General features: G+C 45.8%; 2 protein-coding genes and 1 long non-coding RNA gene across 5 annotated transcripts; 2 read left to right on the forward strand and 1 right to left on the reverse strand.

Moving 5' to 3' along the window:
• The first annotated feature begins 7,621 nt into the window (after positions 1 to 7,621).
• Positions 7,622 to 48,854, forward strand: zeb2a (zinc finger E-box binding homeobox 2a). 3 transcript variants are annotated; one of them, XM_031730174.2, is made up of 10 exons: positions 7,622 to 7,919; positions 8,581 to 8,695; positions 34,761 to 34,982; positions 35,295 to 35,363; positions 35,735 to 35,929; positions 36,321 to 36,535; positions 38,747 to 38,855; positions 39,689 to 41,568; positions 42,512 to 42,692; positions 45,823 to 48,854. In XM_031730174.2, exons 2-10 carry the CDS (start codon positions 8,623 to 8,625, stop codon positions 46,416 to 46,418), a joined length of 3,540 nt encoding a protein of 1,179 aa, XP_031586034.1. In that variant the 5' UTR covers positions 7,622 to 7,919; positions 8,581 to 8,622; the 3' UTR covers positions 46,419 to 48,854. The 3 variants fall into 3 exon arrangements, with proteins under 3 accessions (XP_031586034.1, XP_039455901.1, XP_031586042.1); XM_039599967.1 differs by having other exon boundaries at positions 8,584 to 8,695; XM_031730182.2 differs by lacking the exon at positions 7,622 to 7,919 and having other exon boundaries at positions 8,437 to 8,695; positions 42,512 to 42,614.
• A 355-nt stretch (positions 48,855 to 49,209) lies between these two features.
• Positions 49,210 to 50,231, reverse strand: LOC120433541. The gene is made up of 3 exons (XR_005608604.1): positions 50,103 to 50,231; positions 49,700 to 49,789; positions 49,210 to 49,333 (listed from the first exon to the last, which is right to left on the reverse strand). It is a non-coding gene; the product is annotated as an uncharacterized LOC120433541 (long non-coding RNA).
• Positions 50,232 to 51,045: 814 nt separating this feature from the next.
• gtdc1 (glycosyltransferase-like domain containing 1) lies at positions 51,046 to 82,855 on the forward strand. Its single transcript, XM_031730156.2, has 11 exons — positions 51,046 to 51,152; positions 56,594 to 56,784; positions 58,212 to 58,379; positions 59,472 to 59,645; positions 65,854 to 65,970; positions 66,042 to 66,113; positions 69,847 to 69,956; positions 70,401 to 70,545; positions 82,106 to 82,176; positions 82,260 to 82,351; positions 82,426 to 82,855. The coding sequence occupies exons 1-11, from the start codon at positions 51,102 to 51,104 to the stop codon at positions 82,498 to 82,500; spliced, it is 1,266 nt and encodes a 421-aa protein (XP_031586016.2). The 5' UTR covers positions 51,046 to 51,101; the 3' UTR covers positions 82,501 to 82,855.
• The last annotated feature ends 61,324 nt before the right edge of the window (positions 82,856 to 144,179 follow it).

The raw sequence follows: 144,179 nt of genomic DNA on the forward strand, positions 1-144,179 counted from the left end.
TATTGGCCTGGCCGCCACCTGGCTCACATTGCACCCGACCCCTATGGTACCTCCTGCGGGTGGTGGGCCTACAGGAAGATGGGCCCATGTCCCTTTTTTGGGCTGTGCCGGGCCGGGCCCCATGGACTAAGGTTTGGCCACCAGACGCTCGCCCTCGGGCGTGGCACCAGTAATCCTATCCCGGGCAGGGTGAACTGTTCTCTCGATGGTCTTCTCATAGGGGTCTTCTGAATCGCTCTTTGTCTGGTCCTTCACCCAGGAGGAGAGAGGGAGGTCTGGGCTTCTCTGCTTGGGCTGCTGCCCCTGCGACCCGGCCCCGGATAAGCAGAAGAAGATGGATGGATTTTTAGTCCTGCAGAACGTTATATATTTAAAAATATATCATCCTCGCTGGTTACTCTGGCATGAATGACTCTGAATTACTTTATGGTAAATAACAGACTATTGGCAAAAAACTGTGAAAGAATTCCAGACGACAAGTGTGTAGTTCAACATACAAGTGACGACCTTTGACCTTCATCAGGTTTTATTTAATTGTGTCAGAGAAAACATCAAGTGCTCTTCATACAGTCAGTGTTTAACTTTATCAATAAACAGCTGCAGCTTTCACTGACAGCACATGTGGTGCTTTAACCTTTGTACTGTTGTCATTAGTTTTGTAGTTAACATGTGAACATGATGGATGATCTGTCTGCTGTCACTGGGAGGTGCTGAGGTCTGAATCTGAGGACGGCTCCTGTAATCACAAAGACAACAGAATCATCACAAACTGAAATATAAAGTTTATCCCTCAGATCTGAAATACAGCTGATCCTTCTCTGTCCTCACACACCCAGGATCTGATCTACAGTTCTGCTGACAGCTGAGCTGTTTATTAAAATAAGCCTTATATACTCATGTTTTTCCAATATAATATTGACCTTTGAGTTGTTGGTGCTTTGTAAATGGAGATCTGCACAGATGAGATGATGGAGCAGGTTTGAGTCCTGGTTCAGTCTGCTGCTGCATCCTGGTCTCCAACATACGGAGGTGTTATCAGCAGTGTGTGAGCTGCTGCCTGGGCATATGTAGTATATGAGTTTATGTACCGAGTAACAGTTCAGTACATAAATATTGGGCTTTGCTATTTTAATCTATAGTTCATGACTAATGAGGGGTTACTTTAAAAAAAATGGTCTTACTGTCCTTACAGATGTGACAGGAGACAGAACACATGCTGCTGTTTGCACAGGAGCTGAAGCAGAGTCCAGCCTGTTGCTCTTACAGTCCAACACTCATAATAAAAGTACAGTAACGGCAGTGTTGGACAAGTTACTTTGAAAAAGTAATTAATTATAGTTACTAGTTACTTCTTCAAAAAAGTGACTGAGTTAGTAACTGAGTTACAAGATTCTAAAAGTAATTAATTACTTGAAAAGTAACTATTGCGTTACTTTAAAAAAAAAGTTTAACCCTCTGGGGTCCAGGGTATAATTGGCCATTTTTAACTACTTTTGATTTCCCCTCCACATTTCACCTTTAAAAACTGTTTATTTGCCTTGTTTGGTATCATGCTTTTCAGCACAACCTCACGTGTCTGAATTTACAGTTATGTTTTCATTTTGACAGACTGTATTAACACAATTGATCTAAAATCAGACAGAAAACATAAAATCCGAGTAGAAAAGGTTACATTTTTTACTGTAACAACCACAAACATGTTTAATGAATCATATTTCATAACTTTAAATGCAAATATAAATTGTCAATTTTAAAATCATATGCACAGGTTTTGCAAACATCAAAGTTATTTGCATCCATTTACCTTTTACCCTTTTTTTATAACTATTTCAAACTATTTACATAACAATCAGCTGTTCTGCATTCAATAAGATGCCACACAAATTATTTGTGCCACTGCAAATATTTCTGTCCACTATAAAGGAGAACATCACAGCCTGATACCTGCAGGTCTGACAGCAGCAGGTGTATCACTGCTCCTGTTTTCATTCAGCAGTCGCCTCATTGTTCTGACACACAACACAAAACTATCCTCTACACTACACACTAACTACACAAGACAACACATTAACTACACACATAGCTGGACTGGCCATTGGGCATACCGGGCATTTGCCCTGTGGGCCGATGGTGGTTTTTCGTTTTTATGGGCCGATGGTTTTCTTTTTTTTTTTCTTCTTCTTTTTTTTTCCGTAACGGTATGAACACTGAAAGGTGGTGGATTGGCCAGATGCTGGGAGATGTGTAAAAATAACTCAGTTGTTTGGTGGTGGCTATTGCGGAGCTTCCAGAGATTCAGTAACATTAGCAAGTGGTGGAGGCCAGCAGATGCAACACGCTGGCAGGTGGATGACGGAAACGCAGAAGGAGCAGAGACCCGAGGCAGTGAACTGAACTTCAGGTAAGAAGTTATGACCTGCAGTCTATCTGGGTCAGATATAAACCAAGTTTAGGTGGAGTTTATTTTCGTTGTGCTGACTTTTTACAGTCAGTTACAATAACTCGTACTGCGTACTAGCTAGCATGACGGAGTTTATATACAGCTGGGCGGGTGCTGTGATATTATTGATGTTGAACTTGTTTTATCTTATTTTATTTATAAGGTTAATTATTAGAGTTTCCAACCGTCCTGTAAAAAACGGAATCGTCTCGTATTCAGAGAAAATATTATGCGTTTCGTGTTGAGGTGAAAAGGAGCACAGTTTGTCCCGGACTTCAGCTACAATGAAAAAGACACAGCTGGAGTTATTCTGTGTCTCTGCTGCACAGCTGCCTCTTCTTCTCTCATTCTCCCCCTCCCTCTGCTGTTTCTACTTCAATCATGAAACTGATCAATGATCAGCTGATCGGCTTTTCTCTCTTGTTTGTTTATCGCCCACTTTGCACCAGAAACAGGAAACCGGATGTCGCGCTAAACAACAGCAGGACGTTTAAGCTTAAACAGCTGTTGTTAGAATTTATTTAATATTAATTTCTACTATCAGCTGATGTTTGCTGGAGCACAGCTGTAAAAGCTGCTGGTCATGATATCGGTTTGGTTATCTGGTGAGAGGGAAACATGAAGATGAAACCAGGAGATGTCCTTACTGAATCATCAGAGCTGAACAGGTGATGGAGAAACAGGTTTACCTGTTAGGTGACATGAATGAGTTGAAGGGAAGTTATGAACTGTTTCTGAGAGACAAATAACACCAGGATCCTTTTCTATGTAGCTCACAGCTGGTAACTGTGCAGGTCTAGCAAAGTTTTGCCAGGGGGCCAGGTAGGGCATTAACAGGGAGAGGGGGGCACAAAGAAATACTTTTCATTCTTATTCTCATTTAAAATGTCTCGCTTTTAACAAATAATTATCTGAATCTTACAACAAACGTTTTCATCTGATGTAAAATGTATAGAAATCCATTATTGTACATAGTAATTTTTTTAGTCTCATCATATTTTCTTCAGAAGTAGCTAAGTACTGTATATGATGCCAGTATTTTCCCACATTTTCTAGATTCTGTACCAGTACTGTGTGTAAAATGCCATCAAAAAGTCAATTAAGTTTTTCTTTCTCACCTGTCTTTCTGTCTACTTTCACTTTTTAAAGGTTGCCATGTTAGAAAAAATATTTTCCCCTGTCATGCTGTTTATTGATGTGGCAAATGTATGGTTTATGAAAATATATCTAAATTTGTCATCAGTAATCAGTAATGATCATGTCTTAATTTCAGGTTTTCACCATGTGTTGTAGAAAGTTCAGGAGGTTAACTCGACCAAGCAGTCTACTTTCGGGTACTGTTTAGAATACCAGAATAGGGAGGATGGTGTAGGTTTAAGTTTATTAGACTGATACATATATACCAACAAGACAGTGTACATCACTGTGACAACAGCGTTTGTTTTCATTCAAAGGCTTTATGGTTTTTCCTATAATACCTGGTGGGCCGGTCTCTAGTCAAAATGCCCGATTTTTTGTCCCAGTCCAGTCCTGACTACACACTCCAAACAGGCTAAACGTCATAAATCTCTCACATCTCAAAACTCGCTCTCTCTCTTTTTCTACTGTCTGTCTCTCTCTCTCTCTCTTTCTCTCTCTCTCTCTCTCTCTCACTCGCCGTCACTCCTAAAACTTCCCCCTCTTCCTAAACAACCAAATGTCATGTTTCCATATCATTTTCGACATGGTGCATTTTTCCACCAACACGAACGGGCTGTTTTTTGTTTTGTTTTTTTTATTTTCTGCTCATAACCAGAGAGTGCTTGCTACCGCTGTCCTTAGACGTAAACGTGACGAAACTATTGAGGAAAAAATGCCGCATATATATTGTTTATCATGACTCTGGTTTTACGTGGCCTATCGACACAATTTATAAACTGGTATATATCACCTTGTTGCTTTGGCATCTTAAAGTGGTCATGTGATTGGCTTACCACGACTGCTTTGTTCTTCCTCAGTCAAACAGCAGCACTCATGCGACTGTTTTGCCTCCTTAGCTCCAGGTGTTGTGCCAAAAATGAAAATCGGGATTGCCGTCCGGGGTCCGTCACAGTAATTAGTTAGTAACTGAGCAGCCCGGTGCGTTTCTCTTCATTTCCTTAGTCAGGGTAAATCCATTCACCTGCTCAGATTAGCTAAACGAACTTTACAAAACGGGTTTCCCTGACAACCGAGTGCTCATCTTAGTTAGCTTGCTAAGGACATTAGTTACGGATTAGCTTACAAACACATTTAACTTACCTCGAGTCCGTCTGTCGGGTAGTCCAGTTTACTGAAGAACACCTCAGGCTGTCTGTTTGATACAGTCGGTCGTGGTTTTGTAACGTAAACGCTGTTAGATCATCCATGTTTTCCACAGTCATTAGTTTTAACCTGTCTGATGACCTCACAGCTCCTGATGACCTCACACCGTTCTGAAGGCAAACGCGTGATGATTATACAGTGCAGGTGTTTCGTTTTCGTGCTAACGTCAGGTTTCCATGGGCAGCTGAAGCTTACACTGACTCAGATGTACACGCTGTTAGTTTAGCATCAAGCTAACAGTGGTCAGTTATCCATCCATACCTGCTCTTCCTGATTTCCAGGTCTCAGGTGGCAGCTTTTTAAGGAGATACTCCCAGACCTCCCGCAGTTCCTCTAAGCAACTCCTGGATATTTTCTGTGTGGAAACACCTGAACTTTGACCTTTGCTGTATCTGATGAAAGGTTTCTTACAGTGTGCAGAGGTGAAATGAGGACCTGAGCCTGCACATCCTTCATCCTGCTCACTCTGCTGAGATTAAAGAGGAGCAATAAGACTCTCCTTCTCCTTCACCACAGCCTGGCGCTCTGCCTACCTGCCGGGCTTTTCACAGGTACAAGTTAATCCTCCTGCTGAGCCGCTCACATTAATTGAAAGTCAAAGCGTCTGAAAAGCTCTGCAGCTTTTACTTGGGAGGACAAAGTAGCAGAGGAGGCTACAGTGATGAAGGTCAGAGCCCAGACAGAGGAGGTCCATCTGTAAACCTGCTCAGGGATTAATGGGACTGATGCTGAGGACTGATGATTGATGCTGTACACATTAGAGATCAGAGGTTTGGAAGGTTAACTCCTTGTGTGTTTTATACTGTTTTTACTTCCTGTAACCCTTGTTATTGTCTGACCAAGTTCACCTCATGGTTCACTTCAAGTCTTCCTCGTAATGCTCTGTTTCTGGATTTGCCTCCTGTTCCTAACTATAACTATAACAGTATCTGCAACTGTAAATATAACTATAACTGTAAATGCAATTGTAAATAAAATTGTAAATGTACCTGTAACTATAACTGTAGATGTAACTGTAGATGTAACTGTTGATGTAACTGTTGATTCAACTATAACTACAACTGTAAATGCAACTGTAACTATAACTAGAATGTATGCATATATATTTTTAGAACTATAAATTCTTCACTGTAACTATAGCTGTAACTGTAGATGTAATAGTAACTATACCTGTATATGTAACTAACAATACATCTAGGTGCAATTGTAGTTGTAACTATAACTGTAACTGTGTCTGTAAATATACTTATAACTATAACTGTAAGTGCAACTGTAGATGCAACTGTAATTATACCTGTAAATGAAACTGTAACTATAACTGTAGATGTAACTGTAACTATAGCTGTAACTGTAACTGTAGATGTAACTGTACCAGTATTTGTCGATTCAACTATAACTACAACTGTAAAATGGTAATGGCCTGTATTTGTATAGCGCTTTACAACTGTAGATGTAACTGTAACTATAACTATAAGTGTATATGTATATATATTTATAAAACTATAAATTTTACACTGTAAGTATAGCTGTAACTGTAGATGTAACAGTAACTATACCTCTAACTCTAAATGCAACTGTACCTATATTTATAACAATAACTGTTACTGTCACTATAGCTGTAGATGCAACTGTAGAAGGTTCTATAACTGTAGATGAAAGTGTAACTGTAACTATGCAGATGCAACTGTAACTATATAAATGTAAATGTAACTGTAGATGTAACCGTAACTATAACTGTAGATACGGGAGAGAGTGTCTGCGTGTATGTGTGTGTGTGTACCATGTTTAGACATCTATGTGAGGACCAAACACTAGCATGCTACTATACTTGTGGGGACCAGGAGTCCTTATGAGGACAAAGCGCCCGTCCTCACAAGTTTGAAGGTCATTTTAAGGCTCAAAATGTGGTTTTAGTGACAGGGTTACAGTTAGGTTAGGGTTTGGTTTAGGCTAAGAATTAGGGGTCATTTTTGATGGTTAGGGTAAGCATTATGTCAATTACATGTGCCCACAAGGATATGAAAACACGACTGTGTGTGTGTGTGTGTGTGTGTGTGTGTGTGTGTGTGTGTGTGTGTGTGTGTGTGTGTGTGTGTGTGTGTGTGTGTGTGTGTTGAGCACAAAGATCGCGGATGGATTCCAGGACATCGTCGATGATGATGATAAAGAATCCTTCAGTTCTGTTTTTATTTCTTTTCTATTTTTGCTTTTTATGATTATTTTTAACAACTGTAAACAAAATATTGACATCTTTATTCAGTTGTATTTTCATCTCTTTTAAATCAAGTAAATGCATTTTTACCAGATTATATAAATGTCTGCAAATATATTTGATAACTTGAGGGGGTAGGGACAAATAAGTAAATACTTCTGCCTACTCCTTTTCAAACAAATAATGAAATGATATTTTATAATGATTGCGAAGACACATGTTTGAAATGTTTGAAATAAAAAATGAACTGAACTGAACTGAACTGAATATATTTCAATTTAGCATATTTTTACCGGTATTATAACAAAAGACATATTTTAGACATATTTTATTATCATTATAAACGTATTGCCGCATTTTTAGATTTTCTTTCTATGTAGTCAAAACTTCTTGAACAGAGTTTATTAGGGGGGGTTTTTTGTCATTGTTTAAATGTGACGTCAACTTCTTTCGTCTGTTGGTCAAACTAAAAAAGAACCACGTGACCACTGTTCCAAGTGAGAAACACCTGCGGAGTTCGGAGCAGTCTGCGCATGCTTGTGATCTGCAGCTCAGTGAGCGCAGCGCGTGCCTCTGCACAGCGGCTTCACCTGTCCAGGTAATCTACCTGTGAGCCAATCAGGTGCAGGCTCAGGTGAGCGCGTATGGCCACAGGAACCTGCAAATTAAAGTGTGTGTGTTGGGGGGTCATTATTCCTCCTCGCGCAGATAGGTGGCGCGTGCTGCCGAGGCTCTCGCGCTGTTTGTGATGCGGACAGAAAATCGGTGACGGCGGGAGGAGCACGCGCACACCGGAGCAGCCCGACCCGCAGCCCGGACTCTCCGCTTCGACTCAGCGGGACTCTGCGGCCGAGTTCTGGTACCGCTCTGCGGGAGGCTCTCCTGCCTCCCTGCCGCCTCCTCCCGGAGCCTCGCAGCCTGCCGGTAGGTACCCGTTCCTCCTCTCCTCCAATCAATGCGCTCCGCTCACCTGCCTGCTCTACCTGTCCGGACAGGTGAGCGCAGGCGAGCGCGCTCCCGCCACCAGGTATTATCCGGATGCAGGTGTTGAGCCTGCGCTCCGGGGCCGGGAACGGGTGGATGGAGGCAGGCTGGCCGGGGAGGATGAGGTCGTTCCCGGCGTGCCTGCGCTCCGCTCCCCGCTCTCTCCGGATGAGATGGGGAAATGTTGACCTGCGCGCGCACGATTATACAACTGCAGGCCTGAGTGTTGAGCTTATATAAGCGCACTCTCGGCCTGATACTCTGATATCGATCATGTATTGATGAGTGATTGGTTTTAATTTTACACCTAAAATCAACAAGTTCACTGACAGGAGGAGGGACCGAGAGTGTGTGTTTGACTTGTGTGTCAGTATGAGTGTTTGTGTGCGTGTGTGTGTGTGTGTGTGTGTGTGTGTGTGTGTGTGTCTCCTCCTCCTCTGTCACAGCGCCACACACTCCGCTCAGATCAGGCGGACGGGCACGCGGGGCGGAGGTGCGCAAACTCCCAGAAAGTGAGCGCAAAGTGTGCGCACGTTAGTGTGAGCGCGAGGTCCGCGAGGGGCTACTGCTCCGGGATTTACTGTGTGTGTGCCGCCGTCAGCAGGAGCAGAAGGAGCAGCAGGAGCCGCGGACTCAGTGATCAATGAAGCCGGAGATCATGGCGGAGGGTCCCCGCTGCAAGAGACGAAAACAGGCCAACCCCCGGAGGAAGAACGGTACGAACACACACACACACACACACACACACACACCGACTCACACACTGTCACGGCCCCGGGCACGGCGCGTGGGGCCGGCCTCAAACTTTCTGACGGGACCGGGAGGCGCTGCTCCGGGCGGGGCGGAGGTCTGCGCTCAGCTGGGCACGAGGACCGTTACACGCGCGCAGACCTGCGGGTCCGCGCGGAGCCGTGGAGTTCATTCCCATGTTTGTTTATTTTATGTGAAAACAAACAAACGGACAGGTGAGAGGGACCGGAAGTGAAAGAGAGTTTGGACTGTTTGAGTTTTTGTGTCACACTTTGTGAATTTTGGTTTAAACATTTAAACTTTCATTTCCTCGAAACACGTTTGAGCCTCACAAACACAAAATCCGTGAAAATGAAATCATTTGTTTTTATTAGATGAGATACAAGATAACTCTTTGCTGTCTCTGCACGGTCATGCACAGTGTATGTGTGTATGTATATATATATACATACATACATGTACAATAGTACAACGAAAGATTTTGTCTCCTGTGTTTTCACGCTGCTGTGGTTTGTCCCCGTCTCTTGATGTGGCTCCGTCTCCTCCTCTCGGGGTCCTCGGGGGGTTGTTGTTGATGGGGTGGAGGTCACGGTGACGGTTCGGGGTGGGGGGGTGTAAGAGGATCTGAAGGGCCTCCTCCACCTCTGGCTGTCCCATCCAGCTGTGAGGCTGCAACTGTTTGTCCTGCTGCTTTTTGTCTCTCGTGGGTTTTTCTCTGAGTCTCCATGGTCTCTTCTCTTTGGGTGGAGAAGAAGGAGGAGGTCACATGTCATAAAAGTGCACACGGGTTTGTTTTTGGGTCGCGTTTAAATTTAAACGGAGCTGATGTGGTGAAGAAATCACAGGTTTGAGTCCGAGTCTGTCTGTGTGAGTCGAGGATTCCTGCACAGCCGAGCCGCCAACAGCAATGACTGTGTGTGTGTGTGTGTGTGTGTGTGTGTGTGTGTGTGTGTGTGTGTGTGTGTGTGTAGGGCGACCCCTCCTGCAGCCGTGTCAGGCCGCCTGCTGCACCATTCATGCCACATGTCTCACAGCCGTGTCATTGTCCCGGCGGTGCAGGAGCCGCTTTAAAGCAGCATCTGTGACACAAAGACGGAGCAGAGCCTAGACCTGAACCCCAACCTGGACCAGGATCTGGACCAGGACCAGGAGGTGGACCTGGTGGTTTCGGCCTCATAGATGTGTGGATGCAGCTGTGTGCGCCTGATGGAGGTTTCTGTGGATTATGTGGCGAACCCCTGAAGGCGCGGGGACGGCCAGCTCTGATAAACCTCGCCTCCACACGCGATCCAACATCAGCAGAGGTCGTGCACACTCTGCTGTGTTGGTGTGTGTCTGTGTGCATGTGTGTCTGCCGTCACAGCCGAGTGTTTCATGTTGGTAAGGTTTTTATTCAGAGACAGAGACGCTGTGAATCTACTGAAATGTGTCGGACACTGAACACGAAGCATGCTCACCGCTCAAGACGAGCGCCGCTGCAGACGAGCTGTAAATACGCACAAACGCACAACTGTTCAGGAAATATTCAGAAACACACTGAGGCTCAGGCTGTCAGTCCTCACTGCAGGGCCCAACACCTGTAACATTTGGAGTCATTGATTCCAGCATTCAGGCGGATCCCAGATCAGCAGGTGACCCCTGACAGGTCAGAGTGTGTGTGTGTATGTGTGTGTCAGATTGAAGTGTTATCATCACAGAGCGTGCTCAGTGCGTGTGCTTCACCACTTCGGGGGAATTTTACTGACAGCTCTTCATCGTTCGGTCGTCAAACATTTTCACTTCCTGTGTTTTACACTGTGTGTGTGTGTGTGTGTGTGTGTGTGTGTGTGTGTGTGTAAACTGGCTGACGTGCTGACCCCCCCCCGTTAGGACCTGCTGTGTGCCTGTCCGTTGGTGACGGTCCAGGTTTATGTCCCCGTAAAGCTCCCTGGTCCGTTGTCGTGCCATCGCTCTCCTCCTCCTCCTCCTCCTCCCTGACCTCAGTGTCTTTCATATCTGCCCCCTCCTCAGTAAGCGCCCCCCTGGGGGCAGAACAAAGAAAGCACTGCTCTCTTCGTCCTTAATCAGCACTCAGAGGCTGCAACGGCGCTGGGAACGCTCGCTACGCCACCTCACATGAAAAGAAAGATGGAGGGCAGAGAAAAGCAGTGAGGTTAATAAAAGAAAGTAGGAAGGTGGATGAAGGTGTGTGTATGGCCTGCATTAAGCCCCTCCCCCTATGATTTGCGCTCAGCTTCGTTTTCCTCGCCCCTACTCATCCTCTGAACTTTATGGCGACCCTTAAACACGCAGCTGTCAACTGACTGGGTCGGAGGATGTTTATTAATGTGTTCATGATGTCACAGCTTTGGTCCCGCCCATCACATTTGTTTCAGTCTTTCGTTTTTTGAATATTCACGGTGGGATGTCCTCCTTTTCTCACCTTTACTTTTCTGTGTGACAGAAAATATTTATTTTAAATGAATCCTGTTTTTATTTTTCTGGATTTAATTTTATTTTTCATGTTTTTCTTTTGGTTTTTGTTCAATTTTGATGTTCAACTCGTGTCAAAGAATAATTTCTACAGGAACGACTAACGAGGATTTAGAGGGCAGCTTTAATGTGTTTAAATGAACGTGTGTGTGTGCGTGCGTGCGCGATTGTGCAGGATTGCCCGCCTGCCTCCCTCGTCCCTCCGCTGTGCTGCAGCATCAGGTCCCTCACAGGTCAGGAATCAAGTTTAAAATGCAGCATGTGATATGAATCCCTAATTTTTGAGCCCCCGCCCTCCCAGTGTGCTTTTATTGTGAATGACTGCAGATTATTTGCCCCCCCCGGCAGGATTTAGGCAGATTTACTTGAGCAAACACCTCTGGTGGGACAGGGAGGAGGAGCCCGGCCGGCTCGCTGAAGAACGGGCCCTTTGTTCAAATTGTATTAACAACACGAAGTCTGCTTAATGCTGTCCTGCCAAAATAAAACGTCCCATCACAGTGACATCACTGTCACATGACCAACAGAAACAGTGAGTTCAGACTGATGCATTCATCGTGGGTTTAAGTTCATTAAAAACAGAAAGCACCTGATTTCTGTTTCCTTCAGACTTTTGTCGTTCTGTCAGGCATGTGTGACGCTTTTACTTTAACATTTTTATTTAGATACTTTTTTTTTTCAGATATCTTTCTTGTTGTTCGAGGCAGACATGCGTTCTCCTGCATTTCTGTGGATCATGTGTAAGTTGTAAAACGGGTCTTTACGAACAGGCCCGTGGACGTGTCTCTGTGTCTCTGAGCTGAGATCGGCCTCTCGGGTTCCTCAGACGTTCTGCTGGAGTACCGTCGGCCTGCTGTGGGCTGTAACTCCTGTCTGTGGTCGAATGAAATCCTGATGAGGTCAGCACGTCAGTTTCTGAGATGAAGTTTCGCTGCGGCATTTCTTGTTCTGAGGCTGATTTCTAGAAAAGGAAGAAGTGGGAGGTGAGACATGTGGGCTCTGTGAAGGCCTGTTCGCTCGCCTCTGCCGATCACCCTGGTGATGTCATCGCTCCTGAGCTCACAGTGGGACTTCAACAGGTAACTGTGATGCTCAGGTTGGTGTGCAGTGGAACAGTGTTGGTGGTAAACTTCTCTGCTGTTTGTCGTGTTTTAAGGCGACTGACACGTGTGTGTGTGTGTGTGTGTGTGTGTGTGTGTGTGTGTGTGTGTGTGTGTGTGTGTGTGTGTGTGTGTGTGTGTGTGTGTGTGTGTGTGTGTGTGTGTGTGTGTGTGTGTGTGTGTGTGTGTGTGTGTGTGTGTGTGTGTGTCCACCGTGTAGCCATGTGCACATTTTCTTCATGAGTGAGCGATGAGCCGTCCGGTGACGCTTTGTCGCCGTTAGCCTAAACACACGTTCACCGCCAAGGTCACGGCCGAGGTTGCCGTGCAGATAACACACAGACACACAAACACAGACACACGCACACACACACACACACACACACACACACACACACACACACACACACACACACACAGACTGTATAACAGGTGTGAGTATCATTAAAAGATTTAATTAATTTAATTTAATATTTTTAACATAATTAAAACACAAAAATCACCAAATTTTTGTTTTGGATGTTTTAACTTTATTATTTTTCATCATTCTGATTATTTACTTTACTTGTTATAATTTTTATTTTTAAAAAGAAAAGTTTCATTTTTGTAATGATTAAACTTGTATTCATCTTTTGTTTGTACGTTACAATTTTAAATTAAATAATATATTTATGACTTTAAAATAATTTCATGATTTGTCTGTTCAATTTACATTTATACATTTTAAAACAAGGTGTTATGTGTTTAAGATTTTTAGTTAGATATTATTTTATGTTTCTCCTTATAAACTTTGTGTGTTTCTCAGTTTATTTCTTTTCTTTTTATTCTTCATTTATCTTGAATTTCACTTTTTTATTTTTGAATGTTTACATTTGGTCGTTTGAGTGGTCACATGATCAGACCTGTTCGCTCTGCTGCACTCACACTCTCAATGGCCCCTCCCTCACAGCAAAGGTTTGTTTGATTGGGTCCTGCGGCAAGGTCACACACACACACACACACAGGGGGAACAATCAATAACGGATGGCTGGATTAAGGTGTCAGGACATCTATGTGTCCAGCCAGCATACGGCTGAATAACTCTTGAACACACACACACACACACACACACACACACACACACACACACACACACACACACACACACACACACACACACACACACACCTCCATATCCAGCTTTCCTATTGTCCGCTGTCCATCACCATGGCCTCCTCACGGTTCTGATTTAAACCAGTGAGGCAACCAGAGCTCATCAACACATTAAGGGATGGTACTGGGCCAGGTGAATGCTGAGGCAGTTCAGACTGACTGAAGATGCAGTGAGTTAAATTGTGGGCGTATGCTGATCTTCAGCTGAGTGGGCTGGAGGTCCTACAGAGCCTCAGGCAGAGAGTGTGAGAGACGAGCCCAGCAGCCGTTTGGAAATGAAATACTGAACTACAACTACCGAATGTTTGTGACTCCGATGGCCCGTCTCTGACCTCTAAACAGGAAGTGTGTTTTAAGGGGCCTAGAAGGAACAGAGTTTGCTCTCCTGCCCGTCTCCCTGAGTTTGTGTCTCTGGAGGACTTGGCTCACTTTCACCTCTGGAGTTCAGGAGGATTTTCTGTCCACTCAGAAGAACGTCCTCGGGCCACGTCCCGGTCACTGATCTGCCAATCAAAGTAATGAGGCACTGCTTGGTGCAAGCTCACCGCCTCGGGCCCGGTCCTGCCGGACTGCCCTCAGAGTGTGAGGTAATGGAGCTGACACTCCTGTCAAAGCTGCTCGTAGAGGCTGGGCTGAGGGAAACTTCTCCACCTCTGCGGCGCGGTGAACACCCGAACGCGGCGAGCTACAAGAACTGAGCCCGCTCAGTTAGAAACAACGAGTGTGTAGGCAGGGACTGGGTGGGTGTCCTGCAGGGTCATTACATACCCTGAGCCTTCAGCATCATCGGAGTCATCATCCTGGCGCGTCGGGCTGAAGGTCATTGTCCAAACACACACAGACTCAGACTAATGACCGCAAAACACTCAAATAATAAATCTTTTTCACTGTGTAAAAAAATTAAACAGGAAGTCCACCAAGAAACACAAAAGATGAGTCTGAGTCCTTACGGTTCTCACCAGCATGTAAAATGATTTGCTGCATGAGTGGGCGTGGCAGTAAGTGTAGGCGGGGCCTCAGGGCTCATCTGACTCGGTGTGTGTGTGTGTGTGTAGTGCTGTGACAGCTGAAGGCTGATGGAACCTTCTCCTCCTTCTTCTTCTTTGTGTCTGAGCGCTGTGACGGCACAGTCTGCGTTTGCCTCACTGCTGAGAGTATTCATACAGCCACGGGTCACGGTGACGCGGACGAAGATGAAACTCATCATTGTCGCTTACACAGGCTCTTTTCAGGTTTCCACTGGAACAGTCATTTGATTGAAACGAGACCATGTGATCAGGGTGACATCAGACAACTTCCTGTTTAAATAAAGATTGAGAACAGGACACGTTCAAATCTTTTTGTAAAGTCTCGGTCTGAGTGTTCGCCGACACCACGCCGCCTCCTCACACCGATCCCACAATGCCTTTCACTGATTTCTCTCCCGGCCTTGGTTCCCACGGTGACGGGCTGATCGGTCGTCCACCTTTGAGCCGAGAGGCTGTGAGAAGTCTCGTGCACGGCCTCTGTTTGCCGTGGGATTACCAGACTTTGGTGTGGGTGGGGGGCGTAAAGGTAGCCATGGGGAGGACCTCCCGTGGGCCAGGAATGCCGGTCAGGTCAGGGGAGGAGAGGCCGGGGCAGCGAGGGACACTTGGGGATGGGGCAGGTGCCTTTGTGAGTCTGTCAGCCATCAAAGGAGCAGGCGGAGCTGAAAAGGTTAGGGGGAGAATAATCCCCCTCCCAGCCGTGAAAGTCCTGCAGCCTGACAGACGCTTCATTCTCCCTCAGCCCGCCACCTTTGTCCACGCCGCCTCATTACAGCTCAACACACATGTGTCAGAACGCACCGGGCGACGTACAGCGCCTCAGAGTCATCGGGACAACAAACTCACAGCAGCAGGAAACGCATGCAAGCAGAAATAACCTGTCCTCATAGAGACACACAGCTGATCCTTTTATCATCGGGCACAGGAAGTAGATGTGTGTTAGTGATCAGAGTGTGGAACGGTCCTGTAACCGCGCTGAGCCACGGTGCCGTTACAGTCAGCTGTGACCTCTCTGACAGCACAGAGGCAGGAAGACACGGGAGAGCAACAGGAAGTCTGGCTGCTGAGGAGGAGGAGGGCGATGGGGCGGGGGGTGTATAGGTTGCGTCATGGGACCCGAGGTGTCCCTCCTCTGACCCTTTTGTGCAGCCTGTCAAACGTGGTTAACATGCAGCCATTTATCCCCCCCCCCCACACACACACACACACACACACACACACACACACACACACACACACACACACAAACACACCCTCTGTGTACAATAGTGTGGGTGAATCGGGGCCGACGGTCGGGGGGCCCCCCTTTTCCCCTCCCCCCATATGTATATATGTATATTGATCCTCGCACCGCCATAAACAGCAGAAATCACAGGAAGCTTTCATGCTGACACCGGATCAGTTTCTGCTCCTCGGCCAGCTGAACAGTGGAGCAAAAAGCAGGTCGTCAGTCACAAAGTGCATTCTGGGTAAAGGTTCAGGATCGTTTTTCCTGAGCTCAACTCAACTTCATCAGCTCACACTCGTCAAAAAGGGCTGAACCATCTCCATCCTCTGACTGATCTCAGGCTGTATGGGTGGATTTCCTGGTGAGGCTGAGGCGAGTGCAGCAGCAGAAATAACAGCTCCTCTGAGACTCGGTCGTGGATGAGTGAGAGGAAGCCGCGGGACAGGGTCTCATTGTGTCGGCGCTGAGCACAGGCGCATCGGCTCGTCCTCGGCTGCTCGCCGCAGCCCTAATGTGGCAGATAAACCCCGGCTTTGATACGGCCTGCTCCAGTAAGCCCCTCAGCCTGCCAGCACCTGCCAGCGGGGAGGAATGCATTCATGCCCCTAACAGGATTACGCTGCTCTGTAATTGATTCGTTTGCAGTGAGGGGCGGAGACAGCACTTTGCAGGGCAGCGTTTAGGTAACGGCGCCCCAGAATTCATCCGACTGCATGTGTCAATTTTATTACATCAGTCCAGATGAACTTGAAAGGCCGGCTTTGTGAGCGCCCACTGGCTGCATGCGCCCGGCTCGGTCAATAGAGGTCATTGATATGAGCGTGCTCTTTCTTCCCCTGCCGCTCACCGTGTTGTGTTTGCGATTGATCGCTGTGACACACATGAGGCGTGTTACAGTCTGGGTGGCTTCACACATGGATGGAGGTACAGCAGTGTGACAGTACGATGGCCGGAACCGGGTCAGTCGATGAGGTGCCCGCATCCGGTCGCACATGTAGGTTAAAGCAGCACGCCGTGATAGAGAGCGCGTTCGGGCCCCACCGGTGACTTACTGAAGGCGCCTCATCATCGTCGGTGCTCTGAACATGGCTGATGTTCAGACATGTGCGAGCTGAAGGAAACTCGCGCTGACACGATGAACCATTTCAGCCAGATCAGCGCGTTAGCCTAACGCTGTGCGCCATCATTCCCCGCTGCTGGGAGCGCTTTCAGTTGCCAATGTTTTCATATTTCAGAGCAGACGGTGCTTCAGCTGGCTCGTGCTAACCCTGACGCTACAGAGGCATTGACACAGGAAGTGACAACAGATTTTTAGCCTGCTGCTAACAGCGTTGATGCTAACAGCATTGATGCTAACAGGTTGGCTGACGCGTGGCTCTGTGGGGACGCCTGGACGTGCGCTGAACCTGCAGCTGGGAGCTGCCTGTGGTGTGAGTGTGCAGCTCTTAGTGGTTATACTGGGAGTCTGTCCAGTTGCCGGGTAAACCAGTTCACCTGAAACTAATGACCCCACCAGGCTGACCTCCCCACACAACCCCACCCCTCCTCGCCTTCACCGCTCTAATGAGCCTGGGAAAAGCCCCTCCCCCCCATGGGGCCGAACTAGGTGACCCAGTGGACACAGGCCGCCCCGGGGTATCGGTGGGGGGGGGGGTCGCAGGAGCCTCTTTTGTCCTGGGCGTCTGGCACGCTGAATGTGAAGACGGTGATTTATGGCTGAGTGTACACCAGCAGAGATGAGGCGCGCACAAAGACGGTGTTAAGACCGCTTCCTGTCCCCGTTTCTCTGACAGTCCTCTTTGGTCTCAGAATCTGGGTTAAATGCAAATTGATCCGAGCGATGGCAGACAATAATCGCTGTCGGACTCGTGTATTCGTGCAACGGACCAGAAGAGAATTTAGTGAAGTCCTAGCTCAAGTCATCGACCGTACCCAAAGAAAAGCCGGTGGGTCAATGGGGATGGGTGGCAAGATTCTCAGAGCAGGCCGCGAGCTTTCTGCTGCCATGGCGAGAGGAGGAGGAGCTGGGTTCTTCATGGTGGAGCTGTTTGAGCTTCACACAGAATCACAGATGCCTCAAGTCGACTCACAGCCTTCACTCTGCTGTCTGACTGCACAGAGCCGCCATCAGCCCGCCATGGGCCTAAGCCAGGCTTTACCAAATCTGTCATGATTCATGCGTGACTCGTGTGTGACAGCGTTTACTGAGCGAGCTCAGTTGGAGCACGGCTGAGTTTTGGCATGTTAAAGGTGAACCTGACCTGAGTCAGCCTGGGTCACCGCCTGCTGTGGGCCACATCTGGGCCACGCACTCACATCTGCGTTTAAAGCCCATGTTCTCCTCTCACCTGTGCAGACCGGGTTTGATGAGCAGGTTAAAGATGCTCCTGAACTCGACGCTCACAGGAACTTCTCCCTCCACCATCCATGAATAACTAACATGGTAAATGGTAAATGGCCTGTATTTGTATAGCGCTTTACTTAGTCCCTATCGACCCCAAAGTGCTTTACACTACATTCAGTCATCCACACATTCACACACACATTCACACACAGGTGATCTTTAAACTCGATGGTGGTCTGCTCCCTGACTTCCTTAGGCTGACCCTCTAAGCCCGAGCAGGAAGCACTGAAGGTCTGTGTACCACTGCTGGACAGACCTGAAGTCTGTCACGAGCCTCAGCAGAAACTCTCTGTGAGTATTTGCAGTAGCTGGGTGCTCTGTGAGTATTCGGGATGGGTTGTGGCTATTTTCTGGTATGGCTGTGTGTGTTTGCAGTGTTTCTCTCTGCTCACACTCTAATTCTGCTTCTTCTTCTTCTGCTTTTGTTTTTCCGGTGCGGCGCAGCACTCGGACGTGTGAAAGCAGGTAAAAACGAGTGCAGATAAACAGTCACACGGCCGGCTTCCCCTTTCTCGTGTCGACACTCGGCTCGCCGGCCCTCACTTCCCTCTGCTGCGATGTGCTGACACACCGTTTCTCCGGGCTTTGGCGACCTCGTCACCGCACTGTTGCTTCTTCTTCTATTTCTGAGAACACACACACCTCCCGTTATGCCCTCACACTCTTCTTCTATTTCCTTTTCTTCTTTCACACTTCCCAATTCTGCTCCGCTCACCTCCGTGCTGAGGCTGAGGGTTCGAACCTTCAGCGCTGTGTGGGTCATGTCTTAGAGCGCGCTCAGTGAGTTCACGCTGAGTCAGCTGGATGTGACTGATGAAACCTCATGTTTGTCCAGCTCCTTTTAAGTTTGAAGTTTCTGCTCAGCTGTCCCGTTCACAGACCGGAGCCTCAGTCTGTTTCCTGCTCTGGTTCTCAATCTGGTTCCTGGGTGGTGTTGGCAGTGTTCAGCCCTCAGTGTGTTCGGCCAGTTTTCAGACAATAGTGTTCCTGCGGCCCTGCATGGACGGCATGTGTTTGTCTCTTTCCTGTTTTGCCCGGACAGTGAGGTTGTGACCTCAGGACCGCTTGGCAGCCAGAGGCCGCCTCACGTCCCTGGAGTCGGGGACTGAGGGACATTCAGGCGTTTGAAGCCCAGGAACGTCTGACTTGGTGGCTCGACTGAACTTGCGCATGCCTCGTTCAGTCTGTGGGACTTTATGTCAGTGATTAAAGAAGAAATACGAGCGAGTGAGGACGTCACACGTTTGAGTTTCAGACTGTGAGCATTTATTCATGTGTGCACTCATCAGTAAAACTCAAAGAGGCTCGATAGTTCATACCCGAAAACTTCACAGGCTTCTGCACTCAGCTCCAGCAGGAATACAGGAGGACGACTCCCTAACATTAGAACCATCAGAACCATCCGAATCATTAGAAGCATCCATATCATTAGAGCCAATAGAACCATCAGAACCATCGGAATAAACAGAACCACCAGAAACGTTGAACCTGCTGCCTCTGATTCTTTGCTGCAGATGTCATTTTAAAGTTTCTAGACTCAAAGAGTAAAAATGGTGACATAAACTATAAAGCTGTCACCTGTCAGAGGGACTCTGATAGGGCGGAGTACTGTATTAGAATGATTGAATATGACACTAAAGGTTTTCATCCATATTTACGAGTTTAACTATGAGGGTAACCGGTCTGCTTGGATTAGGTGACTCATTTATGGCCTTGCGTTCCTGTGTTCATCATCAGCTGTGAGGTAAATACATCAGTAGGCTGTCAACAACGGCAAGTTTAATGTGTATGTTTGATGTAAGCTGATTAATGTCAGATGTTTGTGCTTGCCCCACCTTGCTTCACCTTTGGTAATTTTATTTTTTCGGCCAACATCTAATTGGTTGGCTGTGATTGGCCGTGCGCACAGTTGTTAGCTGCAGACTGAAAGTTAAACAATGTTTATCGTGGCTTAAGGGGCTCAAGAGTTGACAGTTCGTCTTGTAATCGGAAGGTTGCCGGTTCGAGCCCCGGCTCCGACAGTCTCGTTCGTTGTGTCCTTGGGCAAGACACTTCACCCGTTGCGTCAGTGCGCCCCAGGGTGGGTGTGGCTACGATGTAGCTTACCATTGCCAGTGTGTGAATGTGAGAGTGAATGGGTGGATGACTGAATGTGTAAAGCGCTTTGGGGTCCTTAGGGACTAGTAAAGCGCTATACAAATACAGGCCATTTATTTGTTTTTGTGTGACGCTGAGACGAAACAGGACAGGGAGGTGTGCAGTGAAGGTCGAGCTTCTTGCTGTGAGTCACCTGGAGAAAACAGAGAAGCCTCCGGACTCTGGGCATACCTGGGCAGGCTGAGAGCAGAGCCCTGCGGGACACCACCTCTGACTTCACATGCTCAGATGGAGGCGCTCGCTCTGACTTTCTGTAAACATGCTCAGAGCAGGAGAAGAGCTGGAAATGGATCAGTAGTGTTGAAGCTGGGGTTTCGGTGACACACAGGGATTCCCCCGCTATCAGAGGGCTGCGGTGGTTTCTGGGCACAGGAAGGAAATTTTCAGTTATTTTAGGTTTTGCTGACATTTGTTAGAGTTTCCGTTCTCAGAGTGATGCCAGGGTCGCCCACAGGAACTGGGTTACCTGTGTGATGCCAACTCACCTGTCACCTGTCTCACCTGCTTCCTCTCTGTGGTTCAGAACTCAGCATCTCCTGTATCCCTGCTTCTGATTGGTGGGTTTCCTCTGAGCTCCTTCTCTCACAGCCTCTTCAGCTCGCTGACAAAGACAAACTCTGTTCTTCTTCTTCTTCTTCCTCTCATTAGCGTGGCGCTCTGTCACACGCTCCTCCTCTCATTAGTGTGCTATTGTCTCACACTCAGGATGCAGAATGAAACCTGATGACGTGTCGGAGATGAAGTCGCTTTGGTTAAACGCTTTAATTAGTTGACAGGATAGAGGACTTTTATTTTGAAGAGCAGTGAGAGCGTGACTGGGGAGGGATAGAATGATGAAGGCTGATGAAGGCTTTTCAGCCTCAGACTGAAGACTTGAGGCAGGTCTGACCTGAGCTTTGTGAGCCTGCCCATGTGATGCTGGGCGGATGGAAGGATCGGGTGTTCCTAAAAAACTGGTATCTCTCCCCTGGTTGATCTGAAGGGGATTTTCCATTAGAGTTCAAAGGTCACTTCCAAACTGCATCAGAACCTGAAATAATCAGCTCTTAGCTTTGCGTGCAGTGTGTTTCACACTTGCTTCTCGCTGTGACTTCCTGGTGTGCTGTGGGGAGCGCCTCAGAGGGAGGAGCCATGACTCTGACACACAGGCGTCTCCTCACACAACAGACCTCATTCACCGAGTGGGCTGGGCCTCAGAAACACTGGAGCTCGTAGAACCAGCGGACCGGTTTCAAAGGGTCAGAGGAGGAAAGTGGACGAGCTGCTGTGATCCTGCTTCCTGCAGGGAGGGGCTGGTGTGTGTGTGTGTGTGTGTGTGTGTGTGTGTGTGTGTGTGTGTGTGTGTGTTACTGTGAGTGTGTGTGGACTGAAATAGAAGCTTGTCTCCGTCTGTCTCTGTTCATTCCTGACTCATGCTGCATTGTGCTGGCTTTAGACCACACACACACACACACACACACACACACACACACACACCTGTAGGTGACTCTGACAGAATAAACTGATTAGTGTTTGTTATGAAGAGTTAAGTAAAGTTTTCTCCCCCCACACTGGAATCAGCTGATCAGCAGATGAACCTTTGAGAGGCAGTGATGTCATCACTGTACAGTGACGTGTTACTGTTACCAGGTTACAGGAGTTCTAGTTTTCAACACCTGAGCATCAGGTGGTTAGTTGTGACTGCAGGCGTCGGGACAGCTGTTGCTTTGTTGCATTCTGTAATTACGTCAGTGCCAAGGATGTGATGGTATCAGAGGAGGCGGTCCTTGTGAACGCCGGTGTGGCCTCAGATTCCAAAAACGGCTTCACGAGAACCTCAAAGTCTGGACGGTTTGAGTTATGACAGATGTGTCCACAGGAAAGCTGTCCACTGTGGGGACGTCTGGGGTCAGGTTCTGCTGGGTCATGTGAAGACTTTAAGAAGGAGGTGAATAAAAGGATTAATGATGAAGACGATGAACTCATTAACCCAAAAAGTTTTCAGCTGCTGCTCGTACGTCCTCCTCTCAACTCTAAGCCGAAATTTGAAATTGTGGTTTCAAGGCCCGGGTTCTGCTTTGCTGCTCTGAGCGGGTGTTGCTCTGTCTGAGACCTCGGAGCAGAGAGCATTATGGGTCGTGGTATTGTTCGAGGTCTTCCCGCGCCTCTCCGTTATTCACAGAAGGCGGAAGTAGTTGTTTTTCAGCTGCGATCAGGTAATGAAGCAGACTCGTTGTGCAATCAGTTTTCAGGAAGTTGAGGCAACGCTCATCCTCGCTGCTCATCATGTGATTTGTGTGTGTGTGTGTGTGTGTGTGTGGAGGTTTGAGACACACTGGGTCATTGTCTCTCGGGTCAGTGTCTAACCTGAGCTGGACCTGAACCCTGATCTGAGAACCAGTTAAAACCGGTCCATTACCATTAGAGCGTCACAGAGGAAGCTGCTTCTGCTGCGCTCGAACACCTGCTCAGGTGTTCTTACGTGACTGAACGGGTCTGTCGATGTGACGTGTCTGTGACGGTGTTTTGAAAACAGAAAAGTCTCCGTTTGTGAGCTTGGTGACTCCTTGACGAGTGTGTGCATCCTGATGAGGGCGGGGTCTTTTATTTCCTCTCTGATACAGAGAAATGGAGGAAAACGTCGTCACGCTGTCAGGTGATAACTGCGGAGGCAGAACGGCTCTCAGACGTTTCTTCCACCGAGCGTCACGGTTCTTTCTCTTCAGGGAAATTTTACTTTTATCATTTTCTAACGTTTCCGTCGGGCAGTGAACGCCTCGTCGCCTGTTGGAAATCAGCTGATAATTGATCTTTCTCTCGTTTCCCATGACCACTTCCAGTAAAACACGCTGTCCATTTTGCAGCCGCTCGACCGCACGCTCACCGTTAACGTCACGAGGACGAATAAAAGACGAGGAAGAGTAAAGTGCGGCGAGGACTTAAAGGCTTTGAGTGCCGCCCGGCGACTCGCTCAGCCATTTGTGGTTTTTAAGCAGACAGACGAGGGAGGCTGCGGCTTCACAGCAGAGAGGCACCTGCTGCTTCATCACCACCATCATCATCATCTATATACACAAATATGGAGATGAAGTGAGCGTCTGTAGTTTGTTCGTGTTGTCTGAGGTGTGATGGTCATTTGCTGAGGATCAGCGCGTGCTGGGTTTGGTTGGAGTCGAGTGTGTGACGGGAGCTCAGTTTGAGCGGTCGCCTTCTTCCTTGTAAAATGAGGGCGTTTTTTTCCTTTGAGCCGCGGCAGGAAGTGGAGACCCCTGAGAGGTCTAATGGAGACCACAGCGCCGTAACACCGGGCTCATTGTCCCGCCCCCACCCAGCTCCCGCTCAGGTCAGCGGCCTCACGGCGACTCGACTCTCTGCGGGCACGCCGGCGTGCAGGCTCAGGAGGACGCTTAAACACTTTGTGGTTTCTTTATCACTACGACGTCACTACACAGGAAGTTAAATTACTTCCTGTGTAGTGATGTCATATTTTATTTAAGTATGTGGACAGTACGCTCCGCCCACACTCCCTGCTGGTTGTAACTGGGACCAGTAAGTGTGGAGCAGCTGATGATGACATCACTCCGGTGTCAGTCACCAGACTGTGAGCTGCGAGCTGTCCTGCGATTGGTCGGTGAGTCACAGCGAGGAGCGTGCGATGCATCAGAAGTCATTTCTTTGCTTTGTGTGCCCCACAGACGCTCGCCCACTTGAGTGGAAAGTTCGACCCCGAGGACAGAATGCCTGTCAGTTCCTGTCACCTCACTGGCTGCTCCTCGCCGCCATCGATGGCATGCAGTGAGAGTGACTCTGGTGGGGGTCGCAGGTCACATGGTGGATGAGCACATCTGTGTGTCCAAAGGTGCGACCGCGAGCGCTGACCTGCTCTAATGACACCTCACTCCCTGTCTGTCCTTCACCCCTGATTTACATCCCCCCCCCCGCAGCGCTGACTCACTGCTGCTCAGCACAGCGCTCTGATTGGCTGTTTGGCTTACATGACTCAACCATTAACTGTTACGATCAGTTTATCTGATTGTCTGCTGATCAGTGATCAGAGATCCTCAACAGAACACTCAGAACACTAATCCCACAGGTACACATCAGTCCATCAATACACTATTGATTTATTAATAATAAACTTGATACCTTTTTGAGTACAGTGGTCCCTCGCTGCAACACAGTTCAACTTTCGCGGCCTCGCTATTCGCGGATATTTTTTGGGTGCAATTTTGCATGTTTTTTCTTTTTTTACAGAGCATTGTGTTCTCTCCAACAAACACAACAATGTCGACGAAACGTCGTTACCTCAGGATGATTTTGGTTTCATTCTATAATACTGGATTTTTTTTCTATGAAGGTTTGAACTTTGAGAGTTTTTAAACAAGAGAGAAAAGTGTGAAAATGTTCATGCCTGTCTGAGAAAAGTGTATAAAGTGTGTAGTGAGGGGTTTTACAGCCTTAAAACATCTATAATAATTGTAAAAGATAAAGCTGCCTACTTTGCAGATTTCATCCGCGATAAACGAGGGACCAGTGTACTCCAGAAGTCATGTCTGAAAAAAGTAGTTCTCAAGTTAGATTTAACAAGTATGTAAGATTGAGTTTAGAGGTTCATTCAGTTATTTAATTTATTACAGATGATGAGGGTAAAATCTATTTTATAACCAAGTAGGTAACAAAGAACACATGTAAATTATGTCATTATTGTAGGAGAACGTTCTGGAAAAGGCCAAATGACCTTTGGATTAAGAAGATTTAAAGACGGCATTTAAACTGACCTCACAGCTACAACAATCACAAACATGCGTGTCCACGTCTGCCTGCAGCCGCTCTGCTCGTCAGGCCTGAAACCGTCTCATTGCTCTTCTTTTGCTTCACTCTTTATTTGCTCTGATTGGTTCTCCACACTCTGGACTGCTCTGCACAGCAGAGCATGCTTCTCTGCATGACATGGATCAATGCTCCACCTGTGAGCCGTTCAGCTGCTATAATTAGTGTGAATGCTTGTAAAAGCATTCACAGTATTGTTGTTGTAATCTTTATTCTATTCTATTTTATTAGTGTGAATGCTTGTAAAAGCATTCACAGTATTGTTCTTCTAATCTTTATTAGTGTGAATGCTTGTAAAAGCATTCACAGTATAGTTGTTGTAATCTTTATTATTAGTGTGAATGCTTGTAAAAGCATTCACAGTATTGTTCTTCTAATCTTTATTAGTGTGAATGCTTGTAAAAGCATTCACAGTATTGTTCTTCTAATCTTTATTATTATTAGTGTGAATGCTTGTAAAAGCATTCACAGTATTGTTCTTCTAATCTTTATTATTATATATTCGTGACGTTTTTTGGCATCTAACTCCTTCAAAACCGCTCAACTTAGAAAAACCATTCAAACACCGTTAGATTCCTCTTCTTTTGGACATGACTGCTTGTATTTTTCTCATTCATAACATTTATATTTTTAAAATTATTCAACTTTTTTCAACAAAAATTTCCCATGTATTTCAATGGGGAGACCCTTCAAATTCTCATTCAACTTACTCCTCTTTAAACTGTATCTACTTCCACATACATTGACATAGAACCACCATTCAAACTTTAAAACGAAGACAAGACATTCAACTATTCAACTTGTATTCATCTTTTCAATATCTATTATACTTTTCTTCAGTTCCAGTTTAAGTTTCATGATGTTTTTTCAGCCGTTTCAGAGTTTATAATGGGTGTGTATGGGACGGAATGTTGGAGGTTAGAGTGAGAGCTTCAACCGCTAGAGTGAGAGGAGCGAAAAAATTAATCTTAAAATATTTTTTAAAACTGCTGCTGTGTCCGCAGCGTTTGCTCTACAGGTATGATTTTACCCTCAAAACATAGCCATCGCTGTCCTCTTTCATCCAATGTGTTTACTATTGTACTAGATGTTATGGTTCTTTCATAAATGTCACCAAAGCACAGCCTCCTCCCTCCAACTCCTCCATAGACTCTAATGTTAAAATGGCTCAGAAGGTTCGTTTGAAAATCAGAAGAGCATGGTGTTTTTACACTGTCACCACGTCCATATAATAAACTCCACAGGCATGAAAACTGAGAATTAGGTAGACTGGACATTGCTGCCGCTCACGGTGAAAGAATTTCGTCAATAGGACCTGTACTTTTCATTTGGGAACGATTTGTTTCGCCTAACTTTTCTGTTCATTTTAAGCAGCAAAAGTGAGGTGCATGTCTGTGTGTGTGTGTATGGAGCCAATGGGTGCAGTCACTATAGCAACCAGGCTCACACCTGCCTGCCTAACGAGCTCTGTCTCTCACTGTGCCAAGAATCATCTTAAACACTTCTCTTTCAACTGCTGCTGTGTCCACAGTGTTTGGTCTACAGCCATCATTTTACCCTCAAAACGAAGCCATCGTTGTTCTCTTTCCAACAGCATGTCTTTCAAAGCTCAGAGATGTAAACCTTAAAAGTGTGTGGATCCAAGTGGAGGGATTACACTTTAGTCATTCAGTGATTCAAAGAATATGAACTTTTAATATTCATTCAGATGTTTTCTGACTCTAAATTTTCTGTTCTCATTTCTTAGGTTTTCCAAATTTACATTTAAAACATTTTCAGCTATTTTCCAGCTTCTTCTGTGTGAACATAAGCTTTCAAAAGTTCTGCACTTTTGTTTTCGGGTTAAAAACTCTGTATTTTCCAGTTCATTCAACATTTTTGGCTTAATATTCAGCAATTAATTCATTTCAGTGCATACATTCAGATTCAAGCATTCACACTGCAGTTTCTTCAGAAAATGCACTTTCTAGTTATTATTATTATTATATATTCCGTGACGCGTTTTTTGGCATCTAATTCCTTCAAAACCGCTCAACTTAGAAAAACCATTCAAACACCATTAGATTCCTCTTCTTTTGGACATGACTGCTTCTATTTTTCTCATTTATAACATTTATATTTTTAAAATTATTCAACTTTTTTTAACAAAAATTTCCCATGTATTTCAATGGGAAGACCCTTCAAAATCTCCTTCAACTTACTCATTTTTAAACTCTTATTACTTCCATATACGTTGACATAGAGCCACCATTCAAACTTTAAAACGAAGACAAGACATTCAACTATTCAACTTGTATTTATCTTTTCAATATCTATTATACTTTTTCTTCAGTTCCAGTTTAAGTTTCATGATGATTTTTCAGCCGTTTCAGAGTTTATAATGGGTGTGTATGGGACGGAATGTTGGGGCTAGAGTGAGACAGCTCAACTGCTAGAGTGAGAGGAGCGAAAAAATTAATCTTAAAATATTTTTTAAAACTGCTGCTGTGTCCGCAGCGTTTGCTCTACAGGTCTGATTTTACCCTCAAAACGTAGCCATCGCTGTCCTCTTTCATCCAATGTGTTTACTATTGTACTAGGTGTTATGGTTCTTTCATAAATGTCACCAAAGCACAGCCTCCTCCCTCCAACTCCTCCATAGACTCTAATGTTAAAATGGCTCAGAAGGTTCGTTTGAAAATCAGAAGAGCATGGTGTTTTTACACTGTCACCACGTCCATATAATAAACTCCACAGGCATGAAAACTGAGAATTAGGTAGACTGGACATTGCTGCCGCTCACGGTGAAAGAATTTCGTCAATAGGACCTGTACTTTTCATTTGGGAGCGATTTGTTTGGGCCTGACGTTTCTGTTCATTTTAAGCAGCAAAAGTGAGGTGCATGTCTGTGTGCGTGTGTACTGAGCCATTGGGTGCAGTTACTATAGCAACCAGGCTCACACCTGCCTGCCTAACGAGCTCTGTCTCTCACTGTGCCAAGATTCATCTTAAACACTTCTCTTTCAACTGCTGCTGTGTCCACAGTGTTTGCTCTACAGCCATCATTTTACCCTCAAAACGAAGCCATCGTTCTTCTCTTTCCAACACTGTGTCTTTCAAAGCTCAGAGATGTAAACCTTTAAAAGTGTGTGGATCCAAGTGCAGGGATTACACTTTAGTCATTCAGTGATTCAAAGAATATGAACTTTTAATATTCATTCAGATGTTTTCTGACTCTAAATTTTCTGTTCTCATTTCTTAGGTTTTCCAAATTTTAATTTAAAAACTTTTCAGCTATTTTCCAACTTCTTCTGTGTGAACATCAGCTTTCAAAAGTTCTGCACTTTTGTTTTCAGGTTAAAAACTCTATTTTCCAGCTCATTCAACATTTTTATTTTTAACTCAAAATTCAGCAATTAATTCATTTCAGTGCATACATTCAGATTCAAGCATTCACACTGCAGTTTCTTCAGAAAATGCACTTTCTAGTTATTCATCTTTGTCGTGTACAATTCACTATGTATGCCATTTAAAGTGGACTTGAATCATTACATCAGAACAAACGTGAGACCGTTTATAAATCCGATTTCTTTGTTGTTAGCTTTGTGTTTACTCTTTAACACAGTCGGTGTGGGCACGCTGTTCTGACGGCTACACTCATGTATAGAGGATCAGGTTACTTCATGATTTAGCTGTAGTTTGCAGCTGCTTGGCGCTTTCTTCTAAGTGAATTAGTTGACTTACTGTAAGATAGTATAAAGTACGGTAAGATAAGCTAGGTTTTAGCTGGTTACTCGTGCTATCTAGTACTTAAAAGTTAACCATTACATGTTAGTACTTTGCTATGTGCTAGCTGCTCTGGATTTGGTTTTACTGTTAGCAGTCAGGAGCAAACAGAAGCCTGTGAAATGGTGACTCTGGGTGAACTGTGAATGTGCTGACAGCAGCGGTTTCTTCTTCTTCTGCTCCTCCGTGCCCAGCGGTTGTGTCCGGCGGCAGGTTGTGGTGGACAAAGGTCTTGTGAGTCAAAGTTAAAGTGACTCCATCAGCAGTTTCACTACCTCAAACTGTTCCAGGAACGAACCTAAAATACCTCCGAAGTCCAGTCAGTCCGCAGTGAAGCAATACCTGGAACAGACGTCGCAGATGTGAGTCATGTGGTCGATCAGCTCGTGAAATGGCGGCCTGTGTTGTTACGGTGACAGACTCATGTCTCAGTACACCTGCTGACTTTACAGTCTTTGATTCATGTGATTGATCCCTTACCTTCTGTTGTTTATGGGGTTATTAAAATGCCATCTCTGTGTGTTTTTGTTTTTACTGTTTCACTTACACTGACCTGACGGTCAGACTCAACACAGGCCCCAAACTGAGTGTGGGTTTGATGCCGCTGCCTGCTGGTGGCAGAGGTTTGACTGGCTGGTGTTCAGCTGAATGTTGGAGGGATGTGTTCGGGTTATGCTGCTTGAGTTTCAGGTGAGTGTTGGCGTGATGCGGGCTGAGGTAGGATCAGGTGTTGTAGTGAGTCTGGTCCCGCTATGGGAGCTCTATGATCCGGATTAGGACCATTGCTGTGTGCAGACGGTCCTGATCCGGCAGTGAGTCGGTGAATGTGACGGCAGGAACTGACAGCGAGCTTTAAGAAGCGATGAGACGCTTCCTGATGTTTCCCGGAGCAGCGGGAAGTTAAAATACCTGCAGTCGTGATTTATTAGAGGGAAAGTTTTAGTAACGCTGCTGTGAGAAGGTATTCATCGGAGGGATTTAATAACCCTCTTCTTCCTCCTCTTCGTCTTTTGTAAAGACTCATCCTCCACCTGGGAAGATGAATAATTCAGACACCCGCCCCCCGAGAGGCTGCTGGGCTGTAAACCCTCAAACGTCCTCAGTGCTGCCTCCATCCATAATTCACACTGAAAGTCTGACTTTCTCTTAAGGTAACCTACATTTTACTGGTGGGGGGGCTCCACGTGCCCCCCTCCCTCCTTCCCCAGCAGCCACAGGCTGATGATTAATTAAACACTTACACAGAAACATGAAGTTTGACAGGCTTCAGAATTCATGTAGAACAAGATCCTCTGTGTGTGTGTGTGTGTGTGTGTGTGTGTGTGTGTGTGTGTGTGTGTGTGTGTGTGTGTGTGTGTGCGCGCACTCGTGCTTGAACTGTAGCAGAAACAGCAGTGAGGCAGAGCGCCGTTCACACCTCTGACCTCCTCGTCCTCCTTCGGTTGGTGTGGGCTCTTATCAGCGCTCCGCAGCCGCCGTCTCCTCTCTGCTGCGTCTGTAATCAGACGGCACGGCGAGGTGGAGCTGCTGATAGGAGTAACGTTAGCTGTCAGATCGAGGCTCGCTTCACCTTGGCACCTCCTCACTAACCTTCAGTGAAGCTGCTGAACTGATGGAGCGAGGCCCGGTGTTTGTGAGTAACCGAGGCTGTGACGGCGTCACGGCGCTCGCACACTGAAGTCATAAACATCTGCTCATGTATGGATCAACCATCAGCACATCTGTCCATGGCTCTGATTATTTCATTTAACCTGAGGAGCGATCAGAGTTCCTTCCTTCAACTGTAAACATTCAGCTGCAGAGAAATGACCGACCGATCGATGAATCAGTCGATCTCTCGGACTGATCGATCGATCGAGAAAAGTGGAGGCTGTGAGCCTGGCACTGATACAAAGGTCTTTTAGGTCGTTACATTAAATTCACATGATTTACACAAACTGAATGTTTGATGTTATTTTTCTCATTTCTGTCTCTGTGACAGACAGGAAGTGACATCAGCATGCTGCAAGTGCTGATACCTTGTTGTTGTTCTACATGTTCTACATGTTTGACATGTGACACTCGCTCAAAGATGAGTGTGTGTGTGTGTGTGTGTGTGTGTGTGTGTGTGTGTGTGTGTGTGTGTGTGTGTTATCTGCTGCTGTATCTGGGTGGAGGTCAGAGGCCGACGCGCCGCTGTAACCGACCTGAACACTCAAGGTGCCAAAACCTGATTAACAGTTTCAGAACGCTTCAAAGAGGAACTGCTGCTGTCACACCTTCACACTGATAACAGACACAGACGTGTTTTCATGTCCTTGTGGGGACATCTATTTGACATAATATTTTCCCAAACCATCCAAATGAAGTCCCACATGTATTTTGATGGTTTGAGGAGTAAGTGGAGTCGCTGCTGGGCTTTGCTGACCACGATGCTGTGTCCTTTGACCAGGAGGGATCTTCTGAGATGTGCACATCCAGGAACTTGGTGCTGCTTACCCTCTCCACAGCAGCACCATTGATGGTTAGTGGGGTGCGTGTGTTTGTGCACTGACTCCTGTTGATAAATGAGAATGAATTAAATGCCCCCCCCCCCCCCTTCCAGCACATGAAGTCATTAAAAATGCTCCAGCAGCACCAACACGGTCCACACGTGCAGCTCGGGGGAGGTTTGCTTCTTGAGCAGAAACGTGTGAACCTACGGAGGGATTTTCACCGTTTGAAGCAGCCTCTACTGGGCGTTACAGGAACTGCGGGGTTGGTGCTTCGGGTGATGATTGGGGCGTTCAGAGGAAGTCCGTGTGCATCGGACCGAGCCTGTAATCCACACAGGGGCCATCATAGCGTCTGAAACCAGTGTCATGTCGCACAACCTGCTTTCCACATACTTTTGACTCGGCCATCTTTTGAATATATACGTGTTACACAAGCAAAAGTGTTTTCAGGCTTTGTGGTCGAATCCATACACATGTTGTTAGCAGTGGCATCCATGTGTCCAAATACTTTTGGTGACTGGGTAACACAAATTTTAAAACTATGTGGACATATCCATTTAAACATTATATATGTGAGCCCTGAGCTGTCCACAAACTTTAGGCTCTGCAGTTTAATTATTAGCTGAAACTATTGCTGTGTCTATGGCTATGTCTTTGTCCATTTAAGCCATATGTGAGTGTAACATCAGGTGTCCACTTACTTCTGCCCATATTCACCTATGTGCTCTCTCTATGATGATTCACTTCAGCTCCTAGCCGCTAGGCAGCGACCTCATTTCCTCAGCAACGTGTGCCCCCCCCCCCCCATTACTCAGGTGATCTGCTCTGAGCAAGCAAGCGAGAGAGGGAGAGAGAGAGAGAGAGAAGAGGCAGAGCAGAGTTGCTTTCATTACCTCACAGCGAATGGCAGGAACCAGACGCAGCACCTGCATGGGGACGCCGCTCTGTGACCTCATCAATGTGGATCATTGATTCCGCCCACTGGATGTTACGAGGGCAGCGGAGCGTGTCACAGTGATCAAGCCTGCAGGGATGAAGCAAACATCTGGAGGTGACATTTCAGCCTGAGAGCTGCTGTGGAGGCACTGTGGAGCCCCGCCCACTCCTCACAACAGATGACTGACAGCAGGCATAAAGCTGTGATTGGCTGCCAGAGATGAAGGTCAGGTGGAGATTTCCATGAAACTGTGACACTGCTGCAGGAAGTGATCAGTGGTCAATCAGTCTGATTATGTGATCATCAGCTAATCTGAGACACTGAGGCGGTAACAGGGCAGAAATATGCGGACGTAAACAGGAAGTAGAACCCGGCAGGTGAGCGCTCCCTACAGGCAGTTTGACTCCGTCGTGTTTTCTGTTGACATTTCTTCTTCTCTGTTTTTTTTGTTTTGCTGTGTGTGTGTGCCTGTGGGTTGGGTCAGCTGACTGATGTCATCATGAATGATGTAAGTGTGATGTTCTAACATCATTGTCATGTTTCGTGTGTGAGTCGACGGACAGACACTTGAGCCAGTGTTCGATCTGTCCTTCCTCCCAGTCTGACAGAAATGTTGGAGCAGGAGGAAGATGAAACCCGGGGAGGAGGAAGAAGGAGGGGCTAATGTGTCTTTGTATGAGGAGGAGCGGCGTTCTATGATGTGTCGTCTGTTTTGTCCCTGAATGGACACACAGACCCTCTGAAACCAGGTGTGTGTGTGTGTGTGTGTGGGAACAAAATGGTGGACGCGCTGCCTGCGTTGCCCCTGGTGACATCTGCCACTCTGCCTCGGTCAGGTGACCTGGCAGGCAAACAACAGCGTGAATGGCTTTTGTTTGGGAGGTCAGTGCCTGCTGCCCACCGACCAATCAGAGCGCGGGACCCTCAGCCTGCTGCTGCATTCTCTGCTTTAAGATGGAATCATGGCGGGGAGGATTTAAGGTGGAATGTTATCCTTGAAGTTTAAGGTGGAATTCTAAGCAGAAAGTGTTTATTTCCTTGCTCTGTGACGGTGTCCACAGGAAGTAGAGGAAGTGTGTGTGTGTTTACCATTAGCACTCAAAGAAAACCAACGCTTTGGTTTGTAAAGTTTAACACGAGTGATAAAAGGCAGACTGGTGCTTATCTGCAGGTAACCAGATGCACCATCAGCCACATATGTGGGCGGAGCTTTAGTCTGTCTGTATGCTTCAGAGCTGAGAACAGGTAGAATCTGGCCCTGCCCATTCTGCATCACTGATGATGATAAGCTATTATTATGGAGACATAAAACATACACACAATGGATACACACACACACACACACACACACACACACACGCATGTTTAACACTGCAGATGAAAGTTTAGAATGGAAATCAGGTAAAAACTAAAAGTATGTGGACACACTGGGCCTAATATAGAGTGTGACTGTCCTTTGGGCTCTCCTGTGTTTAGATATGTATTCATGGATATGGATGTGATGGCACCTCATCCATACAAGTGTTATTAGTGTCCAGGTGGGCACATACCTGGCTGGTACTGCTGATGTGCTGAATGAGGGTCTAAAGATAGACGTGAGCATATCCTGTGGACTCATTTAAGTGTCCACAGACTGATAGCAAGCAGGGCTGTGATTGGTGGATTCCTTTACACGCTAGTGTTTATATTCTGATCCAGAGGAGCATGAAGCTGCAGTCACAGTTTGTTGCCCCGCCCCTCCCCCTCAGACACTAACAGCTGAGCCAGCTTACGCAGGCTTTGTTTGAATCCACCCGCACGCCCACCGGGGCCCCCCAGTTAAGAGTCCTGGGTTTACCCTTGTCCTATTGATTAGATGATCCTGGTTAGTGATCGATTGATTGTGTGCACCCAATCTCTCACACACACACACACACTCTGCTATTGTGTTTTCTGCCTTTGGAGTGAAAGAATGTGTGTGTGTGGGCGGAGTCTGTGTGTGTGTGTGTGTGTGTGTGTGTGTGTGTGTGTGTGTGTGTGTGTGTGTGTGTGTGTGTGTGTGTGTGTGTGTGATGTCTAACGTGTCCTGGGACCACACAGCGAGCCTGTTTGATCACAGAGGGTTAACCCCAGCCCTAAGCCCCGCCCCCCCATCCTTGGTATTCAGCCCGGGTCAGCAGATTTCTCCGTCGTGGTTTTTCATCTGCACCTGTTGTGCAGTTGTCCGGGAGGCTGCAGACAAAGATCATATTATGAACGGGCTAATCTGCGTGTAGCTGGAGGAGGATCTGTGCTCTGTGGGAACCCGCCGCCTGCCGCAGGAAATGCCATCAGAGCCAGATTAACCCATTCCCATGATGTCAGCGCAGTGCAGCCGCTCACATCAGAGCGCTGAGCAATCTGCAAACTGCAGACCAATCACGGACACCTGATCCTCACTTCCTGTTTAACACTTATTAAAGAACATACGCCATGTTTACAAACACACTAAGGTCAGAGGTCACGCCCTCTTCTTTTGTGTTTCAGTGCTGAACTATGAGAACGTTGTGGAAACGACCTCAGACACCGATGATGAGGACAGTTTCGGAGGAGGTGGAGCAGGAGCGGACGAGGAGGCGGGCAGTCCGGCTGGCGTGCCCGCTCTGGAGGTGTCGCCCCGGGTCGGCCACGCCCTGCTGTCCCACCGTGACCAGGAGAGTGCCGAGAGCGGAGATGGGTTCCAGGACAGCCACGCCTGGAGATGCCTCGGTGAGTCACATGGTCACCTGTGAGTTGGTGAGGTCAGAGGTCAGCGTGAGGCGTTTTGGGCCATGTTTAAGTGTTTTGTAGTTTTTCTGTTTGATTTTAAATCTGGTGTCACGTTCAGTTTCTGCTTCTCGTCTTGTCACTGTTTTCGTCATGAATATTTTTATAGTTGTTTGTAGTTTCTGTTTGTACTGTCGGGGGCTAATAGCTAAATGATACCACGACTCAGGAGGATCCAGGAGAAAGGGAGCAGCCCCGACCTCCATCAAAGGAGGAGCAGGGTAAATGATGTGCTCCTGTGTTGTGTTTGGACAGATGGGGGGACGGACGAGTACGAAGCCGTGGGCCCGGAGGCGTCTCCTCACGCTGTGGAAAACGGTGCAGGTGAGATCGCACATGATCAATCATCACCCATCAGTGTCATCGCTGTCAGAAGAGGTTTTATTTACATTTGTCTTACTTTATTTTTAGCTCTGTCTCCATACTTTACTCCTTTGTTTTTCATAAATGTTTTACTTTACTGTACGACTCTTTGGGATAATCTTTTTTTGTTTTTCTTGAACTTTATTTATTTGAGTAATTGTTGTCGTAACTTTAAAGGAAGTAAACGACATCCCGGGTCATAATGGTCAAAGGGCAGTCAGAGGACCCAGCAGTGTTAGTTTAGGAGTCCCTCAGGGCTCAATGCTGGGTCCTCTGAGGTTGCAGTGTGATGATTGGTCCTCTGACCGAACGAGCTTTGTCCCTGCATCCAGGGAAGCGACTGGAGGGCATCCCTGAGCTGGACGAGTACTTCCTGAAGCGTAAACTGGAGGACGGCGACAGTCACTCTGCGAGCATCGCTGAGTACCTGCAGCGCAGCGACACTGCCGTCATTTATCCAGAAGCCCCAGACGAGGTGACGCGCCTGGGCACGCCTGAGGCCGCTGGGCAGGATGAGAGCGAGCACGGTGAGAGACCGAGACAAGAGTCAAAATGTTTTAAATGTGAAAACGAGAGACAGAAGACAAACTGAGCATTACAAATCGATTATTCATTTTTAAAGAGATTTACTAGTCAAAAAGCTGGCAGCTCAAACATATGACTCTGAAGCTTTGTAGGGAGAAATCAACAAACTGACCCAGTTAACAAGATTATAGAAGATTCAGATTTCACCTGTGCCATTCCGACCGCGACCTTTATTATGATGTGTGTTTCTGTGACCTTCAATCCCAGACTCATCATTTTGCTGTAAAATCATCTCTAAGCTCAAAACAGTTGGGGAGCTTCGGTCATGTGATTTTTTTTCTGTCTAAATAAAGGGTTAAGCACATTGTCTCTTTCCTGACCTCTGACCTTTAGACCTGGCACCCGACACGCAGGACGACTTCGCCCAGCTGCTCACGTGTCCGTACTGCGACCGTGGCTACAAGCGCCTGACGTCTCTGAAGGAACACATCAAGTACCGTCACGAGAAGAACGAGGAGAGCTACCCCTGCCCGCTGTGCGCCGAGAATTTCGGCCACCGTGCTCAGCTGGACCGTCACATGACCACGCACAAGCCTGCCAGAGACCAGGTAACGCACACCTATTGCATCCATTTAAACCTTCAAACTTTATTTAAAAGTCTGTCACAGGAGTTCCAGTGTGAAATCCATAAAGACACAGTCTTCAAATGTTAGGACTGACTCCACGCTGGCTTCGCTAACAGACAGGAAACTGCAGTGATCAGAGAAGAAGCTGCCGTCAGGTCCTGACACTGCACTGCATCAGCTGTGGATGCTGAGTAGCGGAGGAGGGAGGCTCGGGGAACTCCATCAGTACATGTGATGACTCAGATTAGTAATTAATCAGCGGCTGTGGTCCCTGCAGGGTAAAAACAGGTAAAAATACACCAAGGCTGGAAATTTAAGCTGCATCAGAAAGAGCAGAGGACCGCAGACGGAGCCCTGAGGAACGATGCCTCGTTCTGTTTGTTTAGCAGAGTGAGAGATCCACGAGGCTTCCTGCTGTCTAACACATGAATGAAGTTCCTCCCAGTTCTTCCAGTCTGCCCAGTCGCTCCATTATTGACCACCTCCGTTCTGGGTGTTTCTCTCAGCAGCTGCAGTGTGTCGTGCGTGGGAGGTGCAAGTGCGTTGACTTCCTCTGGCCATCAGACTCCACATCAGCTGCTGTTGCTGGAAACGATTAGATTCACGGCCTTCCTCTGATGCTTGGTGGCAGGCAGGGTGTCACAAAGTAATCTAATCACAAGCTGGTGTTAAATGTTTCCTCCACACGCCTGTTTGCTGGCTCTCATGATCCAAAACTCACATTAGAGTCGGTAACTAAGCACTGAGTCATTCAATTTTCCAATTACGCTGTGATCATAATGAGATTTCCTGAGTTTAGACCTCGGGTCTCCTCACAGAAGCACAAACTGCTTTCATACCTGACCCCCCCCCCCCGCCACCAGCCTTAACCAGCACCAGATGGTCTTCTCCCTGCTGGACTGAAGACTCATAATCCTCTAAGTGGCCGTTTATTTGTGTACTTCCTGAGTTAAACTGTTAAAGAGAGAACAGGCATGTGTGCGTTGGTGAGGAGGAAGCAGATCTGTCTGTTCAGTCTTCACGGTTTGCCCCCGACAGCAGCGCCTCACTCAGTAATCACTGTTCACAGGCTTTCTACTGTGCTGCTGAGTGCTGTGGTAAAACATCTGTATGGCACGGCCTCACAGCTGTTCAGGCTGTGCTCGCACACCCGGGACTGCTCCTGAGTATGCAGCACAAACACTCACAGCTGTTTGCTTCTTACCGTGATGTGGCTGCTTCAAGCAGTGGCCACACTAATACAGTTAAACATATACATACAGTTAATCTTCACTGCATGACAGCGTGATAAGGAACACATGACAGTGCTCAGTCAGCACAAACTGCCCCAGCTCACTTTCATCCAGTTTAACCAGTCCTCAGTTCCTGCGTGGGTGGATGGAGGGATGGACAGGTGGATGGAAAGGTGGATGGATGGATGGATGGATGGATGAATGGGTGGATGGGATGGTGAACGGACGGATGGATGGGTGGGTGGATGCTGGGAGCAGCAGTGTTTGGTTAGGATGGACCTCGTGCAGGTTTTGTTTGATTTGAGTCCAAACAGGTGAGATTTGTAGACAAAGACGTGATCATTAACGACGGTGGTTAAGAAGTTTTGTTGGTGATTTAAAGTGTGTAATTTCTTTCAGCGGTAATTTCAGTTTAAACAAAAACATTTGTGTTTGCGTGTGATCGACTGGGACAGGCTGGTTCATGTTGGAATAACGAGATCCTGGGAGAGGTTCCGTGCTGGATCCCAGAGGATCTGCTTTCCTGCATCTGTGGACCCGAGTCTCCTCTGGGGTTGAACTTGTGGTGAATGAGTGCAGATCAGAGCAGAGAGTAGAGCGTTTACTCGAAGCTGTTTTCTCTGCTGTAGATGACAGAAACAAGTCTTCAGGTTTGTGTTTCCTCCACCGATCATCTGCATGTGAGACGAAAGGATTTGAGCTCCCACTCAGCAGAGGGGGGAGGACGCTCCCCGACTGTTTGTGTTTGTTTATCTCTGTATTTGCATTTCAAATGTTGGGAATGCACCTCCACCAGAAAGTGTTACCTCTGCACAGCGCCACCCACGCCGTTTCTCAGAATGCCTGTCACTATCAGATCTGCTTCACTAAATACTATTAAATTCCCCGTTAGCTCGTGCTCCCTCTCGGCAGCGACTCCCACTCCTCCTCCTTCACTTCAAATCTGTTTTTCTCTCTGCAGCCACCACTGCTTACTGAAGGAGCTGGAAACCGCAAGTTCAAATGCAGCGAGTGTGGAAAAGCCTTCAAGTACAAGCACCACCTGAAGGAGCATCTTCGTATTCACAGCGGTGAGTGGAGCTCTGAGGGCCGCATCAGAGCTGAAACTTTCCGCAGACACGGGTCTGATCCGGTCCTCCTCGTTTTTACATCGACTCTGATAAAACGCTGATTGTGTTTCCACTTCTGACTGTCTGGCTTCTGCTTTAGCCACAGTATTAATACATCTGACAGTCAACAGTTTCACTTCCCATCTTCATATCTGATCACAAAGCAGTTCAGCTCCAAAAAAGGAACATTTTCATCATGATGGTTTCTATTTTTATTGAAGATTCATCCACTGATTTTTCCATTGATTTGATTATTAAAACCAAAACCCAAAGCATCAGTTACTGTATCATATATAATGTGAAGTATACTCATAAAGCACCTGATAAAAAAAAAAAAAAAATTGTTATAAAGAAAACCTTTCTAAAATAGAACATCTGGACCGCCTCCAAAATCTCGCTGCTGATCTGTTTTGTTCATTTCAATTTTTGTTAGTCAGCAAACAAACAACTATTCAAACAGTTGCTGGTTATTGTTGTTGAATTGTTTCAATCAGCAAATGAACCGATATTATCAGCTCTGAATAACAGTGGACCTTAGCTAAAAGATGTGTCAGAGGTTCAGTTCATAGTTAATCCTGGACGTCAGCAGCTGAGATGGTGAATGGATAACATACACTTTGCTGGTGTTGAAGGAGGAAAAGCACCAGCTCCAATTTTGGACCAAAGGTGTAAAGCTCACACCGGTGACTGACCGTGGACGAATGATGATGTTTTTTTTAAGTAAATAACTCACGTTAAACTATAGAACATGTTTGTGGGCTGAGAAGTAATCCAGATCTTGGGCTGTGTTTCAGGTGAGAAGCCATATGAATGCTCCAACTGTAAGAAGCGCTTCTCCCACTCCGGCTCCTACAGTTCCCACATCAGCAGCAAAAAGTGCATTGGCCTGATTGCCCTGAATGGAAGAGTACGCAACGGAAATGGTGGCAAACTCGGCTCCTCCCCCAGCTCTACAACCTCATCACCTGGAAGCCCCGCCCTGGCCCAGCTTCGCCACAAACTTGAAAATGGGCGCCCGCTGGGGCAGCAAGACCAACCGGGTCAGCTGGATATCAAACCTGAGCCGATGGATTTCAACGACTACCGGTTATTGATGGCCTCACAGCATGCGTTTGGGGGACCCGGGGTCTACCTGAACGGCCGGGGGGGGAGCCCCTTGGGTTTTCACAACTCCTCCCACAGTCCCCTTCAACATCTGGGAGGCATTGGGCTGGACCTCCAAATGCTGGGCTACGTGAGATCCCTTGGCAACAACCTGAGCGAGGTGCAGAAGGTGCTCCAGATTGTGGACAACACGGTGTATAGACAAAAAATGGATGGAAGCCCCGAAGACAAGCTCAGGTCCTACATGAAGGAGTTAGGTGCCCAGATGGAGGAGCCCAAGGTGGCTCAGGCTGGCTTCCTGGTGACGGGCCACGGCAGTCCCACCAAGAGCATCATCGATTACACACTGGAGAAGGTCAATGAGGCCAAGAGTCTGATCGACGAGTCTAAGAGGCAAGAGGATGCTAAGAAGGAGAAACCAAGCCACTCCGTGGATCTCAGCAGTGAGGAAAAAAAACATGAAAGCCAGAACCAGTTCCTGCCATTCTCCTGCCAGTACTGCAAGGAGACCTTCCCCGGGCCAATCCCCCTGCACCAACACGAGCGCTACCTGTGCAAAATGAACGAGGAAATAAAAGCTGTCCTGCAACCCGCTGGCCACCAGAGAGGGATGTCCTCCGAGGTCTCCAGCAACGACCGAGCCACCAGCCCCGTCAGCCCCTTCAAGGATCACGTGTCGTTGCTTAAAGCTTATTTCGCCATGAACACTGAGCCCAACTCAGAGGAATTGCTCAAAATCTCAGTTGCTGTTGGCCTCCCTCAAGAGTTTGTCAAGGAGTGGTTTGCCCAGTGGAAGAGCCAAAACCACCACGGTAAAAGGTCACCACCTCCTGACTGCAGTGGAGCAGAAGTCAACCCCAGCTTGAACCGCTCTCCAATGTCACTTCCAGCTACAGATTTACACAGAGGCTTCACTAATGGCTTTTGCGAGTCCTCCCACCAGTTTACAACCAACCGGCAGACAGCAGGGCACAAACCACTAGAATCATTGGACCACTTGAGAAGCAACACTCCATCACCCCTTAACCTTTCCTCTACTTCCTCCAAACACTCTCAGAGTAGCTCTTACACTCCGAACAGCCTGAACTCGGAGGAATCCCGCGGGGACACACCGCTGGATCTGTCGCTACCCAAACACATGACGCAGAAGCTCGCCTCCACTGGAGAGAAGCGACTCAGACCCAATGGTTTAATCAGAGAGCACAACGGGGAGGCTTTGGGGCGAGAGCAGGGGTCTGGACCCTTTGACTTGGTCAACATTAAGAAGGAGATCCTGGGATCTGATGGTGGAGGGAATGCTATTCACCAGCTGGAGAAAAGCACCAGTCCCATCTTTGGGATTAATCCCTTTGCTGGCGGGCCTGTCTACACCTCCCTTCCACCTCACGGAGCATTCCCCCCACCCACCTTCATGACTCCTGCCCAAGCGACCATCCCAGGCCTCAGGCCCTACCCGGGTCTGGACCCCATGAGCTTCCTGCCTCACATGGCCTACACCTACGCCACCGGGGCAACCACATTCGCTGAAATGCAGCAGAGGAGAAAGTACCAGCGGAAACCAGGCTTCCAGGTAAAAATCATGTAAAGTAAGGGCAATGCGTTTTTTTTTTTCTTTCTTCTAAACAGAGCCAGCCAGGAGCCATGGAGGGTCAGCATTCCCAGGTTTTAGTAACCCTGACCTGCTCAGAGTGGAGTGTGTTGGACTGAAAACCTGCGAACTGGCCGTGCATGGCTCATGGTTGGACAGATAACAGCAAAGACAACAGGTGGCTGCTAGTTTTCAGGGCTTTCGCCATCTCCATCACACAACATGGCGGCTGGCAGTCCAAACCCGCCGTCAGCTCCGTTAGCTTTGATCTTGATGACGTGTTTGCTCCACAGCACAGAAGTTAGATAAAGGGATTGTTTGTTGGCTTACAGCTCATTACAGCTGTCTGTATAGTGATGTGTTAAAAATATTGTTGACCCAGTCAGTGCTGAGCGTAGAGAGGGTTAAAGGGTCTCCCTGCCACAGAACCTATGAGCTGAGCTTCAGCGTTTCCACTGTGGGGTCTACATTTAACTGGTCTCATTATGGGGCGGGAGGTGTTTGCTCTGACTGAACGTAGTCAGAGTTTTCCAGGTTTCATGTCTGAGTATTTTTAAAAATGCCGCCCCTTGTTGACTGTTTGGCGCAGAAGCGCCGGTCACTGCTGACTCTTAGATGATTTGTATGAAAGCAGCTGCGTGGACTTTTTGGGGAAGTTCCTGAAATTGAAACTAAAAGTGATGGTCAACGTTTTGTTCCGGCCTCGTGGTAAACCTCTGACCTCAGCTCACCTGCTGTCAGCTGTTATCTGTAAACACACCCCTCTTTCTCCGAGTCTCCTGGGTGAGGGGGACTTACCGGGTTGGGCCTTTAAGCCCTGTCCAGACTTGGGATCACCAAGGCGGTGGGGGGGAGTCTCGTGGCGTGAGGCCGACAGGTGTGGGATTATCGGGGTACTGAAGCTCTGTCTCTGTCTCTGTCTCAGGGGGAGCTGCTGGACGGCACGGCGGACTATCTGTCAGGCCTGGACGACCTGACAGACAGCGATTCGCTGCTCTCCAGGAAGAAGATTAAGAAGACTGAAAGTGGTATGTACGCGTGTGACTTGTGCGACAAAACATTCCAGAAGACCAGTTCCCTCCTAAGACACAAATATGAGCACACAGGTATATATAACACTTGGACACTTCTTTGTACCCACCCAATGCCTCCTTATTTCCTCTGTCCTCACTCTTCTGTTTCCTCACGTAGCTTCCCACTGGTAGCTCTGCTTCTCTCTTTTGTTCTCTGCAGGCCGTGGCCTTTAACATGCTCCTTTCTTTTCAGCGGGGGGGTAGGCAGCCTTTAATACAGAGAGCAGTACAAAAACATTCAGCGCCCCAAATATCAGCAGTGCCTCATTCACACTGAGAGAGGAGGAGGAGCGCATGTTTGCATGACTGTGTGAAGATCAAAAGGAAATATTAATTACAGCCGAGAGATGGTCCATTTTTTTCCATTTTTAAACTGGAAACAAACAACTTATGATAAAACCACAGCAGGAAAGGTGAAGCAGCAAACACTGTCCTTATTAAAGCATCCCAGTTTACCGAGTCGCCCCACAGGAGCCGAGAGGCTGAAATGTGATGAATGTGGAGGCTTCAGTAAATCTGCAGCACTGTGGGGTTTAATGCTTTCATGAGGTTTCTCTGCAGGACTCTTCTGATCCAAATCAAAATCGTAATTGACCCTACAGCATGTCTGAATAAAGTCAGTGTTTCGCTAAAGTTTGGTGTCTCACCTGCCTCATCTCACCTTCACGCCTTTAGCTGCGTCAAGGCTAAAGGTAATCTGTGGCGTTAAGCAGAGCCACGCCCTCAGACAACTCTGGCTGCACGGCGTCAGCTCAGTTTGTCATTTTCTCACTGCTCTGGAGAAAAAATCAGTGCTTTTTAAATGAGGTTTGGTTCATGTCCTGCCTCACACATTTACCCACATCACTTCCACTTAATGACCCATTAACATGCAGCATATTTACAGGGGCGACCGTGGCTCAGGGGATTGGGAAGCTCATCTGTAACCGGAAGGTTGCCGGTTCAATCCCCCTGCTCTCTCTGTCCTGGTCGTTGTGTCCTTGGGCAAGACACTTTACCCTCCCGCCTACTGGTGATGGCCAGAGGGGCCGATGGCGCGATATGGCAGCCTTGCTTCTGTCAGTCTGCCCCAGGGCAGCTGTGGCTACAACTGTGGCTGCCTCCACCAGTGTGTGAGAGTGAACGAATAGTGGTATTGTAAAGCGCTTTGGGTGCCTAGAAAAGCGCTATATAAATGCAATCCATTATTATTATTATTTCATGGAGTCTCCTGTTAGCTGCTCGTTATTAATGGTAGTAACACATGGTAATTGACTGATTGATTGATCATACTTTATTCATCCCGAAGGAAATTGGGTTAAGGCTGCCAGCCGTGCCAGCGCCATCTTACCCTTCGTAATGACTTGTTTGATAGTTTCTGTTCTCGAACACTCACATTTATCTTGATTTTACTTGTTTTTTATTATCTCGTCATTCTCGTGATTTTATTATTCAATATTAAATAGTAATTTTTCATTGACAGATGTCAGACTCATGCTTCCTGTCATCAGATTCGCTGCTTGTCCTGGTGTTACAGTAAAGTGGGGTTTATGATTTGAGAATTCGGGGCTCGTGGAATGATAATCATGTGTTGTTTGCATTTCTCTGATATGTGATAGAACAAAAACTGAACATGAGAATACGTCTTTGTTGTTCCCATCGATACAGGAAGTCAAACCTGCGTGTTTGTGCTAATATTGGAGTTTGGTTGATCTTACCTGTGTGCCGTCCTCATAGACTCAGACCAGCTCTACCTTCATCTCTTTCACTCAGTTGCATCACCCTCATGTTTCCCTCCCACCTCCAACACTCGAAGCAGGAATCCACCGTCTCAGTTATTTCTGCCGCAGCGTGTGTGTGTGTGTGTGTGTGTGTGTGTGTGTGTGTGTGTGTGTGTGTGTGTGTGTGTGTGTGTGTCAGAATGCCAGCTATGGTGGATGTTACAGCCGCTCCGGGTCTATTTGTGGCTATCATCTGCCTGCGTGCGTGCGTGTGTGTCGGGGTAAAGCCATGTTTTTGGTGCATGTGTGTGTGGGACGTGTGATTGGACAGTATTCAGCCTGCCAGTTGGCAGCAGCTGAAGCATCCTGTTCAGTCAGACATAAGAAATTTCTGCCTGTACAGTCGTAGTAAACCAGCTCTGTGTGTGTGTGTGTGTGTGTGTGTGTGTGTGTGTGTGTGCTGGGAGCTGTTACAGCTGTTAGGGTTCCTGCCCCTCCTTAAATTTAAATCCGGAGCTGTGATGTCATCGCAGCTCACCACAAGCCGACGAAGGTTCGCGTTACCTCGAGGCGTCTCAAGCATGCCTCAATGTTGTTATGGCAACAGACAGACACTGAAATGTTAAAAGGATGAGTTGAAGGTTTTGGTTCAAACCCGTCGTGTTTTTGTTGTTTTTTTGTTTTTGTTTTTTACCGTCAGCCAATCAGGCATTCGCCACAGAAATGTCAGCCAATCACCGCACAGATTTCAAAGATCTGTAGGTCAGTCTTCTGATTGGTGATTGTTTCAGCTGTGTCTTTGAGTTAAGAGATTGTTTTCTGGTCCAGCTGTAGATTTGCGTCTCTTTAAGCTAATTCTTTCCAAGAAAAGAGAAGTGAGAGTTTTCCATGTAGATCAGAGCTGAAGTGATAAACCGTGGAAATAATCAGCAGACAGGTCGATAAATGGACAACATCACTTCCATTTTTCATTTTTTTCATTTCATCTTTATCACGCTCACATTTCATTCAGCCTAGTCTGGATTAGTTACTGCACTTCATGCCCAGTTACAGCTGTTGTGCTGCGGGCCAGATGTAGCCCAAAGATACTTCACATCTGGTCCAAAAAAGGTGGAGCTGTGCCTGAGTTTAGGCCAGACTTCACAGAGTCGAACACCTGAATGTTTGCTTCAAAATAAAGTCTAAAATCTTCCTACCTGATTAATTAATAAACACCATCCACAGAGTCCAGACAGTTTCCAGGTCTTCATGTAGATGGAAAACCTTGGAAACACAAATGTTTTCTGGTTCTTTGTAGTGTTTGTATGTCCTCAGTGTCTGTAGCTGTTCACAGAGTTTCTTGCTCCTTCGTTGGGTTTGCAGCTGTCTGTCATGTACTGGTTCACACTGAAGCTTTGCTGTGTGTCTCCATGTCCAGCTGTGTCCGTCCTGACTGTGTCCCGCCCTCCATTGTGTTTCTGCAGGTAAACGTCCCCATCAGTGTCAGATCTGTAAGAAGGCCTTCAAACACAAGCACCACCTGATCGAGCACTCACGCCTGCACTCTGGAGAAAAGCCCTACCAGTGCGACAAGTGTGGCAAGCGCTTTTCGCATTCGGGCTCGTACTCGCAGCACATGAACCACCGCTATTCATACTGCAAGAGGGAGGCCGAGGAGCGTGAGGCGGCCGAGAGGGAGGCCAGGGACAAAGGAGGCGGAGGAGGCGTTGCAGTTGCAGGGCTGGAGCCCACGGAGCTGCTGATGAGGGGCTACCTCCAGGGGCTGGGGCCCCTTGGATACTCGGACCCAGAGGACCAGCGGGAGGATGGCGGTGGTGCGATGCTGAGGGTCAGCGGTGAGGGAGGAGGAGGACGGGAGGAGAGGGAAATGGACAGCAAGATGTATGAGGAGGTGACAGAGAGGCAGGAGGGAAGTTTCAGAAAAGGACAGGAGCAGGAGGGCGACAGCAGGAGCCAGATGGACTTGATGGGGGACGATGAGGGTAAAGGCTCGCCATTGCCGATGGACGAGAGTTCACGAGAAGGGAAAACAGACGGCAGGTCAGACCAGGAGGACTGATGAGGAGCAACAAAAGCTTTGGGACGCTGGCTCGATGCAGCTGCTGCTTTATGATGGGCTGAAAGGAAGACGAGGGCCAGAGGGGACGGCGGTCATCTTCTCACACCAAATTAGTGTTTACTTTAGACTTCCTGCTGAGACTGATGGGTCACAAATGTGTTTACGGTCTGATTCAGCTTTGTTCCTTCGTTCAGCCGACTGAAAATATAAATGATTTTAAAAAGGCTGTAATGTGGAGTTAACTCAGTATTTTTAACAAAACTCGTGGCCTCTGATTTATCAGGTTCAGTCTGATTATTTTCTCCTTCAAAGTGTTTGTTGACAGCTTTTTTAATGGAGTCCTGTTTCTTTTACATTTTAAAATTAAGCTGAGTTCTGCCATTAGCTAAAGTGCTGGGATAGTTTCACGGTGAGAAAGGCTGAACTTTGAACCTAGGCAGTTCAGTCTGAAGCTCTCCAACCCTGAAGTTTAAGGTTTCTGCTGAGCTGATGTTAGATTTGATTTATAGATTTCTAGATCTTGGGGGCAAAACCCCAAGACTCTTATCCACAGCACTAGTCTTCAACCTTTCTTCACCTTCAGTGTTTTTAATTAAAGGTCAGTCTTTAAGTAAAAACACTGAAAATAGAGCCCAAAGAAGCTTCTCCTTAAATCGGACAAGCAAGTCTATACAGTACAGAAGTATTTTTTATTATTAATGTGTTTGTGAATCCAAGGGAAGACGTGTTTACCTTGAGACCTACTGAGAAACCAGTTTTGTTGTAGCAGAACACCATTTACTAAAGACACTACCGGCAACCTTAGCAACTCTGAATGACGTGTTGGGGTTAGCGATGGACTTGGTCTAATTAGGGAGTCTGTGGAATGAAGAGCAGGTTCAGGTTGTAGTTCTCTGAACAAGAGGTGTGGTCTTTGAGGCGTAGCGTCATAGACGTGCGGTCGTTAATGATCCCTGCTCGATTTTGCTAGGATGGCTTGTTTTCATCACCGTGATACCTAAACACATATTCAGACCTGTGGGAGGTTTTATGTGAATGAAATAATGATGCTAGCAACATTATTTTGTATGATTTTAAGCGTTTGAGGGTAAATCTGTGGAATCACAGCCTGAACCTGATGAGTCAAAGGTCATGAGTGTTTTGTGTGAAGTTTGGTTTGATGAGCCCAAACGGAGAGGCGGGTCCACAGGAAGTCTGAATAACACTGGGATCTATTATTGTTATTATCAGTGTTAATGTTTAACTTTTAAAACGTCTCCACGCCCCAGGTAACCTCCGTCAGTCCCTGAGCGGAGACGCGACCCGAAGCCGGGTGGGACCGTTTAAAAATCCACATTATGCAAAAAAAGAAAACAAAAGAAGAAGTCGTAATGAGTATCACTATAATGAAATGAAGCTGTTTTTAATGTACAGTATTATAAAGGCCTAAAAGCTGTGTGGTGCTATGATGTTCTTAACTTTAGGTGTGTCGTTGTGTTCGAACCTCACTTCAGGAAATTGCACTCCACTCCCTGAATCACTACAAAATAAAATAAAATAAAAAACGAGGGAATACAGCCTCGAACACTCGGCCATGCACTTCCTGTCAGTGTTATTGTCGTATTTTATCTCCTTTTACTGTGATGTTTTAAATTTTTATCCGACTTTATTATTTTGCCAACTAACCACATGACTTTGGGCCTCCTGATTTGTTGTTTTGTTTTTTTACGTGGAGGAACATTTAAACCTGTGTGATTTTCAAAATAAAACGTGGAGTCTTAAAGCGCAGAAGAAATGAAAATGAGAGGACAGAGCCTTCAGAGTGTGTTGAATTTTTCTCCAGAGAAAGCCTTATTATATGCAAACCTTTCACCTGTGCCATCCCTGTACAGCGCCACCTGTCCTCTGCTTCAGTATTACAGTGACGAGCTCACCTGTCCGATGCGTCAGTGTTAGCGTAGCTAAGCGTCAGTTTCTTAGTTTACACGTTTGTGCAATTTTCTGTGTTTCTGTTCACCTCAGTATTTCTGTCAGTATTACTTTTGTTTTTAATTTGAGAGTTTACCATTTTATTTATGTGACTCATTTTATATTTCCTAATTTTATTTATTTCATACTGTAGTGTACAGTATTCCTGTGTTCCAGTGTTCCTCACAAACATCTATTTTAGTAAAAATGACCTGAGCAAAAATCTGGAGCTTTTCTTGTTGCTTTCTTTGTTTTTTTCCAAACTACTGGAAATTCTAAATTTGGGGAACTTTTGATACGAAGCTTCTGGTGAAAACACTGTATTTTAAAAAAAATCCACTTTATTCATCCCACTGAAGAGGTGATGAAGGACTGGTGAAGACGATGAAGGAATTCCTGAAATGTTTTATGATTTTTCATTTTTAATTTCCATGCTCGAATAAATGTAGCCAAAATCAATTTTAATAAAGCTGTGTTATTCTTCTTGTAGCACCGGGGTCTGATTCATTAACGCCTCAGCGATGAAGACGAGCGCCGTTTTTAGCTTCCTCGTGTTACCGTCACATTGCTGCTCGCTCACATCATCGCTCCTCTCACACACACACACACACACACACACACACACACACACACACACACACACACCTGACCGCAGCGCACACACCTCGCAGCACGCTGGCTTCAGGCTGGACCTTCGTCCTGAACATGAGCTCTGCACTGACAGATAAACTTTATTTAAACTGACAAACTCGTGTTCCGGGAGCTTAGCCTGTGACAGCATGGACCAGAAAGGAAAAGAAACACTGTACACATTTTACACATTTACACATTTTACTTCCAGATGATTCGTGTGGTGGAGGAAGACTGCGCAGCTCTCTCGTTTCTCTGTCTGGTTCAGGCTGAAATCATCGGTTTTCTCCACATCAGCAGGACACGCGCTCACAGCCTCTGTCATTTATGGCTTTTATCTGCAGATGTAAACAGATGTGGTTCACACATAGTGCAGAGAAGAGCTGATCTGAGACCGAGGACCCACACAGCCTGAGGAGAGCGGATTAAACCGCTCAGAATGAACTCGGGGTTTTTATTTTAGGCTCGTTTCTAATAAATGATTTTCTGAATAAACTATGACCTGTTTGGAGTCGAGGTTGTGGTGTGAGTGCTGTCTCTGCACACCTGACAAACAAACATGTCGTCAGTAACTGAACATGTGATCGTTCACACTCTGCGCGCCGTGATTCACACCTTCATCCACACCTGCCGAGCGGCTCACGTCCATCCTCCCCTCCGCCTCCACTGGGCGAGCCAACGGATGCTGTCATGAGTCCTCTTACCTGAATGATGCTGGACGTCCACGCGGCGCTTCACAGCTTTCGCTTTATTCCTGCTTCAGGTGTGTGACGGGGTTACGTCCAGACTGGGTCCTGTAAGCGTGGCACGCGGACGATACAGTTTGACTTTGACGTGGTTTTAAATCAGTGTTGGTGCGGTGATCTCTGCTCTGAACCAATCGTCAGAGCACAGCTAAGCCTTCAAACCACCTGAAACCAGCCCAACGTCACACCTGTCTCACAGCGTTTATTAATAAAGATTTATGCAATTTAACAAAACAGCCAGACAGCAGTGAGCTGACCCGTCATTGCCCTTTGATCACTGGTTAATGACTGTTAGTGAAGCAGAGTGACTCACGCAGGTGAGAACAGGTGTGTCTGGTGAGTGTAAGCTGCAGAGTTTTACCTGCGTAAACACAGTGCAAAGTTTTCCTTTCCTGAAGCATGAAGTACGTTTATTCGCGATGAGACACGCAGATGTGTGATGAAGACGGTCAGAGAACATCAAGTGACCCACGGACCTGCAGCATCATGTGACTGCAGTTTAACCGTTTAACCGTTTTGACCTTAGAACTGAAGAAGCTTCTCGGATGAGAGGTGAAACGTCTTCAAGCAACTCAAAGAAGTCCAGACGCTTTTCTTTGCAAACTCCTTTGACAAACTGTATGCAAACATGTAGGCGTGACACTCACAGAAGTCAAACGAGTCATCGTTCCATTTTTCAGCCACACCATCAGGGTCAAAGGTTAACCAGGTGATCTGCTGCCTACTTCTTAAAGCTGCTGATTTTCAGAAATCTAGCCACATCTGTCCCCATGACAACAGGCGTGACAGTCCTCTGTAACTTGTGTGAAAATTTGGGCGTGAACAAAAACTGTTGTCCAGGTAAGATAACACCTGGTGTGTGTTCAGGTGAGTCTCAGGCATTTCCAGGAGGGCTAGGGGGGTTATGACCCCCCAATCAGACCCAACCAATTTAACCACCCCAATAAAATTATGAATTATCTTGCATAAATAGGCTGTTGATTTTCTTTACTCATTTCAGGTATTATCAGCAAAATAGTTGCATGTTTAATCATCTGGGAATTTACCCAGATTTATTTATGTATTTAGACAGAAATCTTGACCCCCAAATGTTCAGCACAAAGTTACCCCGATGGCTCGGGTATATTCACATAATAATTAAACTTGTATTAAATTACTGTAAATCCTCGCCTGCTGCTAACTATACTAATGCAGTATTACTGCAGTAGCAGTACTGTTGATACTTTACTACGTACTAAAACCGCAGGCTGGTGTCTCTGAGTGTGTAATACTCTTTAAACTGTAGTTTAAAAATTTACATTTAACTATTTTTTCCACGCAGAAGAAAAGGCGGGAAGAGCGGCTCGGCTAAACCGACGTGATGACGTCAGACCGTGCGTGTTCTGCTGTGATCCGGGAGATGCAGTCAGAGGTGAGTGTCCCGCTGTCGGTGAACGGGCCGTTCGTGTGAGGGTTCTCGGTGGAAGCAGACCGTCCGGTGCTCCGGTCCTCCTGCCGGCTGCCAGTGGCGGGGAGCGGGGAGGAGGAGCGGAGTTTGCACCGGGGAAGAAGAGCTAGCTGATAGCGGCTAGCTGTTAGCCGTTATCAGCTAACTGAGCCCTGATGATATGCTTTCAGAGCTAACGATGCTAACAGCGCTAACGGAGCTGAACACGTTGCAGGACTGAGAAGCCTAGAAACAGTGCTACTCCAGGACGTAGACAGAGCCCCGCCTCGGTGTTAAATGCGTGTGAGAGTGTTCGGGTCATTGCACTCACCACCAACAAACACCGTACCTGCGCTCAGACGCACACTGAGGTACAGGTGATAGATACCTGTGCAGGTGGTTGCTCTGAGAAACCAGTCTGTAGATGAACCAGCTGATCGGTGCACTGGTGACAGGTGAAGTATCTGGGGTGTCTCAGGTGTGTTTCCATTTTCATGAAGAAACATGTACCTGCTGGCGTTACTCAGGTACAGCTCCTCCACCTGTGAGGTCCAGGTGTTTTTATTTATGCCCCATCAGTGTCCAGCATCACGTTAAGGTCATCCCATCTCAGATCACAGTGGGTTTTTACTTCCCAGCTCCACAGTAAACTTCTGACAAAAGCGAGTTTTTACTTCCCACTGTTGTGAAGTGCCTGCTCACAGGGGCCTGACTGCATTATTGTGGGGTCTGTACCTCATAGTAGAAAGCACTGTGAGGCAACTGATGTTGGGATTTGGTGCAACATAAATACAGAGTTGAATAAAAAACGTTGTACTGTAAAACAAGCAATGACAGACTGGGAATGGTTTACGGATGAATTTCACAATACTGCAAAATAACCACACAGAATAATATTTATTGATTCTAAACATCCAAACGTTAAACAGGAACACTGAGACAGATCAGAGACAGATCAGAGAACTGGAGTGAGCCGTTACATTCATTCCGCTCATATTCATTAGTTTCGGTAAATTTCCACAGTGGGTTTGATGTTTCACTCTGGTTTTTATTGGTTTCACTGCTGGTTTTGGTGTTTTTAATGATTATTGTAAGGAGGGCATGTGTCAGAGGCAGATTTATGAAAAGACTCTTAGAGACGCCCACAGTGTCGCTAAACGCGACCATCACCTCTCTGTCTGTAGTTTTAGTTTAGTGTTGGTGAGAGTGAGGCAGGCTCTGTGGAGATCCTCTGTACATCAGTTAGTGCAGAGTCACTGTGGGCTGAGCAGGAAAACCCCACAGTGACATTTACAGTGCAGACGGGGGCGGGTGCAGCGCTACTGGGACTGTCATCCTCCAACAGGCCTCAGCACGGCACACGCAAAGTATAAAGACACGAGGGGTGGCTCAAGACTTTTGCACTAGGGCTGGGTATCGTCACTGATTTCTAGAATCGATTCAATTCCAATTCACAAGGTCCCGAATCGATTCGATCCACGATTCGATTCGATTTGAATCTGGGAAATTTTGACAGTCAGAAATATTATAATTCAGATCAGTACATTTACATATTTTGTATCAATAAAAAGGAAGCTGGCACAGCAAGACTTTATCAAAGGTGTGAGCGTCACAGCAGATGCCTTTGTGTCAAAGCAGCTGAAGATAAAACAGAAAAACATGAAGGTGATTTTCCTGGCCTGGATTTTATAAAAATATTCTGCAGTACATCAAAAACGAAAGAAAACCATTAATCAACACATGAACATTACCTCTGACGTTACAGCGGTTTTATTAGAGACACAGCTGAGCGTTTTTCAATTTGCATAATTTTAAAAAGTTTAAATTAGTTCAGTATTGAACAGCAGAAATTAGGTTTTCTTTTCGGAAGAATGGAAAACGGAAAAAAAACAGCGGTGACAGCGCTGTAAACAACAGTAGACTTGTGCGTAACAAGCAAGCGAACAATGCAGAAAACAGATTTTTAGACGGGAAACTGTTCTTGAAGTACAGAGAGAGAGAGAGAGAGAGAGCTGTGCATCGTGGTGGAAGCAAAACAGTAAAAGTCAGAGTGAATTCATGACGATGTTTATGTGAAGCGTAGTTTGGATCTTCTTTTGCTGCTGGTTCGGTCAATATTGTTTGGAGAGAGATCAAACTAACAGCTTTAGAATCAGCGCAAAAAGGACGTGAACACAAAGCGCGGACCCGCCGACAGATCAGAATCAGCGAGCTGTGGGGTTTCAGCCCGACCGTGAGAAAGGCGACATCTCACTGATTCTGATCGGCGCTGTGTGTTTACGTCTTTGTGCAGAATCCGTGTTCCTGCTCTCATTTACTGTCTTAGCTGTTTGGTGGTTGTTGAAATTTTGTGATATTTAACCAGAGATTCTGGCATTTCGGGCAAAAAAAATTATATTAAAAAATCGATTCAGGATTTTAATGAATCGATTTTACGTTATCCAAGCCAGAATCGATTTTAATCGATAAATCGATTATAAAAACCCACCCTTATTTTGCACAGTACTGTCCATGCTGAGTGTTTAATAATGAGAGGAGAAAAAAAACCGACATGTGATTGGTTCATGTCTCAGTCCGATATGACCCAGGGGTTGTGACCTTTGCTATCAGATTCGAACTGAGTCACTCTGCAGGGCTGAGGAGGAGCACGCTCAGGTGTGCAGCAGGTGGTGAGGTCTGAGCTCAGCACAGGTCACCTCTGTGGGTTTGGACTGCTGGCTGAGGGTGGAGGGGGAGGGGTAGGTTTAGAGCAAAAGTGAACACCTCCATGTTCACGGTGGTGGAGGTCATCAGCTCCTCGGGGAGCTGCTGAAGAAGAAGCTCCACAGGTTAGCCAATGAGTGTGCGGTTTCACAGTCAGACACGCCCCTCGCTGTGATGCCGATGCTCATCTTGAAACCTCGTAGCGGGGCTCCTGAAAGCTTTGGGCGATGGGCATCTGTGGTTGTAGATGGAGCTCCGCCCGTCACGGCGGGATGGAGGCTGGCCCGCCTGATCCTGACCAGTCCGGCTGCTGCATGCTGAGGCTGTTGGGGCTCCGCCCACACCGTGATTCTGCGGCGTGCTGTTTCCAGCCTGACTCAGGCTGCGGGGGGATTCCCTATGGGGAACGCCGCTCGCATTAACCCTTTGTTTCATGTGAGTCGGCAGCTTCCAGGCGCAGTGGGAGGAAAGGTGTTTAGGTGAGATGAGTGTGAGCTGGAATCCCCCGCCGGCTCCACGGTGGAACCATCCAGCTCACGTCTACTGACACGCTTCCTGCCTCGCCGTCCAGCACTCTGGCCTCCTCTACGCGCCCCGCGAGGCCGGCTTCATCGAGCACTGATCGGCGCTCGATAATCAGTCTGATCGATCGGTCTTGGTGTGAGGATGTGAATTTCCTCTGTGATCTTTATTAAATCTCACCTCTGCACCACAGACCTGATTCTACTTCCTGTTTTCATTAACAGCAGCCTGTGTGTGTGTGTGTGTGTGTGTGTGTGTGTGTGTGTGTGTGTGTGTGTCAGCCTTGGGGTTTAAATGTCTCCAAGAACATTTATTTATTTTCATGTCACTGATGGAATCATTTATTTACTGATTGAAAATCTTTACAATCCGATTTCTTTGAACCTGCTTTTACTGTGAAAGGTGACGAGAGGTCGAGTAAAGTAAACGAGGGTCACTGACAGTTTCAAGGTTCGTGGACACATAACTGAAAAGTAGAAATAGACTTTATTTAAAACAAATGAAACGACGCCATCCCTTCATTCATGATTCAGTCATTTATTATTGTCTATTTGTGCAGATTCATTTGATCAAAAACTAACTGTTAAATAATATGGTGTTTCCAACCTCTGGCTCAGGGCCTGATGAGGGCCCAGAGCTCAGTTTGAGGGGTCAGCACAGCGAGACAAAAGCAACTTCTTTGGGGTTTTTTGTAAATAACATTGTTATTAATGATGATCAGAAATCTGAAGGTTTGTGAGGAGGGGGTGGTCAAACGTGTGGTCCCAGGGCCCACAGAGGTCTGTGCTCCTGATCAGCAGCTCGGAGGCGATGATAGGAAGATGTTGAAAGTTCAGAGAAGAGTTTCAAGCTTGTGTGATGTAAACATGGAAACACTGATGACATCAGGCTGATTGTTGTCTGATTTCTGAATGAACAGATGTTTGACAGGAAGCGGCGTTTCGGGTGGAACGCTCTCGGTTTCTGGGTTCCTGCTGTGTGTGTGGGCCCGGCTGCTCTGAAGGTTGCGGCGTCCTCCGACTATTAGACAGGGAGTCGCTTTCAGAATAACGGCCGACATTGTGCTCAGATTTGTCTGCATGAAATCGGCTCATTGGCAGCGCTGATTGCCGCGGCGTGCCCGGCGATATGGACTGATTGAGCTTGTGCGGGCGCAGAGTGCTTTGTGGGCAGCTAAATGGAGGCGGACTGGAAATCACGGGCAGGGGATTCAGAGGAAGCCGCTGCTGCGTAAACTCCATAATGGATCCATCAGCACGCATTGTGCTGAGGGATGAGCCGCAAGCGCACACAACACAACGACAGCAACAACAATGCAGCAGCAGCACGATTACTCCAAGCTAATTGCCCTGCACCGCCCCGCCATCTCCTTCATATCTGCTCCGGCGCAGCAGCCCGTGTGATTGGTTCAGCTCGTGTGTCAGCAGATTGGTGCAAAACTTCTGCTCCGTCCAAGTGATGAGCAGGAAAACTCCATCAGCTCCATCAGCCTGCACGCGCGCTCACAAAGCCATCGCTGTCCTGTATCGCTGTGATCAATACGATCGATGGACCATCAATGGGCCTCACGCACCGACCCCACACTCACCAGTACTTCCTGTCTGACAGGAAGTACTGCAGTGCTGCGTCACAACACGCGTAGCAGTAATGATCACAGTGATAATAATCATCAGTGTTATTGATCATATTGATGATTTTGGTATGAGTCATTCATGGTTTGTAAACAGTGAATTTGATACACACTGTGTGTGTGTGTGTGTGTGTGTGTGTGTGTGTGTGTGTGTGTGTGTGTGTGTGTGTGTTATGGTCTGTGTGTGTCTGACGAGCAGCTTTCAGTCAAAACAGAAATAATCTCTAACATCTGTCCAGCTGCTTTAATACACCTGAGCAAAGTCCAACAGGTAATCAGGGTGATGGGGGCAGAGCAGAGCCTATTCCAGCTCCACTGTTTAAGCTTTTCCACTTTCCCCTCTGACAGTTCAAACCCTCCTGATTTCCTGCTGTGACAGCCCGGTGCGCCTGTGTCCTTATATGGAGTGTGTGGGCGTGAGGCTGAGCGTGCACCTGTCGCTTTAAACCGAACCTGATTCTCTGACGCTCAGGTGTTTCATGACTCTGAAGAGTGTTCAGAGTCACAGGCTGTCTCCTCATATATGACTCAGTCCATCTGTGAGTAACAGCTCTCATCCTCACTCTCACAGGAGACCCCGCCTCCCCGCGTCCTGCTGGTGGAGGCGTTTTACGGCGGCTCACACAAACAGCTTATCGACCTTTTGAAGGAAAACATCGCGGGCTGCTCCGTCTTCACGCTGCCCGCTAAAAAATGGCACTGGAGGGCAAGAACAGCGGCGCTCTACTTCAGCCAGACCATCCCTGCCTGCCCGTCATACAGGTGAGACCCAGACAGGTAACACAATCCACACTTTAACCTTCACTGTGGGGTGGCTGTGGTTTAAACCTGCATGTAACTAATAAACTGACCCCACCTGAACTCCTCGCCTCGTTAACTCTGAGCGCACCTGTCCATTAACCACTGACATCACCAAACGAGAGTCTCACAACACAGACATTTAGGGGGAGGTCTCAGAGGACTTGCTGCTACCTGAGCAAAGACTTATCTGGTAACGGCCGTGAGGATGAGCCTGAGGATCAGAGAAGAAGCTGCACTGCATCAGCTGTGGATGTGGAGGAGGGAGGCTCGGGGAACTCCATCAGTACATGTGATGACTCAGATGAGGAATTAATCAGCGGCTGTGGTCCCTGCAGGGTAAAAACAAGTAAAACTACACCAAGGCTGGAAATTTAAGCTGCGTCAGAAAGACCAGAGGACCGCAGACGGAGCCCTGAGGAACGCCGCCTCGTGGAACCTCTTTAATGAGCATACTCAGATTAAGTGTCATGTGATCTGTTCTGATGATTTCCATGTGACCAACATCAGCACCTTTGTCCTCATGCTAGTAGCAGAGAGCTACACATCCGCTCAGCAGGCCGCTCCAACAAAACCAACCAGCATGCTTTGCTGTCTCACACGGGCTAGTTTGAGCGTTTCTTTCTAACACCTTTAGCGTCCTGTGGAGCTCGGGCTGGTCGGGCGCTCAGCTCAACATTTAGGTGATGTCATCAGTGACTGCAGAAGCAAACAGAGCTGCGAGTTCCAATCCAACTTTATTTATAAAGCACTGTTCCACAGTGTTTCATACAGACGTGTCTACAGATGCCATCACTTCCCAAACTCTCTGTCTGACGTGTCCACAGCGACTCACCGTAACCAGGCAGTGATCACAGCGACGTGAAACCGCCACTCTGACAAGCTGCTGATTTATATCTGATCACATCAGAGAGTGCAGATCAATACCAGCGTTCATACAGGGACGACGCTCTGACTCATTCTCGGAGCAAAGATTCACCATCTCACCACGCTGACCTTTGACCTCCTACTCCTCCAAAACACTGAGCTGTGACGAGCCACCAGCCTCTGATCTCTCTGTGTGGGTTAGACGCCGTCACCAACTGTATGAGGACACGTCCGTGTTCTCCCCCGGAACATGAAAGAAGCAGGGACTTTTATTTTGAAAACCCACTCTGAGATTACTCAGCAAAGCCAAGAACCGTCACTCAAGCATCCATGTGAGCCCTGAACGCTTACTGGCCCTCTCCAACAGTGCAGCCCAGGAGAAAGTGCTCCTCCTCCGCCCTTACACCATCACCTGCTCGAAGCAGGAAGCAGGCATCGGCTCTGCAGTTCACTGAGGAATGAAGGAGTTCTGAGATGATCAGCTCAGCTGTCTGCACCTCCTTCATTGTCTCCTCTCTCTGCAGGCTCCTCTTCAGCAGCTCCGTCCTCAGCCTGTGTGAGCTGGCGGCTCTCAGACCGGACCTGGCCCAGCTCAAGAAGGTGCTGTACTTCCACGAGAACCAGCTGCTTTATCCGGTCCGCCGACACCAGGACAGGGACTTCCAGTACGGCTACAACCAGGTGCTCTCATGGTCAGTGTGTTTGTACTGGGGGGGGGCAGTCCATGTCGTGCTGCGTTTGTAGAGCCTAACCAGAAAGTACTGCTGGGTTGTGGGCTGTGACATCATCAGGCTGTGAGGGTGATGCACGCAGACAGCAGCAGAAACCATGTGCTTCGGTAACTACGGTAACTGTTATTACCGTCATTGGAGCGAGTCAGCTGGTCCGGGGTCTGTGCTGGTCTGGAGCTGGCGGAGTTCCACGGAAAGCTGCCGATCAGCTTCCTGTCAGCTGTCTGAGTAATGGCTGCTCTGATGTTCGTGCTGCCAGCATCCAGCCCGTAAACTGATTATTGATTATTAGCTGATTGATGTGCTGTGCTCTAGTTTGCCTTGGTAAGGCAGCGTGTGATTGGTTAATGAGCTGCTGGGATGCGATTGGTTAATTGCGGGGGCCGTAGTCTTCATTAATCAGCGGCGGGACAGTAACGAGCGGCAGAAAACTGATTGTTGTTGATCTGCGGGCAGCTTGTCAATAAGCCGAGCCGCTCCGTCTCCTTTAACGTGGTTACAGCGCCATCAAATAACACAGTAGGGATCGTTAGCAGACGAATGATTGGCCCGCTCCCAGCGGTGTCCGCACGCCTCCCCGTAGAGTTTCAGTCCAAACTAATGTATCTGATCTGCATGGAGGCATGTCTTCATGTTCACCTGAAGTTTAAATGTGACCTCTGTAAACCTGCAGACAGCGGGTCCTTAGGCTCCACCTGCCCAGGTTCTCCTCAGAGTTAGTCTGAACTTCAAGATGTACCTGTTCCAGGACGAAGCTCTGACCTCAGGTCAAAGTTCACGTTACACAGGTGTGTATAGATCAGAAGCTCCAGGTGCAGACACGGCTACACACTATAAGTAAATGATTTATATGTGAGGGTAGCCAATCGGAGTTGAGTTGTCTTAAAGTGGGAGAAGCTACAGCAGCTTGTTTCAGACAGGTGACCTGAATCTCAGGTAAACTGCAGAGCGCAGCGTTCAGTGATGCAGCTTCATGTCCTCTGTCTCACCTGTGAACACCTGTGTGTGTGTGCGCGTGTGCGTGTGTGTGCGTGCGTGCGTGTGCGTCTTCAGCCTGGTGGCAGACGTGGTGGTCTTCAACTCCCGCTTCAACATGGACTCCTTCCTGTCATCCATCCCCTCCTTCATGAAGAAGATCCCAGACCATCGCCCCAAAGACCTGGACCGCCTCATCAGGCCCAAGTGTGTGGTCCTGAACTTCCCGCTCCAGTTTCCTGATGTCAGCAGGTCAGTACATGGCAAACCTGCAGTCCCCACCACAGGGCCCGGGTTCTGGTCCTGGTCCCGGTAATTCTTGTTCAGGTTTCACTCTCATTGGCTCCACTTAGAGTGTCTAAGCAGCACATCAGAGACATCCCACTCATGTAAATGCGTGATGTGGGTCACATGTCTATGATGTTGGAGGTGTTTCCTGTTTGTTGTGATCAGTGTTGGGTCATTATTTAAAAACGTTATTACTCATATCACACTGAACACTTTGCTCGAACCCTCTGGGGTCGACGGATGCGTCCAAATCACATGACCAATAAAAGCAACCTGATGCAGTTTCAGCTTGTGTTGAAAGTGCAGACTTCAAACTATATACCCGTTTTTAAATTGTGTTGATACGTAACACGTAAAACCACAGTTATGATAGAAAATACACGCAATGTTTTTCCTGAGTACTGTCGTCACGTTTACTGCAGGAAGAAACGGTGAAAACGGGGTTTTCTAAGGATGGGGCTCTCTTGCTTTGAGCAGAAAAAGAAAGAAAAAACACCCCATTGGTGTTAAAGTGTACCATGTCCACCAATCAAAAAATGATGTGGTAACATGTGACATTTGGTTGTTTAGGAAGAGGGGGAAGGTTTAGGAGTGAGAGACAGAGAGAGTTTTGAGATGTGAGAGATTTGTGATGTTTGAGTGTGTGTGTGTGTGTGTGTGTGTGTGTGTGTGTGTGTGTGTGTGTGTGTGTGTGTGTGTGTGTGTGTGTGTGTGGTGTAGTCAGTAGTTTTGGCGTGTGTTAGAACAATGAGGCAACTGCTGGATGACTGCAGCGTAAACTCAGGTGTGAAACGGCAGCAGTGACGCTGCTGCTGCTGCCAGCCTGCAGGTATCAGGCTGTGACGTGCTCCTCTGTCTTATAGTGGACAAACTATTTTTTGGAGTGGCACAAATAATTTGTGTGGCATCTTATTTGATGCAGAACAACTGATTGTTCTGTAAATAGTTTGAATAACTTTGCTGTTTACAAATCGTGTGCATAGGTTATTAAAATGTACAATTTATATTTGCATTTCAAGTTATGCAAATGATTCGTTAAACATGTTTGTGGTTGTTACAGTATCCTTTTTCTACTCAGATTTTATGTTTTTGCCTGATTTTAGATCAGCTGTGTTGATACAGTCAGAATGAAAAACTAACAGTAAATTCAGACCTGTGAGGTTGTGCTGAAAAGACTGACACCAAATGAGGCGAGTTAAACCGTTTTTAAAGGTGAAATGTAGAGGTCAGAAACAGAGAGTTAAAGTAATGCAGTACATTACTTAGTTACTCCAGGATACAGATGTTTGATATATACTTCCATGACCTGAAACACTGTCACCAATCCCCCTGTCGTGATGAGGACGTCTGCTCTGCAGTGTCTCATGTGTCTGAGGCTCTGCCCTGATGACATGGCCGCCATCCTCCACATTCTCCTGCAGAAGAGCGAACGCCATGCTCCACGCAGGAAACAGGAGGGTTAACGCTCAGACTGAGGAGGAATCAGAGAGCTCCATGAAATCTTCATTTCACTGTAATGCCCTTTAACCTTTAAACTGTCTGCTTACACCAGGGGTGTCCAAACTTTTTTCATGGAGGGCCACATACATAAAAATATAGGAGGGGCTGGGCCACTTACTAGAAATTGGGTATATAACCTTAACTGTAGTGTATTAAAGTTAGAAAAATCACTTAAAAGTGGTCAAATGTAATTAAAGACAAAACTGCCTTCATCACAGCTTTCCATAAATGGATCTTTATTGATTTATTCAGAAAAAGCTTTGGTAGCTCATTCTCAGAACAGCAGCAGATTTCTTCTTGGACAGAAGATTTACAGCACAGAGAAAAAACAATAAAGGGGAAAATGGGACGGGTACATTTCAAGCTTGTTATTTAAGTTCTTAGGCTTAGCAACACACCTATTAACGTTCGTTTGAAATGGTTATCAACATTAACAGACTGAACTGGACTTAATAACATGAGTCCATATAATTTTAGTAAATTATTCTGGTGAGTATCAGCTGCACTGGGTATGTAAATCGGGCCATCCAGCCGCGGTGCTGATCCGACGCCACTCGTGCCAAAAATCCGGACAAATGTCACCTGACCAAGGAGCAGATCTGCATCAGATGAGATCAGCTGACTTTGCGTGTGCGTGCGCTGTGCACAGCGGTGTGTACTCTGTGTGTTAACAAGAAAAACGCATATAAGAAAGTGGTGAGCAAAAGCAGGGTAGTGACAGAATTGATGCGCATTATTGATATTTGAAGCATGTGTACCTGCACATGCATGCTTATTAACACACAGGTACTGTGGAATATATTTTTACTCACCTAAAGCACTCGTGCTCTCGTCCACTCCCCGCAAAACAATTAGTAGCTGTGCGGTGTCTGTGGCATCGGTGCTCGGATCGCATGTGATGGAGTAAAAATCAAAAGCACAGCTTTATCAGACAGTTGCAGTTTAATGTTGGCTGACGAGTCTTCAGTGCGTCGCACAACTGGATTTCTGGACATGCTGACGTTGTTGAAGTCCTGCACTTTTTCCGGGCACGTTATTTCGGTGACTTTAACGAGGCCGTGTTTTATGAGGTCTCATCTGAAAAAGGCTTGCCATGTCTTGCGATGAGTTGGGCGACCTCATAGCTGCTATTGGAGCCTTTTCCTGGACAATTTGAGCACGAAAAAAAATACTGTTGCTGACCCTGCAGGACAGCTACCCTTTGCTTTACTTTCTGCTCTCGCTCAGCATCAGGATGCATAGGCCTGATGTTTGGTCTCATAATGACGTCGTACATTATACTCTTTCATAACTGCCACAGTTTCAGTGCAGATCAAACAGACACACGTCCCCTTGAATTCTTTGAAGAAATATTCACTCTCCCACCGTGTCTGAAGTTTTCTGCACTCACTTTCTACCTTTGGCTTCTTTGGTTCCGCCATGTTTGGTAACTTGGGGGTAAATTTCTTCTGTGATTGTCCTTTTTGGTGGAGCAATTGCCTTGATCAACAGTAGCTCCCCCTGGTGTTAAAACCAAGACGTGCAATACACTCAAGCAAAAGTTGAAGTGCGGGCCATACTCTATTCTATTTATAAAATTACTTGCGGGCCAATTAAAAATGGCCCGCGGGCCGGAGTTTGGACACCCCTGGCTTACACGCGCTGTACCTCCATCACAGGAGCACCTGGATGAAGCTCCACCCACTCACCTTTAGCTTGAGTTGGTTAAACTTACCAATCAGCTGTAGTATTGATCCTAAAGGTGTGTTCATGACTTCTTAAAGTTACTGAAACCAAGACAACTGCATCTTAGTGACCTTTGACCTTAACTTTTCCCAGGTGGTTTCATAAAATAAACAGTTGACAATCGTCATGTTTTTGGTCGACTCACTCCGAGAATGTGTGAGAGCGGAGAAACACAGTACAGCTGCCTCTGAACACACCTGCACACACCTGTAACACCTGAGGACAGCTCCCCTCTGAGACGAATCACAGCTGTGATTTAGCTCGTTAGCTGGCAAGTGTTCCTCGTTCTTTTCTGTGGCAGAAGAAGGACGGCGCTGCTTGTTGGAGCACGTGCAGTGTGGTGATTGTGGTCTCCATCCATCAGGCGGCTCTGACAGGTGGACTCGTGTAATTGGATAGTGATTGACTTGCGGCGGTGCACAGACGGAGTATCCATCACGGCGAGGAGGATCAATGAGCGCGTCACGTGAGCAGCAGGTGTCCTCCTGCCCACAGTGTTTCTTCTTCTCTGCTTCGTCTGCTTTCAGAGTGGCTGTCACTTCCTGCAGGTCAAACTCAGTGAGTGAAGAACGACAACAGACCAACGAAGGTCTCTGACGCGTCCTCCTCTTCCTCCTGCAGCCTCGGCCTCTGCCTGCACCCACTGAAGTTGTCCAAAAAGTCAATACTCTGATATTAATCAATACTAAATTCATATAGAATTAAGACATCACAATATCAATAACAACAGTGTCGTCTGTGCCTCCTCCATCTCTCTTTCTCTCTCTCTCTCTTACTCACACTCACACACACACACACACACACACACTTCAGTGGAGCAGGTCACCTTTAATCACTCACAGTCACTGTACATTGATGATGTGATGGTTTCATTCTCAGGTCGGTGAAGGGACACAGATAATCTGTGTTGGTGTATTGTCACTGATTTCAGTTTGGACGCAGTCAGAAATATTATGATTCTCATCATTTGTCAGCAAATATACATATTTTATATCTATGTATAAACCATAGCTGACACTGTGAGACTTCGTCAGAGGTGTGAGCATCACAGCAGAGGCCTTTGTGTCAAAGTAACTGAGGATAAAACAGAAAAACATGGAGGAGATGTTCCTGGTCTGACCTTTTATAGCAGATAACCGTAAAATAAAACCATGAGTCGACATGTGAACATGACCTGATGCTGCTGAAGTGAAGCAGAGCAAAGTCACAGAGGTTTGATTACAGACACAGCTGAGAGTTTGTAATCTGGCATAATTTTAAAAAGTTGGGGGTAAATTTCTTCTGTGATTGTCCTTTTTGGTGGAGCAATTGCCTTGATCAACAGTAGCTCCCCCTGGTGTTAAAACCAAGACGTGCAATACACTCAAGCAAAAGTTGAAGTGCGGGCCATACTCTATTCTATTTATAAAATTACTTGAACAGTTTGAACAGCAGAAATGAGGCTTTATTGTTGGAGGCTGACAGCAGCGAACACAACGGCAGACTGGTGCGTAATGAGCAGAAAACAGATTTGTGATGGGAAACTGGTCTCTGAGTGCACTGAGAGAGAGAGAGAGGGAGCTGTGCAGGAAGTGTGATTTATCGTGGTGGAAGCAAAAACACAAATGTCAGAGGGAATCCATGATGATGTTTATCAAATGTGAAGAATAGTTTGGATCTTCTTTTGCTGCTGGTTCAGTGGATTTTGTTTGGAGAGTCGTGACGCCTGCAGCATCAGAGTCAGTGAGCTGTCGGCTTTCAGCCCCGACGAGGTGTCCGTGCACGTGCCGTCAGGTGAGAAAGCCGACATCTCATAGATTTTGATGTGTCAGCTCCGTGCTCTGTGTTTACGTCTTTGTGCAGAATACGTTTACCTGCTCTCATTTACTGTTTTAGCTGTTTGGTGGTTGTTGAAATAGTTTTGTGAGCTTTAACCTGAAATTCTGGACTTTCTGATAAAATACATTTATATTTAAAAATTAATTGAGGATTTAATGAATCAATAACTCTTTTTTTCCAACCTAAAATTGATTTTAATTGGAAAATCTATTTTTTTTTTAAACCCGCCCCCTATTACATCGGGGATCACTGACAGCAGCTGTTTTGTTTGAGTCTTTGAGCTCAGGTGTAGAAAACCTGCACGCAGCCATGCACTGTGACAGAGCAGGGCGCTCCATAGAGCTCACAGAATCTGAGGATCAGCTGTCAGTGTTACTGCAGAGTCAGACAGGAAGTGTCAGACTGCTGAAGTGTGTGTGTGATTGGGTCTGCGGACTGGGATGAAGTCGGTGTGTGTTTGGCACTGTGATTATTGGTAATAAAGTAAATGCGCCGCAGTGATTTTTGACCTTCATTCCTTCGTGTTTAATCAGACTCAGAGGTGAGGTCATCGTCCTGATCACTGCACATTTATCAATAACATAATTACACCCCCCCCGGCGTGGACACGCTCATGTTTTTATTGTCTCCAGTCAAACATCTAATTTATAAAATGGATTATTGAATCAAGTTTTCCCAGAAGCCTTAGAGGCAGAAACTCCACTGAGAGGCCGTCCAGCTCTGTGGGGAGGAGGAAACGACCTCCAGACACCCCCCTCCCCCTCTCCCTCCTGCCCCTCCCCCCTGTGTTCCCATGTAAACTTTCCAGGAGCCTCTGCAGGATCTCAGAGCAGCGTGCTCAGAGGAAGTGATGTCACCTTTGACAGTCCCCACTATGGGTCACTGTTTTCTAAACCTTGGGGGAGGGGCTTCCAGCTCTAAATGTGTCTGATTGGTTGATGACTCCCAGCGGCTGCGGCTCATCAGAGGAGAAGACCGTTGTTGATTTGACAGCAGGACCCGTTAGCTCCTGAAGCTAGCGGGTCTGAAGTTTCTGTCTTTGTGGTGGACATGTACCTGCTCTGAGAGCGCTGCGGTCTCCACTTATTTCCTGTTTGTTTTTTTTGTTTTTTTTTCTTTTCTTTTTCAGGTTCTTGCCAAAACACAAACTCCTGCGGCGGCCTACTGAGCAGTCTCATGTTGATGACATCATCACGTTGCAGGCCAAGCAACAGCAGAGCAGAGCTCACGATGAAGATACGCCGCGGTAAAAATCCATCTCTGCTAAAACTCAAAGACTCAAAGAGTTTTGTCTCATGTCGGTTTGTGACCCAACAGGTGTGAGCAGCCTGCAGAGGGGGGCGTGGCCAACCAGGTGAAGCCTTTGCACATCGTGTGGCCTCACAGGTGGTGAGTTCAGTCTGAAGCCTTTACTTTAAAAACTGTTTTAAACATTTTTTCTTTTAAATCAAGGCAGCAAAACGAAAAAAACCCACATTTCAGAATAAAAGATTTTACTGTTTTTACTTTTTATAGCTGTAAAATAAACTCATGGAGCATCAGACCTGAGCTAAGCTGCCACAATAAACCTACGAAAAAAAAAAACCCTCAAATAAAGCTGTAATTTTAATTCAATGCACTTTTATTTCTGCAGCTCCAAATCACAACAACAGTCGCCTCAAGGTGCTTTATATTGTAAGGTCATTGTAATCATATGACCCCCTATGAGCAAGCACTTTGGAGACAGTAGGAAGGAAAAACTCCCTTTTAACAGGAAGAAACCTCCGGCAATGGCAGGGATAGCTCAGTAGGTAAAGTGGTTGCCCCATGATCGGAAGGTCGGGGGTTTCGAATCCACTGAACGGCTACCCTGAGGTACCCCTGAGCAAGGTACCGTCCCTACACACTGCTCCCCGGGCGCTGCATTGGTGGCTGCCCACTGCTTCACTGGGTGAATGGGTTAAATAATTCATTTAATTAAACTTTAAATGCAGAGGAGTAATTTCCCTACGGGGACTAACACATACACATTATTATCATTATTATTATTATTATTATTATCTGGCAGAACCAGGCTCAGGGAGGGGCGGGGCCATCTGCTGTGACCGGTTGGGGTGAGAGAAGGAAGACAGGATAAAGACATGCTGTGGAAGAGAGACAGAGATTAATAACAGGTATGATTCAATGCAGAGAGGTCTATTAACACATAGTGAGTGAAGAAGAAACACTCAATGCATCATGGGAATCCCCGGCAGCCTACGTCTATTGCAGCATAACTAAGGGAGGATTCAGGGTCACCTGGTCCAGCCCTAACTATATGCTTTAGCAAAAAGGAAAGTTTGAAGCCTAATCTTAAAAGTAGAGATAGTGTCTGTCTCCTGAATCCAAACTGGAAGCTGGTTCCACAGAAGAGGGGCCTGAAAACTGAAGGCTCTGCCTCCCATTCTACTTTTAAATACTCTAGGAACAACAAGTAGGCCTGCAGAGCGAGAGCGAAGTGCTCTAATAGGGTGATATGGTACTACAAGGTCATTAAGATAAGATGGGGCCTGATTATTTAAGACCTTGTATGTGAGGAGCAGGATTTTGAATTCTGGATTTAACAGGAAGCCAATGAAGGGAAGCCAAAACAGGAGAAATATCCTCTCTCTTTCTAGTCCCTGTCATTTATTTTATTTTATTATGAAAAGTTCTGTTACATTGAAAGGAAAGCTCTTATTTTGAAAGTAAAAAAACAGTTAATTTCACAGACTGTGCATCTTTTATTTTGAAGCTTTGAGACTGGCTCAAAGCTCCAAAATAAAAACTCACTCAGCCTGCTGTTTGTCAGGTTGAGTGAGTGAAATGTTAATGAAGACGTATAAAAACTCAGTTTCACAGCCTGAGGCTGCGAGTTCACTTTGATTAAAACACAAATGCTCATCATAATGAAGTAATCAGACTACAGTTACAGCAGGTGGAGGCTTCTAAACATGACGTGTTGCAGTGTGAGGCTGATGGTGAGCGTGGGCATGTGCACCTCACCTTGCGTTGTATCGGTGACAAAGCGGCGTGCTGTAAGCTGCTGTGGCAGCACAAACACAGATGGATTATGGCTGCGGCAACGAGGATTTCCTGTTAATCTGTGATTGAAGCTGCAGCTCATCAGGCTTTAATCTGAGCCTGGCCCCGATCCTCAGATTACAGCCTCTTACTACTGAGGGGGGGGGCTTCCAGGTGAACACGGTGCTTTGGGGGGGGACTGAGCTTTAAAGCAGCCTGCTAAATTCCCATAACTAAATGGTCACTTTTATTTTATTGATATTTTATTATTTTATTATCTGATAAAATTATTGACTTTTCACTATTGTAACATTCTCTAAGGTCTTTTATTTTGAAAAACAAATCACCCTACTTTCTATAACTGACTCTTACTGTGAAAGTCTGACAGTATGTACTATCTAACTGAGCTTTTATTTTGTAAATCTGTCAGCAGTATTGAGTCTGAATAGATTTTATTGTGAAATTTGAAGATTGCTGTGATTGATGGATCAGTTTGATGTGACAGGTGGCATGTTTCTGGTAGTTTATAGATGTATGACATCATCAGTGTGAGAGCTGATTGGTGACTTGAGCATTAATGATAGGCGATCAGGATGATTGGGCTGCGGCTTCCTGTGTGCATGAATTTGAGGGTTCTGGCAGTTGTGACTGAGAGGTTGATCCTGGTAACTCTCAGTCCTCCCCGCCGCGGCGGTGCTCTGGTAGGAAGATTGGAGGTTAGCTGAAGGAGTGAAAGGTTTGCGGGAAATGAGGGAATTATCTGCAGCCAGCGGGAACGAGCTGCGAATGGAAGGAATTAGAGCTGGGCGATAAAACGATAACGATATGTATTGCGAAATAACTTTTTCTCGATAGAAAAATTAAACTATTGCGATAGGCCTCATCTCTCTTGTCCTCTTAAAAAAAAAAAAAAAGAACAGCCAATCCAAATTAAGAAGCGCAGAGCCGAACCAATCACAGTCGCAGCGTCACGTGACGTGACTTGTTACGTACAGCACAAGCGCCAAGGCGCACATTTTGCAGCCGTGCAGCCTGGGTAATGAAGGAAATGAGTTTGCCGACTACAGAAAAATCAACCGAGAGCGTGAGCGAAGGTTACCGAAGAGAAAACAGGTGATGGTTCCAATGCCGGAGAGCTTGTTGAACGGAAGGGCCATAGAAGTTCCGTAGTGTGAAGGTATTTCGGCTATTTCAAGTCTGACAAAAACAGAGTAGCAAGACTGTAAATTGTGCCGAAAGCAAGTCTGGAAATACAATAAAGCGGTGCATGCTCAGTCTCTGACTGAAAGCGCTAATTCGTCATTCGGCTTTTGTCAGACTAAAGTAACTGTTAAAACTGTTTGAAAAGCTAAGCTATACAACAAGGAGAGATGGAGAATTTCCTTTTAGTTCTGTTTATTTGATATTGACAAAAGTTAGTCAATTTTGTCTGTTCTTCTGTAAAACAAACTAAGATTTATTTTTAGAATTAATATTTTGTTTCTAAGTGGAATTGACAATTTAGTCTGTTTTGTTTGTTCTATTTTGAAACTTAAACGCTTTAGCGGCTGCCTTTTGTGTAGTTTGCAATATTTGCCTTTATTTATCTGAAACTGAAGTCTCATGTTCCTTAAGTACATCTACCCTGTTGAACTTATTATGGGAAATAAATATTTAAATCAAAACAAGCTGCTGATTATTTCACATTTTACTTGTGAGCAATGGCACATTTAAATCTTACAAATATAGTTATTTGGCTTATATCATGATATGTATCGTTATCGCCTGAAATGAAAAAAACATATCGTGATATGAAAAAATCTTATATTGCCCAGCTCTAGAAGGAATAATCTGCTTGCTCGTCATCTGAGGAAATCATCGTTGCCGCTGCGGCTGCTGTTTGACCTTCACTGTGTAGGCAGAGGATCAGGTGGAGACGACCACCAACACCTGATGCCACACAGGAAGTCAGCTCCATGCAGGAAACAGGAAGCAAACAGCAGCTGGGCGTGTTCTTCGGTTGGCTTGTCCCGAGCACTGCTGACCCTGTGACATCACAGCCACCTGACCACCTTCAGACTTCACATACATGTATTATATATATATATGTGTGTGTGTGCAGGGAGCATGATAAAAACCCTGAGCTGTTCTTCAGCACTCTGCTCAGACTGAAGGAGCGAGGACTCGACTTCCACCTGTCTGTGCTCGGAGAGACCTTCACCGACGTCCCCGGTACACACACAAATACACGCACACCCACACACAAACACACACACACACACACACACACACACACACACGTGGAAAGAAAAAACTCTTTTAACCTCCAGCAGAACCAGGCTCAAGGAGTCCAGCAGCTCCTCCTCTCACTGGTTCTCAGGCGGCAGTTGAACCGTCTTCTAAGGGTCAAAGGTCACTGCTGCCCCTGTGTTTCTAACTGATCGTATCATCAGCTGATGATGTGATTGTGTGTGTGTGATATTAAAGTTTTAGAGCAGCCTTTAAATCAGCTTCATGAGCACTGAATTTAATCCCATTAGGACGACTCTAATCGACTCCGATTGGTTAAAAGGGTCACAGTATTGATTGTGACACACACACACACACACACACAACATCTGCAGGTTATTTCATTTTGTTTATAACCTTCTCCTCCTTCCTCTGCTCCTACTGCAGAGATCTTCTCCTCCTCCAGACTCCTCCTGGACTCCCACATCTTGAACTGGGGTTTCCTCCCCTCTAAGGAGGACTACCTGAGGGTTCTGTGTGAGGCTGATGTTGTTGTCTCCACTGCCAGCCACGAGTTCTTTGGCGTCGCCATGTGAGTCACCTGTTTTACCTGCGTCAGGGTTGACCTCATGTGCCATTATACAGATTTACTCTCTGGTGTCCTGCAGCAGGAAGTTCATACAGACAGAATAAAAACATAGTTTAATAACTAGAAAGTGCATTTTCTGAAGAAACTGCAGTGTGAATGCTTGAATCTGAATGTATGCACTGAAATGAATTAATTGCTGAATTTAACTTTAAAAATTTTGAATGAAATGAAAAATACAGAAATTTTCAGCTGAAAACAAAAGTGCTGAACTGCTAAAAGCTGACGTTTACACAGAAGTTGGAAAACAGCTGAAAATGTTTAAATTTAAATTAGAAAAACCTAAGTAATGAGAAAAGAAAATTTAGAGTCAGAAAACATCTGAATGAATATTAAAAGTTCATATTCTTTGAATCACTGAATGACTAAAATGTGATCCCTCCACTTGGATCCACACAGTTTAAAAAGTTTAAATGTCTGAGCTTTGAAAGACACGGTGTTGGAAAGAGAACAATGATGGCGACGTTTTGAGGGTAAAATGATGGCTGTAGAGCAAACACTGTGGACACAGCAGCAGTTTAAAGAGAAGTGCTTAAGATGAATCTTGGCAGAGTGAGACAGAGCTCGTTAGGCAGGCAGGTGTGAGCCTGGTTGCTATAGTGACTGCACCCAATGGCTCCATACACACGCTCACAGACATGCACCTCACTTTTGCTGCTTAAAATGAACAGAAACGTCAGCCCGAAACAAATCGTTCCCAAATGAAAAGTACAGGTCCTATTGACAAAATTCTTTCACCGTGAGCACCAGCAATGTCTAGTCTACTGAATTCTCAGTTTTCATGCCTGTGGAGTTTATTATATGGACGTGGTGACAGTGTAAAGACAGCCTGTACTTCTGATTTTCAGACAAACTTTCTGAGCCATTTTAACATTGGAGTCTATGGAAGAGTTGGAGGGAGGAGGCTGTGCATTGGTGACATTTATGAAAGAACCATAACACCTATTACAATAATAAACACATTGGATGAAAGAGGACAGCGATGGCTACGTTTTGAGGGTAAAATCATACCTGTAGAGCAAACGCTGTGGACACAGCAGCAGTTTAAAAAGAACATTTCACGATTAATTTTTTCGCTCCTCTCACTAGGGATGGGTATCGAAAACCGGTTCTTGTTGAGAACCGGTTCCCGCTGTTTCAATTCCTTGGAATTGTTTGCCATTTTTGCAAACGATTCCCATATTGATTCCAGTCGCCCTGAATGACGTCACCACGTTGCGGAGCGTCGGAGCGTACCTGGCAGGAAACACGGCGCCTAAGCGGCTCAAACGCTCAAAAGTTTGGTTATACTTTACCAGAACGGATGACAACAGGGCAACTTGCAATACTTGCAAAGTAGATATTTCATTTAACCTCCTAAGACCCGAACTCTTCCACGACATGCATTTTTAATTTCTCTTTGATATTTGGGCATATTGGGGCCCAATGAATGTAAAAACAAAGAATTTCCAGATTTTTTTTTTTTTTTACCTTATTTTTGTTTTTAAGAAAAATAAGAGCCACAAATGACGATATTCATTTAAAAATTTGATAGAACAGTAGCAGTATAATGTCCTCGTAAGTGGATATCAGGCCCATGTAGAGCAAAATTAAGTATTTTGGTCTAAATAACCCAAAATGTGATGTCCACATATGTGGACGGCAGGTCCTAGGAGGTTAAGGGAGGAAACACTACAAATATGCAAAAGCATTTGCTCACAAAACACGCGATGAACTTAAATGAATGTCGTGTTTTTAATTCCGCTCCGGAGTCGTGAATCTCAACCCAGCAGCAGCGGTAACGTCGCACGTCCTCTCCCGCACGCGGCAGGTAAATAATCAACTAACAGTGCATATTATGTTAGCGCGATCTGCTTTATTACAAAACCTGCCATTACTGTGCATTTAGGTGACCGTGATGAGAGAGACAGACAGAGTCTGGCTGGCGCTCGCTGGCAGTTGTCGCTGCAGTCCACCGGTAGCGTCTCTTTTCAGGCCCGAATGTCACCGAGCAGTGACTAAGTTTGTGGTAAAAACCTTGCAGCCATTTGCCACAGCAGATGGTAAGTGAATGTGTTTAATTGTAGGCAGGGACATTACTGAATATTCTTGTGTAATTGCTACAGAATAATTTATGTTATACTTTGTTATTGCTACAGAAGAATATTTATTTTATTATTTTACATTTACAATTTTCCCCGGGGACCCTGCGACACCCCGTTGAAGAGCCATAGGCTGGATCTCTTAAGATCTCACTGTTGGGTTTATAAGGCCATGTTACTCCTAAATTTCTATCTTGTTCAAAGAGAAGATATAAAACAAAGTTCTAAGCTAATCGACCTTAGTGCTCTCCTTTTTTAAAAATAAGAATCGATAAGAGAATCGATAAAGAATCGAATCGTTAAACAGAATCGAAAATGGAATCGGAATCGTGAAAATCTTATCAATACTCATCCCTACCTTTCACTCAAGCAGTTGAGCTGTCTCACTCTAACCTCCAACATTCCGTCCCATACACACCCATTATAAACTCTGAAACGGCTGAAAAAAAGGATGAAACTTAAACTGGAACTGAAGAAAAAGTATAATGGATATTGAAAAGATAAATAGAAGTTGAATAGTTCAATGTCTTGTCTTCGTTTTAAAGTTTGAATGGTGGCTCTATGTCAATGTATGTGGAAGTAGTTAGAGTTGAAAAATTAGTAAGTTTAATGAAAATTTGAAGAGTCTCCCATTGAAATACATGGGAAATTTTTGTTGAATAAAGTTGAATAATTTAAAAAATATAAATGTTAAAAATGAGAAAAATGTAGAAAGCACACGTCCAAAAGAAGAGGAATCTAATGATGTTTGAATGGTTTTTCTAAGTTGAACGGTTTTGAAGGAGATAGAGTCCAAAAAACGTACGGAATACGAAATAATAATAATAAAGAAACAGAAGGCTTTTCAAGCATTCACACTAATAATGTGAGTGTGACCGAATAGCAGAATTTCAAAGTAAAGGTCTTAGTTTTAAAATACAGAAACAAATTTCATGTGACCCCACAGATTTCTGTTCTTCCACAGCTGAGGCTTTTATTTGGTTGACATTTGCAGACACTTTTATGATGAAGCTTTTATTTTGACGGGTCTTGTCCTTCTGTTATTTTGATGGTCTACATGATCAAGCTTTTATTTTGGCGGGCCGTGTCCTGCTGCTGTTATTTAGTGGTCATGTCTGAGTTTGTGTCCTTTAATAATTCAGCGTGAACTGCTGCTGTTCGGGGTGCGTTTGATTCCTCTGCAGGCGTCGCAGCGGTCGGTGCAGTCCTGATCTGAGAGTCTCTGCATCTACCCCAGGCCTCAGAGTCTTCACTCAGGTGTCACATCAAGGACTCTTTGAAAGCGTCCAGAGTCCAGCAGAGTCCTGCAGGTGTGACTTCAGGCAGGCCGAATCAGCCAATCAGACAGTTCGGAGCATCCGTGTGATGTTCACCTGATTCATGTCAGCTTTATTGATCCCAGATGAGAGAAACGAGCACACACAAGGACTCTGCAGCACCGAGGAATCCAGCTAATGTTCATATTGTTTACAGCAGTGATGATCGGGTCATTGGTGATCACATTATTGATCAATTACTTCAGAGCAGCTGAACTCTCAGGCAGCAGCTCGCCTCTGCACTGATTGTTAATGATCAGGTTATTGATCAGTGAGTCACATCAAGGCAGTCAGTTCCTCTGCTAATGAATCCTGCACTGATTACGGCAGAGAAGAAGAGGAGCGCCGTCCGAGGGGGCGATGGTGCACGCTAGTGTTAGCATGCTAACAGGCAGAGTGCTATGTCTTTTTTTTTTTTTTTTGTTAAACTTTATTTAACAAACAATGAGTATACAACATACGAACAGATGAAGTATACAAAACAACAGAACATGAACACACAAAGCCAGGGGTAAAAAGTTACAAGAATACACGCAAAAATTCACAGATATATATTGTTTTGAGAGCCTTTTTGTTGGTAGAGTCTGGTATTGATTGTATATACATTTCCACATCCTTAAAAAAATGACAGAAATATGGTGTTTTGTTAGTAAACTTACATTTATGGATAAAAAATTTAGCTAAAAGTATTAACAAATTTATCATAAAAAAACATTTATCATTCCTCTTGGGGAACTTAAAGAAACAGAATAAAACATTTTCCCATCGTAAAGAAAATTCCCTTAAAATATGGACAATAACAAAACTGCTTAATTCCTTCCAGAATCTCTGTGTAAAAGAACAGTACCAAAAAAGATGTGTCACAGTTTCTGGATGATCCCCACAGAAAGTACAGTTAGTATTTATGTCTCTTTTAAAATTTACCATGTAGTGACTGGCTGGATAACATTTATGTAGAATTTTAAATGAGACTTCCTTCACCTTATTTACAATCAAATATTTGTGGGGGATCATCCAGACTGTCTTCCACTTGATATCTGGAACATATCGGTTCCAGTAAGATATTACATATGGGAGAGAGACGACATCTTCTTGGAATAAACTACGTATTGTCTTATTGCTGTTACCAAGTTCCTGTGAAAAGCAGATTTTTCCTATTGGTGACTCAGCTGGATCAGGGAGAGTGACTGAGGTAGATATTGAGCTGTCAGTGTTTTTATATAACATTAGAGTCCCTGAGGGTATGGCACCAAGCACCATTGAGAATTCCTGAACACTGATTGGAAAATTATATAGTGCAATGAAGTCGTTGTAAGTAAGTAGTTGTCCCTCTTTATTAACCAGCTGAGCCACCAATAGGATCCCATTTTGGACCCAAGTTTCCAGGAAAAGTGATTTATTTTTAAATAAAATGTCTCTGTTGTTCCAGATAAGGTATTTGTGAGGTGAGAAGTTGTGTTTATAAATGAGGGTCCACGCTAAGAGGACTTGCTTATGGAAGGATGAAAGTTTTACAGGGAGTTTCTCAACATTGTAATTACAATTTTTAAAAAAATTAAAGCCACCAAAACGAGAGAAAATATGATATGGTATAAAGTTCCAGATAGAGGTAGGGTTTTTAAGAAAATGTTTAGCCCAATTAATTTTGAAAGTGTTATTTAAAGTAGAAAAGTCTAAGACGTTAAGCCCCCCGACTCGTACTTATTCATCACAACAGTTTTTCTAATATAATGCGTACGGTTTTTCCATATAAAATTAAAGAGCATATGGTCAATATCTTTACTAATTTTCTTATCCAGATGTAAGGAGAGAACAGCATATGTTAATCGGGATATCCCTTCAGCTTTAGTAATTAACACTCTACCTTTCAACGACAAGTCCCTTTGCAGCCACTGGTTGAACTTTTTTAGGGTTTTCTGTATAATTGGAGTGAAGTTTGAGGAGCATCTTGATTTTTGGTCTTTGGATATCAACAGTCCCAAGTATGTGACTTCTTGTTTAACAGAAATATTACAGATAGTATTTGCAGGGCAGTCTTTAATTGCTAGTAACTCACACTTTCTTAGATTTAGGCATAAACCAGAGGCCTCAGAGAAATCATTAATCACACTAAGGGCTGGAGGGATTTGGTTTGCATTCTTCAAGAAGAGTGTGGTGTCATCGGCTAACTGTCTGATGACGAGCTCCTTATCAGCTATGGTGATTCCTTGTACAACAGTGTTTGAGATATTAGTTGCAAGAATTTGTGTACAAAGTAAAAATAAATATGGTGAAATAGGACATCCTTGCCGAATACCACGTTTCAGGTCAAATCTCGGGGTGGAGCCGTTAATCATTTTAATAGAACTATTGCCATTCGTGTATAAGGTTTTGACAGCTTTACAGAAAAATTCACCAAAGCCAAATTTTTCCAAAGAGTAGAAAATAAATTGATGTTCAATTGTATCAAAAGCCTTATAAAAATCCAGGAAGAGAATGAAGCTATTGTCAGGTACCAAATCAGAGTAATCAAGTAAATCCAGAACCAGTCTAATGTTATTAGAAATGTGTCTATTTCTCATAAAGCCTGATTGTGTCTCATCGATAATTGTGTCCAAGACCTCTTTAATTCTGTTAGCAAGTATTAAAGCCATAATCTTATAGTCATTATTGAGCAAGGAGATGGGTCTCCAATTATCAATAAAAAGTAAGTCTTTGTTTGGTTTTGGAATAAGTGTTATGAGACCTTGAGTAAGAGTAGGAGGGAGGGTGTTATTCTCTATACTTTCTGTAAAAACCTGCAGTAAAAACGGAGCCAGGAGATCAGAAAATGATTTATAAAACTCTGCAGTCAAACCATCTGTGCCGGGAGATTTATTGGCCTTAAGTGCAGAAATGGAAGTACAGACTTCCTCCACAGTCAGAGGGCTGTCACAATAACTCCTATCTTCCACAACAATAGTTTTTAGGTTTTTAATATTATTGAAAAATCGCGTTGAGACAACATCATTATATTTTGAGTTATATAGTTTAGAATAAAATTCGGCACAGAAATACGAAATTTCTCTAGGATTGTCGGAGACAATGCCATTAATATTTAGTTGATGAATAGAGTTTGTTTTTAATCTGTATTTTTCAAGCCTGAAAAAGCAAGCAGAATTTTGTTCACCCTCCTCCAGCCACCTCTTCCTGGATCTTACAAAAGCACCCTCAGCCTTGCGTCGATATAAACCGTCCAATTTATTTTGAAGTTCTAGTAAAGTTAATTTATCTTCCTCTGAGATTTCTTCTGGGGACTTCTGGTAATAAGAGGCAATTCTGCTTATCACTTCTTGTTCTTCAGCTTTCCTTAATTTAGTGATTTGACTCCCATATCTTCTCAAGAATTTGCATGCTTCAAATTTAAAAAGTTCCCAATTGGTACAAAAGGACTTCTCTCTGTTAGCTTTATTCCAATAATAAACAATTAATTTATTAATCTGCATGTTAACCATCATATCTTTTAGTAAAGAATTATTTAACTTCCAATAAGAGAATTTATGAGGTATATTATCTAGTGTAAACATTTGGACGCTAATGTGAATTGCTCTATGATCAGTGAGGGGGGTGGCAAATATATTAACAGTAATATTATCTTTATCAATACAGTCAGAAACAAGCCAAAAGTCAATACGTGATTGCCTGGATCCTGTCTTATTGCTCCAAGTAAAGAGTCTATCGTCTGGAAATTTTTCTCTCCAAATATCCACAACATTAAATTTTCCCATAAATTTTTTTAAGTTTGCACTGTATGAAGACTGCTGCCCTGGAGGCCACCTATCAACCGTATTATCTAAAGCAATGTTAAAGTCTCCACCAATTAAGAGGACTGAATTTGGGTATTTGGAGAGCCAGAAAGTAATTCTTTCTTCTAAGGAGTCAAGTAATTTATCATTTTCAGTTTTATTATTGTAACCATATATATTTACTGCAATGAAAGTACTGTTATTGTGTCTGATTATTGAGCAGAGGTAGTGTCCTAAGGTGTCACAGTCAGAATGTAACACATCCCCAGAAAAAGAATTTTTAAGCGTGGCAACTCCAGCAGAACGCTCAGAGCCATGGGACAACCAGACTTCATTACCCCATTGAGATTTCCAAAAATTTGTATCAGCAGGTGTGGAATGACTCTCTTGGAAAAAGCAAAAATCTGTTTTAAATTGTTTGGCAAACAAAAACAAAGCTTTGCGTTTACATGTTTGTCTTAAACCCCTGGTATTAAGAGAAACAAATGAAAAAGACAAAGTTATTAGAAAAAAGAAAGAGAAAAAGTTCTAAACTTCTACAGCTAAGAATAGATCTATAGAATAAGGGGACCGGGTGCTGCACAATTTAGGTAATAGAACAGTAAAAACCCTGAGTGACTAAGCCTATAAAAATATAGTATTTAACTATCTGCTATGGTTCAAATCTAGCTTTTTATAGAAAAACACACTCTTCAACAAAAAATAAAACTTTAACCTGAGGGTGAAGATATCAAGTTCACCATGTAAACAAGCTTACAGAAATGTCATTTTGGAGACTGAAAAAGCGTCTCTATGAAGGAGGGAAAACTTCTGATCCACTGATGAATCCTCGGCCTCCCACGAAATAAGCCGACTTACCCTCCTTACGGGCTTTGTCTATCATCGGCCACAGTTTGTCACGACGTTCTCTGTCCTCCCTGGACAGATCTTCAGCGAACCTCAAATGATTGTCCTGCAGGTAGGAGGATGTTTTGGCTGCTTTCCATACAGCATCTCTGTAGATTCGGGAGGTGAACTGCACGATGATGCCTCTAGGTCTGGTGCTACCTTGTCGCTTGGCTCCGAGTCGGTGTACGGTGTCGATGACGTCAGGCAGCCTATGATTTTGCTCTGGCAGAACAGACTGGCATATCTCGATCACCTTTCCCCTTACGTCTTCTTTCTCAGCCTCCTTGACTCCATTTAGTCTGAGATTCCACCTCCTGGAATATCTTTCCAACTCAGATATTCTCTGTTGGCAGTTGTCCACTCGACCTTCCTCTTTAGTTACTTTTTTTTTCCAGGTCGCAAACTTTCCCCTTCATATCTTTCATTTCCGCGCACACAAAATCAATCATCTTTTTGAGACCCTCAATCTGGAGCGTATTCTCTTTCACCATGTTCGAGTTTTCTCTCACCATGCTCTCAATGTTATCAGACCTGGAGTTAATTAATGCCGACAAACTGGAAATTATCTGGTTTACATCAACTGGGTCAGAGCTGCTGCGTTCGTACATCACCTTCTTCGGAGCTGGCGATTTAAGAGGTGTGACAGGGAGAGGTGGGAACTCATCCATTTCTTCTTCGGCTAACGTGAGTGCCACCGTAGTAGCTGCGTAGTTATGGAAGCTATCCATTAGCATGTTGCTGGGCGTAGCACTCTCCTCGTTAGCATTCTCAGGCGCTATCTTAGACTTGGAACTTTCCAGTCCCCTTTTTGCTCCTTTCTGATTCGGCATTCTGCTGCTTCTTGCCTTATGATTGCTGTATCTTCACTTGTTTAGTCAACTGTTAGTGTTAGCAGCATAAAGTTGAGGTTTTACCGTTGTTCACGAACTTTCTGTGCAGACCTCGGTAGAGAGCGTCTACTCACTCCGCCATCTTGGCACGCCCCTCGGCAGAGTGCTATGGTCGTGTCCAAATTCATGGGCTGCATCCTCCTGAGGCTGCATTTGTAGACCGATTACGTCACAGCGACGCGCCGAAGGCTGTCCAAATTCGTAAGCTGTGTCCCAAAACGTCGGCTGCATCCTCCGGAGGCCGCATTTGAAGGCCGATTACGTCACAGCCCGGCGACGAAGGCTGTCCCAATTCGTCGACTCCTTCAAATGCGGCCGACAAATGCGTCCTTCATTTCCCTGAATTTGAAGGATGGGTTGGGTGTGTCCTTCGTGGCCCACCATATCCCAGAATTCATAGCGCGGTCCAGCCAAATTTCAGCTGCCAACAATGGCGGCCGCTACTAAGTTTTAAAATTAGTCTTATTACTCTTTCTGGGTCACAAAATAAACTTTCAACATATTTTCAGGCGAGAAAGTGGCGGTGTAAATTTCAAATATCTGCTTGGTTTATCAAGACATCGCATATTTGCAAAAGTGCGCCGACGTTTTCGGAGACGTCTGTTACCCACCCGCTCGATAGCAAGCCGGGGGGTTCAATGGTCGCTCGAGCCGGCGAGAGCAGCGGACTCCCGGCTTCATCGTTTTTAGACCCCTGCTCTTTCGCTACTCAGGTTAAACATGATATATAAGTCACTCGGATAACTTAAAAATGTAATTGTTTGCCTTATTTCGGTGTTTTATTTGTTCGTGAGTAAATCGGGTTGGCTGAGATCAAAGTTATTAGATTGTTAGATTAAATATAACTTTATTAATCCATCAGGTGGGTTCCTCCAGGATTTTCACACAGCTGAATAAACGTTAAACAGAAAACTGATTAAACAGAAGTGTGAGACGGTCAAAAATTTACGCCAGTGTCCTGTTATATTTTAGATAGCAAGGAGCAGACGGCCGAGTTTATTAAACTCCACCGACACAGCGGTGACGCAAATCTGAAGGCTAGACCGTCCCATTTCACAGCCTCGCACTTCCGGCCTTCTCAGTCTTCGGAGGACCCGGCCCACGTAGACCGCGAAGGCCGGGTCCTCCGAAGGATGCAGCCGACGTTTTGGGACACAGCTGTAGACTCCTCCGAATGCAGCCGACAAATGCGTCCTCCTTTTCCCCGAATTTGAAGGATGGGTCAGGTGTGTCCTTCGTGGCCCACCATATCCCAGAATTCATAGCGCAGCCCAGCCAACCTCCAGTTTCCGGCAATGGCGGCCGCTACTAAATTTTAAAATTACTTTTATTAATCTTTCTGGGTCACAAAATACACTTTTAACATATTTTCAGGCGAGAATGTAGCTGTGTAAACTTCAAATATCTGCTCGGTTTATCAAGGTATCGCATATTTGCAAAAGTGCTTTGACGTTTTCGGAGACGTCTGTTACCCACCAGCTCGATAGCTAACCGAGAGCTCGAGGGTCACTGAAGCCACCGAGAACGGCACAACTCCCGGCACATCATTTTCAGATCACCGCGGACTTTCGCTACTCAGGGTAAACGTAACACATAAGTCACTTAGACAACCTAAAAATGATATTGTTTGGCTTTTTTCAGTGTTTTATTTGTTCGTCAGTAAATCGGTTTGGCTGAGATTCAAGTGATTAGATTAGATTAGATAAAATAAAACTTTATTAATCCCCCGGGTGGGTTCCTCCTTGGTTTTCTCACAGCTGACTAAACGTCAAACACAAAACCAATTAAACAAAAGTGTGAGATGGTCGAGAGTTTACGCCAGCGTCCTGTTATAATTTAGATAGCAAGGAGCAGGCGGCCGAGTTTATTCAACTCCACCGAGACAGCGGTGACGCTAACCAGAAGGCTAGACCGTCCAATTTCACAGCTGTTTACTTCCGGCCTACCCGACCTTCTGAGGACCCGGCCCACGTAGACCGCGAAGGCCGGGTCCTCAGGAGGATGCAGCCCATGAATTTGGTCACTACCTGATCCGTACCGGAAACCCGATCGGTACCCCGCATGCGCGAAAGGTGTCTACTTCCGGTCGAAGCATTTTATGATAGTTATGGTCAGAGTATCTGTTAAGATGTTAAGAATAATAAGTGTCTCTTAAAATGTTTCCGATAATGAAACATTTAATATAATGTAGACAAAAACAAAAAAAATAAAAAGATAGTGACGGATCGGGACTCCCCGATACTTACTGCGCATGTGCAAAGTCGGACCGTACAAATCGGGTCACATGCTACTTAGTCACTCAGACCTGCTGACTGAACAGGAAACTCAACAAAATAAAAACATCAGCAAAATAAAAGCCTGCATGTAGATAGAAGGGGGAAAAAAGCACAACTTTATTTTAACAAAATAAAAGCCTCTGTAAGGTGATAGCTGAGGGGAAGTCAGTTCTGTTTATTCCTTGTTTCTCATTGGTCAGGACTCTCAGATAATGGTAGCTGGTACAGATGTGCAGGATGCTCTGCTCTCTCATTGGCTCTCAGGTGAGTCACGTGTTGAATGTGTTGCAGGTTGGAGGCGGTGCACTGCGGCTGTTTCCCTCTGTGTCCGAAGGCGCTCGTTTACCCCGAGATATTTCCAGGTGAGCACATCTGTGTCTCTGCAGCTTCTCTTCTGCTGTCCTTAATGGAGCACACCTGAACTACTGCTTGTTCTCTAATGCAGCACAGTACCTGTACTCCACACCTGAGCAGCTCTGTAAGCGGCTGCAGGGACTCTGCAGGAAGCCCGACGTTGCCCGCAGACACATCGTCAAGGTAACGAATTTAACCGATTAACTGTGTCGTGTGGTGATGATCTGCTCGGTCAGTATGTAGTTCTGGTTTTGCAGGTGGACACCTCGGCCTACTCCTGGGTCGCCCTGAAGCCGCGTTTCCAGCATTTGTTGTCAGCCCCGTGTTCCTGAACACACCGTTGCCGCCATCGCGTCTGACCTGCGGCGCCGCTGAGCTCAGAATCAGAGCCAAATCTAAGTCCAAGATTCTGGACTCGTTCTGGTCTCCTCAGACTGGGTTCTTGGAGGAGTTCTGTGCTGGACCCACAAAGAAGTCCATTCTTCCTCCACAGGACTGATCAGACTGGACCAGCTCCTGGTTTTGATCCTGGTTTAACTCCAGGTCCTAGTCCTGATCCTGGACCTGGTGCAGGATTCTGAAGTTTTTGTGGTTCTGCTGAAGATGCTGTAAAACTTTTCTGATATATTTTAAATGGACTCGTTTGTTATTGATAAACATGACATAAAATCAGAATTAACACAATCACACGTTGTGTTGTTATTCAGGTATGGAAGCCCATTTATGCCAAAACACTGGGACAAATAAGAAAAACAAACATTTATTTATTTGAAGTCATTTCTGAACCTTCGTCTGCAGCCTTTAGCAGAGCTGCCGTTATTGATCCGATCGGTCGGCGGCAGAGACGCTTCACTTTTAAATTCAGTTTGATTTTGTTTCAGTATTTTGTTTGTTTTTTTTAAATTAACTTTATTGAACACACAATGAGTATACAACATACAAACAGATGAAGTATACAAAAGAACAGAACATGAACATACAAAACCAGAGGTAAAAAAAAATAATTATATGAGTACACGCAAAAATTCACATATATATATTGTTTTGAGAGCCTTTTTGTTGGTAGAGTCTGATATTGATTGTATGTACATTTCCACATCCTTAAAAAAATGACAGAAATATGGTGTTTTGTTAGTAAACTTACATTTATGGATAAAAAATTTAGCTAAAAGTATTAACAAATTTATCATAAAAAAACATTTATTTTGTTTCAGTAAAACCAAAAACCAGCCGCCGTACGTGAGTGAGGCGCTGTGCTCATGTGACACACGCTGTTTGAGAGCCGCGGAGGCCACTGCTTCCTGATTGGATGACCCCATCATCACTGCCAAACATTGTCCTGTAAAAACTGTTCTGGTCATGTGATCAACACCCAAACCTGTCCCAGGTGTTGGTCCTGGAAAGTCCTTGAGGGGTGGAGCTTCAAAGATTTAAAGAAAGTAGGGTTCATTGTGAACCGCAGAAAGAACCTGAACAGACACCACACGAGGCTCCTGCCCTGGAACAGGATTCTTTGAGCGGCGCTTCCAGCTGTCAGCAGGCCGCTAAGCGAGCGTTTTGAGGTGTCCCGTCACGCCAAGCCACATGTTGATATGAGATAAGATAAGATAACCTTTATTAGTCCCACTTGTGGGAAATTTGTTTTTGTCACAGCAGGAAGTGGACAGTGCAAAAGTTATGGAGCAAAAATTAGAATAAAATAAAATAAGAATAAATACAGTACACAACTGTACAGAATAGAATAAAATAAAATACTATATACAGTAGAATAAAATAGAATAAAATATACAATAAGATAAGAATAGAATACAAATGCTATATACAACTGAGTAAAAATACAACGATGCCAGAAAAGATTATTGCACATTAGTGTTATTGCACGTGTGGATGTGTGTGTTTGATCAGTTGAAGTCTTTGTTGTGGAGTCTGACAGCAGTGGGGAGGAAAGACCTGCGAAATCTCTCCGTCCCACACCGTGGGTGCCGCAGTCTCCCACTGAAGGAGCTGCTCAGTGCTGTCACAGTCTCATGCATGGGGTGGAAGATGTTGTCCAACAGGGATGACAGCTTAGCCACCATTCTCCTGTCACTCACCACCTCCACTGGGTCCAGAGGGCATCCTAGAACAGAGCTGGCCCTTCGGATCAGCCTGTTCAGTCTCTTCCTGTCCCCAGCAGAGATGCTGCCACCCCAGCAGACCACACCGTAAAAGATGGCTGAGGCCACCACAGAGTCATAGAAGGTCTTCAGGAGTGGGCCCTCCACTCCAAACGACCTGAGTCTCCGCAGCAGGTACAGCCTGCTCTGCCCTTTCCTGTAGAGGGCGTCTGAGTTATGAGTCCAGTCCAGTTTGTTGTTCAGATGAACACCAAGGTACCTGTAGCTGTCCACAGCCTCAATGCCCATACCTTGGATGTTCAGTGGTTGCAGTGGAGGATGTTTGTGCCTGCGGAAGTCTACCACCAGCTCCTTGGTTTTACTAGTGTTGATCTGGAGGTAGTTCAGCTGGCACCAGTCCACAAAGTCCTGAGTCAGTCCTCTGTACTCCTTGTCGTCCCCATCAGTGATGAGGCCGACTATTGCAGAGTCATCAGAGAACTTCTGCAGGAAGCACTGGGTGGAGTTGTGGGAGAAGTCTGCAGTGTAGATGGTGAAGAGGAACGGTTGGAGGAAAAACAGCGTGAAAACACATCTGCATGGGAAACACTGTGGCCATGGCCGTGACATCACTATGGTGGGCTGCGTTTTGACTCGTGAACCTTCAGCTGAGACGATTTGGTGATGTTATTGATCTGCTCGCATTGCGAGCCGATCACGCCGGAGGAGGTGTATAAACCTGATGTGAAAGCAGACAGTGAACGCCTCAGGACTGAAGCACTGATTTAGTGCTCAGCTCAGATAAAATAATTATTGTGGGTGATTTTAACATCCATGTAGATGCTAAAAATGACAGCCTCAACATTGCATTTAATCTGTTATTAGACTCAATTGGCTTCTCTCAGAATGTAAAAGAACCCACCCACCACTTTAATCACACTCTAGATCTTGTTTTAACATATGGCATAGAAACTGAACATTTAACAGTGTTTCCTGAAAACCCTCTGCTGTCTGATCATTTCCTGATAACATTTACATTTACAATAATTGATTACACAGCAGTGGAGAGTAGACTTTATCAAAGTAGATGTCTTTCTGAAAGTGCTGTAACTAAGTTTAAGAATATAATCCACCCACTGTTATCATCTTCAATGCCCTGTACCAACATAGACCAGAGCAGCTATCTGTGAACGCTACTCCAACAGAGGTCGATTATCTTGTTAATAATTTTACCTCCTCACTACGTACGACTCTGGATACTGTAGCTCCTGTGAAAACTAAGGTCTCAAATCCAAAGTCCCTGACTCCGTGGTATAATTCTCAAACACGTAGCCTAAAGCAGATAACTCAGTAAGCTGGAGAGGAAATGGCGTGTCACAAATTTAGAGGATCATCATTTAGCCTGGAGAAATAGTTTGCTGCTTTATGAGAAAGCCCTCCATAAAGCCAGAACATCTTACTATTCGTCACTGATTGAAGAAAATAAGAACAACCCCAGGTTTCTCTTCAGCACTGTAGCCAGGCTGACAAACAGTCAGAGCTCTACTGAGCCAACCATCCCTTTAACGTTAACTAGTAATGACTTCATGAACTTCTTCACTAATAAAATTCTTATCATTAGAGAAAAATTACCAATAATCATCCCACAGATGTAATATTATCTACAGCTACTTTTAGTACCATCGATGTTAAGTTAGACTCTTTTTCTCCAATTGATCTTTCTGAGTTAACTTCAATAATTACTTCCTCCAAACCACCAACGTGTCTTTTAGACCCCATTCCTACAAAACTGCTCAAAGAAGTCCTGCCATTAATTAATTCTTCGATCTTAAATATGATCAACCTATCTCTAATAATCGGCTATGTACCACAGGCCTTCAAGCTGGCTGTAGTTAAACCTTTACTTAAAAAAGCATCTCTAGACCCAGCTGTCTTAGCTAATTATAGGCCAATCTCCAACCTTCCTTTCATATCAAACATCCTTGAAAGAGTAGTTGTCAAACAGCTAACAGATCATCTGCAGAGGAATGGCTTATTTGAAGCGTTTCAGTCAGGTTTCAGAGCTCATCACAGCACAGAAACAGCTTTAGTGAAGGTTACAAATGATCTTCTTATGGCCTCTGACAGTGGACTCATCTCTGTGCTTGTCCTGCTAGACCTCAGTGCTGTGTTTGATACTGTTGACCATAATATCCTATTAGAGCGATTAGAACATGCTGTAGGTATTACAGGTACTGCGCTGCAGTGGTTTGTATCATATCTATCTAATAGACTCCAATTTGTTCAAGTAAATGGAGAGTCCTCTTCACACACTAAGGTCAATTATGGTGTTCCACAGGGTTCAGTGCTAGGACCAATTCTATTTACATTATAGATGCTTCCCTTAGGCAGCATCATTAGAAGACATAGCATAAATTTTCACTGCTATGCAGATGACACGCAGCTCTATCTATCCATGAAGCCAGGTATCACAGACCAATTAGTTAAACTGCAGGAATGTCTTAAAGACATAAAGACCTGGATGGCCGCTAACTTTCTGCTTCTTAATTCAGATCAAACTGAGGTTATTGTACTCGGCCCTGAAAATCTTAGAAATATGGTATCTAACCAGATTCTTACTCTGGATGGCATTACCTTGGCCTCCAGTAACACTGTGAGAAACCTTGGAGTCATTTTTGACCAGGACATGTCCTTCAATGCACATATTAAACAAATATGTAAGACTGCTTTCTTCCATTTGCGCAACATCTCTAAAATTAGAAATATCCTGTCTCAGAGTGATGCTGAAAAACTAGTTCATGCATTTATTACTTCCAGGCTGGACTACTGTAATTCTTTATTATCAGGATGTCCTAAAAACTCCCTGAAAAGCCTTCAGCTAATCCAAAATGCTGCAGCAAGAGTACTGACAGGGACTAGAAAGAGAGAGCAGATTTCTCCTGTTTTGGCTTCCCTTCATTGGCTTCCTGTTAAATCCAGAATTCAAAATCCTGCTCCTCACATACAAGGTCTTAAATAATCAGGCCCCATCTTATCTTAATGACCTTGTAGTACCATATCACCCTATTAGAGCACTTCGCTCTCGCTCTGCAGGCCTACTTGTTGTTCCTAGAGTTATTTAAAAGTAGAATGGGAGGCAGAGCCTTCAGTTTTCAGGCCCCTCTTCTGTGGAACCAGCTTCCAGTTTGGATTCAGGAGACAGACACTATCTCTACTTTCAAGATTAGGCTTCAAACTTTCCTTTTTGCTAAAGCATATAGTTAGGGCTGGACCAGGTGACCCTGAATCCTCCCTTAGTTATGCTGCAATAGACGTAGGCTGCCGGGGATTCCCATGATGCATTGAGTTTTTCCTTTCCAGTCACCTTTCTCACTCACTATGTGTTAATAGACCTCTCTGCATCGAATCATATCTGTTATTAATCTCTGTCTCTCTTCCACAGCATGTCTTTATCCTGTCTTCCTTCTCTCACCCCAACCGGTCGCAGCAGATGGCCCCGCCCCTGGTTCTGCCGGAGGTTTCTTCCTGTTAAAAGGGAGTTTTTCCTTCCCACTGTCGCCAAAGTGCTTGCTCATAGGGGGTCATATGATTGTTGGGTTTTTCTCTGTATTTATTATTGTGCGATCTATTGTACAATATAAAGCGCCTTGAGGCGACATTTGTTGTGATTTGGCGCTATATAAATAAAATTGAATTGAATTGAATTGAATTGAATTGAATTGAAGCTCTTCTGTGGTGTAAATGTACGTAGTGACTTTGTTCTGGCTGTCGTGTCTCTAACGAGGTCGGCATGGCGCCATCACCTTTGAGGACTCGCCCACTAAACGGTTGATGGCGAGCGATGTTCGGCATGTTGGCATGCCATATGTCATCAGCACCGCGGGCAAAACAAGCGTGTCATGAATATTCCCGCAGCTTATTACAGAGCCGTGTCCTGACGCTCATCCGCTCTGACACCATCAGCACCGATCACATCAGGATGCCATGCTGCTGTGTGTGACGACGGGGGCGGGGTTTGAACACGCAGGAGCCCGACCTCTGAACGGGGTCCTCCGGACCAGGCCGAGGTCACAGGCCCAGACTGAAGATGAGAGGTCAGAGCGAGGCTCCTCAGATCGCGGAGCTTCGGCCCTCACCTGTGAGGTCAAAGGTCGACAATGACGATGATGATGAAGAGTCCCTGTGAGTGTGGTAGCTTTGGTGTGCACAGCTGAGCGGTCGATAAATGAGGCCTCGGGTGTGAGGAGGAGCGGGACTGAGCGCGCTCAGTGCCGGCTGATGTGATCTGGATCACTGTTGTCCCCGCACAGCCCGACAGCTGCGTGAAGATGCCAGCGTGCATTAATTAGCAGCTGATTTTACTGAGCGGGGGTGGGGGGCTGAACCGTGATGCCCCTCCTGACTGCAGGGCTCCCACTAATTGGATCAGGATCACTGAGTCCTGAAGGATTCAGGGGGATGGAGGGGGAGGCGGGGTGCTATGTGAACGCTTCAGTTCGAGCTTCTGTCTGCCGTCACATGACCTCTTCTTGTGTCTGACCCCGAGGGTTTGCTGTATTCACCTTCATGCAGGTGTGCTCTCTCAGTGGGCCGCCCCTCCCTGAGCCTGGATCTGCTGTCGGTTTCTTCCTTTTCAAAGGGAGTTTTCCTCCCCACTGTCACTGTGACTTTTCCACGGGAGGTCTGAGTGTTGAGTTTTCTCTGAATTATTGGAGCTCTCTGCAGTATGAAGAACCTCTAAGGTTCTTCTGTCCTCTGATTGGTCAGTTTTAAAACGGCCTGTTTGGAGTTCCCATGAGCAAATACCGCTTTAACCTCAGAGGAAGATGAGGCAGTGTGCTGGTTCATGTCCCATCATGCTGTGGAGGCAGTGAAGTCACGGATGAAGCAGGTGACTCTTCTTAACGAACACAGACTGCGAAGTTCACAGTGAGAGCTCTATGTGTGTGTGTGTGTGTGTGTGTGTGTGTGTGTGTGTGTGTGTGTGTGTGTGTGTGTATATGTTTGGTTTATAGGAGTCTTCACAGCAGCGACGCGCGTGCGTAACCTTCATCTGTTCGCCCCTTAACGTCTGAACAGCTCGGCGGGGCTTTTACTCTGATTAGTTTGACTGTTTTTCAAAATAAATCTCACTTCCTGCTGCAGACACTCGAATGAGGCTCATGGGTACTGTAGTGTTGCGATGCGGAGACAAGAAGTGTGAGGCCGGACGGTAGTGTGGAGGCGGCGGTCCGAAAAACTGCTGTTGAAAGCGCCACATGTGGACGTGTTGATCGGAAAGTTTGTGGGGATTTCATCTCATCAGACGCTCCTCGCTTTATCGCTGAGTGCGACTGCAATCTTCAAGCTGCAGATTAAAGAGGAATTACAAGATAATCTTAAATAATCCACGGAGCACGGACACTCGACAGCAGAGTCATTCTGAGTGCTGACAGCTCCGTCCATCAACACCCAGATTACCCGTAAAATTAGCACGAGAGCTCGCTGCTAATTCGCTGTCCAGCTGATTAATCTGCCACGCAGCCCAGATCGCACTGTGATTAAACACATAAAGGTTTAATTTTCCCACACTCAGCCGTGCTCTGAGTGCAGTGTCCTCTGTCAGGAGCTCCTTTGGTCGGACACAGATTTAAAAAGTCAGTGTTTCATGCTGAATCTGCGCCTCTCTCTCAGATTATCGCTAACAGCTGCAGATGATGTGCTGTGTGACTGTGACAGGAACCTGAAGCTCCCTCAGCTCTGTGGAGCTTCGTGTCTCTCTGAGGATGTGACGACTGGGTCTCCTGCTGAAACCATCTGACTTCCTGTTGATCTGCTCTCTGTGCTCCAGTCTGACACAGACTGAGACCACACGTCGAACATCCAGCTGAGCTACTCGAGGACCTCGACCATCAAAGCACTGCTGTCGGTTGACATTTCCTGATCTGTATCGGTGTTCTTGGAACTCATAGCGCTGCTCTCTGATTGGTGCAGCTGAAACAGCAGCTGATTGAATTGTTAGAAACTCTGAGAAAACATGATGCAGGCACCAACATCAGTCCAGACTGAGGAAGCGGAGGTTTTTAGCCTCTGAATCCAAACAGGAAGCTGGTGAGAGCGAAGTGCCCTAATAGGGTGATATGGTACTACAAGGTCATTAAGATAAGATGGGGCCTGATTATTTAAGACCTTGTATGTGAGGAGCAGGATTTTGAATTCTGGATTTAACAGGAAGCCAATGAAGGGAAGCCAAAACAGGAGAAATCTGCTCTCTCTTTCTAGTCCCTGTCAGGACTCTTGCTGCAGCATTTTGGATCAGCTGAAGGCTTTTCAGGGAGTTTTTAGGACATCCTGATAATAATGAATTACAGTAGTCCAGCCTGGAAGTAATAAATGCATGAACTAGTTTTTCAGCGTCACTCTGAGACAGGATATTTCTAATTTTAGAGATGTTGCGCAAATGGAAGAAAGCAGTCTTACATATTTGTTTAATATGTGCATTGAAGGACATGTCCTGGTCAAAAATGACTCCAAGGTTCCTCACAGTCTGTGTGTCTGATCATCGCTGAGATCAGATCTGATGGTTGTTTATGGCAGCGAGAGGACGAACGTGTTTACTCAGCTGCCGTCCTTCCTCCCTGCTTCTCGCCACGCTCGTCAAACAATGCTGACTTCCTACTGTGCTCAGATATCGCCGCTCTCGCTCGCTCTCACCTTTCACTGTGATACCTGAGGGCCTCGGGGCTGTGGGCACCAAGAGAAACGGGACACTCAGCACCGCCGCCTGACCTCACACTCTTAGGTTAGCGAGCAGAAAAATGTTCCAGCTGAGGTGACGAGGGCAAAGGTGACAGGAAGCCGCTCGATGTTTGATACCTGCTGTGAGCCTGATGGCCGTCAGTCCAGAGTTTCACCGGATATTTCCCTGAAAGCCGAGCACGGCTGAGATTCAGGAAGCCCGTCAGACGCTCCGCTCAGGTTCAAGCGTGCGGTTGTTCGTATATCTGAGGCTCTGAAGCTGCTCTTTATGTCTGTAGTGCTGCTGCTATCAGCCCGCGCTGACTCTGAGGTCTGCATCGTTAAAATGAGGCAACACATAGATGGACGGAGGATCTGTGCGTGCTCCGCCGCCATCACAGGTTCCAAGTCTTCCTGGAAGCTTGTAGAAATAATGAAGAGAACTTTGCGTAAGAATGAATTTTTCATGCTGGTCTGAATCTGAGCGAGCGTCTCAGTCAAATGAAAACAGCAGAGCGACGTTTGGCCGTCGGCCTCAGCAGAGGAGACAAAGACGGGGTCTGGAGCTAAAAGTGTTTTATGAAGCCTGATTCTGAGGGTCCAGTAGAGGGTCCAGAGGTTCTGAGGGGGTCGTGTGAGGGCTGGTGTTCATGGTGATTGTGGCGCGTACTTTGAGGTGTTTCTGGAGCTCACAGCTGACACATGGAAGCCTCTGTCATGGTGCTGCTGAGGTCTTCAGACAGGCCTGCAAATGTTCCAGCTGTGTTAGTGGAGTGAAGCGGGCTGCTGTGGACATGGTTCTGGATCAGACCGGGTTCTGGTTTCCTGTGAGCTGATCTGCGATGAAGCCACCCGTCCTGACCTCGGCGCTCGGCCGACCCGTCGTTACCTTTGTTCCATCCAGATGAGATGAAATCCGCCGAGGCTCCGGCAGGACGTTAATCTCCGGCTTTAGCGGCTGATCTTCGGTCCGCAGCACAGAAAAGGTATTTTGTGCTTCACTCTTCAAAGCTGCTTACAGACTGAAGTGACTTTAATTTGGTTCTTGAGGGAAACAGTGAGAGCTCAACGTGAAGGATTTACACCCAGATTACACGCCTTTTATTCTGGAGGTCTCCCAAACATCTGTTTGACACTTCGTCTCTTATTTTGTAAAAGAATGAAGTGTGTGTGCTGTGGACGTCCCTGAGACAGCGCTCCGGGGTTAAAGGTCAGAAAACGAGTCGTGTCATTGGTCCGAACACCTCCATGATGAAGGTCATGTTCAATTAAGACTATGGACCAATCAGTGAAGTCACAGGAAGTTCAGGTTTTTCCTGCTTCTGCATAGAAACAGAAACAGCATCACATGACTGAGATCATGTGATGTTTTGACTGTCAGGTCCTTTCAATGTCACAGAATGAAAGCTTGAACTCGTCGTTCTCTCGCCGTTCTCCCGGGTTCCACTTCCTTTGGCTCAGTCACTCTGAGTGTGAACAGTCTGTCTCTGAGGCTGATGTTTCATCCCCCAGGGTCACGCCTACAACCTCATGTGACTTCAGAATCTCAAAGGTCAAAGGTCACACAAATGAAGCAGCTGGTGGTTCTGCGATGTTTCCACAGATGAAGCCTTCCACTCCATCTCAGTGACATCAGCACATCTGTTCCCAGCTGGACAGAGCGAGGCCTCGCGTGATTGGCTCTGTGATGGCTGACCCGTCGCTGTGACACGAGGCCGTGCGGCCTGATGAGGCTCTGACACGTTTATTATTCTGCTGTTAATTGGAGATAAAGATCGCGTTTAAGGCAGAGGGCTGTATTGTTCTTTTATGAGCAAACATAATGAACGTTTCATTCAGACCCAGAGACGGGTCTGTAGCTGCTCGCCGCGTTAAATATTCATCACTTCAGTCAAAATAAGACGCTCGATGCCTCGAAGGAACCTTGTTTCTTTCTAATTCTTTTTCATTCTCTGAAGCAGAGGCTCAGACTGAGTGGTGACCACCGCTCTGCACCGCCTCTCGCTGCCTTCACGCTGCCTTACGGACATTTCTGTCTCTCTTTCTTCCCTTTGAATGTATTTTTTCACAGTTCAGAGAATCAACTGCAGAACGTTTGTCTTTACTCTCAGAACAGCTCCATCGTTCACTGCAGTCCTCCATGTTTGATCTCCCAGAGCTTGAGGAGCATGTTCAAACTGTGACGCCTGCAAGCGTTCAGCTGTGATTGGTTCTGTATCAGAGTGCACTGGTGGGCGCTGGTGACCCCGCTGCACACTTCGACCTTCAGCTTCGATTCATTCAGAGGTCGCCGTGAGAAACCTGAGCCTAAGCTTATGTTGTACTGACAGTCTGTGGCATGTTGTTAGCGTGTTGTTGGTGTGTTGTTGGCGTGTTGAGCAGCACCTTTGTCCCTGACGAGATTAGGTCATGTGACCCATGGCCTCGATGCGATGCAGGAGCTTATCTCCGGTTTGATTAGGAGCTGAATAAAGGAGCAGAGTCTCCTAATCTTTAATACATCTTGGAGTGCAGGAAGTGCGATCTGTTGTTGGAGCGATTAGGGCGGAGGCTCGCTGCCGTGTGTGTGGTGGCGGCAGGAAAGAAGCAGCGCTGCAGTTTAATCATCCTGCGGCATGAATCTGCAGCTGCTGCTTCCTTTAAGATTTAAGAGGATTTAAAGATGAATCCAAAGTGAACAGCGCTGATGTTACACTCACAGCTGTGCTGCTCTCCTGCTGCTCCAGGGGTCACATGGTCACATCAGACGACCACAAGGTGATATCACATGATCTAGCTCAGAGTGGCCCGCAGACATGTCATGGCTCAGGTCCACGCAGGCTCAGGTCCACTCAGGTCCACAGAGGCTCACCTTCTACCACCTCATTAATGACGGTTTGCTGTTTTTGCTGTGATCAGTGATGGTCGTGATGATCTCCTTCATGTACAAACAGCAGAAACTGTGAGCTCGGTCTCCAACAGCTTCAACACAAACTAAACTTCATCGCTTTTATTGTCCTGAGTGATCACGTGGATTGAACCATAGAAGTCGTACCTTTGCTGTATAAGAGAGCGCTCCGAGGTCCCTGCGGATGGTTTCATCTTTGCTCTGTTCATACGTGAACACTGACTCACAGATCATACGTGTGTCCTCGTTAGGACAGGAATGTGTTGGTGTGTGACCACAACCTCAGGTTTAAACTGTGAACTGTAATTATGCGGCAGCCTTCAGGGGGCGCCACATGCCTCTGTCACTCCAACCTTCTGCATGTCCTCTTTGGACCTGCTCTGAGGTCTTCCTCTGGTCCTCCTGCTCCATCTCCATCCTCCTTTCTCTGCACATGTGAACAGGAACTGAGAGTTTTAGAATTTGAATTTATTTAAAGGGACAGTGCACATTAATGAACATATATCAGTGTAAATATGCCAAAAGGCTACTTTTCGTCTGTAATCCCAACACTTAATTTTATAATACAATAAAGTGCAAAACATACAACATTAAAGATAACACATTATATTAAACTAGTGATCTCAGCCATCATTTGAGATGAGTTTTAATTGTGTTGAAGGTTGTATATTCTCTTATCTTATTAACTGCAAACACCTGTTTACTGAATGTTGTACGTCTACACAGTCCCTCAGCTGCATATCAAAGCTCTGCTGTCAATGTCACACAAACTAATGATGGAGCATCATTGACCATTGACATATGAACACAGGAAGAAGAAAACCACCAGCAGCTGGCGTGACCCTGAACACCAGGCAAGGCAGCGCACACGCTCCAGTGATGCGCTGTGATGTTTTTGGGCACTTCCTGTGTTTCTGCGATAAAGGCCAAAAACGGTTAATTTCAATTATCTATAGAGCGCGACACGAGATCATGCTAATTAGCATCATGTCAGCGTAAGTCAGACTCCAATTATGCTAATCCCTTTGAGCGTCCCGCCACCTTCAGCCCAGAGACACCACGCTCACATCAACGTCTTCATCAGAGACCAGAGGGACGGACACGAGTGGCTGTGCAGCTCTACACACACATACACTAAACATGGTTTTATCATCAGGCAGTCAGCACAAGAGAAACAGCCTGACGCACAACGGCAAACTGAAGAACAGGAAACCATCCTCATTAACCCTCCGTGCTCCAGCGCAGCTCCGTCAGACTGTTCCAGACCCCGAGAAAATCGGACGAACATCGAAACACAAGCACAAAGTGCTGTAACGTGTCAGTTAAAGGTTAGCTTGAGCTATAAGGCCAGTTGGTGTTTGTATAATCTCCACCTCCTCTTCCTCATCAGCACATGAAAACATGCATAAACACACATTTAATTCTGATATTGTCACATTGTTTCTGACCAACGATGTGGTTAAGACAAAGAGGGATTATTTTGAACTGTGACTCATGCAGAGTCCAGTCTGGAGCTGGACAAGAGCAGAGCGGTCAGCATGAATATTAACCGCCTCCTTATCGTCACAGGGCTGGCAGAGTGATGTCACTCCCAGCTCGCCACGCTCAGAGCACGTATGTGAGACACTGTCAGTGTCATGGCTCCGTTAACAGCTGATGTGAAGATGCCGCCTCAGTGAGGATCGGTGAACGCTGAGACGTGTGAGCATGAGCAAATAGACTCAAATAAATCAGCGGCTGTGGCGTGGCTGGAGGTCACATGACCCTGATTGTTTACTGATGCTGGACTCTGGGCGCGGCGCCTCGCCCTCTCCGTGACTTTAACCTTAGAGAACAACAGAGGAATGAAGCCGCGCTCCTCAGCGGCCAATCGCAGCCGCCGAGCGCCAAGGCCTCTCCTCACAGGGGGAACTAATTTATTGAGCTCACGGTTGGAGCAAAATACACCATTAAAGGGCATATTTAAGCACATTTGCAATCCTTAGAAGAAGGTAACGGTATTTGAATTTGCCCCAGCTTGAAGGAGAGTCTTTAATGTTGTGTCCACGGGACAAACGCACATCAAAGGCGGCGCGCTCCTGACGCTCCAAATCAAATACTTGTGGATTAAAGCGAGGGGCAGGTGGCCCCCAGACTGTCCTCTCTGGCAGAGCTGCCGGGCACGCCGCCTCACTGAGCGCGTTCCAACCGCCGCCTCGCGCCGCGCTATCGTTCCCCCGAATGCAAATTAAATCCGGGCGCCGGAGCTGCTTTGAATTCCTGCAGGAGGGGGATTCTCCTCCCTCTGCTCCCCGCGCTTATCAGCCCCATGCTCTGGGAGGCAAATGGGGGTATTTATGTGAAGAGGTGCCCTGCTCCCAGTCATTTATGCTTCTGGTGCCCCCCCCCAACTCCTCCTGCTATTCTTCCCTGTATAAACAAGAAGAGGCCATCTTTGATGCACCTCTGGCTGCAGGAGAAGATCAGTGTGCCTGCTGGCCTCAGATCTGTTCAGATTGCCTGACAGACGCAGTGCTGTGTTCGATACCACATCAGTCTGTGCATGTGGTCCAGCATCAGTGAGGTCATTTCCTCCTCCTGCTGGTTACCACTCACTAACACATCTGCTTCAGTGAAACGTCTTCATGTAGAAGAAAACCTAAACTCAGATTATCACACGCTACACAGCTGATCTCAGGACAGCACCACCTTTATCCTGCACTCAGGAGTCTGCAGCATGTGAAGATGAAGGTGGGGATGATTGTGGTGGTGGTTATAGTGATGTTAGAAAATAGAAAATCTAAGCCAGAAGGGGAAGAAAAGGAACACACACGTGTAAAGAAAACGTGGTTATCAGCAAATCAGCAAAGATGCACAGAAAAGAAGGTGAGACACCAACGAGGGAGAAACAGCAGGACAAACAGAACAACACCATCATCCCAGTGTACTTCAGACCCAGCCACACACTCAGAAACAAACTGGTTCATCCCAAACACAGAACGTCATCCCACAGAGGTTGATTCTGTTCATCAGGACCTTTTCAGTGGGAGAAACGTTTCATCATCATCAGGTGACTCCCTCAGTCTCAGCTCACTGCAGGTTTCCAACCTTATAAACAGCACACCGTAAACGTGACGTCAGCCGCGTGTTTGAGATGCCGATTGTTTCACAGTGGTGACCTCCTCCTCCTCGCCCTGCTGCTCACACAGGAAGCTTATTGTCCTCCTCGCAGTGGCGCCTCATTAACATGCCAGAGGCCTCCACAGGCAGCAGCTACACACTCACACAAAAACAGACACACAGGTCTGATCAGAGCAACAGTTACACCTGCAGAGGCACCTGAGTCACCTGCACAGTAGGTCATGTGACTTAAATCATAGTGATGTCTAACCCTCACAGAGTGTTTCGTCGTTGAGACTTTAAACACATCAGTGAAGAAACCAGAGCAGCGTCATGTATACACACAGTTTCAGAGCCAGGCCCTCCACTTTCATCCACCTTTATCTCAGAGTGAGGTCTCAGTCAGGAGGTCAAAGGTCATTTTGTGGTTCAGTTCAAAACCTCAGAGTCCAGGGGCATTTCTCAATATGTGTACTTGTGTGTACTTGCGTTCTCGTGTACTCGTGATACGTCATCAGTCGGAGACCAAGTACTGTTCCAATTCGAAGTACGCATCAAGCCGAGAACGCGAAAAAGTCCCGGATGTGTTCTCGCTCCGCCCGTTTTATCGAGCATGCATCGGTGTGGACTTGGGACAGCTAAATATCCCAGAATGCATTTCGTCCAAAACTCAACAGCGGACTCCCGGCACATCGTTTTCAACCCCCCCCCCGCTCGCGGTCTTCTCACTACTCAGGTTAAAGAAACCCCAGCAGCTGTCTATAGTATTGAGTGTCCACTAGAATAGAAATAAAAGCGTTCTAACATCTCACCTGCTTGTTTTTATTAAGGTATGTACACGTATGTACATGTACACTATTTTTATTAATAGAGGTTTCACTACTGAGGTTAAAAATGATGTATAAGTCACTTAGATCACTTCTAAATGTTAATGTTTGGTTTATTTCAGTGTTTTATTTGTTCCTGAGTAAACCGGTTTGGCTGTGATTACAGTTAAGCTTCATAACATGTTACTCACAGTTAAATTAGGAGGGGACGGCAGTAAAAACTCCGGACCTGTGACATCATCACGTACGCAGGTGTTCCAATTGTACAAATCACGAGTCCGTGCTCGCGTTCTCGGCCAGTACATACTCGCCGAGAACGCGAGTACGTACTCGCGTACTTGAGAATTGAGAAACGGCCCAGGTGAAAGTCTGCCAGCCGGACTTCACAGCTGGACTTCCTCCCTCTGTTAAACAGGAAGTGCTCCCACACCCAGCTCCAGTCTGCTAACATGCTAACAGGGATATATCAGAAACAGACCTGAGAGTTTAGATGGAGGAAGGATGAACCCCCCCCATATCATCATCATAACAACCTCAGGTTCATCTTCACCTGCTGAGCTGCAGCTGCATCACCTTCCTGTCTTTACCAGCACTGCCTCCATCAGGGGAGACAGGTAACTGCACCTGTGTGTTTCTGTCTCTGTGACATGTTTGAGGAGCTTCTGTGACTCAGGTGCACGCAGCCTGCCATCAGGCTCCTCTGTGTGCCAGAGCGTGTATTTCCCATGATGCTGTGTGCTTTGTCTCAGCAGGTGGAGATGGCACGTTTCCAGCTCAGTGTTGTGTGGTGTTGGTCGGGGGTTTCTCTGGTCCCAGATCTATTAATTCAGATTGATCTGAGCCGCTTTGTCACAAGCACCCGGCGCTCCATGCGGCCCCGGGCTCCACACCGCCGCTGCCAGGTAAACATTAGCATAGTAATTAGTCTCTGCTAATTCAGCCAATGATGGAGCCCAGCTTGACTCAGTTCTACTGTCCTCTATTGTTCCTGACAGAGCATCCACCCCTCAACCATCACAGGAGGAGCTGGTCTCCTCCACTCTCAATCCTGCTGCTTCTCTTCAGCAGCTCGTCTGAAGGATCAGCAGTCGCAGACAAATACTGAGTGAGAGTTTCAGTCTCAGCTCCCACACCACTCATGAGAGGGACCAGCGTGACTGCAGGCAGCCAGTATAAACCAGTATGCAAATCATTATAAATTGTAATAATAAAAGGTAAGATGGTGCCTGTGACATCATCCCCAATATTTAATAAATGTATCTGTGCTGCTGTGATTTATGACCACTCTTCCCTAAACCAGTATGTGATGTAGTGTATGGAGCACCTCCATGATGACTGGGTTATAAGAACATGTGTGCTCCTCTTCCTCACCTGAATTCTTCATATCACTCATGAAACGTCCTTTGGGACATCTGAAGAAGAAATCGGTTGGAAATCTCCCGACTGGACTGGAGGCGTCCCCAGTTTTTGCTGGCGGTTCAGGTTGTGGTTGGAAACCCGTTCTCACGGCCACTGCAGGCTGGGTTTATCTCGCCGGATGCTCTGGACTCTGTCAATTGTGGCCTTACTGCTGTGTCCTCACAGCTTGCATCACCAAACCGCGGTGCAGCTGGAGACCAGACTAGCTGTTTGCTGTCAGTCTCACTGCCACCAGCTCCTGTGAAGCCTGTGCTGCCAGCATTCAGCCCATCTCCAACAAATCCTTGGATTTTCTGTTTGGCCAGGTTATCCACCTAAACGAGCCGTGCCCTATTGGCTGCTCCCGTGTGGGCGCCCCCGTTTAGGTGGCCGTGGACTGCCTGCTGTGTTTAAGGACAGTTACACATGCAGAGGTATGCAAACCGAAAACTGCTCTTCTTTGAAGTTATCGCCCTCCTGGCGCTGTTGCTGTCTTGTTAGATCTGATTCTGAGTGATTGTATACTGATCTTATATTTTATATATATTTTATATTGACATATTGATGATGCCTCATCAAACCCAGCAGCTGAACTCTTACCTGTATCTGATTCAGTTTCTGGACCGACCCATCCATAAGGCCACACCTTGGACCTCGTCTTTTCTTTGGGCCTCAGCATTAGCAACGTGTTTGAGAAGGACGTACGTTTAATAGGGATGGGTATCGTTTAGGTTTTATCCGATACCGGTGCCAAACCGGTACTTTTGAAACGGTGCCGGTGCTTAAACGGTGCTCGAACCAGTGCTTAACGAATGGAGAACACAAACTTTGTCCAAAAACCTCTTATGTTTTTATTTTTAGCAGTCTCTTTTTTTCTGCAAAATGATAACCAAGTTAGCCTTTTCTGTTGATACAACACACCTCCTTTGGTTGGAACCGGTGCTTAAACAATGGAGAACACAAACTTTGTCCTAAAACCTCTCATGTTTAGCTGTTTTTTTTGTAAAAAGATAACAATGTTAGCCTTTTCTGCAGCTATAGGACATATATGGTATCACTCTATCAAACAAGAAGACAGCCGCATGTAACTACGACGGTGTTTGCTAGTTCACCTTACATGCATTAATGTAATAACGTGGTTAGCCTACTCAACGTTAATTACACACGAACAACATGAAGCTCCTCACGCAGAGAAGAACGGCTGCTGCTGCCATCATCATCCGTCATCATTTCTGCTACACTGGCAGGGCTAGGGGCCAGGACTCTCCTCTTTTGGTTCTTGGGGGATGTTGCTAACTCGATAACAGGCACCACACCCGCAGTAGATGTGCTCGGTGTGAGGTCTTGCAGCAAGCTATCAATGTATAGCAATATATATATGTTGCATTTCTCGGCTTTTAAAAAAACGCTATGCGTTACCAGGTGTTTCATCAGATTCAAGGTGTTACCTCCTTTGCACAGTATCAGCTTAAAGCACTTGTTGCAGGCTGCTGAGTTTGCATCTTTTGCTGTGAAGTACAGCCAGACTTTTGACCGCTTCGCCTTGGCATTTTTAATCTGTAGCTCTGCTCTAAAAGAATGTACGTACCTGGGCCCGCCTACTATCCTTGGAAAGGTAAAATGATTGGCTAGAATCCAAAGTGTATGACATCTCAAGAAAAAAAGCACCGAAATGTGCGCTGCTTTTCGGTCTGGTTACTACCGTTTATGTCAGAACGGTACCGGTACCCATCCCTAACGTTTAAGTGACCATAATTCTGACTTTAGCTCTAAACAAACACTCATAATGACTGAGAGCACCGCTGCTCTGTCATGTTGACAGTTCTCTGATGTAAACACTCTTATCCACGGCTCATCCATTATGGATCACGTGGCACCGATTAAAACAGGAAAAGAAATGAGTGTATGTTAAACTTTTGTGGAAGAAAACTATGACATGGTGAAAAATGTCAGATCACAATATTCTTCTAGGACGGTTGAACAACAGCTACTTAAACCCAGACAGCACTGAACGGGACAATTACACAGCTGATCGAGGTCTCTCACAGAAACGTAGGTGTTATTTTTGATAAAGCTTTTTCCCTGGAGCGAAACTTAAAACAGATATTAGGAACCTGCTTTTTCAGAACTTAGATTAGAGGTGTCAGCGAGTGAACTGAGATGATAGTCTCAGGACTGTTTACCTGTCCAAACTATAAAGGCTATACAGGCTGTCACAGCGACACTGCTGACTCGCTCAAACAGAGGAGCTCATATAACTCCCGTTTTAAAGTCGTTGGTCTAAGTCCCATTTTATCATTTTAGTTTTAACCTTCAGAAAGCAGCTACAAAAAGCTTTTAAGTAGAGCGGACCTGATGCATTTATGATAGTGTCATTACCTCTGTCTGTGAAAGGTGCTGTGTAAAGTACCATAGTTTTCAGATTATAAGGCGCATTAAGCAAAACAAAACAGTCAGATAAGTCAAACTTTACTCAACTCATTCTTCTTGCTTCCTCCACTTCTGTACCATTGATTCATTAATGTTGAATTCTCTGGCAGCTGCTCTATTCCCATGTTGTTGCAGTATATTAATGACTAACCTGGTATTGTGGATGGATTATCTCAGTTGTTCTCCTGACTGAAGTTTGGTCCGTTTACAGCATCCTGCCATGCGATTGCATTTGTCCCTAACCATCGGGAACCCTCACGTTAACTTTTATCGAGTGGAAAAAAGTTAGCGTTCATCCTCCAGCTTCACTGTGTTTATGCTATGCTAACATAGCTGTGTCGCTAGCGATCACGTAGCACATCATTATATAGCAGCTAGCCCAACTTCAGTAACCCTACAAACGTCACTGCTGTTTAGTTTTCTGTCTTCATTTATGTTGGAAGTGATAGCAGAGCTGTACGTTTGAATGTTTCAGAAATCTCTCAGTCAGAACATGCTATATCATGTTTAGGTGGAAGCTAGCGAGCTAACTTCCTGCTAACTTCTAACTCCGTTAAATTTAATAAATCCTGTTTTCATGGATGCCTGGATGTTAAACTTAATAGTTACACCTGGTAAAGCAGCAAAGCTGATCATTTTATTAAAGATGAAAGAATTTAAACAGTTTTTAACTCTCAGTGATGCCGCAGTGTTCGTTTGACTTTGGGACCTGAAACTGACGGAGTTTAAGACCCAGGTTTTTGAGGTTTTTGAGCGCCGTGTCCCACATAAAATCGGTACAAGGTCAGTAAGCACAGCCAGAATTCATCCATAAGGCGCACTGTCAATTTTTGAGAAATTTAAAGGATTTTAAGTGCGCCTTATAGTGCGGAAAATACGGTACACTTTTACTTTACAAACATGACACACACAGACACACAATGTTGATATTCATGTTATCAGTGTCACACCTGCATCTGTTTTTTTTAATTTACATTCTGTGTGTGTGTGTGTGTGTGTGTGTGTGTGTGTGTGTGTGTGAGAGCGTTTCAGAAACGTGCGCTCCACCACAGACCAGCCAGGTGGAGTCCCTCAGGTGTCGGTGCTGGGTCCTCTGTGTCAGACACAGGTGTGCGGTGTAAGCACAGAGTCATCACTGAAGAGTCGTGTTTGTCACACAGGAGTTTTGTTTCACTCGTCCATCAGGTTTGGACTCTTACAGCAGCTGCTCGGTTCAGGAAAAGACTGCAGGGCCTTTTTTAACATGAGGCTGAGGCTGTGAGCTGTGTGGTAGAGCAGGATTCAGGGCCGGTTCTGGTTCTGGTGCAGATGTGTTGGATGTGCGCTGGCTGCACTTGAGCCGCTCGGCTGTAAACGTCTGTGCGGGCGGAGTTTACGGCCGAGCATCGGCAGCAGATTAACGGTCCCGAGGTGCCGCCTGTAATTCGATATTGAATATTTAGAGGCAGGGATGTGGGTCAGAGAGCCGGCAGCTCTGCAGGTGATTACATCCACTTCATCACATCACTTTAGATAATTAGCAGAGGAGCGCAGCGCTGCAGGAGGATAATTAGAGCGACCTGCCTGCTGCTCCAACATCAGAGAAGGAGGAGAGCGTTTACTAACAGAGTGGGAGGTTAATGAAGACAATACAGCTTCAGCTTCCTGGCAGAGGAGTGTTTGTTTGAAGCTGCTTGCCCTCGCCACAGCTTTCTGATGCTGCACATTTACTGTGGTTATAGCTGCAGCTGCAGCTAGATGGAAATGATGAAGATGACAACTACGATTCATGTGTGGTGGGTATCACAGGGACGTGGACACACCTGCCTGCCTCACAGACCGCACACACCTGTGACTTCAGCGTCGCTCCACCCTCATCGTGTCAGCTGTTTCCTCTCAGTGAAAATCATCAGCATGGGTACCTGTGATCAGTGTGTGGTGTTTACAGGTGTGGTGTGCAGGCCAATCAGAGAGCAGCAGGTAGATGGATCTGTGACAGACATCAGTTCAGCTTGTGTGTAAAACAGGTGAAACGTGAGCTGTCAGCTGATTAATAGCTGGAGTAAGCTACTGCCTACTTGCCAGGTTAAACTGATCTGTGATCAGATCCGGTCTGAGGATGAACGTCAGTGAGTCCACACAGAGCTGACGTCAGGACGCTTACTCTCTTTGTTTCTATACTTCAGGCACCACCACCCTCCTCCCCCTCCTCCTCTTGTCACATCTTGTAGACACAGCTGGAGAGCCAGATGTTTGGTGTCAGAGTACTCAAGTAATCTGATTTTTTTCCTCGTTACTCTGTGAGGTGCTGATAAGAGTTCAGCTCAGTAGCTGCAGGTATACCTGTAGCTGAGAGGGTGGAGCCTGCAGATGTAGCTGAGGGTATACCTGTCACTGAGATGTCTCCACCCGCTCCTCTCCTGATGTGTGTCAGTTGGAGGTCTGTGCGCGCTCGTTTCCTTTCAGTCTTTAAAACGGCGTCCTCATTAGCGAGCCGTGTTTTGATGTTTGATGATGTTTAATGAAGCCCAGACTCCACAGTCAGGATCCATCTAACGTCTGAATCGGATCCGTCTAATAGTCAGGATCCGTCTAACGTCTCAATTACCACCTGCAGCTTTTTAACTTCATGCTGTTTGACTGGTGGGGGAGGTGGGGGTGGGGTGGGGGTTGTAATAGGATCAGATGTTCAGCAGTCAGTGTGTCACTGATCCATTACCACAGAAACAAACAGGAAGACCATGCAGCTCAGGTCACCTGACCACAAGAATGTGGACGCTTGGCTGTGATGTTACCGTGCAGCGCCGGGCGTGTCCTCCATCAGCAGCAGCGGCGTGTTTGTGTTTCTGCGTTTGGGGAGCGCTAATGGCCCACTGTCATCACAGAGCATAAATCACTGCTGTCAGCGGCGACATGACTAATGCTCCCCCGTCCTCCCAGGACGCGCACTTCCTGCCCTGCTCTGATTGGCCGGTAATGATGATGGTTTCACTTAGTGAAGCTCAGGATCGAAATGTGAGGTCACTCCTCTGGATTCACTTCCTCTGCAAACATCATCAGACCCCGACCTCTGACTTCCTGTCAGGGAGGAGGGGCCTGCGCTTCCTGCTCTCACAGGAAGTGCACCTGTGATGACTCAGAGTTCACCTTGTCTCCTGACCTGCCAACATCACAGTTTCACGAAACACAGGAGGACTGTGGGAGGGAACAGCTTCCACTCTCTGAGGCGAGTGTGTCTAAAACCCACCTGTGGCCTGCTGACAGGTCAGAGGTCAGAGTATGTGTCCATCAGGGATACAGAACAGAGCAGGACAGGTAAGGACGCCTGCAGACCACACAGAGTTGGTAAGAAAAATAATACAAGCATGTGCGGTGTGTGTGTGTGTGTGTGTGTGTGTGTGTGTGTGTGTGTGTTAATTTCTGTTCAGTCCGGGATTCATGCAGGAGAGAAACCATCAGTGGGAACAGCAGGAGAACAGCAGGATTCTTTGTGGAACAAACTGATCCACAGTCACAGTTCAGCAGGCTCTAATGAAGCCTCTGATCTAGTGCATTATGGGAAATGCAGTCTGGCCTGATAGTCTGTGTGTTTCCATGTTCCTCTGAACTGCCTCCCTGCGGTGCTACACACTGAGCTGAAGACCGAGGTCCACGTGCCACCGTGTCCTCAGACTCAGTCTGAGGTGACACTCCCCGAGCTGGGACACCGCTGATGGAGCGCGATGCTACATGATGGAGCCGCACACGTCCTGCTTCAAACTGATGAGTTCAGGTAAGACTCGGAGCTGGTACTGAGGTCAGTGTTAGAGCAGAGAAGACATTGTTTCCTCCGCCTGACTCGGGGTGACAGAGGATGAATAAGTTGTTAACAGACCTGTGAGCTCCACCTCCTCTGATCCTCCACAGGTGAAGGCGTTGAACAGGCAGGAGGTTGTTGGAGAGGCGCTCTGCGCTGAGCGCGCTCCTGCAGCAGGATGTGGCAGGTGTCTGCATGTGCGGCGAGCTGGCAGGTGCACGAGTCAGAAGTCGGGCACAGATGGAGCGTCACATTAAGGGAGGGAGCGGGGTGCTGGAGGCGTGGCTCACAGGAACCATGCCAACGCTGCCCACCCCTCAGTGGAGGACAGGTGGAGCAGGGCTCATGATCAAATATTCAGATTTCATAAAACACGATCTCTCAGCGGTCGGTCTGAGCCTGAGGAGACATTCAGGCTGTCTGTGCAGGGAGTTTAGCACACCTGTTCTTACAGTACAGAACGTTCTCCTCACATTCTCCAGGAACATTGAGAATGTGAGGAACACGGAGATCACATCATGACATCACTTCATGATGATGTCATGTATGTGTGAGCTGGCACGAGTCAGGCTGCCGTCATGATGTCACGATCAGGTGACCACTCCGATCTTTTCAAACTCTTTTCTTCTTTGTTGGACAGTAAACGGTGAAAACACAGTGAAGCAGTTACCTTCATCATGCTGATGTCTCACCCCAGCGGGTCACATGATCTCATCACAGGTAGCCTGGGTTTTTTTCAGAGAACTGTGACGTTCTCCAGAGTCAGAGGGAGAACCCAGGAGAGGTTCTCCTCTTATGGAGGAGGAGCTGAACGACTCGGCTTCGCTTTATCACAGAGACAGAAAAACAAGGAGGAGAGGCGGGACAATCAGAGGACTTCCTGTTTGGATCTGAGAGCGCTGATCGCAGCTCTGAGCCGTCCTCCTGCCATCAGTCCTGTGGTCCACACCGACACACCTGTGTCACATACAGGTGTGAATACACATGTTCAGGTTTTAACCTGTGCTGTTTTTGACAGGTCCGCACGCCGGCTCGTTCCTCCGTTCCACTTCAGACTTCCTGTCGGCCCGTGTGTCACATGTTTGATCCTGGGCAGCGCTGACTCGAACATCTGTTCTCGGTCCGGATTAAAGACCCTCTCTGGAAAATTTGGGCGCCTGCGAGGACGAATGAAAGACTTTCTGCAGTGGGATTAACAGCTGATCTGATCTGCAAGTTCATTATCCCGCCTTCAAGGAAACCCTCATCACAGCCAGCACACACCTCACCACCACAGAAGAAGAAGGCCCTCTGTGTACAGGGTGGAGGATGATCACGCTGCAGTGGCGGGCGGGGATGATAATGAGGTGGCGGAGAGAGTGCGAGCAGCAGGCAGATCCTCCCGGCAGCCTTCCTCTGATGCTGAGGCGCCATCGGGGCTCTTTGGACTGATTGAGGAACCTGGCATGATGAAGCAAACAGACAAACACACCGGCCGTGTCACAGCCGGGGGGGTGTTCTAATTGAGGGAATGGGAGGGGAGGGGGAGAGGAGGGGCTCATAAATCTGAGATGAGTTGGCCTCCTGTGCAGGCTGGTGAGTATGGAGCAGAGCTGATGGAGGGATGGAGGACCAGGACTCCAGGGACGGAGGTTTAGCCAGATGGCCCTGTAGCCCGGCCCGGACAGCAGAGCAGACGGGGCCTTTCGCTGAGGTCACTTCCTGTGGCTTCGTGCGGGACCCGCTGACTGGTGATATCAGGCCAGCAGAGAGCTCGACCTCTCCGTCTCAGAGAGCAGGGAGCGTGACCCCCGTCAATCTGCCGGACAGCTGACAGCAGCCCTGACTCAGGGATTAGACCGATCCCAGGGCTCGCATGTTTGTGTCGTTATCCTCGGGCAGGAAGCTGCTGTTCGGCACGGCGAGGGGAGCGGACATTAAAGCTCAGATTGAGCGCGCATTTTAACCTTAAATCTGGACCACCCCTCAGAAACACGCTTTGATTCTTCACAGATTAACCGACAGGTTTGTTTGGGATCAGGTCTGATATCTTTGACTTCTGCTGCTCGGCTGTGGCTTCATTTACTCCCAAAAACATGGAGCACCTTTCATAGGAGGAAGCTCAGTAACATCCAGTCAGAAAGCTAGAGTTTCTCTTGGACATGACCTCACAGCAGCCATATTATTGGTCACATGACACCATTAAAATGCTCCAAAAGGCTCAGGTCCAGGGTTAGGGATAGGGGTTAGAGGTCCAGCCCGCAGCTTACAGATGCTGCTGTGACTGTGAGCGTAAATCTGACCGAAGCCTTACTGCAGGTTAAACAGGTGAGTTATAGAGACAGCCCCCCCTCACCCCCTTCGTTCACGTTATGAAGCAGGAAATGAGACCCTGTAAAGAGACCAAACAGTTTGTGTGTCAGGCTGTAAACATGTTTGTGTCAACATGGGAGTCTGTGGATACTAACTCCCTGCTGCCTCTGCTGGACATTAGAGGAACTGCAGGTTTGTTTTCAGCCTCGTGGATGTAACACGGCTGAGAAACTGATTCAGGTTACACACACAGAACTGACAGAAACTGGCCCCTCCCACTTCCACATCCATCAGCTTCGTGTTTCTGCTCTGACTCACAGGAAACGGTTTTCATGCCGCTGCTCTCTGTGCTCGGTCAGATTCTCGGACTGATCTCTGGTTTTTGTTCGCCTGTAACGTCTCTGCTGTCATTGAGTCCCACGGCTCTGACAGATCCTGAAACTTACCCCCGAGGTCGCTCTGGCCTCTCAGCAGGTTGCATTCTGGGATTGTTTGTAACTGCAGCTGCTTCCCACCATCAGCAGATGTTCACCTCCTAACATTTACACTTATCCAGGTGAAGCAGGTCTTTGTGAGTGCTCAGGACTCGGAGTCAGCACAGGTGTATCTGTGCACCTGTGCTGACTCTGAGTCCTGAGCCCGACCGTGGAAACATGAAGCAGCGCGTCTCCTCCCCCAGAGCACACCCGAGCGAGCGAGCGGATGATGAGAGAGAGCGAGGACGTGACCCAGCCTCAAACTGTCGCTCTGCAGTAATGAAGTGTTGGACACTCCGGGGGCTCAGAGAGAGCTTTGATTAAGTCCTCCGAGCTTCATTAAAAACCATGAAAGCTCATTTTAGAGACAGACCTCCCCCTCCTCCCTCCCCCACCCCTCCCCCTCATCACTCTCTGTTTGCGCCTACACCAGCACGCCAGGCAGCGCTGCTTTAAGGACACGCGCCAGCCGTTTCACCACAAACAGCACAGACCCACGGCCCTGCAGCTCAGGCAGGTCCAGATGAGACAGAGCCGGGATCGGAGCACGTGTGGTTTTAACCTTTGACACTGACGTGAATCAGAGCTGACGCTGATGACCCGGACTTCTGAAGGAGAGCGACCACAGCGACGTCTTCCTCACACGCTGACCTGTCGTCCTCAGGTGGAAATGAGGTCACCAAACGTTTGTTCAAACACTGTCTGTGTGCCGGCTAAGAAACAGCTTCTCCTCATTTCTCTGACTCTGGGGGCATGGAGGAGGGTGGAGGAGGGTTGAGGAAGGGGCTGATCTGCAGTCGTGTTCGGGATCAAAGCCAGAGTTAATTTTCCCGTTTGGGAAATGTGAAAATGAAAAAGAGAAATCGTTTCATTTCAAATGAAAGAGTGTTAATGCTGACAGACAGCAGCAGTCTGTGACACATCTGTGAGGTCATCGATGACATCATCGACAGTCACTGGCCTCCATTTTGTGAGCACGAACACTCTGTGACATCCCGTCTTTAAATACACGTGAGAACAAACAGCAGATAAGTGGTCAGAGAGCACTTCACTGACTGTGGGGAATTTTACCTTCAGCGCAGGTTCACGAGACCTTTTGAACCTCCAGCAGGTCACAGGTGATGCACCAGGTGATGCATTAACATCCTTCACCTGTCTGGTAGAAGCAGACAGAAAGCCTTCACCTGAATCTGAACTGAATATTTTTATTGTGTGGATCAAAAACACGTCACACCAGCCCATGTCGAGTCTCCCGCTGGACGCTGAGCTTCCTGAGGGTCACCTGAGCAGCTTCTCACTGCTCGCCACGCATTTGTCGTGAACTCAACACTTTGATGTTTGATGTGCAGATATTTAACCTGGACCTCTGGCCGAGCAGGTGTGTGACAGGAGGAGAGTGGCAGTGTCCCTGCGCTCGCTGCCAGACTGCTCTGTGAGGACCAGCCTGGTCCCTCAGTGTCCATCAGTCCGAGGACAGGAAAGCTCAGCAGCGCCCCCTGCTGCTCAGCACATTTTAAAGATTCATTAAATGAATCCGATGCTTCCAGTTAAAGCTCGATGTAAATCGAATCACCCAGCATCATCAAACCCACAGAACGCTGTTGTTTCTCTAGTCTGATGATGGCGAACATGGAAGATGGAGGAGACGTTTCAGGGCCTGATGATAATCCAGCTGTAATCCAGATTACTGTGCAGCAGTGTTGGTCAAGTTACTTGAAAAAGTAATCAGTTACTAATTACTGATTACTTCCCCCCAAAAGTAATCCTGTTACTTTACTGATTACTTATTTTCAAAAGTAATTAATTACTTAGTTACTTTTTAAAAACACGATTTACAACCTGAACAGGTAATAAAGCGATAGATCTTTCAGCCCAATTCTACTTTTTCTGCATAATCCATCATACAAAATGTAATCAAATGGAAACGTCTCTTTTTAAAACTTTAAACTTTAAATCTTTTAACTTTATGCATCAAGCAAAAACTTAATTGTATGCAACATTCTCTGACTGGAAGAAATTTGTTTAACATTTAAACCTATTTTCTGCACATTCCAGCACATAAAATAAAATAGTTTTTTGTGTTTACACTCACTCTTTCAAATAGATGAAAGTAAAGCACAGCAGAAAATACATAAAATCAAAGACTAGCAGTCCTGTTGCTCTATTTTCACCTGTAAAGCAGGAGTGGGGTAGGCGGAGGTTTACCCTGGTGCAGGTGTGCCGCGGCGGTCAGTGGAAGAATCCATGAGTTTCTCTGTGAATTTCACATTACGTCAGAAAGCGCACTCGCTGCTTGCTTGGAAGTTTAGGGTTTTTTCGCTGTAAAAAGAAGTTTTCTTCCCACGCACAACGGACACTAATGTTTTTGTCACTTTTTGCGGAATCAAACTCAAAATAAGGTCAGTACTTCCACGCTTTAAACGCTGCATGCTATACTCTGTCCCGCACTCGATATATTGGCCGTTTATCAATGCCCAAGTACGCGAGTACGTACTCGCGTGCTCGGTGAGTACGTACCCGCCGAGAACGTGAGCACGGACTCCTGGGCCGTTCTCAATTCTCGGCACGCGAGCACGGACTCGTGATTTGTACAGTCGGAACACCAGCGTGACGTGATGATGTCACAGGTCCGGAGTTTTTACTGCCGTCCCCTCTTAATTTAACTGTGAGTAACATGTTATGAAGCTTAACTGTAATCACAGCCAAACCGGTTTACTCAGGAACAAATAAAACACTGAAATGAACCAAACATTAACATTTAGAAGTGATCTAAGTGACTTATACATCATTTTTAACCTCAGTAGTGAAACCTCTATTAATAAAAATAGTGTACATGTACATACGTGTACATACCTTAATAAAAACAAGCAGGTGAGATGTTAGAACGCTTTTATTTCTATTCTAGTGGACACTCAATACTATAGACAGCTGCTGGGGTTTCTTTAACCTCAGTAGTGAGAAGACCGCGAGGGGGGGGGGGATGTGCCGGGAGTCCGCTGTTGAGTTTTGGACGAAATGCATTCTGGGATATATAGCTGTCCCAAGTCTACACCGATGCATGCTCGATAAAATGGGCGGATCGAGAACACATCCGGGACTTTTTTGCGTTCTCGGCTTGATGCGTACTTCGAATTGGAACAGTACTTGGTCTCCGACTGATGACGTATCACGAGTACACGAGAACACAAGTACGCATATTGATAAACGCCCATTATGATCTGCACACAGCTGTTGTCACGAACGTCGCACTCGCTTACGTCACTGTCATGAGACGTTCTTGCAAAAAATCACGGTTTTAGTAACGCAGTAACGCAGCGTTTCTACGTAAAAGTAACTGTAATCTAATTACTGTTTTTGCAATAGTAATCCCTTACATTACTCGTTACTTGAAAAAAGTAATCAGATGCCCATCTCTGCTGTGCAGGTTCATTCTTCGTGTCAAGCTTGTGTTTGGAACGTCACAATTTCTTGAATATTTAATCTCACGTGAAAAAACATTTGATTAAATGTGATGAAAAATAAAATCTTTAAACGTCACTGCGAGAACTTACTAATGAACAGTGTTGGTGCGTAACAGAATACATGTACCGACGTTACATATTTAAAATATAAAATATGAGTAACTGTATTCCGTTACAGTTACCGTTTAAAAAGGTGGTATTCAGATTACAGTTACCTTGTTGAAATAAAGGGATTACACAGCGGTCTTTTCCTGTTTCATATGTTCGGCTGTCCCCTCTCTATTTTTGGTAATTCCACGCCGGTGGAAACCAAAACAAAACACGCATTAAGAGCCTCTAATGTCTGTGTCTCAATCTCACGGCCCATGTCACTTCTACTTGCAGCCCGCATAATGACGTGAAGGAATATTTTTTTTTAATTATTCAAAAAATGATTTCATATGAAGGCAATAGGCAGAGTGTTACAGGCAGCCCTAAAGAATGCAGCCCCTGTTTTATATACGAGCGGAAAAGTTTTCTATAGGAGATCGCTGCAAAAAGTGCAGCCTTACCTAATGTCACCCTACTGTTACTCATTTATATTAAGATTTAAACATCTAGTTGGTGTTGGTATGGCGAGTAGCCTTCAGTAATAGTAATAAATCACACAATAGTACATTCATGTAGTTGTGAAAAGCATGATAATATATTAAGCAATTCAGAGTATTCAGAATATGTTACTCTCATTGACATAGCTGGACTGGCCATTGGGCATACCGGGCATTTGCCCTGTGGGCCGATGGTGGTTTTTCGTTTTTATGGGCCGATGGTTTTCTTTTTTTTTTTTTCTTCTTTTTTTTTCCGTAACGGTATGAACACTGAAAGGTGGTGGATTGGCCAGATGCTGGGAGATGTGTAAAAATAACTCAGTTGTTTGGTGGTGGCTGTTGCGGAGCTTCCAGAGATTCAGTAACATTAGCAAGTGGTGGAGGCCAGCAGATGCAACACGCTGGCAGGTGGATGACGGAAACGCAGAAGGAGCAGAGACCCGAGGCAGTGAACTGAACTTCAGGTAAGAAGTTATGACCTGCAGTCTATCTGGGTCAGATATAAACCAAGTTTAGGTGGAGTTTATTTTCGTTGTGCTGACTTTTTACAGTCAGTTACAATAACTCGTATCATGCACTAGCTAGCATGACGGAGTTTATATACAGCTGGGCGGGTGCTGTGATATTATTGATGTTGAACTTGTTTTATCTTATTTTATTTATAAGGTTAATTATTAGAGTTTCCAACCGTCCTGTAAAAAACGGAATCGTCTCGTATTCAGAGAAAATATTATGCGTTTCGTGTTGAGGTGAAAAGGAGCACAGTTTGTCCCGGACTTCAGCTACAATGAAAAAGACACAAAGCTGGAGTTATTCTGTGTCTCTGCTGCACAGCTGCCTCTTCTTCTCTCATTCTCCCCCTCCCTCTGCTGTTTCTACTTCAATCATGAAACTGATCAATGATCAGCTGATCGGCTTTTCTCTCTTGTTTGTTTATCGCCCACTTTGCACCAGAAACAGGAAACCGGATGTCGCGCTAAACAAGAGCAGCACCTTTAAGCTTAAACAGCTATTGTTAGAATTTATTTAATATTAATTTCTAGTATCAGCTGATGTTTGCTGGAGCCACAGCTGTAAAGCTGCTGGTCATGATGTCGGTTTGTATATGTGGTGAGAGGGAAACATGAAGATGAAACCAGGAGATGTCCTTACTGAATCATCAGAGCTGAACAGGTGATGGAGAAACAGGTTTACCTTTTAGGTGACATGAATGAGTTGAAGTTATGAGCTGTTTCTGAGAGACAAATAACACCAGGATCCTTTTCTATGTAGCTGACAGCTGGTAACTGTGCAGGGGCGGGTCAGTAATTTTTTTAGAGTCTCATCATATTTTCTTCAGAAGTAGCTAAGTACTGTATATGATGCCAGCATTTTCACACATTTTCTAGATTCTGTACCAGTACTGTGTGTAAAATGCCATCAAAAAGTCAATTAAGTTTTTCTTTCTCACCTGTCTTTCTGTCTACTTTCACTTTTTAAAGGTTGCCATGTTAGAAAAAATATTTTGCCCTTTCATGCTGTTTATTGATGTGGCAAATGTATGGTTTATGAAAATATATCTAAATTTGTCATCAGTAATCAGTAATGATCATGTCTTAATTTCAGGTTTTCACCATGTGTTGTAGAAAGTTCAGGAGGTTAACTCGACCAAGCAGTCTACTTTCGGGTACTGTTTAGAATACCAGAATAGGGAGGATGGTGTAGGTTTAAGTTTATTAGACTGATACATATATACCAACAAGACAGTGTACATCACTGTGACAACAGCGTTTGTTTTCATTCAAAGGCTTTATGGTTTTTCCTATAATACCTGGTGGGCCGGTCTCTAGTCAAAATGCCCGGGACGATTTTTTGTCCCAGTCCAGTCCTGCTCATTGAGTAACGTAACGGAATACTGCAACGAACAAAGAGAGCTGAAGCACGACGCATGAAACATGACAGTAACATGTAATTTAACCACTGGGAGCACACGCTGCTACACACAGAAGAGCCGCTCCAGGATGTCGCCTCAGTAACATGCTGCTGTTACACCGAAGGACATGTCAATAACACGTTAATAACACGTCAATAACATGTTTATAGTAGAAGATTATAGGCCAGCTTTCAACAGAATATATATCTGATATATATCTGTGGATGTGGAAATGCACAGATATGAACTACAGTTTATGATCAGAAATAACATGAATGGAGGGGGCGTGGCTTTGTTCGTGGACAAAAATTAAAAATGGTGAAAAGACGTGAAAGAAGACCAGCTTCAAACATGGAAACATTTAAGGAGTGGATATATAAAAAGATTTAATACATCAAACAAAAAGTCCAAACACGAGACTTTTTTAGGAAAATGTAAATTATTTGATAACAGCTCTGCCCAAAAACATGCAGCGAGTCCTCGGATCACTAAAGGATCACAAACACGTGTAAAGATTCAAACAGCTGGTGCAGAGACCCGAACGTGAAAGAAACTCACTGCTGGGAAATCAAAGAATCAAACTTCGACACACTTTAATGACACTGATATGAAACCTTTACAAACATTTAACGTTTGTCTCTACAAACTGGTACAAGTGAAAATAGCGAAGGTTCAGAACATAAGATATTAGAGTCAGTGTGATTTCAGGTCAACATCTGTGACTCTGATGGAACAAACTGTCACTGATAACATAAATCAAAGAGTGCAGGCTGATGATGGATGTGTGAGACTGATGGAGGTCATGCTGCTCTCTGCTTCAGCTGTTTCATCAGTGCTGCTCTGCCCTCTGCTGGACGCTCAGCAACAGTGCAGCTCAGCTGATAAACACTTCTCTATGAATTATGTTCAGTTACTATATCTGAAGGTTATATGTCATTTTAAATAAAAAAACAAAATGTGGATCCAAACTGACAGTCTGGATTTTGTATATAATCGCTCATATACAATAAATCAGTTGATATTTAAAGTATTTATAATTTAACATTTGTTTTTTTCCTTTTCTGAAAGTAAAATAATTTTTAATCCATTTGGACCTTTTGTTTCCTGTCAGCGTGTCATTTTCAAACTAATCATCTGAATCAGGGTAATAATAATAACACATTTATATTATTAATAACCTGCAGATGGATCAGTGATGACATTAAACTGTGTGACCTCTTGTTTTGTCCATGAATCAGTTCAGCCACAGAGTTCATGTGAAATGTGGACAGCTTCAGGCCGGAGGACGTCATGCTTCCTGCTGGACAAACGTTTGTCTGACTGAACTTCCAGCCCCTGCAGTCACTGCAGTGGTCTCAGTCACATAAATGCATGACTTCTTTTTAATGCAGTCACTTTATCTGTCAGTTTGTTCACAGCACCGCTCTGTGGCTCATGCTTCTCCTTCTAATTCATCTTCCTCCAACATCTTCAAAGGCAGGACGACAGCCAGAAGGAACTCTGCAGTGGAGAGCAGAGAGAGGAAAGACGTCCTCTTAACCATCACATATCATATCGTATATTTGGTGTTTGTCAGACACGTGAGATTCATACTTGGCTGATTGAATTTCCACTGATATCCTGCAGATTTTTTAATACATTTTGAAAAACTTTCCGCTGTTTCAGAGTTTTTCCCTGCATATCTGGCACCCCTCCCAAAGAGGTTTGGGCCTCCAATCAGAAGAACATTTTAATTTAAACTGTTTTTACTCAGATTTTTGGTTTAATTTACTCAAGCATAAAAACAGGAAAATGCAGAAGCGAGGTACCACAGACTCACTGGCCTAACCACAGTCAGACCAGTCGTGCTTCATCTCCCAGAGGCCTGCTCGCAGCAGGAAGAACCCTGTGTGCTGTTGACGACTGGAAACCTTTCCGTATGAATAGTGACAAACATCAACAGCTATAAAGAAAAGAAGAAGAAAAACACAAACCCTGTGGCTCACAGCATCCAGAGCCTTCAGGACCTCAGGGAGAACCACGTCCACCCAGGAGTTGTTTAACTGTTGTTTTTTGATGTATTTTTAAATTCCCTGTAAAGTACTTTGTAATAGATTCCTGTCATAGACAGTACTATAAATAAATTTTACTTATGTACTCACCCCTGTGATGGACGAGTCGTCCCCCTCGTCCACAGACTCACCAATGACACACTCCAAACAAGCTAAACGTCACAAATCTCAAGACTCGCTCCGTCTTATTCACTTTTACTCACTTACAGATATTTATTCACCTTTCAGTCACTTTAATTTTAAAACTGTGTAATTTTAAAACTGTGTATATAATGTATATTCTGTGTATTTATTATCTCATTCTTATTGTCCTTATCTTCAATGCCATGCTGCTCTGTTGTATGTTAATTGCCCGTTGGGGATAAATAAAGACTTTCTGATTCTGATTCTGTCTCTCGCTGCAGTCACTCCCCAAACTTTTACCTTTCCTAAACAACCAAATCCCACGTTTTGCTGCATCACTTTCTGATTGGTTTACATGGTACATTTTTGCATCAACAGGTGTCATGATTTTGTGGGTTTTTTGCAAGCAGAGAGCTCTTGCTAGCGCTGTCCTCAGAAAACGCCATGGACTTAATGTGACAACAGTATTAAATAAAAACATACCCTATAATTTTTTTTTTTTATCAAAAACTGGTCTGCAGTTTGAAATGGAGACTTGAGGTGGCTGCATCATGTTGCTATGTCATCTTAAAACTGTCATGTGATTTGGACGCGCCGGCACACCGGCTGACCCCCGAGGGTTAACGCAGATAACTCTGGAGCCGGAGCAGAAATGGCGTCTACATGGAAAAATAGTTTGCTGCTTTATAGGGGCGATCGTGGCTCAAGAGTTGGGCGTTCGCCTTGTAATCGGAAGGTTGTGAGGGGTCTGAAAAATGCTTTTGCCATTGTGTAATCTGTAATTTCCACAAAGTATGCTGATCAGTGTAACTTTCAATGATTAAACTGTAGTAGAGACGAGCAAACATATTGGCAGATCTGAGAGGAGAGAACTTTTGTTATGAAAATGATTTTAATCTTTTATACATGATTGCATTTGAGCTTATTAAAGAGCTGTGGCTCCGGGTCAACTGAGGGTCAGAAACTCTTGGCAGGCGTGAAGGATCAGCCAATACACGGAGAGGAGGACAGGAGCTCTGAAAGGAATTGCAACACACCTGCTTACATGACATACACCTGGAGTGATTTTTATCTTTTATCACTTATATCCTTTGGAGTAAGTCTTAAGTTTCATTTATGTTCAGTTTAAGTAAGTTTCCTTCATGGTTTGAGTATCATCATTTGAGTGTGACATTTAGTCTAGAAGTCACACATAGTTCAGCTGTGTATGAGCTCAGGCCTTATGTCTGGCTAGGACGAGAGGTGTGAGGTGAGCTGGGGTGCAGGAGAGGTCATGATACATACATAGCATACACAGCACACACACACACGCACACACACATACACACCATAGTAGATCTATTTTGGTAGGGAAGAAGTGAAGATGTATTTTTGCTGCAAGTGCAAATTGTGCCGGCGTATTGTCAGATGCTTACAGGAAGTGCACCTGATGTTCGGGGAGATAAGGAGGCGCTCATGGTGCGACACCGGGATGGAGATGAGACATGATGTATTTTAAAATATGTTAAAAGTTAGCAGGAACATTTTGTGGTTTAGGCTGACGTAAGCTGTATTGTGTCTGTTTTTGCAAAAGAGGGGGCTTTGTTGTCTTACCCATATAAAACCTTTGTCTAATTATTGTAAGGTTAGTTCGACTGCTGACTTTGCCCAGCTTCGGACTCCACGCATGTAATCAATAAATCTTTGCTTTGATCACATCTTCTGGACCAGAGTTGTTATTTGCTGGTGTGCCCTCCGTACTCCTTTTCTCCAACTTTTGAACCTTGACATTTGGGGGCTCGTTCCGGTGGTTGGAGAAGGAGAAGACCAGTGGAGGCGCTGGACAGGGTCCGAGGTGGTCAGGCGGACAGATGGTAATCAGTGGTGGAAGTGAGGGGACATTCGCCGGCGAATAAAAAAAAAAAAAGGTAAGACACTACCTGTTGAAATGAATTTCCAAAAGGTGTCAAATTGAATATGACAAAATTAGAAAGTCTACTCACTGAAAATTACTGGTGAATGTCTGTTTTGATTTTGATGGTAATCTCATGAGCATGTGGATTAAAGTAATGTTATACGTATAAGTACTGGGTTCAAGTCCCAAACAAAAGGAAAAGTATTAAAGTGAGTTCGAGTCTCACGTAGAAAGTAGGGAAATTGGTCATTTTGGTGGGTTCAAGTCCCGTTGGTCATTAACTCTGTCTTGTGATGGTCATGTTGTGAGTTCAAGTCTCCTATGTCCACAACGGGAGATCTGCCTCAATCTTAATCCTGCTTGGGGTGTAGATTGTTGTTTCAAATTATTATAAATTTTTCTAGAACGACAGCGGCGTCTGTTAAGAAGCGCATTTTCTCGGAGGTAACGCTCCCTCCTGGATAAAGACGTTTATACTTGACCTACCCTGAACAGTAGGGATAGTACGGTACGACAAGCCGGGGAAAACTGGGGAATCTCCAAAATTGCTAGGAGTTAGAGTCTCCTATTTTTGCGCTTATTTGGCTACCTGTAAATTAAGTTAGGACTAGATATTTGGACAGGCCAGTTCGAGTCTGGTCTGGTGAATTGGTCGCAAAAAACCTGGGGTTTGCCCGTTCGAGTCGGTTATGGTAAATTTATCGAAATTGGTAGGAGCTAAGAGGCCTAAAAAATCTGTGCAGTTGTAAAAATAAGGACGTCTGTGTAATATAATAATATAATAATAAGAAATCCTCAGCTGAAGGGAGTCTCTGTATCAGAAGCACTGCCTGCTGACTTCTATTTTTAGATGGTGTGTGTAAATGTAAATGAGAAGCGGTGACGTGCATAGTGACTGTCGCTTTCGGTTTCGAGTGGATTGAGTGTGTAACTATTGTTTGAAAATTTTGCTGGTTTTGTTTATTACAATTTTGTGAGTAAAGTTTTAAGTTTTGACATGAGTGTATGATTGTTTTGCTGAGTTTTGAGATAGAATATATGAATTGTGATTTGATTTTTCTTAAGATAAAAAGGATGTTTGTTTCTGGATCTTGTCAGATTGAATATTCACGTACAGGGAGTGTTATTCATATGAGATGCATTTGTTGGGCTGAAACGCCGGAGAACCAGTATGGTTTTACAGTGTCTGCAGAAATAAGACGGTCAGAGTTATTTAGCTTTCTGTTTCGTAGTTTCCTGATATTCCGGTACTTGGAAAAATACATTGAGACACATGAAAGGGACCCACGTGAAGCTGCCAGTGCGTTTTTATTGTTCTGCGAACGTGCCTTTAGTCCCTTTGACATAGAGTACCACTGGACCGGGTAACGGACGGTGAAATTACGAGTATATGCAAATGAGCTGGCTGCTGTGAAACGCACAAGGATCCCTGTTTTGGTTTAAAGTGTTTTTGAGGTCATAAGCATGATTTACACATATTGTTAACTGACTGTAAATATTACGTTGCTTTGTTTGTTATGGGGATATACATGGGGCTTTGTTTCATTGCTGCAATGATGTAATTGATGAGCTGGGTTTGGAATATTGTTGTTGTGATGCAAAGCTGGATGTTTTGAAGTTAAAGCTGTTTTAATTTAGGCAATACATAACGGGTGATATTGATGTTTGAGTTTTCTTGTGTTTTTTACCTGAGGCTTAAATAAACAAATAAGCACCTCTGAGAAACCCGGCCAAATTTTACTGTGCATAATAACACATGGTGCATTTGGGTATAACTCACTGCGGCCTATGCTGTGGTGATAGGACTGATTATAAAAAGTGATGAACTTTTGAGATCAAATTGTGGAGATAAGATAAAGGATACAAAATTTAATCTGATGATTTGAGTTTGTTAAGCACATGGCCATATAATAATGTCAAGCTGTAGTATGCTGACATATCAGTAGAGAACTGTTAAAGACGAATGAGCTGTCTTGACGCAGAGAAAATGGAGTGGTCGTCCTGTTAGGATCGAATGATACTCCGGCTCGGTGGTCAAGTTCAGACTTAAGCCTTAAGCAATCATGAGCCACTAATAAGCGTGACAGATGAACAGATATAAAATTACAGGATTGAGTTTTAAAAAATCACAGTGAAATGAGCACACAATAAAGTGGACTTATTAGGAGTAAAAGAATTATACAATAGAGGGGAGTTGGTGTTAATTTACCAGTAAAGTAAAAAAAAAACAAAAAAAACGGGTTGGTTGGTTGAAATAATAAGGTTTAAAATTGAACAGTGTTAATCTGGACTTGAGGTTTACATAGGGAACAATCAGCTGGAAAATAACCGAAATGCTGTTGGAGGCGTTCTGTAAAGTGGATATTTCACTCGTGGAAGGTGTGTTTGAAGTTAACTGTGTTTGCCATGGAGAAACGGAGAACGCCCCGTATGAATTGTCCATATGCGCAGAAGTTGAGTTAGATGATTTGGATGAGTATGTAAATAAATGTTTGTTATTGTTTACGGGATTAATGGAATTGGCGGACAATGAAAATAACCCGGGGTGGGTGCCATCTAACGCGGCGGCGTTTCTTTTCTCCCTGGTAGAAGCGGCGGAGACGGGTTCCGATTTTGACATGCTTGGATGAGGGTGTGTTAAGGTGGAACCCGGGCCAGAACAAATGAAGTGTGTTGTGATGAACGGGTGGCCAAGTCACGGATGGCTTATGATAAAGTGGGGTTAAAATCTGTGTGTCGCCAAGTAGGAGAAGACGAGGAAGTGGCTGTCAGAGTGGTGAGACGGGCTGTGGAAACCGAAAGGGAAGTACAACAGAGTAACCTAGGAGGAGGAGTCAGAAACATCACTGGAGGAGGTAAGTGAGTGTGTGGCAGAATGGGTGACAGGGTGACCTCTGGTGAAATAAAAGGGTATAAGCCCTTGAAGGCTCAGCTTGAACAGCTGAAGAAAGCTGTTCGACTGGCTAATGCTGGAACATTAAAAGCGGCTGAAAAAGAATGTCAGGTTATGGAGCTTGAGGTAAGTAAGCTCATCACATCTCAACAAAAGAAATTGAGTGATGAAATAGCTCTGAGCTTGGTGTTTCAAGCTGAAGGGAAAAGATGTGAAGGACAACTGAAGCAACTGGAAGAGGAGTCTGCGGGTCGCTCAGTGAATAGAAAGACCAAGGCAGCAATGAAGGACCTCAGAGAAATGCATGACAAGTGCTCTAAGTGGTTGTTTTTGTGGAATGCCGCAAAATCTTGGATGAAGGAGGATGACACGGCCAGAGCAGGGGATATGGTGAGTATAATGGCCTCAGTAAAACAACTGAAAGAGGAAAATAAGAAGTTGGAGGATCAAATGAGGAACTTGACCACAAAAACAGAGGAAACTGCTAGACCCTCAACACCCAAAATATACCCATGGGCTACTTTAATGCCAAGCGCCCCACCCCCACCCTATGTCATGCCGGTGATGACTTTGGATGGAGGACAGGTGCGTGGGCCTGAAGGACAAACAGGAACAGTCCTGGGAGGAGTGGTGAATGTTGAATACACTGCTGGACACATAGGGAGACAAGAGGAAGAAGTAAGAGCAGGGGGGCGTCAGCCCTTTAGTGAAGGTGGGAGACTGGAGGCCTCAGCTGCAGATGAAGGCCCAACCTCGCCACAAAGGGGGATCAGGAGTGATAAGCTGACGCCGTCCGAGGAACACCTGCTAGAACAGCCAAGACAGGACAGACAGGTGGAGGGGACGCACACCCGAGAGGAGGGGCGGCCCACGACGGAGCTGGGAGCCCGGCCCAAGCACAAGGGATCGCCAGGTCCGCAGAAGGAAGGACAGGCCCAGATGAGAAGATCGGGTGAAGCAGAAAAAACGCCCGACCGGGAACACTGGGAAGGAGAAGTGCATGGTCCTATGTATGAGGAGCCTGAGGCACTGCTGAAAGTGTTCAGCACATTGGAAATGGTGAGGCGGACAATACTTAAGGGCAGGTCAAAGGACAAAATAGAGGACGAGGTCTCCTGGAGTGATGAAGAGGAAGAAGGCGAGGAAGAGCAAGCAGCCGAAGAGGGAGAAGTTGAGTCAGACCCAGGTCCAAGCATAAGGCTGAGAAACCGCGAAGTAAAAAAGGATGAAGGCGGAAAACAGAAGCAGGTCACTGCAGGTCGGAGAAGATCAATGTTTGGGCCATTAAAGGGAAAGACACAGGTGAAGAAAAATAGAAGAGTAATTTTTGATAGAGGAGTACAGGAGGGACAACTGAATATGCCTCTGATGTCTGGTCCATGTGGTGAACCAGTGTATAGAGCATATAAAATCAGAGATTTGGAAGCATTGGTTAAACAACTTCCGCCCATTACAGAAGGAGGGGCTAGTTGGCTGAGGAAACTGACCACACTGACCGAAGCAGAAGAGCTTGCTCTCGGTGATTTCCGTGGTGTCGCTGGACGCTGCCTGCTGGGCGGAGGATTAGCTGATGTAGAGGGGCTAGCATGTACCACTACGTATGCTAATGACCTACCTCTCTCTGAGGTCCAAAGTGCCCTGTTTGATGCTGTTCGTGAAAAGTATCCAACACGCAACACCGGCACGATACCTAAGATAATTTGGGACCCTAAAGACACACCAGGGGAGTTCTTAGCTAAAGCTAAGGAGCAGTGGTTGATTGAGACAGGCATTCATCCAGGTAAGGAGGGCGAAAGTCGGGCGTGGTTCCGTTCCGCCGTTCTAGCAGGACTGCCAAAACAGGTCACAGCAGACTTAGAGAAGAATCCAGACTTTGCAGTAGCAGACTCTGCGCAGTGGGAGAGGCACGTGGCGCATCGCCTCCAGCAGGAACAGGATCTGGTGAATAAACAAAAGAAAGAGCTCTAGGAAGCCCAGGCTCTGCTTGTTAAGTTGCAGTTGGGGGAGGCTCGCGACAAATTTAACAATAAGAAAAAGGAGCTGAAAGAACCAAGCAAAACAGTAATGGTGGCAAGGCCCGGGGCTGATCCGGTGCCTGACTGGCCGGATTTGGATCCGAATCTCTATCCTGATGACCGCTGGCCCGCGAATGCACCAGGGCAACGTAGACCCGCTGGGAATTGGGGGACCGGTGGTTCGCAAAGGGGGCGTGGTGGATCCGGCAGGGGCGGACTAAGAGCTCGGCCTCTGGGGTCTCCAGCTAACAATGATGGTTGGAGTGGCTGTTTTTTCTGTGGAGCGGAGGGACACTGGGCTCGAGAATGCCCTGTGAGGCCCCGTAACTATCCACGGCGGGGCTATCAACCCCAGGCACGTGGAAACATCAGAGGAGGTGCTGCTGCACAGGGGGCGCACCAAGCTCCGAATCCCAGTGCAGCGCCTGTCGCCCAGTATCCAGTCGCTGACTGGGGCTGGGACGGGAGCAATACTGACGCCGCCCGGAGAGACCGAACAGTGTGGGTGCGGCAGAACCCATGCTGTCGATGACCGTGGAAGGTACAGAACTACCCTTCCTGGTGGACACTGGAGCAACTTATTCCACATTGAGAGACACACCTAACTGTGCAACGCTTTCAAATAGCACAGTCAGTGTTGTGGGTTTCTCCGGGATTCCGATGACTCTGCCACTGACTGATCCAGCTTTGACGCAGCTGGGAAAACAGACTTTGAAACACCAATATGTGGTGTCACCACAGGTGCCTGTAAATCTCATGGGCAGGGATCTGCTTGTGAAACTGGGAGCAACTATTATGTGTTCGGCAGACGGCCTGACGGTCTCTCTGCCAGGAGGAAAAGAATTCCCGTGCCTGGGATCGCCTTCAAAGACTCAATATCTGGTCAGAGACTCTGAGCAGTCCACAGCAGAAATATACTGGGGATGGCTGGTGGAGGAAGGCATTCTGAGAACATACCAGCAATGGAGACCCTGGATAATGAGCTTGGCCGTCTACTCTGAGCCTAGAGATCCTTACCACGTCACCTTTTTTTTATGATAAGGAAGAAGACGACACCTATAGGGAACAATTTGAGAGTGATCTAGAGGAGAAACTTGGAATGTAAAACACACAATATTTACATTGGACCAGAAGGTGTCGCCGCGGCTGTCAAATTAACGGATGAACAATTGCCCTGGTACAATGTGGGAGGATTCAGCCCCTCACATTACTTTGGCGGTCCATGTTGGTCATGAGGCACGAGAACTAGGGCCAATGGTCAAGCGGGCGCTGGACAACTCTTGGTGGCAAGGTACGCAAATTCCAAATGTTTGGTATGCTCCTAAATGTAAAATCTATCGTATACTTTGTTGGTCTAACGATGCTGTGATTTTAGAACATAAAGAAATTTCCAGAACACATGGCAGAGAGAAAACAGATCATCCAGACGCGGTGGCTGAACTCCCCAAACTGCCTGACACATTGTGGTCCAGAGGGCCAACTGATGTGGGTTTAGCTTCCTGTTCACCTGTTCTTTTCGAGCTGAAGTCGGATGCACCCATCAATAAACCACAGTACAGGCACAAACCAGAGGCTGATGCAGGCATTGCAGAAACCATTGAAGGGCTGTTGCAGGTAGGGGTGTTAGAACCATCACACTCATACTGGAACACACCTATTTTACCAGTTGAAAAACAGGGCACGGGGAAATACAGAATGGCACATGATTTGAGAGCTATTAATGCCATACTACGTACTGAAACTGTTCCTGTGCCTAACCCATACACAGCTCTTACTGCAATTACATGGGACCAGAAATGGTTCATGTGCATTGATTTGGCTAATGCCTTCTTTTGTCTTCCACTGCACGAGTCACTTAGAGACATTTTTTCATTTACATACAGAGGCAGACAGTTCAGATACACACGGTTGCCACAGGGCTTTGCACTGTCCCCAGGCATTTTCAATCAGGTGCTGAAAGAAGCCCTGTCATCATGTCAACTGCCTGAGGGCTGCACACTAATCCAGTATGTTGATGACCTCCTAATTGCAGCTCCTTCCGTGGCGGCGTGTACGGCAGCCTCGCTCGCAGTGTTGAACCGACTGGCAGAATGCGGCTTCAAGGTCAGTAAGGAGAAACTGCAGCTGGTCCGACCGGAGGTAACTTTTCTGGGCCGGGTGATTGCACACAAATCCGTGGGGTTAATGAACACACACAGAGACCAAATTCTCACACATCCTAAACCGCGAAATGTGAAAGAATTGCTTTCTTTTCTAGGTTTGACAGGTTACAGCAGACAGTTCATTCCGAACTACGCAGGTAAAACCGCCCCTTTAAGGGACCTGATTAAGAAAGTCGGCGCTCGAAACCTGAAGGCTGAGTTGTCTTGGACGCCGGCCACAGAGTCTGCGTTCATTTCGTTGAAGCAGGATTTGTCGAGGGCCACTGACTTGGCCACACCAAATTATGAGGAACCGTTTTACCTAGATGTTTCTGAAACAAATGACATTGTAAATGGTGTATTGTTTCAGAAAAAAGGGGGGAGTAGAGACGTGCTCATGTATGTCAGCATAAAACTGGGCCCAATAGAAGCAAGACACCCAACATGCACACGACATGCAGCAGGGGTCGCAAAAATCATCCAGAAAACAGCACACATAGTAAGGGAACACCCACTGAAAGTGCTCACCACACACAGTGTAGTGGCTTATGTGAACTCACAGGCGTTCACAATGACTCCACTGAAACAACAGAGGTTGAGCAAAGTTCTAGATGCACCTAATCTGACATTCACACATGAAGGGATTAACATGGCAGATTTAATGGGGTCAGGGGAACCACATGATTGTGTGAAAAGAGCCCAGGTTGAAGAGAAAGTCAGAGAGGATCTAAAAGCGGAACCCATAGCAGGAGCAGAGGAGTGGTTCACAGATGGATGCTGCCACAGAGATGAAGAGGGACTTAAAGCAGGGTATGCTGTAGTTCGCAGAGTAGGACAGGAGTACCAGGTAATAGAGGCAGGAAGGATTGAGGGACAGCAGTCAGCCCAGAGAGCTGAAGTGATAGCCCTGATCCGAGCGGCCATGGTTGGCCAAGAACCTGAAAGTGAACATTTACACTGACTCAGCATATGCGTTTGGAGCCGCACAGGTGGAGCTGGCTCAGTGGAAGAGAGCTGGATACAGAACTGCAACCAACGCACCGATCTGCCACAAGAAGGAAATGGAGGAACTGGAGAAGGCCCTAGAGGATCCAGATGAGGTGAGTATTGTAAAATGCAAAGGACATTCACAGGAGACAATCCGGTGGCAAGAGGAAACCGGACAGCGGATGAAGCTGCAAAAAAAGGCCATGAGGCTACAAAGGACAGAGACAAATGGTGCAGGTAACGGCAGAAGAGGAGGTGAGTACCAACACCTTGGAGGAGGTCAGACAGGCTCAGAAGGAGGCAGCCCCAGATGAAAAGGGGGTGTGGCAGGCTAAAGGAGCCTGGCAGGAGGAAGGTCTGTGGAGGAGTCCGGACGGGCGTCCAGTCCTAACGATCAAAATGGCAAAGCAGAAGGTAAGTGAAGCTCATGGACTGGGCCACGTGGGTATAAAACAAATGGAGAAAAACTTGTGTCGATGGTGGCACCCGGAATTAAGGAACATGGTACAGGAGAAGGCCAGAACATGTCTAATCTGTGGAGCACACAATCCCAAACCAGCAGTGAAACCAGAGCCGGGTAAGTTTTTGATGCCTGAGAGACCAGGAGAGGAGATTGTTATTGATTTCACTGACATGATTGAGACAGGCCCGGGTGGTGTGAGGTATTTGTTGGTGTGTGTTGATGCCTTGACCGGCTGGCCCGAGGCTTGGCCAACCCGGAAGGAAGACATAAAGAGTGTAATAAAGTGTTTGATTAACCATTACATTCCGCGACACGGGTTTCCCGAAGGATTAGATCAGATAATGGCACACACTTTAAAAACCAGGATCTGCAAGAAGTAGAGAGAATGTTGGGAGTGCAGCATAAATTTGGGACAGTGTATCATCCCCAGTCTCAGGGAAAAGTAGAAAGAATGAATCTGAACTTAAAAAATAAGATGGCTAAAATATGCGCACAAACAGGGTTAAGTTGGGTAGCTGCACTCCCCATTGCTTTGATGACCATACGATGTTCTGTGAATCAGTCAACAGGCTTTACCCCGTACGAGCTGCTGACCGGGAGACAGTTTCCAGCCCCTTGGACAGTGGTCTCGGCGGAGCAGCCCCAGAAAAGGAACAGGTCTCATGCTGAATATTTTAACGAGTTGAAAGCCCTTGTGTCCAGTTTCACAAAACAGGTGACGTGTGAGAACCCCAGAGAGAAAGGAGAGGTCCCTGACGCCAAGGCGGTGTGGCTAAAGGTCATCAAGCGCAAGTGGAAGGAACCCCGGTGGACAGGTCCAGACGAGGTGACAGGCGGACGGCTACAGCGGTCCAGCTGAAAGGGAAAGGCGACACCTGGTTCCATTGGACGCAGTGTGCGGCAGCAGGCGAGAGCCTAGTGGGACGAGGACCCGGCCCGCCAGACACGGGGGCAACGAATCTAAGAGGCAAAATAAATCCTCTCCCTGTGCAACGGGCCGATCGGTAGTCTACCCGAAAGGCCGAAGCAAGAAGAACCGCTGAGGAGGAGGTCGCCGCGCCTGCAGAAAGGAGCAACCACAAACTGAGTGGCCGGAGAAGGGTAGCTGAAAAATAGAAAAAGCAAGCAGCAAAGAGACACAGAAAAACCACGCTTTGTATTCTTTTATTTTTAATCATTAAATACACGCTGAAAAATGCCACGCCGTGAATTAGACCCTCATGAAGAGAGGGCACAAATTAAAATATTACTTGTTATTGTGAGTTTGATGTCTGTGATGATATTAATTATGGCCGTATGTTTGCTCGTTTATACTTTGCAGAAAAACCCAAGCGAACTGTCCGGACCCGGAGGCCAGCCCACTCCAGCACCACAAGAGGGATCGTTCACCGAAACGGGGCCGAGGGTGAGAACAAAGCGTGAAATCTCGGGTATAAAGGATGGGTGTCTCAGCAGATATAAGGGGCTAGAGTTGGACTACGTTAAAGGGTCCACAAGTGCGTATACGTTTGACTTATGTGAAGTGATAGATTGCGAAGGGGTAAATAGCAGCTGGAGGGGATATGATGTGTGGATTTGTAGTCACCCTGACATATGCACGCGGGGAGGGAGCCCTCACTCCAGTCGGGGAAGTCACGCTATCCTGGGGTCTTATACTGCAGGGCAGTGGTGCATTCCTGGTTGGGGGAATGTGGTAGGATGGACCGGAGTGGGGTGGCAGCCGCAAGTGCCTGAAGGGTTAAAAGGGATAGCAATACAGAGGGATTTTTCCACTTCTCAGAACCCCATCACCCTTTCCCTGGGTCCCTGGAATGCTCTCCCTAGGTCAGAAAGTCCGGGAGGTGTGTTTTACCTGGTAATCGGGATAGATATGGTGGGAACAGATCCAACAGGGGTAATTAGAATAAATCTTGTCAACCCAAAACCCAAGCCAGTAGGAAACGAGTCGTCCACCGCAGCACCAGAGGAACGGGAACCAAAAGCCAGGCGAGTCCTCACGGTAGATTATACGAGGTTAAAACCAAAGGATTTGATAGAACGCGCCACCGGGTTCAGTGACAGCAACCTGTGGCTGGACTGGATGGCATTAAATGCCGAGGAGCAGCAAGTGTCAAATTGTGTGGCTTGTGCGCCGGCTAGACCACGTTTGTTCACAGAACCAGCACCACTACATCCAGAGGATGAGTGGGGCTATGACTGTATGCTGCAACTGACTAGAGGAGCGGTGAACACTGGAAACTGCACGGTGTTGTCCAGTTTATTTCCCCCAACCGATAAACAGACGAAGGCGGGACCATTTATGCCGAAAAAAGATAATTATACGTGTTTTAAGTTCTCCACAGATCACGTGAAATATAAGGTGGGAGAAATTGACCCAAGTTGGTGTTCGGTTACCAAAACGGGGAGAACCACAAATAATGTAAGTGATGCAAACACTTTGATTGGGACCTGGGCTAGAAGTGGGCTTTATTATTACTGCGGACACAAAACTCTTTTGGCTCGTGTTCCTCTGGGAAGCGTGGGGACGTGCGCAATGGTGAGGCTAGGTGCGCCACTTATGCTAATAGGAAACCGGGTGAAGGCATTCCCAAAGCACGACACACGCACACTGACAGCTAGGCGCAAGAGACACGTTCTGGTAAAAAGAGGGGCTGAGGGAACACATGCTTATGATCCTAGGATGGACTCGCCGACCTGGATAGACTCAATAGGAGTGCCCAGGGGAGTTCCAAATGAGTATAAGCTTGCAGATCAAATAGCTGCCGGGTTTGAAAATATTCCAATAATCGCTGCTCTCTTTCCTGTGACCCCTAACAAGAATGTGGATAGAATTAATTATGTTCACTATAACCTGCTGAGACTCTCTAACCTTACTCGAGATGGGATGGAAGGGCTAGTGGAGCAAGTGGGTCCGACCTCGTTGATGGGGGTGCAGAATAGAATGGCTCTAGACATGCTGTTGGCAGAACGAGGCGGTGTATGTGCTATGTTTGGTGAACAGTGCTGTACTTTTATCCCTAATAACACGGCTCCAGATGGGTCAGTCACCCGAGCTCCAGAGGGGCTGAAAACGCTCTCTAAGACCATGCACGAACACTCGGGAATTGAGAATCCGCTGGAGGGCTGGATGACCTCGGTCTTCGGACAGTGGAAAGGGTTTGTACTTCCAATTATGCTTTCATTAGCTGTGTTGGTGGGTATTTTGGTGACCTGTGGCTGTTGTCTCATTCCTTGTGCCCGAGCTCTGTTAGAGAAGGTGATCACGAAGGCAGTGGATTCGGGAGCAGAAGCCCACATACCCATGATGCCCTTGATGGACATGGGAGTCGCTGTGTGGGACGAGGAGTGAAGCACCTGAAAGTATGGTGACCTCTGGTCAGTCAGAGGTCAAAAGGGGGAATGAGGGGTCTGAAAAATGCTTTTGCCATTGTGTAATCTGTAATTTCCACAAAGTATGCTGATCAGTGTAACTTTCAATGATTAAACTGTAGTAGAGACGAGCAAACATATTGGCAGATCTGAGAGGAGAGAACTTTTGTTATGAAAATGATTTTAATCTTTTATACATGATTGCATTTGAGCTTATTAAAGAGCTTTGGCTCCGGGTCAACTGAGGGTCAGAAACTCTTGGCAGGCGTGAAGGATCAGCCAATACACGGAGAGGAGGACAGGAGCTCTGAAAGGAATTGCAACACACCTGCTTACATGACATACACCTGGAGTGATTTTTATCTTTTATCACTTATATCCTTTGGAGTAAGTCTTAAGTTTCATTTATGTTCAGTTTAAGTAAGTTTCCTTCATGGTTTGAGTATCATCATTTGAGTGTGACATTTAGTCTAGAAGTCACACATAGTTCAGCTGTGTATGAGCTCAGGCCTTATGTCTGGCTAGGACGAGAGGTGTGAGGTGAGCTGGGGTGCAGGAGAGGTCATGATACATACATAGCATACACAAGCACACACACACACGCACACACACACACACACACCATAGTAGATCTATTTTGGTAGGGAAGAAGTGAAGATGTATTTTTGCTGCAAGTGCAAATTGTGCCGGCGTATTGTCAGATGCTTACAGGAAGTGCACCTGATGTCCGGGGAGATAAGGAGGCGCTCATGGTGCGACACTGGGATGGAGATGAGACATGATGTATTTTAAAATATGTTAAAAGTTAGCAGGAACATTTTGTGGTTTAGGCTGACGTAAGCTGTATTGTGTCTGTTTTTGCAAAAGAGGGGGCTTTGTTGTCTTACTCATATAAAACCTTTGTCTAATTATTGTAAGGTTAGTTCGATTGTTGACTTTGCCCAGCTTCGGACTCCACGCGTGTAATCAATAAATCTTTGCTTTGATCACATCTTCTGGACCAGAGTTGTTATTTGCTGGTGTGCCCTCCGTACTCCTTTTCTCCAACTTTTGAACCTTGACAGTTGCCGGTTCGAGCCCCGGCTCGGACAGTCTCGGTCGTTGTGTCCTTGGGCAAGACACTTCACCCGTTGCCTACTGGTGGTGGTCAGAGGGCCCGGTGGCGCCAGTGTCTGGCAGCCTCGCCTCTGTCAGTGCGCCCCAGGGCAGCTGTGGCTACAATGTAGCTTGCCATCACCAGTGTGTGAATGTGTGGATGACAGGTTGTGTAAAGCGCTTTGGGGTCCTTAGGGACTAGAAAGCGCTATATAAATACAGGCCATTTACCATTTATAATAACATGAGTCAGAGTCAAAATAGGCTTTTAGTTTAACGTGTGGGACACATTTCCTTTAGGCTTGTCCTGATTTGAATGAAAGATGCTCTAAATGTTGTTACGAGTGAATGAAGCTTGTAAAGGGTTACTGCATCAGGAAGTGGGAGGAGACTAACTCACAGCTGAAACTGAAACTGAAAGAGAAGAGGCATCTGCTTAGAGCTGTCCTTTACACCTCTGAGAGATCAGCTCATACAAAGGTAATGTTGCATTTTTCTAACCTTTCTTGTATGTGCATGTGTGACAGTATAGAAATTGTAATATGTGTTATTATTAGCACTCCCTGTATGTTAGACATGGCTGCTGCGTCAGTGTCTGAGGACAGCCTTCGTTGTCCCATCTGCCTAAGTGTGTTCACTAAACCTGTGACGATTCCCTGTGGACACAACTTCTGTTTGGACTGTATCACAGAGTACTGGAGCACTCTGTCTGTACTCCAATGTCCACTGTGCAAAGAGACGTTTTACACCAGGCCATTGCTTCGGGTTAACCCTGTCATTGCTGAAATGGCAGAAAAGGTTAAAAATTCTGTTCAAGAAATGTTTCTGAGTTCAGCTGAACGAGCAGGAACTGAAGACGTGCTCTGCAGCATGTGTGCAGCGTCACAGGTCAGAGCCCTGAAGTCCTGTTTAATGTGCTTAGTGTCCTACTGTCAAACACATCTGGAGCCTCATCAGAGGATTTCAGCTTTGAAGAAACACAAGCTGATCGATCCAGTTAAGAACCTGGAGAGCAGAGTGTGTCAGCATCACAGTGAGCCTTTGGAGCTGATCTACAGACTGGATCAAATGTTTCTGTGTCGGTCTTGTAAATGTGGTGACCATAAAAAACATAAAACAGTGAGTCTGGAGGACGAGGCTGAAATGAGGAAAACCCAGCTGAGATTAGAAAATAACAGCATGGATCAGATGATCCAGGAGCATGAGCAGAAAATCCAGGAAGTTCAACAGTCAGTGAAGACCAGCAGAAGTAAAGCTGAAGAGGCGTTACTGTACAGCAGGAAGGTGACGACCACTTTGGTGCAGCACATAAAGACAGAGTTCACCAGACTGTCTGAGGCGATCGAGACTGAGCAGAAAATAAATGAGACGGAGGCAGAAAGCTTTATTAACGAGCTGCAGGGAGAGATTACACACATGAAGAAGAAGAAGCTGCAGCTTCATGAAGCTTCGCTCATCAGAGACCCCTTCAGCTTCCTGGAGAATGTCCTCCCTCTTACCTACAATAAACCCCAGCTGAAGGACTGGTCTGCTGTGACTGTAACCAGTGACCAGTTTATGATTCAGGAGACCCTGGCCGAGCTGGAGACAGCAGTCAGAGAAGAAGTCAGCATGCTGCGTGAGATCAACTTCAGAGATGGGAAACAACAACACAGGTATGATCTGATTTTCACATTGTTTTTGTTTTCAGTCACTGTTGATGTGTTTAGGCAGTGTTGGGAAGGTTACTTTTAAAATGTATTCCATTACAGAATACAGAATACATGCCCCAAAATGTATTCTGTAACGTATTCTGTTACGTTACTCAATGAGGGTAACGTATTCTGAATACTTTGGATTACTTAATATATTATCGTGCTGTTTACAACCACGTGAATGTACTATTGCTGTGATTTATTACTGTTACTAAAGGTCTGCGGCTCCGAACCGTAGTAAAGGGACCTCTGGCTAATACGGTGGGTTCCCTGTCGGGCTCGTAGCTGAAAACTAGCTTTACTTTGTTGTCTGGGTCAACTTTGCTAGCTAGAGACAGAGAGAGGCGTTGAAAGGCTGCTCCAATGGAACTTCTTTTTTTCCGGAGGAAAACACGAACACAGTGTACAGTTGAGTCTTAATAGCTTACTTACAGCTGGGCTCGTCAGGCACTCTTCTTGGCTGCTGTGGTTATTATTATATTTACATGCTTCCAGCTCCCGTTTTTGCTCCGTGACAGCTCGGACTTTTCCTTTCTCTCCCTCCCTCGCTCACAGACACATAACGAGTATGGTAGTCCATTCTCGCTGCAGCACGGACTACACTGCCCATGAGGCTACATTCTTTAGGGCCATGCCTGTAGCATTCTGCCTTTTAGCTTAGCACAACAACAACAACAAAAAAGCGCTCTCTCACCCAGGAAACACGCAGAGAGAGAGCTCGTCACCCTGTAACCATGGCAACCGTAACGCTGCCGCCTGGAACAACAGAACGTAGCTGTCAAACAAACCCAAACAGTCCTGACCCGCGACAATATGAAACAGGGAAGTACCGCCGTGTAATCCATTTATGTCAACAAAGTAACTGTATTCTGAATACCACCTTTTTAAACGGTAACTGTAACGGAATACAGTTACTCATATTTTGTATTCTAAATACGTAACGGCGGTACATGTATTCCGTTACTCCCCAACACTGTGTTTGGGTAGTGAAGGTTTGCCACAACAGAAAAACATTTTGTGTAGACATCTGCCATCTATTGATAAGGCGAGGTAAAAATGCTTTAGGAGAAGCAAACCAGTCCATCAACATGAAAGGTTTTAAAAGTCCGAGCTTTAAAAATGGATACTGGAATATTTTCCTGAGTATTAGTAGTGATACAGCCAGAGACCATCCCAGCTTTCATTCCTTTGACTGTAAGAGGTAGTCGGGTTTGTGGGCTTTAGTTTAACCATATTTACACTTTTCTGATGCTTTCAAACAGGATGGCTCAGATGGAGCTCTCTAAAATCCTGAAGAAACATGAACTAAGGCAGTGGTTCCCAAACTTTTTTTGCCAGGCCCCCCTGTTTTACAAGAAAAATGTTTGCGCCCCCCCACCACCTAAACCCCCCCCCCCCCCACAAACACATCCTCCAAACACACACACCCATATTTTGTTTACAAACTCCATTGCGGTTTATTTCACACCTCAAACATTTAGTAAACAATTAAGCAAATACAAGTAAACGGCAATAAATTACAGGTAGTAATAAAATATACTACTAACTCTTTTACGCTGCGTCCACACCTACACGGGTATTTTTGAAAACTCAGCTGTTTCCATGCGTTTGGGCTTTTCGTCAACACGTTAACGGTGTTGCGATTCACCGAAAACGGAGATCATTTAAAACTCCTTTTTTGCGTTTACGTGTGGACGAGGATTACAGAGTTAAATCCACGCAACGTCAAAGGTATGTGCCTCTTTTCACGTCACGCTGTGCGCCACGTTATTGTTTACATGAGATGAATTGCAGAATGGCAGATAGAGACAAAATACTGTTAATCTGACTATCTTCAGGTTTTACACACTTACATATACACACGCAGTTACTGTCCCTCCATTTAGAAAGGCAGAGGCGTCACGGTGTAATTATTTTACGTGTAGTTGTTTTTTTCCTGTGTAATAATATTCAACATTGCTATCAATACATTTTTCAAAAATGTCTCTCTGTGCAAAATGGGTTTAAACACATAAACAGCTGTGGGATACTGTTTGTCCGTGATTTGAACAGGGGGAACCAATTACGGCAGGATCAGCCTGATATTATTTGTATCCCACTGTAACTTTACTGCATAAAGAGCTAACATGTCCAAAATGTCAGGAGTAGTTAGTTATTACAAGAAGTGTTTGTGAACTAAAAATCAAGAATGTGGGATCCTGTTTGTCTGTGATTTGGAGAGCCCAGCGCTGCTCCCGACGCAGGGAAACTAATTTTGCAGGTGAAGCCAAAGGGAAGACATGCTTCACCATATTTTCCTGTCTTTGGCCTGGAAGGAAGTTGGTTTGGAAACATATTTGGCGATGCTTCATCTCCTGCTTTGCGTTTATGTGGGAGCCCCGTCAAAAACCTGTCCACAGTGTCCAAGCGCGCTTCTTCTTTTTTTTTTTTTTTTTTTCTTCCTTTTCATACCGCGCCCCCCCTGCAATAGCTCTGCGCCCCCCCTAGGGGGCGGGCCCCACACTTTGGGAACCTCTGAACTAAGGTAACATATTTCTGATCTGTCTGAAATGATTCATGCTTGATGGTTGGATTCAGTGTGAGGTCATCTTCACTCTTCATATTTCACTCCACAGATCTGAACAACAAGAGGACGAACTGAGCTCACTCAGAGACAAGTACCGCACCCACAATATACACTGTAAAAAAGATTCAATAGAAAAACAGAACATGCTCTGCTCATTTTCTGACAGGACATTATATATATATATATATATATGTAAAAAAAAACCAACAACACCCAGCACGCCCCTACGGGCGGTTTATCCTTCAAGCTCGGGTCCTCTACCAGAGGCCTGGGAGCTTGAGGGTCCTGCGCAGTATCTTAGCTGTTCCCAGGACTGCGCTCTTCAGGACAGAGATCTCCGATGTTGTTCCTGGGATCTGCTGGAGCCACTCGCCTAGCTTGGGAGTCACCGCACCTAGTGCTCCGATTACCACGGGGACCACCGTTACCTTCACCCTCCACATCCTCTCGAGCTCTTCTCTGAGCCCTTGGTATTTCTCCAGCTTCTCGTGTTCCTTCTTCCTGATATTGCTGTCATTCGGAACCACTACATCGATCACTACGGCCGTCTTCTTCTGTTTGTCTACCACCACTATGTCCGGTTGGTTAGCCACCTCCATTTTGTCCGTCTGTATCTGGAAGTCCCACAGGATCTTAGCTCGGTCATTCTCCATCACCCTTGGGGGCATCTCCCATTTTGACCTCAGGACTTCCAGGTTATACTCGGCACAGATGTTCCTGTACACTATGCCGGCCACTTGGTTATGGCGTTCCATGTATGCCTTGCCTGCTAGCATCTTGCACCCTGCTGTTATGTGCTGGATTGTCTCTGGGGCATCTTTACACAGCCTGCACCTGGGGTCTTGCCTGGTGTGATAGACCCCAGCCTCTATGGATCTTGTGCTCAGTGCTTGTTCCTGTGCTGCCATGATTACTGCCTCTGTGCTGTCTTTCAGTCCAGCTTTGTCCAGTCTCCTGCCTTCTATCTCTCTGGTGTACCTACCTCCAGTTTCCAAGGCCTCAGGTATGGACAGCTTGCTGTATTTCTTATGCACCTTCTTTGTCGCGCCTTTCTGCAACTCCGTTAGTTGGCTAGCCTCCCTCCGTGCTACTTTGATCTTGCCCTCTAGCCTCCTTCTCCATGGAGGGTACTGCCCCTTGTGGCTGTTCAACTTGTAGCCAAGCATCTCACTGATCACTGCTGCCGTAGTGTAGATCAGCTTGTTAGTGTCGGTAATCGTGGTTGTAGGTATCATCCGTAGTGCTGCATTAACATCATCTAGCAGACCTTCTGAGGGTACTTCACGTAATCTTGGTAACCGGCTACGGGGGATCCAGGTTTCAAGCTTGGCCATGATCCTATCTTTCAGGTCAGTTCCTCTCGCACTCAACGATCCTTCTCCTATCGCACTTGGGGCTATGTACCCAATCTCGGGTGGGGGTGATGATTCACCACCGAGCCGTCACTGGCAGTTTGATAGTGTGGCACTGCATATTATTCCCTTGATGTCACTATTTTCAATCTGTTAATTAGAGTCCTTAAACATGAAGTAGACTGCATCCACAACAAGTCAATATAGCTGTGAATGTGGCTAATTATCAATCTATTACCAATCAATAACAAAATGATAGCTTTTATTTTATGCATGCTTTAGTCAACCACTCACCCTGAGGATCTTCAATCCCAGAAAATCCCTTCTCCTCCTTTAATAAAGTCTGTCATCCTTCCATGCCCTGGTAACTGGCCCATCCAGAGCTGTATCATTTTGAAATATACATACAACAAGCCAAACCACACCTTGGTCACACCAACCCTTTTCCACCCTGAGGATGTCCAATGCCATCCTTATGTGGTTTGCCAAATTATGTCTATCCAGAACTCTGTTCTGTCTCTAAGTTTTGGAGAATTTTATGCTTGTTGTCAAAATTTTAAGAATTTTGACCATAAGTGAAATTTATGGTGTTATCTCCCCCATCGGGGCTCACCTTTCCCACTGTTGGTGATATTCCTCCCTCGAACATTTGTAATTACCCTCCTTTGGTGGTGAAAAGCTGGTGGTGTGGTGAAGTGGGTGCTATAGGAAACAAAAGCTCAGGACAGAACAGTTATCAGTCATGGGTTTCATACAAAATTTGCACATGTTTTATTTCATATTGATCCTCTGAGTGTAATGGTGCATTTTAATTTGAATTGATCAAAACTAAACACAATAGGTTTTTCTTTCTTTACCTTGCTCTTGTTCTTGTGCAGTACCACATCCTATCACATGTCCCTGTCGGTTGTATTCTACTTTTTAACTTAGTGACTATTTTAAGAGATAACCTAATTCACGTGGACCAGTGTTATTACATAACTCTATTTTGAATGTGACAAGTCTACCATTCCCCTGTTATTCATAAATATTGTTAAAGTTTTGGCTATTTTCCTCTATAAAATTTAATTGACTTTTTACAGTGGCCTGCTATGGTTAATAGTAACATATTCCAGCCATGAGTGAAATCAAACGTTTTCTCCACTGTAGCATTTGACATCCCCAACAATATAATGTGATACCCTTAATCAAAACACAGCTAATAAAACACAATTTTCTTAATGCAAACATCAGTAACTCAAAATTAGCAGCCAAAGGGTTCAGTCTGCAGCTCCACACTCTCATGTGAAGCTACAGTCTCCCCCTCTGGTCTCCCTTATCCCCCTGCTCCTACAAACAAAAAACAAAACAAAGTGTCCACCCTTCTCTTACAGGCTGGGTGAATTGTTTGTCGACATTTACTAATCCTAAAGTTGGTGCAGTCTTTGTCTCAGTATCAAGTCAGTCCATCACAGTCCAGTCACTTGCATTCATTCACTCACATTCATATCAGATGTTGCTGATAATGGAGTCTCACGTGCAACCTATTCGAGCATCCATCACCAGCAAGATGACGTCATCATTTTAAGGAAAACAATTCCTTGTTTTTTACTGGATTGACTCGTGCAATCCTTTTAGACTCAGGACTTACCACGTGATCAGTGTCCCATATAAGTGAATTTCTCCCAAGCCCATTATAATCATGGAGAAGCACACTCTGCGACTGTTTCCAGTAAGAATATTTCATATTGCTTTAAATTTCAATTCTTCAGGCCTAGTTTAAAGAGCTGATTATTAAATCATGAACTCACAAAATATCAAAATATCACCACCGGTGGATCACACCTCTCAGATTTTCTTATCTCAGTGCACTGTAACAAAAGCAAACACAAGCGTAACCAACAAAATACTAATAAAACAACACATACTAGGGCCCATTGCAGACATGTCCAAGCATAAAACCATCTCTCTTAGAGAAAGAAAACAACCCAAACTTCACTGAAAACATCAACCTAGTGCTAAGCAAAACCCAAATATCAACCAGAAATTCACAGGAAAGTTTTTGCTTCTCCTGGGACAATATTGTGTGGGAATGAGAACTTCAGGTGGCGTAACACCTTTTGTTGCTTCTTGAATTAAGTCTCAATCACAGAAAATGCAGCACTCCGACTTAAAACTTGCACTATTAGTTCATCATTTTCACTCTGTGCCACTGCTCCTCACCCGGCTGTGTGAAGCACAGTAAACAATTCAATCAAGGCCTTGAGCCATAAACAGACATCACGCACAGACATTGTTTTCATAACCAGACAATTTCAGTCCATCCATCCATCCATTCGCTTCCGCTTATCCTTTTTCAGGGTCGCGGGGGGTGCTGGAGCCTATCCCAGCTGTCATAGGGCGAGAGGCGGGGTACGCCCTGGACGGGTCGCCAGTCTGTCGCAGGGCTAACACACAGGGACAGACAACCATTCGCACTCACATTCACTCGCACATTTACACCTAGTGGTAATTTGGATTGTCCAATTAACCTATCCCCACAATTTCAGTCCTTGTTCCTTAAATCTACATAAATGCCCTCTGGGTGACATAAAACACATTCTAAATAATCAATAGCTTCTTATAACAAATTCTGTATATTTGGATGTTTGTGTGCAGCATTTTGCATATCAGCATAAGCATTTGTTAGCAAAGCATTCGTCATTGCATCAGCATGTGTGTGTGTGCATCACTCTTCATTGCACAGGAGTGTGCATGTGTATTTGTGTGTGGATCACTTCTCAGTGAATCAGCATTTCGATTTAGGTGTGTGTGTGTGTGTGTGTCATTTCTCACTCAATCAACGAGTGCACATGTGTTCATGTGTGTATTTCACTTCCTTCTGAGTCAGTGTGTGTAGACGTGTGTGTGTGTGTTCATCACTTTCCTGTTCTGGTGTCTTGGGTAAACCACGGCCTGAAGCGTGCCCTGGGGTCCTGCCCTCCTCCTTTTCAGTCTGTTTTCGACCATTGCTGCTGCTGTTCAAAGTTCAGTCCGTCCTGGTTCTGACCCCAATTGGGGCAGTCCTTTCTCCAGTGTCCATGCTCACTGCAGGTGAAACCTGCATCTTCTTCTGTGTTTTTGTCCATTCTGAGGTGTCTTTTGACCTCAGTTACTCCTCCTGTCTCTGGCACGCCCTTTTTGCTGTTGTCTCATCCTGGACCGTGGTGCTGACACTCACCAGTCCCCGGCCCCCTTCCTTCCGCTTAGCGTAGAGCCTCAGGGTGCTGGACTTGGGGTGAAACGCTCCATGCATGGTCAGGAGCTTTTTTGTCTTGGTGTCAGTGGCTTCTATCTCCTCCTTTGGCCAGCCTATTACCCCAGCAGGGTACCTGATCATGGGCAGGGCGTAGGTGTTGATAGCCCGGATCTTGTTCTTACCGTTCAGCTGACTCCTCAGGACTTGCCTGACCCTCTGCAGGTACTTGGTGGTTGCAGCTTTCCTAGCGGCCTCTTCATGGTTCCCATTCGCCTGTGGGATCCCCAGGTTCTTGTAACTGTCCTCTATGTCTGCAATGTTGCCTTCTGGTAGTTCGATCCCCTCAGTTCTGACTACCTTCCCTCTCTTTGTTACCATCCGACTACACTTCTCCAGTCCGAACGACATTCCGATGTCATTGCTGTATATCCTGGTGGTGTGGATCAGTGAATCGATGTCTCGTTCACTCTTGGCATACAACTTGATGTCATCCATGTACAGGAGGTGGCTGACAACCGCTCCGTTTCGTAGTCGGTATCCGTAGCCAGTCTTGTCAATGATCTCACTGAGGGGGTTCAGGCCTATGCAGAACAGCAGTGGGGACAGAGCATCTCTTTGGTAGATCCCGCACTTGATGGTGACTTGTGCTATGGGCTCAATATCATCCCCATTGAGTTCCTGATGAAGGCTCTTAGGGTCATGTTGATCTTGTACAGTTCTAGGCATTCCAGTATCCAGCTGTGGGGCATTGAGTCATAGGCCTTCTTGTAATCAATCCAGGCAGTGCACAGGTTGGTCAGTCTGGTCTTGCAGTCTCGGCTGACTGCTCGGTCTACCAGTAGCTGGTGTTTTGCACCTCTGTTATTCTTGCCCATCCCTTTCTGTGCCCCGCTCATGTATTGACCCATGTGCCTGTTCATCTTAGCTGTTATGATGCCTGACAGGAGCTTCCACGTGGTGCTGAGGCAGGTTATTGGTCGGTAGTTGGAGGGGACCGGTCCCTTCTGGGGGTCCTTGAGGATCAGGACTGTCCGGCCTTCGGTTAGCCATTCTGGGTGTCTCTCGTCAACTAGCAGCTGGTTCATTTGTGCTGCCAGGCGCTCGTGGAGTGCAGTCAGCTTCTTCAGCCAGTAGGCGTGAACCATATCAGGGCCTGGTGCTGTCCAACTCTTCATACTGGAGACCCTTTCTTGGATATCTGCCACTGTAGTGCTGCATTAACATCATTAATGCAGCACTACAGGGACATGCAAACTTTGTGGCTCGTCTCGTAATTAGCTTGCTGAGTGTGACAGCCAAAAAAATGCCCTCTTAGCAACAACAGAGGGAACTTTAGAAAAGGTTCCTATCTGATTGCACAATTAGCACAAATAACACATATAAACATATAAATCTAATGAACGAAACATGAATTACTATTTATTTCTTATTTATTAATATTTCAACTACTTATTGTTTCAACCTTAAATATCTAATAAAATGAACTTAAATATGAACACAAATTTCCTGTGTTAATATCGTGGGTGATCGTGGCTCAAAGAGTTGGCAGTTCGTCTTGTAACCGGAAGGTTGCCGGTTCGAGCCCTGGGTCGGTCGTTGTGTCCTTGGGCAAGACACTTCACCTGCCGCCTACTGGTGATGGCCAGAGGGGCCGATGGCGCGATATGGCAGCCTCGCTTCTGTCAGTCTGCCCCAGGGCAGCTGTGGCTACAACTGTAGCTGCCTCCACCAGTGTGTGAATGTGAGAGTGAATGAATAGTGGAATTGTACAGCGCTTTGAGGGCCCCGAAAAGCGCTATATATATTATTATTAAACGAACATATGGATTTGCTTGTACGTCCAATAACTCATGTTTTGAATATGTTTTTCGAACACTCCATTGTTCCAACAGATTGGAAAATTGCTGCAGTTACACCAATTTTTAAAGCAGGTGTGAAGACTGACATGGCTAATTATTGCCCCATAAGCATACTCCCGATCATATCTAAAATAGCTGAAAAGTGGGTGGTTAAACTCCTCACTGCTCACCTAGAAAACACCCAACCCTCATTGCATCCATTGCAGTTTGGCTTTCGGGCACATCACTCCACAGATACTGCCCTGTGTATGTTAGTGGAGAACTTGAAGAGCTTGCTGAACAAGAGTCCCTGTGTTGGAGCTGTATTTTTAGATCTGAAGAAGGCTTTCAACTCTGTAAACCATCAGATATTGTTGTCCAGATTGACTCAGTTTAATATCTCCAGTCAGGCTCTTCAGCGGTTTGCCTCATATCTCTCACACAGGAAACAGTGTGTGGTGTTGGACGGGGTTAAATCTCCATATTTAGACTGATACAGGGGTTCCTCAAGGATCTGTTCTTGGGCCCTTATTGTTCTCTCTTCTTATCAATAACTTACCTGAAGTCTGTCCAAATATATTTACTCAAATGTATGCGGATGATGCAGTTATATATACGTAAGCAAATAGTGTCCAGCAGGTGGCAAAAGATCTTACAGCTGCTTTAGCATTAATGCATAGCTGGCTGGAGGACTCATGCCTAATGTTGAACACCTCAAAAACTGTCTGTATTTTTCAAAACGCCCCTTAAACTTGAAGCAGTCAAACATATTTCTGGATGGAGTAGAGCTTGAATTAGCTCCAGAATTTAAATATCTTGGGGTCATTCTAGACCCAACATTATCCTTCAAGAGTCACATAAATAAAGTGTCCCAGGTACTTAAATTTAATAATCGAAATTTTAATCATATACGTAATAATTTAAATATGAATGTTGCAAAAACTTATTTTTACCCAATGATCATCTCTCATATGGACTATTGTTTGACGTCCTGGTCACTTGCTTGTCCAACAACACTTAAAACTATTGAAAACATTTATAAAAGAAGTTTAAAACTACTTGACAAAAAACTGACTTCCCACCATCACTGTCATGTGTTAAAAAAACATAAATTACTGAACTTCAATAACTTAGTGAAACTTAAAAGAGTGTGTTTAATATATAAAGTGTTACACTCCCTTGTTCCACCACCACTAAAGCAGTTCATTAGGCATAAAGAAAGCTTAGACAGGACCACTCGAGCTACAACCCGAGGAGACTTGTTTATACCCCACAGACGGACAGCATTTGGGCAGAACGTCCTCTCTGTCCAGGGCGGCCATCTGTGGAACAGTCTTCCTCAATCCATTAGAGAATGCTCGACATTCAACTTGTTTAAGGCAAAGGTTAAAAACTGGTTATGGACAAATCAAGAGTGTGATCATGTATAAGTTGTATAGTTTTAATGTTTTATTTGGGAATAGAATGGTGTGTATGTGTGAGTTTGGTGATGGACTTTTTATTATGAATGAATTATGAATTTTTTATGAATTATTATGTCTATTTTTTTATGTTTTATGGACAACAGATGGAAATTAGCCCTTGGCTATAATCTGGTATATTTACATTCATGTAATTTTTTTACATTTATGTTCATTAACATGCACTGTCCTAAATAAATAAATTAAATGCGAGAGTTGGCTATGACGGCAGCTACACTCCCACCAAATCACTTGTGATTTCCACACATGAACTTATGAAATGTAAACTAATCTGCTTCTAACAGTGTCACAGTCTCGTGTATAGGTCTGTCAAGTAGAACTGGTTTACTCAGTCTCTTTTCATGGTCATCTAACAATGTGTCACTCATTAACAGTTGTACTTTGCGTATACATCCATCTTCACTCGGGTGTATGGCAACAACTTTGGCCAACTTCCAGTCGTTTCTTGATGCTTGGTCATCTTGTACGATCACTATGTCATTGACCTTTCCATTTCTGTTTGTTTTGTGCCACTTTTGTCTTTGTTGTAGGCTCACTAAATACTCTTTCTTCCATCTGTGCCAAAATTCATTGGCCAAGTACTGGACTCTACGCCATCTTTTGCGAAGATACAAATCATCCTTTACAAAGTCTCCTGGTGGTGGCAGTATTACTGACGACTTCATGGTCAACAGAAGTTTACGTGTAAGTGGCTGAGGTCCAGTAGGATCATTGAGTAAATGTGGGGTGATAGGTCTGCTGTTAACTATCGCCATCACTTCATAAAGATAGGTTCTTAGAGATGAACTGTCCAATGATCTGGATGACTGATCCAGAATGGATGTCAATACACTTTGGATCGTACGAATTTGTCTTTCCCAGGCTCCACCCACATG

This window comes from Oreochromis aureus, linkage group 16, assembly GCF_013358895.1.
Source record: "Oreochromis aureus strain Israel breed Guangdong linkage group 16, ZZ_aureus, whole genome shotgun sequence".
NCBI classification, from domain to species: Eukaryota; Metazoa; Chordata; class Actinopteri; order Cichliformes; family Cichlidae; genus Oreochromis; species Oreochromis aureus.

Excerpts from the sequence above, each read along its gene's own strand:
- zeb2a (XM_031730174.2), top strand. The coding sequence starts at position 8,623 with ATGAAGCCGGAGATCATGGCGGAGGGTCCCCGCTGCAAGAGACGAAAA. Across the intron at positions 34,983-35,294 it reads CCACGCCTGGAGATGCCTCG|ATGGGGGGACGGACGAGTAC; the intron begins GTGAGTCACATG and ends GTGTTTGGACAG. Across the intron at positions 42,693-45,822 it reads ACACAAATATGAGCACACAG|GTAAACGTCCCCATCAGTGT; the intron begins GTATATATAACA and ends GTGTTTCTGCAG.
- gtdc1 (XM_031730156.2), top strand. The coding sequence starts at position 51,102 with ATGACGTCAGACCGTGCGTGTTCTGCTGTGATCCGGGAGATGCAGTCA. Across the intron at positions 69,957-70,400 it reads GACCTTCACCGACGTCCCCG|AGATCTTCTCCTCCTCCAGA; the intron begins GTACACACACAA and ends CTCCTACTGCAG. Across the intron at positions 70,546-82,105 it reads GAGTTCTTTGGCGTCGCCAT|GTTGGAGGCGGTGCACTGCG; the intron begins GTGAGTCACCTG and ends AATGTGTTGCAG.